Below are 119,300 nucleotides of genomic sequence, written 5' to 3' on the forward strand. Positions count from 1 at the left end.
TCCAGAGCTCCGGAGGGGGACGAGGCACTTAACTATCCATCCCCTCTCAGCATATCCTGGAGGCCCAGCAGCAGCTGGGGCCCATCTTCTAAAGCTTGACTCCTCCTGACCCGCCTCCTACACCCCTTGCTGCTTTCACAACAAAGAAAGAATGTGGGGGTGGTGTCGCTGGGGGGGGGGGTGCCTGGAACAAGGGCTGTACTGGGCCTCCCCACAGCTGGAGACTTGGCCATGCCCTGACACAGCCCAGACTGCCTGTAGATGGACTTGGGATGAATTTGTCAGTTTAACAGCCTTCAGAGAGCCCATTCTCTTTACACCTTTGGGCTCAGATTGGTCCAGAGTCAAACCAGACCCTAGTCATGCACTAACTGGTCCCTCACTTTCCAGGCTACATCTCTCCTGGAGCTCCACAGTACCTCCAGGGTACCTTGCTTAGGGACACCAAGGACACTCTTCTGTTCTAGGTTTCCCTGAGGATTTCAGGTTGTTGAGAAGTGAGCTAGAGTCCACCTTTCTCCCCACTACCCAGAGAATTTGGGGGAAGTGTTGGTCAGAGCCCTCAAGAAAGCCCAGAACCAACCATCTTCCGCAGGAGCCATGGAATCACAAAAGTCACTTTGGGCCCCCTGACTCCCTGAAGACTAGGCGGTAGGCACAGCCTCCGCTCCCCTACCTCGTTCAGGAGGTCCCCGCACTCCCCTGGGACGCCTTCCCTCTGTCCTGGAACCATCTCCAGACCCCTCCCCCAACTGCGAGCTCCTCCCCAACACAGCGGGGAAGGGGCGTCGCGGGGCGGGGCTTGGAGGCGGTGGCGGAGGCGGCGGCGGCGGCGGCGGCGGCGGCGGCGGCGGCGGCGCGCGAGGACTCGGAGGTACCCGGCGCGCGCGGCTCCGGGTCGGGACGCCTCGGGCTCGGGCTCCGGCTGCTGCAGCGGCGCCCGCGCTCCTGTGCGCTCGGCCTCCTGGCCCGCCAGGGAGTGCAGACCGCAAGCCCGCCGTGCTCCCGCCCACTCCGTTCCCCGGGCCTGCGGCGATGGGAGCCGCGCGCGGAGCCCTGAGGAGCCCCCGCCGGCTGCCTCTTCTCAGCGTCCTGCTGCTGCCGCTGTTGGGCGGTGAGTCCCGGCGAGCTGGGGGAGCTCGGCTCGGGGAGCGCGGGAGCCCCGCGGGGTAAAGTGAGCACCGGGGAGGTGGGCTTGGGCGGCTGGAGCGGGAGAGACACCCGGACGTAGGGCAGGGGCTCGCTGGGGAGGGGCGAAGTCCCGGCAACTGGGAGGTGGCGAAGCCCCCCGGCACTCGCCCAGGGCCCCTCTCGCCCCCGCGCCCTCGAGGACGCGTTTCCAGCCTCCCTAGAGTTTTCCCGGCCTGAGCCGAGAGTTTGCTCGGGAGTTGTCGGCTCCCGGGCCCCGGTGGGGAGTTTCTTTGAGGGAAAGAAACGACTGCCCTCCACTTAGGGGGTGCAACTCGGTAGTTGGCGGTGGGGGAGACCGAGTCCCCGCGACAGGCTCAGCCTAGGTGAGGGAGGCTGGCCTGGGGCCGGATGAGGGATCGACCTGCGGCGCGCAGGGCGCGGAGCTTTTGTTACCTATGCCGGCCCGGCGCTCCCGGCTTCCCTCCTCCAAGTTCCTGGGCTAGGCTGGGACCCCGATGGCCCTGATGGTGAGGGCGGAAGAAAGGAAGAATGAGGGGCCGCCCCATCTCCTCCAGCTCCTGGGCCCGATCCCTGAACCCTCTCCCTGCCAGGGTCGGATCTGGGGAGCTGAGAATCCCAGGCTGTCGCGGTGACTAATGTGTGAAGGCCGCTGCCAAAATCGGGCATGGCCGGCCTGCAAAGGTGCGGACGGGATTGGTTCTGCTCCTTCCTGGATTTCCATCCTCTCTCTTCCCCACACGGAAAGAAAATCTCTCTTTTCTATGGGCAGAAAGGCAAAAAAGAGTTCATTCTGTCTTCTTGGAGGGCCTCAGCATTTTGAGAAGGGTGCGGCCTCTATCTCCGGGGCCGACTGGACGAGACCCCTCTATCCCACACACCTTTATTTCCTGGCCAGGTCACACCTGAGAGTCACCACTGAGATGTTGAAGTGCTTTAGAGGAAAGCGCCAAGCTACCCGCACACCCCAACCAGTCTGGAGTGGAAGTTTGACCCTTGCCCCACCCCACTTCCAAAACACGAAATCTTTGGTGAGGATCCTGGCAGCAGCCCTTGCTTGGGGAACCCTGCCCAGGAGACCTGGTCCTGGCTTATCACTTTCCTCTTCCTTTGAAGAGTAGCCATGGGGAGGGTGGGGGGTAGAGAATTGCTTTTTCTGACATCTTCCTGGCCTGCCAGCTGTCAAGGGGGTTTGGTATGGATGAAATCAACTTCTCCTCTACCCCTAGTTGTAAAAGGAGAGGTAATTGTCACCTGGGGCCGAGGTAAGAACAAGTTCTCGGGATTTGTAGGTTTTTCTGGAGCCGCTCTGTGTTCCTTCTGATGTGTGGGATGGTTAAGCTCATGGCAGAACCCACATCTGCTCCCAGAGGAAGTATGAAAGTTTTTTGCATGGCCAGGATTGGGGGCCCAGCCATATGGGCTGGTAGCCCGAGCTCACAGCTTTCCTAGGTCGGTGGACTGTTCGAGTTTTGGTGTGTGGGTCACCTGATATGGCTGCCTTCACTGCTGATGTTTAGAGTTCTGGAGTCCAGGGAAGATTCTGGTGGAGACGGGCTCTTGTTCAACAAATGCCAAATTCCTAAATTCCTTCCGTGAGAAGACGACTCTGATGTTAATCAATGTTAATCCGGTGACGGGTGTTTAGCAGGGGCGGAGGGAGGGTTCCTGGGGGTCAGGGGCGGGGGGTCGGGGGGAAGTTAGGGCAGGCTGAGGGCTTGGGACTGGAGGTCTGGAATCTCCTCTGGGGGTGAGAGATGTCTTGTGCTCAACAAAGGAACATTTTAATGAGAGCCTTAAATCAGTTCCACCAAATGTGCCTTGGTGTGGAACCTGCCCGTGTGCTGTAAACAGTTTCAGCCGAGGCTGGGCGCCTGCTGTCTGTCTTCCAGTGAAATCCAGGGACTCAACCCACCCCTGGACACATGACTTCAGGGGGGCAACGATTTTTAAATGGATTACAGTAGATTTTTCCATCTCATTGTTTAACTGTGTAATTAGCTGGAGTTGTAGTGAGACCCCGCTGTTAATAAGGCTGGAGTAAGGGACCTAGGCCGACTAGTTTTGTGGATTAGGCCATTTTGAAGTTTGGGTAATTATGCTGTAAATGTCTGAGGATCTTTCCAAACTTTGAGATCCCCATTGTGATAAATATGGTGGAGGAGGAGGGGGCTTGACGTTTGAAACCTGGGCTTCTTCACCCCGCCGCTGGAATGGTAAGTTGTGGTCACTGCCCACCCCTGTTCCCATCCCCCTCTCTGGGTACTTTCCTCTAGGCTCTTGTTTCTTTGGGGAAATTGAGTTGTCACGTCCTGAGATAGTTTCTGCAGCCTGTAATTCAAGCCTTTTATCAGTGATTCAGGCCTTTCTCAGATGTTAGGGAGTATGGCGGGAGGACAAGGGTAATCTCTGCATGTCACTTAACCAGAGGACCTAGTCACACTCCTAGCATTCAGGGCAGGGTTAAGTGGGGAAGAGAGCCCAGGCTGTGGAGATGCAGTGTTTGGCAAAACAGCAACTCAAACTCTTTGACAGGCCCTGTGGCCCTGGCAGATTTCTTAACCTCACAGTTTGCCTTCTCTGTCAAGGGACTTACTTCCTGGAGTTGTGCTGAGGATTAAATGTAATGACGTATAGAAAGGGCCCTTTCTTGTTCTTCCTCTCCAGTGGTGTGCTCCCAACATACCTTCCCAGCTGTGCAGTCACCCCAACAATAAACATTTTCCACTCACTGAAACCCTCCATTCCAGCCCATCTCGGCTCTTTCAGACCTTTCTTTCCTTTCTGGCCAGTCCCCTAGTATGTGTTGCCTCCCCTCTCTTTTGCCTCGCCCCACCTCTGCTTCCTCCCAGAACACGATCGCCTAGAGAACTTCTGGTCTCTTAGGACACCTTCCATATTTTGGCCCCACTTGGGTTTTAACTTAATGACGAGATTTAACTTTCATCACGGTATCTTATTCATAGTGGGTCCTTATCTAGGTTTATTAAAAGGTGAATGAAGCTTTCGGGTAAAGGGCAGAGTGACCAGTGCAAAGGTAAACAGCCCCTTTGCCTGCTAGGCAGCAGGGGGTCTTCTGTGCCCTTTCCGTCTTCTCTGGGTTGGGGTTGCCTGTTTCCCCTCCTTCTGTCTGCTCTACCATGACGCGATCAAGGAACCAGATCTTCCTTCCCTGTTTCTGGGCTGTCTGTCCTTTGTGGTGGTTTTCTGAGTTTTGCTGTGGCAGGGGTTCGGGTTTTCTCCAAGAGTTCTGGGCATGGGCATCTGCTCTCTGTATGAAGCTGACCTGCCCGGAAAGGCCACAGCTTAACAACTATGAGCTCTGTAACAGAGACCTGGACTGTCCACAACTTTGCCACCCAAAACAACGTCCAAAGACAAGCGGCATCAGCATTCCCTGGGAGCATGAATTGGAGTACCAGTCTTCATTTTAACAAATGCCCCAGGTGACTGCACTCAAGGCTCCAGAAGTCCTGCTTGAAGCGTCGCTCCTAATACAGAAATGCAAGGTACAGAGCTTTCCTGTTGCAACAATAGGAATCTGGGGCCCTAGATCTTGCATGTTATTTGAAGACTCACTCTCAGTAACTTTTAGGTCATGTGAACACTCTCCAGTGCTATGTATACACTTAAAAATTACTTCATTTTGGGTTGCATTTGAATTAGATTGTGTCAGGAAATGCATCCACTAAATGTGTGACTCCGGAAGGTGTTCAGCATTAAGTGCAAAGTTCAATTCCTCTTGGAGCCTCTGCTTTTCCTAGGGGAGCGTGTCTCACTTTATAATGAGAGCCAGTGGAGAAACTGGATTTGTTAGGTAGAATTTTGGTCTGTGGACGACTTTTCAGGAATACATTTATTTATTTTTATTTTTATTTATTTATTTATTTTATTCAGGAATACATTTAGTCCATCAATGGAGGCAATGTGTCCACTGGGCTGCGACAGTTGTTGTAATTACTAAGGTTTTGGAGGATTTCGTATTTTGGAGTGAGGCGGGTTTGTGTGAGTTCTGTGTGTGTTTAAGCCAGTGCAGCTTCTGTGAGATTCATCTGGGATGGAGGCTGGCCAGTTCAGACTCAATATTTGAGCCAAGAGCATTTGGGGCCAGGGATTCAGTCTTTGGTGTGTTCCTGATGGAAGAAAGGGTCATTAAACAGGGGTAGGTATCCTTGGCCCGTGTTCCTGGGCCCTCCCTAACCTCAGTGCATGCCTCTCTGCAGCTGTGCCCCGAGCAGAGCTCCGTGGTGGGGCCACAGTTGCTGGTGCTGTCTTGAGCCTGGCCCTCGAGCTGCCGCCGGCCTCTCTGCTTGAGTCCTGCTCTGGCCACTCCCCACTTCCCATCTGTCTGGTCCTTTTTCCTGAGGGTGTGGAAGTCCTGCATGGTGGCTGGGTTAGAGCCCTGTTTGGGGTTCTCTGAGTTCACTGCTGAGTGCACATTCAGCTCCGCTGAGCCCACATTCAGCTCCGCTGAGCCCCCCAGTGCTTTGGTGGAGCTGGCGCAGGAGCTGCTACAGCTAATCAGTGGTTTGAGGAAGCCCTCTGCAGTATGTCACTTTTTCCATCCTCTTTTCTTCTCTGAGTTCAGGCCATTTCCCTCCCAGTAATGCTACCCGGCAGCAGCGGGGCAGGGAGGAAGTTTTGTTGGAAGGGCTGATCTAGGCGGGGGGCCTCTCCCCTCTTGCAGCTTGGTTTGGAGTCACTGAGCCCTTGTGTCCCTGTATGCATTAACACCGAATGAACACACAGGTGAGTAGAATGCAGTCTACCAGGTGTCCTGCAGATCCAAGTTCCCTGCAGGAAGCTTGGATCGTGGTGAGCAGAACATGCATTTGCTGGTTTAGATGTCTCTGTAACTTCTGATAAGTGGGTCCTGAGTCATGGGGGTAGGGATTGTGAGTCACATGTTAAGACGAGTGGATTTGTGTTTCTCAAAAATGTGTCCACAGATCATCGGGGAATATAGTGGGAAAGCGGGTAACCAGAGGTACTGATTAAAATTTGGGGTACCTGAGCCTTACTGCAGGTCTGTCCATCAGAATCATCGGGGGATGAGCCGGGACAAGTATTTTATTTTCTCATTCATTACATTACATTGTGATTTTTGAATAGCCAACCAGTCACATAGTTCAAGTCTTAAAAGGAAACTCATTTTAAAAGAGCTTCCCGGGAGATTCTTATCTACACCCAAGTTTGGAAACAACTGCCTACCCGTCAGGAGGCCTTATCTGTCAGAAGTGGAGGTGTGGTGATGAGAAAGAGGTTGATATTAATCCAAGGGGTTCAGGGTGGGCTCAGTTCGAAGTTTTGGGGGGTCTTCTGTGAGTGAAGCTGTGGGGCAGGAGGCAGGAAGGAGACAAGATGATAAGAATCAGATGAAGTATAATGAAAAACACCAGTTGGTAAAGTGCTAAGTAGATAGAAGAACATTCCAGAATGTGTGGAAAGGTGAATCCATAATGCAGGAGCACATGGAGCATGGGAGGGCTTCAGACTTTGCCAGTAGCGGTTGTCTGTGGTGACCCATCATTCTGACGGAAAGGCATTGGACCAGGAGTCTGAAAACTTGGGTGGTTCTTTTCTAATATCACACGTGACAAAGGAAGAGAAATGATATCTGTGGTGCTGTGACACCTGCTTTTCTGTATTCTGATTCTGGCTCAATTGCTGCCTTACTGCATGACCCTGAGCTGGTGCATTAAGCTTTCCAAGCCTTGGTTTCTGTATCTTCAAAATGCAGATGATACTGACCCCCTACCCTGCCCGCTGCCTCTGGAAGTTATGGTGTAGTGCTCTCAGCTGTGAAGGCGGCTGACCCCGGGAAGCAGCCCCTCTGGCCAGCCCTGATGTCTCTTCCCTGACCTTTTTTCTCCCTTGAAGGTGTCAGCCTTTCTTTCCAGTCCCGTCTCTGAAATGGTTTGTGAGGGTTCAACCAAGTCGCTCTGACTGGCAGCTTTAGAAATAGTTTTCTCATTTGAAAGCACAGATTTTCTAAATGGGTCTCAGTATTCCAGTAGCAGCTCAGCAATGTGGGCACAGCCATTTGGCATTCCCTGGTGGGAACTCTTCCTCCCTGAATCCCAGTAGCAGATTCTCCCCAGGTGGTCAGCGCTGGTTTGGAACCACCATCTTCCCCGGCTTGCGAAAGTTCTTCCAGGGAATGAGTAGTAAACTGTGCTTTTTGCAGCGAGGCAGGTTTTTATAATCCCTGAGGGAGGGCTTCTCTCGTTGCAGGATGGCTGTGGGGTTTCCCCAGTAGTCACTCTATATAACTTGTGGGAACTTCAGTGAGCGCCATGGGGAGGTTCCTGAGGTGCTGTGTGGTCTCCCTACGGGGGGTTAAGGTGGCCAGAGTGGGCACTAGCATACACTGGCTCTCCTCCAGAGGACATACCGGCTCTCTTTTGTCCCCTTCTTGGGTTGTTGTTGGGGGGTGGGCAATGAGGAGAATGCTTGTCTGCTCTTGGGACTGCTGGGGGGTTGTAGCAGCTGGCTCTCAGGTGTCTTTTTGCACATTAGAAATAGATGCCCTTCCTCCAAGTGAATGCAGCCCTGCACAAGGACACAGGGCTTTGGCTAATGGAGCACAGGCAGTGTTTCAATACGTCCCCCTCGGCCGGGCATTTGAGCAGTGCACAACCTGTACAGTCATACATGACTGTCCCATTGGAATGAGAGCCTTGCAACTTGTGGCTCTTTGCTTCCTAGTTGGTGGGCCATGATGATTTTGGCGGCCTCTCTTCTAGTAACGTGTTTCAGATGAGCCCTTTCCACTACAGTTCTGCCTCCTGTGGTGGTGGAGTGGGGCACTGCTGCTCATAATATACAACAAGAGAAGCCTGGGAGGCTGGGCCACCAGTGCTGTACCCACTCCACAGTGTATGTCTGTGGCTCTGGAGGTCTCAGCATGTTTCTGGGCTCCTTTCCCTGCCAAAGGTTTCTGCTGCCTTGTAGATTCAGGATTCTAGCCTGCTGTGATAATTGATGTAGGAAGCTGGCTGTCTTCAGGGAAGAAGAGCCACTCAGAATTTATTTCCCACATTTGCCCCAGATTGCTTGTGTGACCTTGGACAAATCGCACCTACCTCCTGGGCCTTAGCTTGAAAAGATCTTGGAGGACGTTTCTTGTGGTGACCTTTGAGGCCAACCCAGTCCTGCCATCCACAGCCTCCAGCTGTGCTCCTCCCACACCTCGTAAGACTGTCCTCCTCGCCCTTGGGTTTGGGAAGAGCACTTTCATCTGAGGGCTGCGTTTTATTCTGGAGGCTCTAGCGCGTGGGCACACATGTGTTCAGACTCGATCAGCTGGAATTAGAGTGTAATTCCCTGGGTGCCAAGGGGAATGGAAAGGTTTGGAGAGTTTGGGGAGGGAGTTCTTATGAGAAAAAACAAAACGAGACTTTTTTATCTGGGTATGGGAAGGCAGAAATACTTACCTGGTTCATCCTCAGCATTTGAGGAACCAGCCCCGGGTGGGGAACCCCTTTTCTTCTTTTGCACAGAAGGGAGTTGGGAAGAAGGGGTTGGTGTGCTTCTGGAGAGCCTTGTCTGTGATACCTGACAGCTGTACCCAGCTTTGCAGTTTACAGAGTGCTTTTACTCACGTTGACGTTCCATCCTATCCACAAGGCTCAGAGGCAGGATGAGGGTGGTTGGGTTTTTTTTGTTTGTTTGTTTTTTTCCTGGAAGAATTGGGTTGGGAAGCATCTGACAGGTAAAGAAACTGAGGCACAAAATATGATCTGCTGAGGCCTGCAGAGCTGGTAAGTAATAGAGCTGTTTCCGTCTTCTCAGGTATCCTTGTATGTACGTCACCAGTAGAAGCTATAAAATGTTGCACACACACCTCGGAAGCAGGTCAACGTTGTGGAGAGGATTCTGCAGCTGAGCTAACTCACGGGGTGGGTTTAGGAGCAGTCTTCTAGAGTCAGAGGGAGTGTGTCAGTGACATAAACCTAGAGAGAGCTTTTGGGCCACAGCATTCAGGTTTGCCAATTTTTCTCACCCTCACTTTTTTTTTTTTTTTTTTTTTTAACAAAACAGGCAGGTTAAAGTTTTCAGTGGCCCATTCAGAGGTTTGCATACATCTTAAAGTTTTTAGTTATGGCCAGACTGTATGTGATCTAGAAGTTCAGGACCCTGTGCCAGCACCCCCAATATTGGAGTGTTTCTCATGTGCCTGTGAGTCCTTCGTCTTCCGCCTGGTGCTTCTGGAAGGTCACGTCACGGGCAGCAGTTACAGGCCCCGGCTTGCAGGTGCGCTGCCGCATTCCAGATTGGTGTGCCTGCTGAGAGCTGTACGCTGGGGTTGTGCTGTGGTGGAGACCACGTAGGTGGTAATAGTCACCTCTGCTCTGAGTTTGCTGCCTCTAACTCCTTTTGTACAGATAGTTGTGCCCACACTTGGTGGTATAGGCCCTGGCACATAGTAGGGGCACATTGGGTGTAGGTTTCCCTTCCATTTCTGACTTGGAAGGCAAGTCTTTTAATTCTCAAGAGATTTCAGAAGAGGTTGGACAATGACCTCTGACCTCCTGGAAGACGTAAGTTCCCTTTGGCTGAGCTATTGACCGCTCTTGGCAGTCCTACTGAGTTTGTTCTGCTTCTAAAGTTCTGCTTCTGAAGTTCTGAGGTTGCAACCCAGGAACCTATGTTCTGTCGTGGGAAGGTACAAAGCGACACTTTGGTGTTCTGATTCTGTTGTAGCTCATGTATTAAAAGAACACAAAGCTAAGCTGTGTCCCGGCTGGGAGGAGGAAGAGTAGCCTCTCCAGCCCAGCAGGTCATTAGAGAGGTGATGCACTAGGATGGCATTTGTGATCCCAAGTTCACTTCCAGGCACCTGAATAACAAAACAAATCACAAACAAAGAAAACGGTTGTCTTGCAGTCTTGGGGGAAAAAAAAAGGAAATGCTGTTGGTCTTGTAGCTCCAGCTACAAAGAGCAAATCATTCTGTTTGCTTAATTTAGCAGATTAAACCAGTTATTAAACTGACCAATTTAAAAAATGCCCAACTTGCCAGCAGCTTTGCAGCCTGTGATGGTGGGGCGCCTCCTCCACCCTAGGGGTCCGGGCCTCCTGCAGGAGGAGCTGGGTGGGGGGGGAGTGCAGTGCCCTGGAACAGCCCCTGAGGCCTGGAGCAGGATCTCTGTCATCTCTCCACCACCACCGCCCCCTTTCTGAAAACTTAAAACAAAAGGCTTTTATTTAGTAAACACCCGCACCGCACCCAGCCTGGATGCATTGTCCTGAGTTGCCTGATGAAGAGAGGGATGAGTGGGGCTTTGCCCCTTTATTTCTGTGTAAGAGGCTGGGGTGCTGTCAGCTGCTTCTCAATCTGGATGCCTTCCCTTATGCTCGTTACCTTTGTTTTGAGGATCTTTTGAACTCTTGTTCTGAGAGGTCTCGCTGAGCTGGCCTTCTGTGTCTTCTCCAGCAAGCGTCTGCTTGAGCCTCCCCGGGAGCCTCACTTTCCTGGCCCCTGAACCTGCTGCCGGCGACCCAGGAAGGGGTCTGGAGAGCCTGGGCTCGGGTGGCACCTCCCTCTGTCCCCTTCCCACCCGGGCCAGAATCAAAGCAGCCTCCTCAGGGAGCAGGGAAATACCTCTCGCAATAGCCCCACCAATGAGTAAACAGCCAGGGCCTCTTGCAGCTTTTGAAGCGCGGGGCTCCAGGCCCAGAGGAATGCAGAACATTTCATTTTAGGAGTGGACTTAGGTTTCCAGAGCTTTTGGTATTTGCAAATTTGAAACAAATGCCCTCATTTAGCAGCAGGCAGGCTGGGCAGTAAACGGGGGCTGTTTAAGGGCGTTTATGACAGTCACAGGTATTTGTGGGAAGAGGGACCCCAGCAGGTTTGGGAGAGGACAGAGGGTTTATGGTTAGGTGGGTTGTACAAAGGCCCCAGCCAGGTCTCCGGTGGAGGGTTGTTGTTAGGTGGGGTTTGTCATAAAAGCATTGCTGCCTCCTGCCCCCCAGGAAGTATCTCCGTCTGGCAGACAAAGGGGTTTGGGATGGTGTTTATCCCCCAGGGCTGATGCTAAGGGCCTGTCCCTCTCACTTGGCTGCCAAAGTATCAGATTTCCAGCGAACCTTTCCTTCTCCCACTCCCAGAGCTTGAAAGGCTCATTAAATGTTTTTTATATATAACAAGTTGGCTGAGAGCTTCCCCCTCATTTGTGGCCCGTTTTGTGAGGAAGGAGTTCGGGAAACCTGTTTTCCTTTTGTTGTTTTCTGGGAGTAGGATCTCTGACAGTGCAGTTGCAAAAAGACCCTGATTTTAGGAATCAGGCAAGCAAGTGTTTGCCTTTGATGGGACAGCTTAACCAAGGATGGCCTGTCTGAGGCCTCCTACCACCCAGGGAAATTCAGAAATATGTTTAGGAACTGGGTTCTGGCTTCACAACTTGCTCCTTGAGAGACCTTAGACAGTTCACTTTGCCTCTCTGAGCCTCAGTTTCTTCTTCTGTGAGATGAGGGTGATAATTTCAATCCTGTTAGATTTCTTGTGAGAACTGAGTGAGATAGTACTGTATTTTATGAACTCCCCTTGCTCCCCCGGCACCAGTTTCAGATCTTTGAAACTAAGCTGTAATATAATTATGTAGTATTATGTCTTAGTTTAACTGGTACCATTTCTTTTTGGTGGAACATAAATAATGGTGCATCTTAAGATCAGTGACATCTTTGAAATTCTGTATGTGTAAAGGACTTAGTCTGTCCTACAGTGAATTCTTCCTTTTTTTTTTTTGTTTTAAATTGAAGTATAGTCAGTTTACAATGTTATATCAGTTTCTGGTGTACAGCATAATAGTTCAGTCATACATACACATACATATATTTGTTTTTATATTCTTTTTCATTATAGATAGTGTAAGATATTGAATATAGTTCCCTGTGCTATACAGTAGAAACTTGTTGTTTATCTGTTTTATATATAGTAGTTTGTATCTGCAAATCTCAAGCTCCCAATCTATCCTTTCCCACCCCCTTTCCCCCAACCCCCAGTAGCCATAAGTTTGTTTTCTATGTCTGAGTCTGTTTCTGTTTTGTGAATAAGTTCATTTGTCTTTCTTTAAGATTCCATATGTAAGTGATATCTTACGGTATTTTTTTTTTCTCTTTGTGGCTTACTTCACTTAGAATGACAATCTCCAGGTCCATCAATGTTGCTGCAAATGGCATTATTTTATTTTTTATGGCTGAATAGTATTTCATTGTATAAAAATACCACAACTTCTTTATCCAGTCATCTGTCGATGGATATTTAGGTTGTTTCCATGTCTTGCTTATTGTAAATAGTGCTGCTATGAACATTGGGGTGCATATATCTTTTTGAATTAAAGTTCCCTCTGGATATATGCTGAGGAGTGGGATTGCTAAGTTATATGGTAAGTCTATTTTTAGTTTTTTGAAGAATCTCCATACTGTTTTCCATAATGGCTGCACCAAACTACATTCCCACCAGCAGTGTAGGAGGGTTCCCTTTTCTCCACACCCTCTTCAGCATTTATCAGTGAATTCTTGATAAAAGGTAGTTCAAATGTGATGGAGGGGATTTATTTACAGGCCTGTTTTTGTTTCCTATCAGTAATTTTCAATAGAAACTGTTTTCCTTTTAGTCTGGCGCAAAAATAACAAACAATGTTTAAGGCAGAGGTGTCATGATAGGTAACAGGGGAGGGTTGGGCTTCTCCTAAAACCTTAGAAACCAAGAGATAATCTAGAAGAGGAGATTGATGTCCCTAAGAGGGCAAACGGTCTATTGTGGAAAGAAAATACCTCTCTGATGGTTGAGTCTCCATTTCAAAAGGCTGAGCTCTTCCTGGGGAGACTGGAGATTCACTCCAGGAGTGGATTGTCTGGTAGGCAAACTGAGGCAGAACCAGAAGAGAGTAATGAACAAGGCAAGGATACAGAGAGGCACCAAAGAGGGGGACACAGTAAATGCCAGGTGTTCAGAGGATGGAGACCCGAGTGGGGCAGGTGGGAGACAGGAAGAGATAGCATTGTCCTCCCCTCCCAGCAGCACAGTTGTGCAGGGCTGATCTAAGCCTTGTGGAGACAGCTGGTGCTAATCATACTGCTTTGTGCTACCCAAGCGTTGGCTGGATGGCACCGTTCCCCCTCAGGACACAACTCAGAACTCCCAAAGGCTAGGGAATTCTTCCTTTGGTTGCGTTCTGATTCATTCGGTGGTGGGATGGATTGGCTGCCGGGTTGGGGTTTGGATGGTATATGAAGGGAGAATGCTATGTCCCTTTTGTACGTGTTAGTGGATATCTAGAGCAAAGTTTCCTTTTTTGAAATAGATTGCTGTGTAGATACGTGTTTCAGGCACTCCATCTTATGGAGTTTTCAGAATACATTCTTTCTGTGTGGTCACCCAAAATTTTAACCCTTGGTAGGTGTGTCCAGCTAGGAAAGGGGCTGATTAACGGCTCGCCTGGAGGGCAAGAACTCAGAAGTCCCAGGTCTGGAGACCCAGCCCCTCTATGGAGTGAATGAATGCCCTTCTTTACTCCCTCTAGGAATGTTTTAAAGAAGAATGAAGTATTGTATATGATGTACCTTGAACAATCAGGAAGAACAGCATTGAGGTTAAGAAAATTCCAGTCCTCTTTTCCTGAAAGCCTTTGATATAGGGGTAAGGGCATTTTTGATGATATAAGCATGTATTTTTACAAAACTCTAAAACTCCACGTGAGTTTTATTCTGGGGAAGCTGATCTTCCCATCTTCTGTCCTGGGAGGCAGTGGTTCTTTTTAAACCAGGTCAACAAATTTCTCTGAATCCCTTTTTATATCTGAGGTACCCAGAGTGATAACTTCAGGCTCTCCCTTGTCCTGCGTTTAACCAGTTGCCCAGTTTGGGTCTAATACACCCCAATTCCTTAATGACATCTGTAACCAGAAAAACCCTGAGAGGACTTGCATGGACCTCTGTGGGTCTCCTGCCAGCTGCTGGCCTTGCGGGGCACCAACGGTGGCAGCTGAATTAACAGCTGCCTGTTCTGGGCCTGGTCTCGGCCTCAGCCCCCGGGAGAGGTGTTGATCAGGTTGATGGGGCAACAAATCCCCCGAGCCCCAGGTTGGAAGTAAATTACTGAAAAGTTGCTCTTAGACTCCTGACAAATTGCTTTCAGTTTTTGCTGCCAAAAGAGAACTCTGAAAACAGGGTGTAAATTGGGTTATTTACACTGTCTCTGTTTTTGTTGCTTCCATGAAGTTGGTGGAGGAGGGCACCGGTCCAAGGGAGATTTTCAGGTTCCTCTGGTACCTGGTATCAGGTGAAGAGGGGGTAGAGGTGGGAGTGTGGGGGTGAAGTGCCCTTGAATGCAGGAAGTGTGGTGACCGGACAGGCCTTTGAGGTGCCTGGGACCAGCCCCATTCATTAGATCAAAGAAATACCTTTTGTTTTTCCGCTCACACTTTCCTCTGCCCTGGAGCCAGAGTCGTAAAGAGGTGGAGTTGTGAGGGTCTGCATCTGGTGGTTGGGGTGGTGGGTGGAGTCAGTGGAGGCGTGGTCTTCCCTCATGCTGTGCGCTTCCTGCATCCTGCTCCCACTGCGCTGGATGTGCAGGAGTCTGCCTGGGCTAGCCTGGGCACCCCGGCTCTGCTGGGCTGCCCCCCTGGTGAGGCCCTGCATGAGCTGGGCTGTAAGCTGGAGAAACCAGCCACACAAAGGTGGATTTCACTCCAGGCTAAGTGTTTTGTTGCTGAATCATTTGCATTCATTAATAGTAGTGAAGGGCGAGTGATATTTAAGGCAACACGTTGGGTTTGCTGGAGGAGGCTGCCTTAGAGCCTCATTAAGAATTCTTGGGGCCTGGGAGAGGATGGGCGCAGCTCATTCAAAGCTTACTTAACTTCTGACTGCCTTGGGCATAGGCCAGCTACTAAAATATGAAAAATGTTTGCCCAGCAGCCCCCAGAGCTTGGCCAGACTGCCCTGGCCAAAGAAAACACACACTTACAATTCATTATTTAGCCTCCTCCTGCGAGTTCGCTCGTGTCTCTTCCTCCCCTGGGACCTTGCTGAGTTGGGGGCATGGAGGGGGGGAAGCAGGGCAGGAAGGCTCCTACATATTTTTAGGGGAAGCTTGGCCTAAAGCAAGTGCTGTCTAAATTCACCCCACCCACCCCCGTCTCTCCTGATGGACTTCAGGCTGTCTCCGAGGGTTTGCTCTTTTAAATGACGCCACCGCAAATGTCCTTGTGTCTATCCGTGCCCTTGTGCTCATGTATCTGAAGGATAAATTCCCTGAAGTGGAGTTGGTCTGTCAAAGGGTGGGAATATATCAAAGTTGGGTACACAGTCCTGTATTTATGTTATTTTTCTGGGGAGGGAGTTGATAGCTTTCATCAGATTTCTGAACCACTGCTGTACAGTGGGCCTGCGAAAATCGCACGGGTTAACGTGTGAAAACTGGTAAGCATGATTCAAATGTGGGGCATTGCTAGGGTGACTGGAGAATGTATCATCCAACCTGGGGCATTATTATTAATAATTACGCCAAAACAACCAGCATAAGCCAGGGTTGTTCTGGTAAGTTTCCCCCAGATCTCTGAGACCTGTGTATTCTCTCTTCTGCACCATGTAGCTCTGAGTTACCTGCTTCTTTTTGTTTTCTGTTCTGCAGACATGTCCTTTTTGTTGCTCTCAACTTGATGCTGAGCCTAGTAGGGTGGGTCAGATTCCTGACCTCTATTTTCCTGGGTGCTCAGGGGTTGGCCAAGATGTTCTTGGATTCCCAAGACCTGGATTTGAGTTCTGGAAGCAGTGTATTATGAGTTCCATTTCTTAATCTGCAGGATGAAAATGATAATCTTCACCTCGCACAGCTGTGGTGAGGGTCTAATGCAGGAAAGTTTGTGTAGGGGGGTATGGTGTTGCCTTTGTTCGTGGGAGGTGGGCTTCGGGGACACTCACAGTGGCCCACGTTGACATAGACTTGGGGGCCCGTAAGGCACAGCTAGCTGTCTAGATTTGTTTTTTCCGCTTCTCCATTTATTACCACCCCCTTAATTGCTCTCGTACCTGTTCCCCCTTCTGTCCCATTGTCTGTGGCTTTGTTAAGGTCTTGGCATTTCTCCCTTGGAATACTGCTGGAAAGAAGTGAATTTTTGAAGGCAGCATCCTTTCCCGCCCCCCTCAAAAGTGTCAAGAAGACATGCACTTTATGAAACTTGAGATAAAAACATCAGATGAGAAGCAATGGACTGAGATAAAAAGGAAGCTGACCAACAAAGGTGGAGAAGTAAAAAGGGGGCTGGCTGAGATACTGAAGAAGGGAGGAGACAGAAAGTGCAGTAGCGGAACTGAGTTTCCTGTGCAGCCTGGAAGGAGCTGAAGTAAAAGGACAGGTAATCTAATCAGTGTCCTGCCGTGGAGGAGCTCCCGGGATCCAGGGGAGAATGTCCAGTGAGATGAAAATGATGGAAAAAACATGATAATTAGAGAAATAGATTCAAGATTTTGAAAAGCAATAAACAAAGGATATACAAGTAGAATTAAAAAGCAAGAAGTATACCTTGCAGGTCGTAAGAGGCAAATAAAACACAATACATACAACAAAGGAAGAATTGGAGTTTTGAAACATAAACCAAACAAAAGCAAAGACAGATATATCAGTTAGGATGATTCATTTCAGTGGAATGTGTCTCCCACTGAGTTAAGACAAAATTAAAATTGAGTTAGAAAAATTTCATGTTCTTTACATGAGATAAACCTAAGATACTGACAAAGTCTGTTTTATTCTTTTTCTAATTTAAGGCCGATGGCTTAACTTATTTCGCTAATTCTTTTAGGAAATAACTTCAGATTATTAATTTTATTCTGAATACAACTTTAAAATTAATAAATTTGAAATAAAAATATAGAATTGATGAGTTCCATTGCTTTAAAAAATAATAAAAAATACAACTTAAGCAAATCCAATCAAGAAAAAGAGAAGAAAGGTCAATAGGCAAAACAAGAAGGGAAAAAGAGGCTTTAACCTCATTTGTGGCTTCACAACAATTTCTTGAGCACCTACTAGGTACCTACCTACTAGGTACCTGGTAGATTCTGGGGACACAGAGCCGGGAATGAGATAGAGCTTACTGTTCAGTGGGGAGGGCTCCTGAAAATGTGTATAATAATACGGTTGTGGCAATTGCCATGGAAAAGATTTTTTAATTATCAAGGGTTACTGTGTACAATGCTATGCTAAGAATTCTGTTAGGAAAATACAAATTACTGAAATTTATTCAAGAGCCATTTGGATGACTAACTAGACCAGTAACTATTAAAAACAATTAAAAGATAGTCAAACAAACAAACAAACAAAAAAGTCCTCCACCAAACTGCTGTATCAGCCAGTCTTGAAGGGAAATTGAGAAAAACATTAAGGAATATGGAGACTTGTAATCCTTTATAGGCTGTCACAGAGCCAAGGAACAGATGGACAGCTACCCTGTCACAAAGTTATAAAACCTTGCTCCCAAATGCTGACTGATAGTTCAGAAAAGGGAAATGCACGATGCAGAGACATTGGTGTGAAAGTCTAATGTAAACACTGGCAAAGGTTAAATACTGGCAAATCTAATACTATGTTAAAGATAATGTACCGTAAACAATTAAGACTTACTCCAAACATGCACAGGTGGTTTAATCTCACGTAATTCATCAAAATAAGTCAGGAGTCATGTAGTTATCTCAGATGCAAAAATGACATTAGATACAAATTAATATCCTTTTTCTCTACTTTAAACCACAGCTAACATTGTATTTTAAAATGAAATTATAATGCTGTTCTCTTTAAAGAAGTCACTACCTTAAAATAATAAAATTGCTACTAGCTAATATTATTCTAGAAACTGTAGAAGAAATAATACTATAAGAAAATAAAAGTCAAAACAAAGTTAATGCTCTTTGCAGAGGGTGTCATTTTTAATGTGTGTAACTGAAGAATCAACTGAAAACCATTAGAATCAGTAAGAGTTGAGTCATTTGGCCAAATACAAAACTACACAAAACCCAGAAATTTCACTATTTACTAGCAGGTAATCTTTTAGAAAATAAAATGGAAACATTCATTCCATTCACAAAATCAACAACAGCAAAAACCAAAATACTCAGGCATAAAGCAATAGAATAGTCAGTAACTGTCACTTTTTTCCCCTCTGAATTTGAAACCAGTAAAGGCAGGGAAGAAGGAAAGACAGACAGACAGGAATTAGACAGATGGAAATTAGTGTATCTTTTATTACTGATAAAGGCTAGGTTGAGGAACAAGGTTTTAATCTGAGGAGAATAATCTTGTCTGATTCATCCCTGAATTAGAGTGTGTGTATGTGTAGGCTACCTATGTAAAATGTGTCCGATCTGCAGGGGGTATATATCCCTTCCCCAACCCAAGTGGGTAGAGGAGGAAGGATCAGCCAAACAAGCTCAGTGAGACATCACCCCTCCCTGGAACTTGTGGGAGGCGGCGGAGTCAGGCTCCGATGGTACCCACTCTACTGAAATAGGGAGTTATTCCCCTTAAAACTTCCTTTGCTCTCTGAACTCACAGGCCCTGGACTTCTGGGGGTGGGTGTAGGTGCCTGGGGGTGTGGCTCTTCCTTTCAAAGAAAGGGTGCAGCGGTCCACTGATCCTGCGTCCACCTCCACTAACCACACCGCTCCTTTGTGGATGCTTCCAGGACACCTGGGGAACACAGTAGATTTTTCCCCAGAAGACTCTCAAATGAATCACATCAGGACAGTAGGTATATATTCTTTCCTGGCCTGCCTGCCCACCCACCTCCTCTCAGGACAGTATTTAAATTAATTCCAAGGCAGCTCTGCACCCAATGGTGAAGATTTACTTCCTGTCTATGTCCCACCCCCAATCATGGGCCATACACATTTTCTTCTGAGAAGTTAAATAACATTAGAACAGAAACCTTCACTGTCTTGTTCACTGTTGTCTTCCCAACACTTAGAACAAATGCCTGGCACTTCGCAGGCACTCAGTAACTCAGTAACTATTTTCAGGGGGAGAAAGTAGGATGCATAATGCAGAAAAGGCCTTATATTCGTGGTCTTACTGATTACAAATTAATAGGGAAAAGATAGCAGTAAAAAATAAACAAGGAAAAAGGTAGACAGGAAGTTGAATAGAAAATTCAGCTGAACAGTAAACATAGGAAAGATTGCTTTATGTTGCTAAGGACAAACTAAATGTCTCAAATGAATTGCAAAGTAAAACGAAGTATTATTTTACGTCCTTCAAATTGGCAAAGATTAATAAGTATCAGCATTGATAAGGAAGCATACATTGGCACAGTCTTCTTAAAGAGCATTTTGTCATTTGCCAAAAACCTGAAATTGTATTCTCTTTTGTCCAAGGGGAGTTCTGTTTCTAGGAAGTCATCCTACAAGAAACATTTTCATTGCCAATGTTTATAGGTGCCTGTACAGAAAGGTTCAGTTGGAACATTGTTTGTAATGGCAAAAAATTTAAAACCATCTGGATGTCCATTATTAGGGTATTAGAAAAATAGATTATGGGTCACTGGTACAGTGAAATAATACACAGTGGTTGAAATGAATGGGCTACAGCCATTTGGACAGACATGGAAAGCTATCTGGTTAACGACAGAGCAGGAAAAAAAAAAAGCCCTTTGCAGAATAGCAGCAGGTGGCATGAGTTGAAGGGTGTCTCCTAAAAGGTTATGTTCAAGTCCTAACTCCCGGGACCTGTAAACATGACCTTATTTGGAAATAGGGTCTTTGCAGATGTAATCGAGTTAAGAGAAGCCTAATTGGGGTGGGCTCTAATCCTGCATGACTGGTGGTGTCCTTACAAGAAGAGAAGAGACACAGACACTCACGGTGAAGACGGCCATGTGGTGTGGAGGCAGAGACTGGAGAGATGCAACAAGCCAAGGGACGCCAAGGATTGCCAGCAGCCACCAGAAGCAGGGAGAGAGTGCAAAACAGACTCTTCCTGGAGCTTCCAGAAGGAACCAAGCTTGCCAACACCTTGATTTTGCACTTCTGGCTTCCAGAATTGTGAGAGAATAAGCTTCCGTTGTTTTAAGGCACCCAGCTGTGGTGATTTGTTCCGGCCGCCCTAAGAACCGAATATAACAGGTATGGCGCTATCCCGTAGTCACGCCTTCTGTGTGTGCGCCTGCTGCTGTCTCCCTGACAAAGAGCTTCTTCAGTCCACTTTCTACCTTAACAGCCACCTCCTTGGAAACACGGACTCCCTGTTTTGGTGATTTTTTGGTCAGGGGTTAGCCTGAGCCAGGTAAATTTGTGTTTCACCTCCTCTGCTTCCTCCACTCCCCACAAACCAGTGTTCCAGCGGCCTTTTGCTGTGTACCCCCTCATCATCCCTTAAACTCTAAGCATCCTAAATTTCCCCGAGTTCATGCTTTGTCTTTGTGCTTCTGTCTTGCCAAGCCCCAATTCCTTCTGAAAACCTTGTTTTGAAGGGCCTTTTTCCAGGATTCTTCCGCACCCCCTTATACCCCAACTCTGAGTTAAAAGCTTGTCTTGTGCACCCACCCACCACACTGTGTGATGATGCAGTAAAGCCTAGTGATTACAGGAGGCTTTCCTCTGGAGCCATACGACCAGAGAATTGAATCCTGCATTTGTCACTTACTAGCTGTGTGACCTTGGGCGTGTGACATTGCCTCTCTGTGCCTCAGTTTCCTCATCTGCATAATGGGGATCACAGTACCTAACTGGGTCATAAGCATTAACAAGCTAATGTGGCTAAAGCTCTTGGAACAGTGCCTGGCAAATATAAGTGGTCAGTAAGCATTCGCTTTTGTAATAATTACATGTTTACTTCTCTGACTCCCCTACTAAACGGAGATACTTAAAGGCAGTAATTGTGTTTTTCTCTCACAGTCCCCAGTGTCTTGCAGAGTACTTGGCACATGGTAGGTGCTAAATAAATGTTTGTTGAATTAATGATGGTAATTAATATAATTGTCTACCAGGATCCCATATTGGGCTTTGACCCTCTGCTGGTTCCACATCACACAGGGGCCGGATCAGCTGGTGTTTCCTGAGCACCTCCAATGGGCCAGGCATCCGCAGTGAAGGGATGAAAGAGTGAAGACCAGCCCCTGTCCTCATGGAGCTGAGAATCTGGTGGGGAAGAGAGTTGAAGCCCATGAAATGTTAACAACAGCAATATTAGGTCTTAATAACTGTTTGTGGGAGCAAAAGAGGATACAGAGAATGTGCATTCACAGTGAACTAGTTGGATCTTTGTTTTCCATATTTGTTCTAATCGTAAAACGTAGATCTAGAGGCGTCGTCATGTTCAGATTTGATTTTTTTTTCATGTATACTTTCATCAGTAGGCACATGACATCTGGTTGTCTCTCTGGAATTAGCAGCCATCAGTAATCATTGCTAGATGCATTATTTCATTAGGGTTTGTAAAATGGTGAAATTCTGTTTATCAGCTGGAGACTTCTATAAAGATAAACCTCTCCTCATTAACCGTTGGTTCACCCTGAGGTATAGCTGTTCAAGAAAGGGAAAGTAAATGCTTCTTGACCAGTTTTAAAAATAGTGAGTTAGTTTTCTAGCATCCTTCAGAGGTGGCCAGTGGAGGGCTTTGGACCTTTTTTTTTTTTAAAACACTTATTATGAACTCATGGATTTAAAACTTATCCAATTTGTTAAGGCCATGTAGTTCTTACCCTGTTGAGTGCTTAAATGGTCCCTTCTTTGTCTGTTGGAAGCCTCGTCAAGCTGGGTCTGAACCTTTTGATGTGACCCTTTTCATCTTGCTCGTTTCTTTCAATGAGAAGATGTTCCAGGTTCACCCTGCACATCTCCTGCCCCAGACCTGGAGTCAAGTACTTCTCCAAGGAGGAAGGGCATGACTTTTTTAGGATATCAGTACAATATTACCAAACCACTTTCCAGAAGGGAATTAATATAATTTACACTTCCATCAGCAAAGCATGATGACCATTTTCTCCATGCACTCAACCAGTATTGAGTGTTATTTAAAGAACTTGGCATTCATTTGGGAGGGCGGAATAATTTGCATTTCTTATTTGCATCTATGTTCTCATTTGCATTCATCAGGTTACTGGTGCGTTGGAGTGTTTTCTTATATTTATTAATCATGTACATTTGTTTTGAGAACTCTTCCTGTTGTTTTGACCACATCTCTATTCGAATCTTAGTCGCTGTTGTGGTTGATTGTAACTGTGCATCAAGGCCAGCAATCCCTTTTCTGTCAATTGCTAGAAATAATTTTCCTAATTCGTTGTTTGCCTTTGAGACTTGTTTACAATTTCTATTTTATGTAGTCAGATGTTTTCCTTTACAAAGCAAGGAATTTTCCAGTCCCCTCTCGTTGTCCTTGGGGCCTTACAGGATCAGAAAGCTGAAGCTGAGAGTTGTCTCCAGGCATTAGTTGATGCCTGAGCATTGGCTGTGCTGTCCTCACCGAACTACAGTTGTGTCCCTTGAGGCCAGAGGCCTGCCTCATTCCAGAGTGGTCTGGGTCCATTTCTGCCCAGACAGACACACTCTGATTCTTCTTCATGTTGAAGGTGCTGTTAACCTGGGCACTGCCTGGAGGTTCCCAGGGCCGCGGGCAACAGAGTGCGAAGTTCCCCGCAGTCAGCAGCTTCCCAGCGGAGCCCTGCGCTGTGTGTGCTGTGACCAGCTGGCTCCTAGGCTCTATCAGGCAGCCGTGGGGCCAAGTTTGAGACCTCAGGGTCTGTTCAGAGAAAACCTCAACGTCCAGATAGCGGACATTGGGTGGGTGGCATGTTAGACAGGGCACCTGGCAGCTCCAAATGGTCTGCATGAGAGGAATGCCAACAGAGGCCTGTGCGGGGTAAGAGATGGTTGTGATGGGATGGAGTTCCTAAAAGATTTTTTTAAAGAATCTTGAACATAATAATGACAAGAAATCATGGCTAAGAGCCCAAACTCACATGATACTTAATATGTGCCAGGCACTGTTCCAAACAGGCTGCGTTGGTTACCATGTGAATTTACTTTTCACAAGCCTAGAAGGTGGATACTGTTATTAGCACCATTTTATAGCTACAGAAAATGGAGACACCGAGAGGATAAACAGCTTGCCCCAAGGTCATATACTCGGTAAGTGGGAGAGGAGAATTGAAGTGCAGACAGTCTGACTCCAGACTCTGAGCTCTTGCCCCATCTCCATCCGGTCTGTACACTGTGGGCTGGGGTCTCAAAGTGGTGCTCCTCTTAAGACTTTCCAGAGGGCACTTCATCAGGGGAAGGAGCAGCTGGTTTTACAGATGGGGGAACTGAGGCCTGAAGAACAGACTGACTTGCTCAGAGCCATCAACACGACTCATATGCAGGTCTTTCTGCACTTGGTAGTGACACTCATGTGGTGTCACAGTCAGGCTCTCTGAACTGGGAACAGAAGTGCCCTCAGACAGATGGAAATAGTGCTTGCCTCTTCCCTTTGAGAGGGCCCAAATCTCTGGGGTCTGGTAAACTGGGAGGGGCTGGTCTTAACCCAGGAATTTCCTGGGCACAGCTCTGACCTTCTGGCACCGGGCTCTTGAGGGCTGTGTGGAGGCCTGTTTTCGGGATCTCCTGGTCTGAGCCCAGTTTGGCCCTTTCTGGAAGATGAATTCTTTGCCCTTGGGTGAGGAACAGCAGACTGAGTTCCAAGAGCAGCAGGACTGCTGGGTCAGGAGTTCTGGAAAAGTTGGGTGGAAAATGCCCCGCTATCTTCTTGCTCCTGGCCTAATGGCTCCGACCATTTTTAGATGTCAGGAAGTGTAACAATATGGTACATTTATCTTGGTGAATAATAGATGAGCCTGAGGAAGGTACTGTGCTTTTCCCGGTGAATTATTTACCAGGAGCCTCTAATTTGAGGGCTCTCCATTATAAGTGGTCTGAATCAGGTATAGCTAGAACCCCCTCCTGTCTCCTCTCACTCCCCGGTCTCCCAGATACAGATCAGCTGTAACCTTTTGGGTCCAGTGTTATACTGGGTAGCCCTGTGGCCTGTAGCCAGGAACTCTGAGTTTGAAGTCCCTGTGGCCACTGGGGAGGGTAGCAGGAGTGGGTGGTGGGGACCAACCCACTGGAGACACAGGGACAGCCCTGTGGGGGTTTCCTTGGCAGGAGGGAAGCTGGGGTAAATGTGGGGCTGGGGCCTTGCTTTACAGGCGTAGGGAGCCCTATGTGTGCTTCTGTGTGCACATTTGTGTGCTCTGTGTCTTTTGTTTTTCTTGTCTCTTTCTCTGGGTCTTTCTGTGACTCTGTCTCTCAGTTTGTCTCTGTCCGTGTCCCTCTACCTGTTGATCTGTCACTGTCCCCCTCTGTCTGGATCTGGGTCTCTCTTTGTCTCTCTCCCTCTTTTGTCTCTACCTCCTTCCCTCTCCCTGCCCCCCCTTCTCTCTCTCTCCCTTTTTTGCTCTCTGTCAGTCTCCAGCCCCTTTATTTCATCTTCCTGTCTCCATCTGTCTCTCTTCGTCAGTGTCTGCTTCTCTCTCTCTCTCTGCGTGACTTTAGAGGCCTGTAAGAGGCACCTCCTGGGATGGAGGGACAGCCAGTTCCAGACTTAAGTGAAGCCAGATCTTGGTGCCTTAAAGATCGACAGAGTAGACATAAAATAAACTTTAAGTCTTTGTCATTTTTTTGGCTATTCAGTTATTGCATCAGCCACTCTTTTTTTTTTTCCCCGTTCAGTTATTTTGTGTGTGTGTGCTTTATGTTTTAAAGCATCCCCTCCCCCGAAAGTCAGCAATCCCTAGGCTTTAAGCATCTGGTAATGAGTTGCAAGTTTTTGGTGCTTTTAAAAATAACTTACAAGGAATTGTTTCTGTCCCATTATTCATCAGTTTGTATTTTTTTCAGCTGTTGTTATTGATTTGGAGATTGAAATACGCATTTTGCCATCTTTAGCCAAAATGCTTTTTCAAAACAGCTGATTTTTCAAAATTGACTCTTTTTTTGGTTATTGTCCTGAAAAAATAAAGGAACAAATCATCAGTAATACAGTTAAGAAATAAAACAATACAATTAGTTTTGCCTTGTTGGAGAGTTTATATTTGAAGCCGTAAAGTGAAGTTTATAAGGAGTACAGAAGTGTCTGATGCTTTGACTCTAATTAAGCAGCTGGCCTGCCTTCCCCTCCCCACTGTTTCCCGACCACCCCACCTAACTGGGCCAGACTCCGTTTCGTCTGGGTAATGTTGGAGCTGTGGTCGTGGCCGCAGTGGTTGACCACCACAAGAGAGCTTCCCCCTCCTTTTTCCCAACCACGCGGGGTAGCAGCTGGGGCTGAGAGGAGGGCTTTTGATGGCAGAAGCAGATCTGTCTTCGGAAGGAGGCAGCCCCCCACTCCTCTCCCTGGCAGCCTAGATGCCAGGAGGGCACCCTTGCCTCTTCAAGAGCCAGCGGCTCTTCCCAGCCTCCTCCCTCAGTCTGGATTCTTCTCTTTGTGTTTCGGATTGAGGCTTAAAGCCTGGAGCATCCCTTTCCCTGGAGAGAAGGGTGGGTTTCCAGAAGCAGCTGTTGGTCAGACAGATGGGGAGCGGAAGAAAGGAAGGCTGGGGGAGGGGTGCTTGGAGGACAGGGCCCAGCTTCAACTTCTGGGCCTGCCTTGCCCCTGGCCCCGGAGGGGATGGCCAGGCTGCCGAGGGCCGCGTGCGTCTCTTGCACGTGTGTCGGGCATCGCCACGTGTCATCAAGTGTGTGGCAAATGCAGCCCATTGCTGCAGGCCCTGTGTGGCTCGTGCTTTCCACATCACACATAGCAGAGCGATTTCCTCACATTCCCCACTCTTGTCTGCTCCGGGAAGTGGTTTGCAGAGCCCGTCTAAATATAAAAGTATGAGACCGCGTCTTTCTCTTACCCTTTGAAACCAGCTGAGGGCCAGTCTCTTTAGTCACTTTCTGGGTTTGTGGGGAGGGGGAAGGGGCACAGGAGAAGCTGGTGTTCGTGTGTGTGTGTGCACGGGTGCGCCTGCGTGTGTGTTTCCCTGGCGCTGATGGTACCCAGATGTGTGGGGCAAACAGAGAGGGGCTGGGTGCAGGGATAGAGGCCCAGGCAGGGTGCTGGGGGTACATGGAGAGGAGGGTGTAGACTCAAAGAGTGATTTTTAAACTGTGGGCAGCTATGTTCAGCCACTTACTTGTTTAAAAAAATTTCATTTTCATCTCCCTCCCCAGGCCCAGCGGTATGTTCCTCTGCTGGGGAGAAAGGCAGGATGTAAGTGATGCCCATCAGGAAGGCGTTTCAAAACGTAGTGCTAAATGAAATAAAGTGAGAAGCAGAGAGATGATGCAAGACCGTTTGTAGGGGTTCAAAATAGGCCCACGTGAAGCAGCAACACATTTGAGCAGAGCACGGACAAAGGGAGGGTTTACATTAAACAGGATAGAATGGTGGTTGGGGGGGATTTGGATAAAAGGAAATAAAGTAAAAGAAATGAAGAGTAGCCAGCGTGGGAAGAACACAGACATGGGAGCCAGACAGATCCAGGGGAACGGCCCCACCATTTACGGGGACAGCTTTGACCCAAGTCTCCTCCTCTGTGCAATGAGGCTGAACCACGTGGAGGGTTCTTTGGATGAGAAATGATGTGTCTGTGCGATGAGGGCCGGCAAGAAGCAGACAGTCAGAGGAGCTAAGGCAGTGCTGACTTATGGAACGTACAGGGACTGAACTCTTCTATGTCTGTGCTGTTCAGTATGGTGGCTGCCTAGCCACAGGCAGCTCCCAGGTACTTCCTAGTGTGACCAAGGAAATGAATTTTCATTTTAATTAAGTTGCATTTGAATAGCCCCAGGTGGCTGGTGGCTGCCATATTGGACAGAGTGGGTGGAAGAGATTTTGACTCCTTCAGGAGCCAGAGAGGACTTTCCTCCTTGAGTGGAGTTGAGACCACCCCACCTAAAGGGCAGGGAATCATGTCTCCCCCCACAACAGGGAACTTGGAGTGAAATGCGGAGGCCACTCTGGCTGGCTGTATGGTGTGTGCTTACTGCCTTAGAGATGGGTAAAAAGAAAGCAGAAAACGGAGTCTCCCAGAGTTTTCTGAGCCTGTTTTGAAAATCAGTGGACGAAGTTTCGGTCCAGTCACTCCCAGTGATCCTCAGGCTGTCAGTTAGTTTGCCCTCTGCTTCCATAGGAAAGACCGTGGAAGCTCACTTCCAGGTTCACCCCAGCGCCTTTCTCGCTGTGGTCCCCCAGAGCCCCTCCCTGCTGCAGCTGGGAGTCAGACCTGGTTGGGCCCCAGGTCTGGGCCTGCAGCGAGTCCCTTTCCATCTTCTCTGGGTGGTGAGGGCGGATTCTTTGTCCCCTCTGCGGTCCCGGAGCACACCAGCTGAGCATCCTTGAGAACTTCCTGGGCTTGAGCTCCTGGCTCACTTCCCAGGCTCTTGGCCCAGCAGCCCCATTGCCTTCCCTGCAATGTATATTATTTCCGTGGGCCCCTCACTGGCGTCTTCAGGATAGCTGGCTGCTGTCTCTCTCTCTCTCTCTCCCCTTGGGGCTGAGAATGGGCATAGAGGGTGCAGAGAACGCCTGCTTCCTCCTGGTGGTTCTGTTCCAGCCGTCCGCCTCCTTCCATTCACCAGGACTTTGGACTCCCCAGGGATCACCTTACCCAGAACATTTTCATTTGGGGTCCACAGCTCCCTAGAACTTCTGGGGTTTTTTACTTCTGTGAAAAATATGCCAACTTTTGTGTGTCTATACCTAATGTGGATTTAATTTGAATATTTTAGGGACCTGAAAAGAATCACTAAAATCCCATGAGGAAACAGACCCAGAGAGGAAAATTAAGTTGGCTAAGATTGGATAAAGGTAGAGGTAGGACAAGATTTCAGGTCCTTTGTCCCCCCACAAATGCTTCTGGGGTGTTCTTCCTGTGGCCCAGGCACTCTGGAGGGGCGCAGCATACCATGTTGTGCATGCACGTTTCCCTTCCCCTTGAGCTTACTGTCTGGCTTAGGAGGAACTGCTCTCAGTCACAGCACAGGCGTGAATATCAGGAGTGTTGCAGGCAGTGAGCTATCAGTGCAAGTGTGTGGCCAAGGCAGAAGCGGGATCTCCTGGGAGGCAGGATGCAAGCTGAGCCTCGGGAACGGGAGCAGCTTGTCAGCAGTGATGCCAGGTCCCAGTTTGCAACCCCAGCTGCCTCCAACCGCACACCTGCCATTTATAGCATCATTCTTAATCCCTCCCAGGCTGGCCCTCCATGTGGTGCGTGGACTCTAGGAGTTGGCTATGTGGCTGGAGGCTTGGGGGCAGGGAGAGGACTCTGGGGAGCGAGCCCTTTGTTTCTGAAACTGCCTCTGAGGCTCATCGCAGCGAATTCTGGGCTAGGTCTTGGTGACTATTCAGCCACATACTCTCAATGCTCTAATTTAGTGCCTGGCAGTGGGGTGGTGATTAGTTAGGGTCACCCTACTTGTTATAGGTTGTGTTAAGACTGGAAACCAGGTCTCTCTACCCCAAGCTCCTTTTGCCTGATCACACTGCCTCACTCTGGCTGGGTTTTTAATTCGTTGCTGCTTCATTGGAGACATCGTAGCCATTTAAGGATGAGAGACGTGTCCTGGGCATGGTATGGCCCTCTGAGCCCCAGCAGAAGACAGGCTGGTTCCAGGGTCAGGTGGCGTGGCTGCTGGCTGAGGAGCTTCTTAAACCACACCTCCGACCGGTGTGTTTGCCCCTCTGGGCTCAGATGCCATGTGATACTGGACACGAGGACCCGCTGCTGCCGTTAGAGGTTGATCTGCCCCCTCCAGGGCCTCCAAGGAGCGGGCAGGGCCGAGTTGTGGTTTTCATCTAAGGTGGAAGAGCTGGCCTGCTCGGTTGTTTCGGCCCTAATCCCTGGTGATTTTGTTTTGTTTCTCTAATCCGGATGTGGGAGCCTCTCCAGATATTTACAGTTAAATCCCAGGGCAGGAAAACTCAGCTGGTTCGCTGGCTCTGCTCCCTCCTGCACAGCTCCGAGCCAGGGCTGTGATGGCTTGTGGTGGGCTGCGGGGCTCCTGGCAGCAAGTCCGGGGCCTTTGGTGGACACTGGGGACACAGGAGGGGAATGGAACTTTGTGCTCTGCCTCTGGGTCTCGGAGTCAGCTGTGGACAATGTTCAGCAACCCTCTGAGCTCTCACGTTCTGGGCTTATCCTCAGACAGGCTTGTTGGTGCTAGAACCACGTGTGGAACACTAGTGGTGGACTGGTGGTAGTTGAGGGGGCCACTCCAGACCCCTTGACTCACAAGTCCCACTGCAGCATTCTGAGTTTCTGCCAGCCCAGGTAAACCAGGGGATGACTGGACTTGCTGTTCATCCAAGCGAATTACTCCTGCAGAGATTGAGATTTGTTCCTCAAAAAAAGAGACTAATTCTTATGGACCATGGATCTTTGGAGCGCCCCAGAGCAGCTGAAAGTGTGCCAGTTAAACCTCGGGAGGCTAAGGGCCCCTGGGGGAGGTGGTGTGGGGCAGGGACCTTGGGACCCCTGGGACCTTTCACTTGGTGCCCTTAGAGTTTCTGGATGGAGGGGACTTGTAGCAGGGCTGACCTCGTGTGGGTGAGAAGGCGTGGGGACCACTCTCTTTCCTGGAACAGAGCATTTGTGCCTCTTGTGTTGAGGACTACTTCTCTTGGCCTATGTCCTGATGGTGTTGCCCCAGGCAGGATGAAGGAAGTTGGCAAACCTCTCCCTCAGGGGTCCATGTGCCCCAGTAGGTGCCGCGTTGGCCTGGGCTCTCAGGGTCACCTGGGAGGCAGGATGTCCCCCTAGGAATATGGGCCCTGAAGCCAGGGACTGAGTCTTAGGCATGGAGGAGTCAGCCTCCTGCCCCTGGCTGGTTGGCCTGGTGCATGGGAGGGGTCACAGTCACTTGTGACCACGCATACCTGTGCAAAATGCCTGTGCCAGAGCCAGCCAGGGTCATCTTGGTACCTTGGCTTGGTCCCCAGGCAGCTGTCCAAAGGGTGAAATTTCTTTAGTAAGAGAGAGAGAAAGTGGATGGAATCACCTGGTCAGGTTCTGGGATCTGTACTGGTCCAGGGGGTGTTTTTCCTCAACCAAGAGGACTAGCCCCCACGAGATGGGTTGTTGAGTGGCCCAGATGGGTACTTGGCCTGGAGTAGCTAAAATTACTTCAGAGCAGAAAAACTTCCTGCTGCTCTCGGCGCTCCATAAAATCATGTTTACACATATGTGTGTGCACACATGCACACATTTATACACATGGGTCGACTGGGCCTGGGGCCCAGAGAGCAGCAAGGAGGGTGGGCACCAGACCAGGAGCTTGAGGGGCGGGTGTGTGGGGAGCAGGAGTTGGGCCGCTGCCCACACAGCCCATTCTCAAGGAGCTGGGGCCAGGGCGCAGGCAGAGTGAGTGTCTGCATATAGATGGCTGTTGGGGAGCCAAGGAAATGGCTTGGAAAATGTCCTTATTGGGTATTTGCTGCTCCAGCTTTGTTGGGATCGTGCTTGGTGTGGGCAGATGGCTCTGTCTGCCAGTCGTGGGGGCGGGGGGCACCCTGAACCCACCATGTGCTCCGGGCTTTGCTCTGGGCTTTGCACGTGTGAACCCACTTAGCTTCACACAGCCCTAGTGGTAGGGGTGGGGTCCTCGTTTCATGGCAAGGGAAGGGGTCCAAAGAGACCAGCTAAGGTGGCCTTGCCACAGAGCAGGAGGACCACCAGGCAGCATGGAAGCTGCTGTATACTGAGCGGCTGCTTCGAGGGCCACGTGGGCCATGTGTTCTGTGAGGGCCTGTGTATAGAATGTATGACGCACGGAGGGCAGACTGAGAAATGGGGCAGCTTTGGGAAGACCAGGACCAGTGTGCTTCCAGGGTGGGCCTCCCCCAGACCCCAGCCCAGGGGGCATCCTCACATCAGAGGTGATACAGGGACAGGGATGTGCTGGGGGCCGTGCCACCTCAAGGCAGGTACCACCCTATCCCCAAGCCTTCCTCCTCCTCTGTCATTCAGCTAAAGCTTCTGAAGAGTTCCTCTCCTCCCAGCCCCTCCTCGTCTGGAGTCTGGCATTTCTACCAGGGGCTCCTTCGTCTTTCCGTCACCCCCCACCCCACCGCAAACAAAACAACAGACCAACCTCTCCTGCAGCCCTTGCAGATGGCCAGACTGGGCACATCTCCCACTGTCTTCTCAGTAAACCTGGGTGCCATGGCACTGGGCCAGGCCCTGGTGGCCAGGGCTGGGGCTCCGAGCAGGGGCTGGGGTCTTGGAGGGGTCCTGGTGGCTGCCCTCCCTGCCTTTTGTAACATCTAAAGTCTGCCCCAGCCAAGCACTAACCAGGACCTGCTGTGAGCTTACGTCAGGACACAGGGCCCCACGGGGCTGGCTTTGATGTTTCCCAGGCCCTGTCCGTGGGGGCAGGGGGCTCTGAGTGGCAGTCTGGGAATGCAGCATCTCGCCACAGCTCCAGGATGGGATGCTGGGGGTTGAGCTGGGGTCCCTCTGAGTCATGCCATCTCTTCTCCCAGCTCAGGATTCTGTGGCAAGTGGTCTGTGGTTCCTGCAACCCCACAGCCCCTTTCCCTCCATCCTACCCACCCCTCTACCTGCTTATTCCTTTGAACTTCTCTGCTGTGGCAGCTCTGGGTCTGGGAGTGGTGCTGGGCCTTGCATTGGGGGAGCCTTTTGAGTCCTTGGGCAGGAAGGGTGATAATGGTCACAATCACGGGAGCTGCCCCGAGTCAGCTGTTCCAAGGAACCTCACCCACGCTCCCTAGTTCGCGACTCCTGACAGCTGCATGGAAGAGGCAGAGGAAGCTGGGGCACAGTGTGTGTTTCTTACCCAAGTTCAGGCACACTGAGCAGGACAACCAGGATTGAGTTGCACCTGTCTGATCACAAACCCTGGGCTAAGGCTCCTGTGCGAGGATGAGACTCCTGGCTCCCCGCTGGGTCTGGAGAAGCTGAGAGGGGAAGTAGGGGTTCGTCAAATTTTGACACAGGTGATCTCTCTCTTTGATGAGCATCTGTAGTTCTGGGTTGAGGGTCTCAAGATTTTGGAGATCCACATTGAAAGAGGCCCATGGGGCTGCAGCCTGAGCCTGCCCATCTGTGTCAGCTCAGGCGTCTGGAAGTGTTCCAGACGCCGCTGTGTTTGCCTTCTCTTGCCCCACACTTCCTTTGAGGTCACCTCGGTTCAGCCAGTGTTCACTGAGCACCTGTGTGCGCCTGGCATTGTCTGCACGAGGCGTGTCTACCTCTCTACCTGGCCGAAAGGGAGTGAGACCCATTCTGGGATCAGATACTTCTGGGGTTGGTTTTGAGGTCCTGGGCATGGCTGGGAAGAGCATTGGGCTCTGAGTTGGCCTCCCTGGGTCATGGTCCTGGCTCTGCCACAGATTAGCTGTTTGATCTCAGGCCAATCCCCTCATCTCTCTAGACTTCAGTTTACTCATCTGTACTACAAAGGGGTTGTACCAAGTTGCTCAGCGGGGGTAGGACCACACTCTGACACACTGTTGTCTGGGTGACTGGGGGCAGATTTGCTAACTTGTGCAGTGGGTGGGGTAGCCCAGCATGTTGGAGAACTGTCTTATGCAGAGAGCTGGCAGGACTCCAGGGAGAAGTAATGGAGGTGCTCTGAGCTGCTTCCAGCTCCGTGTGTCTTTTGGACTGGCCCTTCTGCGAATGTTGCGAGACAGACCAACATCAGGGACAGCCCCTCCTCTGGACCCAGCCCTGGGGCATCTGGGACTTATCTTGACACTGACTTAATGGAAGACTGGTTCTTGTGCCTTAAAGAACCAACTCTTCTTCCCCAACCCCTGGGACTTGGAAGGGTGCTCTGTGGGCCGAGATCATTCTCCAGTGGTTTGAGAGGGGACAAATGGGACTCCGCTGGCCTCTTCCTTCCTGCCCTTGCTGGGCCCAATTTGGGCAGAGGCAGAGTCTGCTTCTTCACCTAACAGCCCCAGGTGGCCTGTTTCTTCTCCCTGGAGGGGTGGCACGGCCTCCTCTGTGCCATTGCCCACCCGATGGTGGCTGGTGTTCCAGGCCCAGCAGCTCCAGGCCTCTGCAGGGCGTCCACAGAGGCCAGGAACAAAGCCCAGGGTGTTATTCTGCCCTGTAACCATGCCACCTGCCTGGCCCTGCCCTCCGCCTCCTGAGCCCATCTGCTGCACGGCACCGGCTTCTCACTCTCCCCTTTGTTTGGCTATGATTCCACCGTTCGTTGCAGGGGCACCTTCTCTGAGGGTGCCCCCTGCTCCCGGCCACAGCTGCACTGTAGCTGTGCAGGAGGGGGAATGGATTCAGGTGAAAACCTAGGACCATGTGGCTCACCTCTCACTTAGCACAGAAGAGCTGGCCTTTGCCATAGGAGGATCAAAGCCATCTCTGATGCTTGACTGTCAGTGGGTGTGTGAGTGCCATAATCCTTCCAAGAAGCTCAGTGGATCATGATTTAACTTTGCTCAATATCCTGGATTCTGAAGATAGTGGGGAGAGTTGCTTGCCAATATCCCCTGCTCCTCAGTCTGGCATTAGGACCTCCTATGATCTGGTCCTGGAGGTCCAAGGCCTTCTTCCTCTAGGGAGCTGCTCCATGTGCCATCTCAGCCCCTCCCCACCCTCAGCCCTTGGGGCTTCCTCCCTCTTTGGTGCTCTGGAGGCACTGAATGCCCACACCGTTCATTTAGCACGAGCTTTGCCATGTCCTGTGTAATTGTCCTATGTCTCCCTCCAGACTAGAGTCCTGGAGGGTACTGCATCTTCGTATCCTGCGGAGCACCCAACACAGTGTAAACATTCCTCAATGGACCCTTGGCAGTTATGGTCTCATGATCCTTCTCACCTGCACTTATTGGACACCCCCTGTGTACACAGCCCCTTTCCTCCTCCTGTGCACAGGGTGATGGGTGGCCTATGTTAGGGCAGTGTCTGCAGCTCCCCCTGACCCTGCCTCTCCCACGGTCCCCATCTGCAGGTGCCCAGGCAGCCATTGTCTTCATCAAGGAGCCGTCCTCCCAGGATGCGCTGCAGGGGCGTCGGGCGCTGCTCCGCTGTGAGGTCGAGGCCCCAGGCCCAGTGCATGTGTACTGGCTGCTGGATGGGGCCCCTGTCCAGGACACGGAGCGGCGCTTCGCCCAGGGCAGCAGCCTGAGCTTCACAGCTGTGGACCGGCTGCAGGACTCGGGTGCCTTCCAGTGTGTGGCTCGGGATGACTCCACCAGCGAGGAGGCCCGCAGTGCCAACGCCTCCTTCAACATCAAATGTGAGAGCCAGGGGGCTGTGCCCACCCGCTGCTAGACCCTCAGCTCCTGAGCCCTGCGGGATCCCTCCTTCCCCTCCGCTTCTCCCATTTCCAGTTGAATGGATTGGGCAGAATGTAGCTGTGGTTAGCTCTTGGCTTGGATTGATAAAAGAAAATTCAACATTATAATTTTTCCAAGTTATTTTTTTCCCCTTCAAGTCTTGGACCCATTGATCTGCTGGATTCTTTTGCAAATGGCAAGAGCAGTGAAGCCATGCAGCAAAGTGTCAGCTTTGACCTGCTGGGGACCAGGCTGGCACTCCATCTCTGGTGTCCCCATCAGTATCCCTGGCCTCAGCTTCACTGGGTTTCCCTGAATTGTCTCTTGGCTCCAGAGCCTCCAGGTTCCATCCTTTCCCTTCTGCCCTCCCACCCTTGCTCTGTTCCGCCCCTCACTCTGCAACCATGGCCTCTGCTCCAGGGATTGAGACCGGTCCCGTGGTTCTGAAGCATCCAGCCTCAGAAGCTGAGATCCAGCCACAGACCCAGGTCACACTGCGTTGTCACATTGATGGGCACCCTCGGTAAGAAGCCGACTTTGTGGATGGGGAGAGAAAGGGTTATTCTAGACCAGCAGAGCTGTCTCCTACAAACTCCGAACTCCATTCAGCTGTATCTGGCTTCATTCTGTGACTACCCCCGCCCACGTGCTGCTCCATGCTGACCCCTGGTCACTGGAGAGGGGTCCTGGATTCTGGGAGCTGGGAGATCCAGAGTCTCAGTCTGATTCTTCCCCTGAATTGTGTGCCTTAGGGCAAGTCATGTCCCATCCCCAGGCCTCAGTTCCCCCATTTGTAAACTGAGGGGTCTAGCCCTGACCCTCTGATTCTGCACCCTTCCACTGGCCACCTGAGAACCCCTTGTCCCCCTGCTGCTGACCCCCTCGGCCCTGCAGGCCCACCTACCAGTGGTTCCGAGATGGGAGCCCCCTCGCTGATGGCCAGAGCAACCACACAGTCAGCAGCAAGGAGCGGAACCTGACCCTCCGGCCGGCCAGCCCTGAGCATAGTGGCATCTACTCCTGCTGTGCCCACAATGCCTTTGGCCAGGCCTGTAGCAGCCAGAACTTCACCTTGAGCATTGCTGGTGAGCCTGGGGCAGGGATGGGGAGGGTGAGGTGAGGGATGGGAGGGGCCTCCCGACTCTGTCTGCTTACATGTCTGGACTCCCCCCACTCCAGATGAGAGCTTTGCCAGGGTGGTGCTGGCGCCCCAGGATGTGGTCGTGGCAAGGAACGAGGAGGCTATGTTCCACTGTCAGTTCTCCGCCCAGCCTTCCCCAACCCTGCAGTGGATCTTTGAGGATGAGACTCCCATCACTAACCGCAGTCGGTAAGGCATCTGGCAGCAGCCTTTATGGTGGTAAAGCTTGTGTACTGCACACTTGGTTCTCTCAAAGGGAAGGATATTATCACAGACATCGGAGATCTATACATGTATTACTTCAACTTGCCAGCAGATGGCAATAGAATTTCTTGCTGTTACCAAATGAGTCCAGCAAAGGGAAGAGTCTCCAGGAAGGGTATCTTTTCCAGTTCCCAGAGAGACACCGTGTGAGCCAGCAGTGGCTCTGCGTCACCACCCGCTTCCTGCCCACATGGGTCTTCTGGGATAGGGGTAGAGTCTCAGGGTTGGAGGGATCCCTGGGCAATCACAGTCTAGGTAGGAAGGTCCCAGATAGCAAGGATACCTTATTTACACTCACACAGATGTGCACACATGCACACACATGCATATATTTTTGGGGAAGCAAACACTTCCAGAAGGTGCTAGGAGGTGCCAGTGCCTCTGTAGAACATCTATCCTCATCCAGGCCCTATGAGAGCAGGGATCCCCTTTGTGGTGCTGGATGTGGCTCCCTAGACTAGGGGCTGGCATCCCACCTGGCTTCAGCCCTGAGGACATCAGTAGTTTATCTGGTGCAGCCGAGGAGCTTCTGATTGCTGGGGCTGCTGCCTCACCAGCACGCTTATCTGACTCCGGGGGGGCGGGGGCCCCTCCGTCTCCGCAGGTGCACACTGTTGATGACTCGCGGCTTCTCACTTGCCCTGCTGCTCGCCTCACACAGCCCCCCCCAGCACATGAACAAGTGCACACACATGCATGTGCACACACACACCCCAGTGTGGCATGTCGGCTTCCTTCTTTCTGTCCTGTTCCTGGTGGATTCCTTCCTACATGCCTAACCAGCGCAGGATGGGATTCCATTGCGTTCCCTTCCAGAAGGAGGCCACTCCTTTCAAACAGCACCCTCTCCCCTCTGCAGTCCCCCGCACCTCCGCAGAGCCACGGTGTTTGCCAATGGGTCCCTGCTGCTGACCCAGGTCCGACCGCGCAATGCAGGGGTCTACCGCTGTGTCGGCCAGGGGCAGAGGGGCCCTCCCATCATCCTGGAGGCCACGCTCCACCTGGCAGGTAGGTCCCTGTCTGAAGTGCCGAGGTAGGAACTGTCTTCAGTGCTGTTGGCATGTAAAGATCTAGGCTTGTTTTCACTCAGAGCGGCTTGGACGGCATTGGGAGGAAGAGGATGCGGGGGTAGGGAGAGGAGGTGCTGAGGGTCATGGGGAGGGCTTGTGCTGGAAAGGGCAAAGCTTGCTGTGGGAGAACATCAGGTACCCAGGACCCACGGAAACTGGGCTGTCTGCTCCTGTCCCTGCAGAGATTGAAGATATGCCGCCCTTTGAGCCACGGGTGTTCACAGCTGGCAGCGAGGAGCGTGTGGCCTGCCCGCCCCCCCAGGGTCTTCCGGAGCCCAGTGTGTGGTGGGAGCACGCAGGAGCCCAGCTGCCTGCCCATGGCAGAGTCTATCAGCAGGGACACGAGCTGGTGTTTGCCAGCACAGCTGAGAGCGATGCTGGTGTCTACACCTGCCATGCAGCCAACCTGGCCGGTCAGCGGCGACAGGATGTCAACATCACCGTGGCCAGTGAGCACCTTTGCCCTGAAGGGCGAGGCGAGGAGGAAGGGAGCCGAGGTCCCAGGAGGGCTTGGGCTCTGGGTGTGTTGGACAGAGGCTTCCGTGGTGCTCCCCTGAGGCACTCTCAGCTCTGAGCCCTGCTGGCTTGGGAACCAGTCAGCTGCTGGGAGGTGCTATTGGAGGAGACAGTGGAGAGCCACGCACAAAGGTTGGAGAGATAGCCCTCACAGAAAAGCGGTCCTCTGGCTGCAGGGGACAGTCAACACAGTGGCTCCCACTCTGTCCCCAGTGCATGGAGTGACCACGGGTAAAACGTCACCTGCCTTGCTAGGGCTCAGTTTCCTCATCCATAAGATGGGGCCAATAACAAACTCTCTACCCTATAAGGTGGTCAGAAAGATCAGTGAAATAGTTAAAAAGGATTTTTCTTTTTCTTTTTTGGGAAAGTGTTGGTGGACAAAGTTATAGGGTCATTATTTTATATGTTGCTATAGTTTCCAAATTTCTACAATGAACATACAATTTGTGAAATAAGAGGGGAAAAAGTAATAAAAATGCTTGTAAGTGCCTATGATAAAGGTTTATATACCCTTGCTTCAAGCATGGAGATTTACTTATTTACAGCATGGCTGTGCCAAACCTTTGTGATAATTTAAAAAGATACACAAGACAAACTTTTATACACACACACACACACACCATTTTGTGACCTGCTTCTTCCTACTTACCTCTTCTTTTTTCCAAGTAGGTAAGTTTCAAAAGTTCAAAAAGATTTCAAATATAAAAAGGGCTTTGTACATTTGTAAGTTGAGATGATACCATTCCCGTTAAGATACTGACACCTCAGAGACATGCACCCTCGTGGTCAGGTCCCTGGTCTGGTGGGAAACTGCAGCATGCAGGTAACCTGTGCTCAGGAAACTTCCACCAAGACACACAGACAAATGCAAGCAGCCGCAGTCAGCCCTTCTCCAGATGGGGTTTGTGGATCACCTGTATCATTGAGGGTACTTTTAAAAATGCAGACTCTAGAATCCTACTCCAGATCTCCTGCCCTAGACTCTCTGGGGGTGGGGTCAGGCAGAGAGTCTTTAACATGTGCTCCAGGTGATGCTGGATGTGGGGATGCTGGCTTTGATCTACAAGCACCAACTGAGCCATGCCCTGTGCCTGCACTGCCCCTTGAGAAGGAGGCCTGTGAAATTAGAGAGTGTGTAATGCAGGCAGGGCTGGACCAGGTGCAGAGAGGTGGAGGGTATAGTTTGGAGGAAGGAGGGCTCCATCCCTCCATTCCATCAGCAGGTTTATAGAGTGCCTCCTTTGTGCTAGGCGCTGTTCCCAGGACTGGGATGCAGTGATGAACAAAGCAGGCAAAAATCCCTCCCCTTGTGGAGCTGGTAGTCTAATAGGGGCAACAGAGCAAACAAGAAACACAATTGAATGAACAATATTATAATTTTAGGTGGCAATAGAGCCATGCAGAAAAATAAAATAGGGTAAGTGACTCAGAGAGCTGGCGTAAGGGCCAGGCGGAATTTAGGGGAGACGTCTCTAGAAGGTGGCATTTGAGTGTTTAAATTAAGGAACCATGTGGACAGGCCCAGAGACAGAATGGGCTTGTAAGTTGGAGGGACAGCAGTAGCCTGTGTGGCTTGGGTTGAATAAGTGATGGTGACTATGACTGAGGTTGTCTGAGAGGTAGAAATTAGATCACATGAAGCCTTGTAAAAACATGGTGAGGACTTTGGCTTGTATTGCAAGTGTATCAGTTACCTACTACTGTGTAACAAACCACTCCAAACTTAGTGGCTTGAAACAGTAGCCATTGTTTTGCTTATGATTCTGTGGGAAGTGTTCAACTGGGACAGCTCATCAATTCTTCGTGCTTTTGACTCGGCTTAGGGGTGTGTATGCAGTCAACTGATACATCTGGTGACTGGCTCTTCCCTGATGTCCTCACTCAGGCTTCTGGCACTTAACAGAGAATATCAACCAGGGTGCCTTGTTTCTCTTCCACATGGCTGCTCCAGCAGGTTAGCTCAGGCTTCCTTACATGGACACCGGGTTCCAAGAGTACAAAAATGGAAGCTATAAGGCTTCTCAAGGCGTTGGCTTAGAAAGTGTAGTGTCACATCCACTATATTCTATTGGACAGGGCACGTGGCTGGCCACCCAGATTCTAGACCCCGCCCCTTGATGGGAAAGTGGCAACATCATGGTAGAAAAAGACGTGGGGGATGGGAGGACCGTTTACAGCCATCTTTGCAAACAGTCTGCCCCACCAAGTCACAGGTGAGAAGTCCTTGCAGGGTTTGAGTCCAAGAGTAACATTTCCAGATCACTCTGGCTGTTCTAGAAGACTAGACTGTTAGGGTCAAGAGTCTAAACAGGAAACCAGTTAGCAGATGACTGTAATTACCTGCAGGGCATGTGTGTTGAAGGGGCTTGAACAAGTGGTTGCAGTGGAGGTGAAAGGTGGTGAAATTCAGGAGTTATTTTGGAGCCGAGGTAGACAGGGTTTGTGAAGAATGAATGTGGTGTGGGGGAGCCATAGAGAGAGAAGTCAGTACTAGCTTTTGGCTTGTATGCTTGGCAGAATTGTAGCGCTATTTACTGAAATATGGAAAACCGGGGTGACCAGATTTGGGGAGGGATCAAGACTCCTCTTTTGCACATAGAAAGCTTGAGGTGACTGTTAGATACACAGTGGGAGATGCTAGTAGGATCTGCAAGTGTGAAGTTCATGGGGGGAGCTCAGGAGCCAGACTGTAGATGTGGGACTCATCCACTTGGATAGTATTGAAGGCCGTGGGCTGGATGAGATCAGTCAGGAAATGAACATGGCTAAAGCAGAACAGAGATCTGAGGACTGAGCTTGGAACGTTACGGTGTAGTAAGAAAGCAAGGATTTTGGAGTCATGCATACCAAAGCTTTCAATCCTATCTCTAGCATGTGTTAGTAAATTACCATTACTTCTTGGAACCTCTGTCTTCTTACCTGTAAAGTGGGTATGGAAACACATACCTTGGGGAGTTTATACTGATCCATAACTAAGACAGTGTTCAAAAGGGGCGGGCACATAGGCCTTCACTAAGGAATAATTGCTTCAGTTATCACCAGATAGGACAAGGGTTTCTAAACTCAGGGCCTGGGGTGGGGGTGGGGGTGTTACTAGAATTTCTTGGGATTGGATCCATTGGTTTTGCAGACATGTGAGTCAACCTTCTGCTTCTTCTCTGTCCCTCTAAGCTGTGCCCATGTGGCTGAAGAAGCCCCAAGACAGCCAGCTGGAGGAGGGCAAGCCAGGCTATCTGCATTGCCTGACCCAGGCAACACCAAAACCCACAGTCGTCTGGTACAGAAACCAGATGCTCATCTCAGAGGTGAGAACGAGGATTGCTGCAGGGGGCAGGGCAAGGGAGGAGAGTTCATCCTCCATGCTCACCTCCATAGCTTGCTTCCCCCCACCCCCGAGGCTGCCCCAGGGAGACGTTGGTGAGGGGCAGGCTGAGAGCGCTGGTGGTCACATCTCGCATGCTGCAGGACTCGCGGTTCGAGGTCTCCAAGAACGGGACCCTGCGCATCAACAGCGTGGAGGTGTACGATGGCACGTGGTACCGCTGCGTGAGCAGCACCCCTGCAGGCAGCATCGAGGCCCAGGCCCGGGTCCAAGTGCTGGGTGAGCTGGCATGCGGGGGAGGGCGCCTGGCCTGGCTGCAGGGGAGTGAAAGGGAAGGAGCAGCAGGGCCCAGGATCCGGCCACCCCAACTCCTCCTCTTCCCCTCTCCTGCAACAGAAAAGCTCAAGTTCACACCACCGCCCCGGCCGCAGCAGTGCATGGAATTTGACAAGGAGGCCACAGTGCCCTGCTCAGCCACAGGCCGAGAGAAGCCCACTATTAAGTGGGTACGGGCAGGTGGGTACTGTGCGGGTGTGGGGTGGGGGGCAGCTGGGCAGTCCACTGGTCAGACACGTGCCTGTCAGAGGACCAGCTGAGTGCCCAGCACCTTGCCGGGAACTGTGGGACAGACAAGAAATGTAAGGGCCAATTTATAGTCCAGTTAGGAAGAAAAAAGCCAGAAACAAAAGAGGTCAGGTTACAGCATTAGACAACATATAAGACGACTCAAGGCATCAAGTGATTGGATTGGTCCAGACAGGGCTATAAAGTCCTCCCTTCGTCCTTTTCAAAATAGTCATCTTTTCCAACATAAAAGTAATCCTTTAGAAAATTTTGGGAGAAAATAATGCATAATCCCCCCTTCAGTTATCTGTGGGTGTGTACCTTTTCCTGTGCACATCTTTTTGTTTTTACATAGCAGTTTTATTGTACGTATAATTTTCACTTATTATGCTTATATAAGTAAGTCATGCTTACTATAGACATAAAAGATGCAGAAAACTAGGTAATTTTATATATTTTTTACTTAACATTATCAAGCATTTCCCCATGTTTTTGTATATAAACATTGGTTTGGATGATTGCAATAATATTCCAATGACTGGATTCACTGTAATTTACTTAAATATTCCCTAAATGTTGGACATTTGAGTTGTTAACCATCCTCCCTCCCTTTCTCCTTCCCTCTCTCTGTCTGTCTCTGTCTCTCTTTTTATTGCTGCAGTAAACATCTTTGAGCCAAAATTTTTTCTGGATTTGGGTTTATTTCCTTTGAGAAAGATTCCCAGAATGTAATAATTATGTATAAAAGGGTATGCACGTTTTTACAACCCTTGATGCGAATGGCCAAATTGTTTTTTTTTAAAAGGGCTTTTACATTCCCACTAACAGTGAGAGAGAGGGTAGGGTTATAGGTTCTGAGGAACAAGTGGGCGCTGTCTGCTCAGGTGTCTGGGGGAGCTTTCTATGGGAGCTGAGGCTCACAGCGGATCTGCAGCCTGGGACGAGGGCAAAGAGCAGGACTGGCTTCTAGGAGTAAGGAATGACAGGCAGTGAGGGCCAGAGCAAGGCCAGCTCCAGGCCCAGTCAGAAGTCCAGTTTGGCAGAAGTGGACTGTTATACAGGGCAGTAAGAGGTGAGACTGAAAAATTAGAAAAGGGGTAAATAACAGGGACTCCCAAGGCCCAGCTCAGGAGTCTTGGACCTTGTCTGAGGGTGGCTAGGAGCGATGGAGTGTTTTTGAGTAGAGGTGGGGGACTGGGGGCCTTGCCAGCCACCCACGGAGCTCTGGTCAGTCCCATCATTCCCTATGTTGCCCCGCAGATGGGAGCAGCCTCCCAGAGTGGGTGACAGACAACGCTGGGACCTTGCACTTCTCCAGGGTGACCCGCGATGACGCTGGCAACTACACTTGCATTGCCTCCAATGGGCTGCAGGGCCAGATCCGTGCCCACGTCCAGCTCACTGTGGCAGGTGCGACTGCACAGGGCCCTGGGGCTGGGGCTGGCTGACCCTGTGGAGTGGCAGCATGCACCCCGCCAGCCCCGTTGCTCACTGCTCCCTGCTCCTTGCTGGACTCTTCCCATCCAGTGTTCATCACCTTCAAAGTGGAGCCGGAGCGCACAACTGTGTACCAAGGCCACACAGCCCTGCTGCGGTGCGAGGCGCAGGGGGACCCCAAGCCACTCATTCAGTGGAAGGGCAAAGACCGCATCCTGGACCCCACCAAGCTAGGACCCAGGTAGGCTGTCCCCTTCCCACACCCACCCTGCCACTTCTGCAGCCCTGTCTCCCGGGAGCTGGCCAGGTGGGCAACGCTAGGGCTTCTCTCCTGGCAGGATGCACATCTTCCAGAACGGATCTCTGGTGATCCACGACGTGGCCCCCGAGGACTCGGGCCGCTACACCTGCATCGCGGGCAACAGCTGCAACATCAAGCACACAGAGGCCCCCCTCTACGTCGTGGGTACGGGCCTGGGAGGGGCGTCCTGCACCAGTGGTGGGGCTGGACTTCTTTCTCACCCCTGTACTCACTGGCCCCCTGTACACAGAAGGCACTGAAACTATTTTGGGGGGTGGGGCAGAGGGGCAGGGATTCAGCTGTGTCCCCACCACCGGGCCACTACAGAGTCTCCGGTTCCTTGCCTAAACTTGGGCTGTCGTTTCAATCCCACAGCTGGGGGGGTGTGCCTCTTGGAGGGGATGCTCTTACCCTAAAATGCGTCCTCTCGGGTCTCCGCACATATCCCCGGGTCAGGTCAGGAGGCAGCAGCGCAGTTTCCTTTGCCCTGGAGCCCAGAGAGGAGGATGTGTCAGGTGAATGGCTCTGACTAGGGTCGGGGACTCGGGATTGCGGTCTGGCCTCTCCTGCTAACCAGCTCGGTGCCCTTAGAGGTTTTATTTCCTCTCCAGAAGCTTGCTTCTCCATCTGTAAGATGGGAGTGCTTTAAATGAGAGATTCTCAGACTTCTTTGGTTTAGCAGCAGAAATGGTTTCCTAAAAGTTTTATGTGGATCTTTCAGTGGATAAAGTGAAGTGACAAGCCCCTTGGTTGAAGCCACTGGGGGTGTGTGGGGGCTGGGGATCCTCATGGCCTCCCCCTTGGGCCTCTTTCTCCGTGGGATCCGAGCCCATTGAAATCCCCTAGACTAGAAGATCCCTTCTGCAGATACGTTTCTTGAAGAACCTGCTCTGTGCTGGGTGATATCTGGGATTCTAAACCAGCAGTTCCCAGATGCAGCTCTTCAGGACCTGAGTCATGGTACCAAGTCATTTAGAAAGCATCTTAACCGTGTGGGTTTGAGGTGATGCTGACAGGTGTGCTTTTTATGTGTGTCCCGGTCCTTGTGTCCAGATGCAGAGCCAGCTTGGGAATCCCTGGCCTCAACTCCTGCTGAGCCCCCTCTGACCTTGGTGGGGCCCCTAGGACCTGGCCCTTGTCCAGTTGATGGTGGTGACCCTCCCAGTGTCACTCTGGCTTCGTCATGAGTGTCTGGGAGGTTGTCATATGTGTGATGAGGAGGGAACCACTAAAGAAGTAGGGCCAGGTGTGCTTCATTGGCATCTGCTCACATCTCTGTGTGTCTCTCAGACAAGCCAGTGCTGGAGGAGTCTGAAGGCCCAGGTAGCCCTCCCCCCTACAAGATGATCCAGACCATCGGGCTGTCGGTGGGCGCCGCGGTGGCCTACATCATTGCCGTGCTGGGGCTCATGTTCTACTGCAAGAAGCGCTGTAAGGCCAAGCGGCTTCAGAAGCAGCCGGAGGGCGAGGAGCCAGAGATGGAGTGCCTCAACGGTGAGGGGCCTTGGAGGAGGGAGGTGGTGCCCGTGCGCAGGTGCTGAGCGCCCTCCCGTGGCTACGGGGGAGAGAGCTGCGGCGCTGGAAGGAACCGCCAGCCGCGAGGTGCTGGTAGCTGGAGCCAGAACAGAGCTTACCCCGCCCCCGCCCCCGCCCCCAGCTGGAAGCCTGGGGTTGGTGAATTCCCAGCGCCTTGGCCTCTGAGCAACCTGGCTCAAGATTTCCTCCTTGGAGGCTCTTGGGCCAGCCTTCTGTGTTTTCCTGCCTTCTCCCTGCAGTTCTAAACCACAGACGTATTTAGTATCTGTATTCATGTTTCTTTGCACATCTTATCTCCCCCCATTAGTATTTGAGTTCCCCCAAGGGTGATCTGTCTGCCTGTTTCCCTCCCCCTACTCCCCCTTTCCTCTGACTGGGAGCCCCCTGGGGACACTGCAGGGTCTCCCCCATCAGTTTAGGAGTTTAGGAACAGGGCCTGGGTCTCCCTTTTTGTGATTTTCCCCTTGTGCCTGTTGAGAGCTTTGTACATAGGAGACCCTATGAAAGCAAAACCCCTTATGTCAACATGGTGTCCTGGGAGCAATGATTCAGATGAGACTTGTGCAGTTTGTTCCATTTCAGAGGTTGTAATTGGCTGCATCAGTAAGTGCTCATACCCTAAGGGGTGCCTGTTTCCCTTGCCCCTAGCCCCATCAGTTCACCTGTTGGACTGTGTGTGGATTTTGTGTGGAACACCAGGACTGGACCCCTTTGGTAGAAGTGGGAGATTGCTGGAAAGAGCTGAGGTCCCCGTGGTGGCCTGTGTGTCAGGTCTCATCCTGACGCTCCCCCATGCCCCCTCTTCCCAGGTGGGCCTTTGCAGAATGGACAGCCCTCAGCAGAGATCCAAGAGGAGGTGGCCTTGACCAGCTTGGGCTCCGGCTCTGCGGCCACCAACAAACGCCACAGCACGAGTGACAAGATGCATTTCCCGCGGGCCAGCCTGCAGCCCATCACCACGCTGGGTACACTGCCTTGGCCACCATCACCCCTGCTTAACTAAAGGCTCTGCTTGTCTTGAGGCTACGTTAGGCTAGTGGCTCTGAAATCCCTGAAGCCCAGAACCTTAGAAATGGAGGGAGCATCTGGAGGCCTGGTCCAGTGTGTTCCCCATGCCTGTCGTCCATATCCCACTACAGATTTTGTCATTCCTGTGTATTATTTAGTTGATGTTTTCTTTAGATTGACTCCCCTTCACCTTTTAAAAAACGTTCAGCTGAAGTTTAAAAAACATTTAGCTTTTTTCTAGAAAAGACTGTGAGAAGTTACGGATTTGTGCTAGTTAAATTTTTTCTGGGGTCGAGGTAAGGGGGCTATAGCTCAGTAGCAGAGCACGTGCTTAACATGGAGGAGGTCTTGGGTTCAATCCGCAGTACCTCCGATAGATAGATAGATAGATAGATAGATAGATAGATAGATAGATAGATAGAAAGATAGAACGATCCCCAGTACCTCCAACAGATAGATAAATTTTTAAAACCTTAATTACCCCCCCAGGTAAAGTTAAATTTAAAAATCAGGAAAAGATAAGTAAAAAGAAAATCATATTTTAAAAAAGAGTAAATTAAAAAAATTTTCTGAGCACAGTTTAAAATACATAACTGGCATGTTTATGGTGAGCCACTTAAAATTTGCATACAAACCACCTTCTAGAAAATACTGTTAATCCAGCTCCTTTATTTCATTGCTGGAGACTGTCGCCCAGGGTGGGAGAGGGAGTGGTTCGCTCAGGGTCACACAGAACCGGGGCTGCTCTCTGTCTGGAGGGCAGGGTGGCAGAGACCCCCGACTGTGTGACCCAGGCCGGGCACCTCCCCAGGTCAAGGGGCTTCCCCTGCTCAGGTGGAGGCAGCCGGCTGACTCAGCCCTGTACCTGCAGGGAAGAGCGAGTTTGGGGAGGTCTTCCTGGCCAAGGCGCAGGGCTTGGAGGAGGGGGTGCCAGAGACCCTGGTGCTTGTGAAGAGCCTGCAGAGCCGGGACGAGCAGCAGCAGCTGGACTTCCGCAGGGAGTTCGAGATGTTTGGGAAGCTGAACCACGCCAACGTGGTGCGGCTCCTGGGGCTGTGCCGGGAGGCTGAGCCCCACTACATGGTGCTGGAGTATGTGGACCTGGTATGCTGTCGGCGGGGGCCCTGGGAGCCTCGGGCAGGGGATGGGGGCACTGTGGGAACCTCATCTCGTGTGAGCTCAGCCGAGACCTCGGCCTGCCTGCTTTTGCCATCTTGAGATGCTCAGCCTCCTGCCCCCCTCCGACACCTGCCTTTCCTTGGCCTGCCCCCTTCTTTCCTGTCTGTCAGCCCCACGTCTGGGGCTCTTCCCGCTTCTCCCTTTGGGCACTGCATGGATGCCTTTCGTGTCTTCTTCCTTGACTCTGGTTCTTTTTTGGCTTGTCATTTTTTGTTCTCCCCAGTGCTTGTCAGCCCTTGAGAATAAACTTACCGGAACCTGGTTCTCCTTCCCTCCCAGCAGCCCGTACCATCCGAGGGGCAGTGTTAGCCCCGCCACCAACCTTCTCTTCCCACCCCCTTGTCATGCCCAGATCTGCCCCTCACTCTTCATTCCCCACCCATCCCCCAGTCCTCCAGCTGCCACTGTGAAGACAGAGGGTTGGGGTTGTGTTTTCTTCTTGGCTCCTAGGGACACAGGCTTCTTCACCTGCCTGTCTGGGGGCCTCCCTGATGGTAGCAGTGACTGTCCTCCCTTTCTGAGAGCTTCTAGGAGGCACTTCCTATATGTTTTTCATTCCTGCTGGACTGTCCCTACGGGTGGGGGTCTGGGCTGGGTTGGGCATTCAGGTCAGGGCTCCTCACCACCTCCGGGGCTGGCACCCCGTGAGCACCTGCTGGGTTTGATGTTTTGGAGATAACAGCTGAGCTCTGACCTGACAGAAACACTTGGCTTTTTCCCCAGGGAGACCTCAAACAGTTCCTGAGGATTTCCAAGAGCAAGGATGAAAAATTGAAGTCTCAGCCCCTAAGCACGAAGCAGAAGGTGAGGGCGGGGTGGGCCTGAGGCAGGGGCAGTCCCCGAACAGAGGTGCACTGATTGATACTTCCTGTGGGCCAGGCCCTGTGGTAAGTGCTTCACATGTGGTACCTCTGTGATCACAATGATCCTTGAAGTATACGTCACTGTCCGCAGCCAGGATGGGGGCAGACACTGAGGTTTAGAGAGGTTAAGGGACTTGTCTCAGTCATAGAGCCTGCAGGTGGCTTTGTGTGGCCATATGACCTTCATGGAGAAGAGCTGCCTTTCGTGTTGGCTGCTGGAGTAGGACGTCTGCCCCTGGCCGTGGGGGCTGAGCTGGAGGAGCTGCAGGGCTTGGCGGGGCCCTGAGTGCGTTTCTTCATTCCCCTGAGTGTGGATGACCCTGCTGTGGACCAGCTGCCCGTGTTTCACCTTCTGTGGTTTTCACACTTCGGCTCTCACTTGGGCTGTGGGCTGTCCGGCCTTTCCTCTTCGTGCCTCTGAGCAGAGGGTGGTTCCGGGCACAGAGCCCTGGCTGGGGCCCTGAGATGGAGCAGACCTGGGTTGAAACAGTGAACAAGGGAAAGTTTGCTTACTACCCCCTGCCCACCTTAGACAATACCTTCTGTGGCCCAGCTCTTCCTGCCCACAGCCTTCTCCACTCCCCTCTGAAATGGACCTACCTCCTTCCATGTGACCAGGCACTCTACATCCAAGGTGATAGCGAAGTCACTGCTCAGCCAATCAAAGCCCAGGGCAGGGAGGCCGACTGCTGGACCTCCCTTCCAGGTGACTGTTCCTTGCCTGGAGGCTGACCCAGGGCACAGACTCTGGGGGCTGGGCAGAAAGGCGGGGCTGGGCAGAAAGGCGGGGCTGGTTGATCATTCAGGCGAGTGGGACCCCAGCTGCCCCTGATCTCTGGGGGAGCAGCTCTATGTCCTTCAGGCTGACCTCCTCCCATTGCAGGTGAATTAGTAAGGCCCAGACAAGGCTAGTGACCTGGCCCCAGTCACCTACAGCTGGCCTCCTGATATGGGGCCCCTGCTTGCATCTCTGAGAAGCCATAGGGCTACCTGCCGTGGCTGTAGATGGGAAGCCACAGGACAGGACATGCCTCTCCAGTTGGGGGGACGTCTGGACCCAGAGCTCACAAATCAGGACACACATGGAGCCAGTGAATCTTTACTGAGCCTGTCATGGCCCTAAGGACCTTTGGGATGATGCAAAATTAAAACTGCCAGACATCCCTGGGGCACTCAGAATCTAGTGGGAGAGCTTGGGTACGTGAGTTTGGCGTATTCCTTACTGACTTCAGGTAAAACGCAGAAAGCAAGTGGGAGACATAAATTAAAAGATATGGAAGATGTCCACATCCTTTAGGTGGACAGACATTGTGGTCTCCTGGTAGAGAAAGCCATTTGAGTTCAGTTCTCAAGGACAGGAAGTAGGTGAATGGTGGGAAGCAGATGGCATCAGGAGAGGGGGGTCTAGTTGCATTGCTGTGGCTGGGATGAAGACATAGGCGGGCTGACAGGATTGTCACCATCACATGACCTGAGGGACCCTGTTCTGCTGCAAGTCATCACCTCTGCCAAAGATCTCTCCCATACTTCTTTGCCAGAGCATCTCGAACTTAGTGGGGGAGCTTCAATAAGTTGGGTTCCACACTCTTCACAGACAATATTCTGCATTAGATGGTGGGGGAAGGGCATTGCTTAAAAAATTGTAGATTTCTGGGCCATACCTCAGACTTTAGGGCAGACTATCTGAGAGTGAGGTCTGAGGACCTGTACTTCTCAGACAAGCTCTCCAGCTGACTCTTAAGCTCATTAAGGTTCAAGGAGCCCTGGGGTAGGACAGTGGCTTTGAAATGGTTTTTGGTTAGAGTTCCCTATAAGAAATGCATTTTAAATTATGGCCCAATACACACACAGCTAAAGTTAATCTCTCACACTATATTTGATGCACTTAATGTTTCCTATCCTATCCTATTGTTTTTTCTTTTAACTCACTAAATCGGTTTTGAGAGTCGTGTGGGTCTCGATCAGTAGTTTGAAAAATACTCTTTTTTCAAAGTTCCATGAAAATGATTCTTAGAAAAGATACATTAAAACTTGTAGGCGCTTTCTTGTGCTGATAATTCAGTGAGCTGCTGTGCCACTTCATATTCCTAGGGCCCTAGGGGAGTGGACGGAGAAAAAGTTCAGTTTTTAAAGGAAGGTGGAGAGCAGGCAGGCTGTTCCCGGCCTGGCTAGAGCTGGAATGAGGCGCCGTACTTGGTGTGGGTGGGCTGGGGAGAGCCCCAGCAGGATTCCGGGATAGCAGGGGGATGGTGATCGAAATCAAAGACAACGGGCCCTGGGTGTTGGCATAATTGTAGGTGATGCTTGTTAGAGTAGCTGATAAGATGATGGAGATTTTGAAGTCCCAAGCACTGTAACCTGTGATTTCTCCACGGATCACCTGCAAGCTGATGGCAGGATGAGGAGCAGAGGCAGATTACCACACTTGGGGTCACCGCTCTGCTTTAAACAGCCAGATGCCCCGATGGGAAGCAGAAACCTGATGTGGGGAGAGAGCAGAAGCATCACGGTGGCTTATCCAGAACTCGGGCTAGCCCTCGGGGTGTTAAAGTTGGAAAGGCGGGGTGGGTCTGGTCTTTACCAAAGTGCAGGTCTTTATAACAGTATTTGAAAATTAATCCCGTGGCCATCTGATGGCGGCCTGCCCAGTAGTAAGGAAACACTTAATTGGCTTGGGTTAACAGAATTCCCTTTTACTGTCCTCGCTTAGCCAGTATTTCCAGAAGCACTGCCTCTCTGGAAAGATAGCAAGTTAGTCACCATGCCAAGTCCTCCCTCTTCTGTTTCCCATGACTAGCAGCAGATTGTGTAGCTTGTGAGCTACAGCGGAGAGAGCATGCCGAGGGGAAAGGCAAGTCTGATGAGGGCACATTACAAAAGCCTTTGTCTGCCCCTTACAGACAACCAGGCAAGGCCCAACAATGCCCTGGGGTTTTGAAGCCTAAAGTAGAGCCTGTCCATTTATGATGCCCGTTTACCACCAGTGGCACCTGGGACATTTTGAGGATGGCAGACTGGGAGTTGTTTTGGGAGCGAGGCCTCTACTTTTCCTTGGCGATACAGTGCTGGGCTCTGCACCCAAGGAGGGCTCAGTAATCCTGGCGGGCCTGTTGACCTGATCTCTTCTCACTGGTTATACACATTTGGTTGGAAGTTATCTGGAGATTTTGTGGCTTCACTTTTAATAAAGAAAATGCACCAATAAGATGAGATTTTCCCCAGCTGCATTCAGCACCTCTGCACGGGCATGTCCATCAATACACTGGCTATGTAGCGGGTCCAGGTTGCTGGTGGCTTAGACCAGGGCTGTAATAGGACTTTCTGCAGTGGTGGAAACATCCCACACCTGTGCTGTCCACGCGGTGGTCACCAGCTCCACGTGGCTACTGAGAACTGAGAATGTGGCTAGAGAGCCTGAGGAACTGAATCTTCAAGTTTATGAAGTTTTAATTAGCCTAAATAGGCACATGGGGCTAGGGGACACCGTTTTTGGACAGCACTGGTGTAGACCTTTGTTTTTAAACTGTTCTTGACTGAGACCTACAGTAGCAAAAAAACAAAACAAAAAAACCCCCCAAAAACAAAAACAAACCATTATACATCACAGTGCAATACAGACATATATAAAAATTGAAAAAAGGAGAGTTCAGGTCTTTGGAGCAAGGGCTGCCTGTTCTTGCTTGATCCTTGAATAAACTTTTCTCTACTCTAAAAAAAAAAAGAAAAAGAAAAAATTTTCAAACCCTTACCAAGTGTGATACACTGATATTTTCTACTCCATTTTATTAAAAAAAAATGCTGGTTAAGATTCACTAAATTGGTTTTATGACATACATAGGTTTTGACCACAGTTGGCAAACCTCCAGTGGAGGTCGTGGGGCCCGCAGGGATGTCACTGGCCGGTGCGCACAGACTGAGATCTATCTTCGCAGTGACCCCTCTCCCAGTGTTTGGACCCGGCTCCTTTGCCAGCCTTTCTGTCACCCCGTGAGCCAGGCCAGTGAAGCTGCTTGGAGCAGCTGGATGCTGCAGGGCTAGTCCGTAGCCAGTGCCGCGGCCCTAGGCTCACTGATGGCCGACAGGAGAGGTGGCTGTGGTGCTGAGGAAAGAGCCAGGCCTTGGCATTAAGCTGGGACCGTGGGCCAAGCTGAGGATGAGTACACCTCACAGTGCAGGCAGGGGAGCGGCCAGCCTAGCTCAGGACCCAGCACACAGTAGGTGCTCAACAAGTTTCTCCATCCCCTTTTCTCTGGTTCAGTGGTCTCCTTTGTGCCCTGAGTCACAGGGCAGCAGCCCCTCTACCACTCACATTCACCTTTGTTCCTTTTTGAACTTCAGGAACATAGAATCAGATTAACCACAATCTTGGTTAATCTGTGACATACTCTCGTTATTGGTCCACACACAGGCTGCTTTTACTTATTCTTATTTTTTAACATGCTTATTGGCCATTTGTATGTGTGTGGTTAAATTTCATTTCGATATTTCAAACTTAAAAGACCATACGAATGGTTCAAGGAACTCCTACAAAACCTTTATCCAGATTCAATTGTTTACATTTTGCTCCTTTGCTTTATTATTCTCTGTGTCTGTATATTACTTACAGCTTTTTCTCTGAACCATTGGAGATAAGTTGGAGGCAGAATTGACCTTCTGCAGTCAGCTGTGTGGGAAATGATACCTTGTTGGTTCTTACTAGTATTTTTCTAGATCACCCAAGTTACCGGTCAATGGTCACGTTCTCTTTCTCTCTCCATGTCACATGTGTTGGGGCGCTTCTCCCTCATGGATCCTGAGAGTGAGTCTGCGTGCTGCAAGGAACATGCAGCTGGCCAGTAACTTGTTGAATAATCTTCCACGGGGACCTCTTTGCATTTCTGTCTGCCTTGTTTTCATACACAAGGAAGTACTGCATGTCCTACATGTCCCTTGGTCATTGCTCCCAAGGTTTGGATAAGGTGACGGACGCAAAGGGGCCATTGGTCTCTACAAGCAGTCTCCTGATTTCTCTGTTTGGCATGAATCACCTTCCCCCAGGTGGTGGCACCCTTCTGCAGGTACAATTCTTATCTCCCTTCTAGACTGCCCTGTCACCGGGAGCCCTGTCTTGCCGTCCCTGTTACATCCCACCAGCACCCAGTGGTGTATGGCGGACAGTAGTTGCTCAGTTAATATTTGTTCAGTGCATTGATGTATACTTTTAAAGTGTCAGTGTATCTTAATTACAATTACATTTAATATGTTATATAATGTGTTATATATAATTCACATAGCTCAAAATCTTTTAAATGGTATCAGTGAAAAATCTCCCAAGCCTCTTACACTTTGGAAAATAGTTTTGTATTATTTTGAAATGCTTGAGATACTCCCAGTCCATGACCCCATGCCTAGGTATCTTAGAGAAACTCCTGCATGTGTACACTCATAAGAACATTCACAGCAGCACTGTCCTTAATAGCCAAAATCGGCAGGGGGGGGGGATCCCCACAAATATCCATTGGCATTAGAATGAATGAATTATGGTGTATTCATGGTGAGAAATAACGCAGTTCACTGATATCCCAAAGAAAGGATGAATCTCACAATGTTGAATGAAAGAATCAAGGCACAAAAGATTATTCATTTTTGTATGCTTCCAGCCTTATCTGCTTCTAAAACAGGCAAAACGGGATTATGCTATTTAGGAACGTATGTGTAAGTGGTAAAACTATAGAGGACAGCCAAGAAATTACCACAAAAGTTGGGATAGCGATTACCTCTTGAGGAGAGGAAGAATTTGTGATGGGGAAGGAGCCATTGGGAGTTTCTGGGGTCCTAGCATTGTGTTTTTTTAAATTTTTTGGAGGGGGAGGCATTTAGGTTTATTTTTGTTTATTCATTTACTTACCAGTGCTTGGGATTGAACCCAAGACCTCGTGCATGCTAAGCACGTACCCTACCACTAAGCCCTCCCCGACCTAACATTGTTGGTTTTTGCTTTATTAACCTGGTGACTCTTCATTGGGTGTGGGCGTTCTAATTATTCGTGAAAGTAGACGTATGTTTTATGAACTTTTCTAGATGTAGTTCACAACACAAATATAAACCAAAATTTCTCTACCTTCTCTCTAGCCTCTAGCGCCCCTCCTCAGAGGCAACCAGTGTGTGTGTGTGTGTGTGTGTGTGTGTCTCCATCTCCTTTCACTCACCCACATTTTATATATATATGTGTGTGACTGTTAATTTTTTTTTTTATGAAACACAACTAGTAGAAAATATGTAACTTTGAAGTGGAAGAGAAAAAGGAGCAGCTCGTAAAGATGTGAGCGGTGATCACTGCCCAGTTATTCTTCACTCTGCAGGTGGTTACTGTGTCTTCCCCCCGCCCCCCCACGCCACTCACTTAATCTGGCACCTGCTGTGGTGGGAGCGGCGCCAAGTGCTTTATTTCACTCAGTTCATTTCTTCCAAAAACCCAGTGAGGCGGGTCCTATTATTCCCATTTTACAGAGAGGGAAATAGGCTGCTATTCCTTTGCCTTGGGGCTTCCGAAACATCACATCACTGAGGTGGGGGCACTGAGACCCCAGCAAGGGCTGTGTTGAGGGCGGTACCCCAACCCTCTGGTCCTGGGCTGCTCTGACAGGCCCCTTTGTCTCTCCAGGTGGCCCTGTGCACCCAGGTGGCCATGGGCATGGAGCACCTGTCCAACAACCGCTTTGTACACAAGGACCTGGCCGCTCGCAACTGCTTGGTCAGCGCTCAGAGACAGGTGAAGGTGTCGGCCCTGGGGCTCAGCAAGGACGTGTACAACAGGTAGAGGGCACGGGGAGGGATGTGAGGCGCAGAGGGCAGACTCAGCTGGGGTGTATGGGAAGGGGCTTAGCCAAAGCTGGAGAGCCTGGGACGGGCAGAACCTTCCCACCTTCTCCCAAGGGTGCAGTGGGAGAGGAACACAGGTCCCTGATGCTTACACATTTTCTCTAGTGATAAAAAAAATTACAAACCTTGAAAAAAAAGTTGAACTTTATAAATGCTTATATAATTTAACTATTCATATGGTTCCCTCTGTAACTTCCTGAATTCAGTAATTATTATTTTGAAGCCTAAAACTTAAAGCTCAGCACCCACGAAGGGCTGGAGATCGCTCTGGAATGCCCATACACACTACGTGGTGCCTCCGCGAACTTCCCCTGCAGTCAGCCGAGCTCTGACTCACTCCAGCTGTCTGTTGCTTTAGTCATGATTGGTTTATCACTAGTAAAGCTCTTTAACATTTCTTTTCATTGAATGTGTTCGTTTTCCACATTTTAAAACTAATGCAAAAAGTATGTCTGTTAGTTAGCTTTTTAAAAATAGTGACATTTAGGCAACATTTGATTCTTCATGGAATTTTGTAACCATCAGACCCCATGTAGATGACCCCAGATTTCATGCAGTATACGCCCCTCCCACCCCCCATGCTAAGCATAAATGTTTCCAATTTCCCCAAATGTCTTGCTACAGAAAAGCGGGGCCCTAGCCTGAGTATGAGACCCAGACCTTGGATGAGGTTGGCATCCCAGGCTGTGCCCCTCACCCCACCCCCATGCCTGTGTGTCGTTCTGTGCTGCAGTGAGTACTACCACTTCCGCCAGGCCTGGGTGCCCCTGCGCTGGATGTCCCCCGAGGCCATCCTGGATGGCGACTTCTCCACCAAGTCTGATGTCTGGGCCTTCGGAGTGCTGATGTGGGAAGTGTTCACCCACGGGGAGATGCCCCATGGTGGGCAGGCAGACGATGAAGTGCTAGCAGGTAGGCAGCTGCATTTCCAAGGGACAATTCCAGATGCTCTCTAAAACTTGCTCTGAGTCCCGGGGCCCGTTCAGCCTGCCTCCTCTCTCAGGGCTGGTGTTAGCAGGTCCACGGGTATGGCCACTCCAGTTGTTAGATCACTGAAATACCTTCATCCTGCTTGGTAAATAGACCTTGCTCACTCAGGCCACTCTAACACCTGCCTGTTGACCACACCTCAGCCCCCACGCATTGGCTGCTGCTTGTGCTGTGTGGACCCTGCCCCCCACCATCCGGAGGGAGCTGGGGCCAGGGCGGGTCTTCCCCTTTGGTTGCAAGATACTTGCCATAAACTCCTTGAGTCAGGGCTCCCCAATACTGGCTGGTGCCCCCCAGGGTCTCCCTCACGTGCTGCCTGTGGGAACTGCAGGCTCCATAGAGGGTCGACAGGTGAAATATTTTGACCAACCCTCTTCCCACCATCTTTCTGCAGACTTGCAGGCTGGGAAGGCCAGGCTCCCACAGCCTGAGGGCTGCCCTTCCAAGCTCTACAGGCTGATGCAGCGCTGCTGGGCCCTCAGCCCCAAGGACAGGCCCTCCTTCAGTGAGATCACCAACACCCTGGGAGACAGCTCTGCAGACAGCAAGCCGTGAGGAGGGAGCCCAGGCAGGCTGTGCCTCAGGATGGCACGGGCAGGGGAGGACCTCCTGAGGGGTGCCCACAGCATGACGGGCAAATCCCCGTCCTTCTGGGCCCCAGGGGCCCTGCCCTGGCACCCCAGGCACTGCTGAGGTCTGGCAGGGCCTGGGCTTTCTTCCCCTTCCTCATCCTCAGCCCGTGGGGAGGCTGATTCAGACCCAGACTGGGTGACTAGGGCCTTGGGCTAGGCAGCTTTCTCTGCCACCCCTTCCCCCATCAGGGACAGTGTGGGTGCCTCAGGTAACCCCAATTTCTGGCATGGGTCTCCTCCCCTTGACCGGGTCCAGTTCTGCCACTCACCTGCCAACTTCATCCCCGGAGGGCTAGGCTGGAGGTGAGCCAGGTTCAAGGGGAGCTCCTTACTATACTCAAGTTCCTGGTTAGTTCTGGCGCCCAGGGTGGGCCCACTTTGGGGTCTGTACTAGGATCACGGAGGACACAGCCAGTGAGTCCTCCCCCCGTGGACTTGTGCACACTGACCCAGACCTGTGCCTCCTCCCCACCTTTCTCTCCTTTCCTCATCCTAAGTGCCTGGCAGATGAAGGAGTTTTCAGGAGCTTTTGACACTATATAACCCGCCCTTTTTGTATGCACCATGGGCGGCTTTTCTATGTAATTGCAGCGTGGGGTGGGAGGGCGTGGGAGGTAGGGGTGGGTCCTGGAGGAGATGGGAGGGTGGGCCACCCCAGCCTCACACCTTTATTGTTGTTGTTGTTGTTTGTTTGTTTGTTTTTTTTTTTTTTTACACTTGCTGCTCTCAATAAAGAAGCCTTTTTTACAACCTCCTGCTGATGCTCATTCCCTACTGTTGCCTATGAATGATGTCCCTTCTTTCCTTGCTTATCAGAAGGGGCCATGTGCCTTCCCAGAGTCTGTGGGGCTTGGGCAGGGATGACTGGCAGACACTGGTCCTTCTCTCTAGTTTGCGGAGCAGTTGAGTGTGGGCTTGGACGCGAGGCCAACTCTTGTTCACATGACCCTGTGTTGCTGTCTGCCAACTGATGGCCTAGTACTCACTCAGGTGGGGAGCGTAAAAGTATGAGGAGGGGACTAGTTAGACAGGATTGGAGAAGGAGTTAATGACAGATTCAGGTCTCTGATTCCTTTTAAGAGTCTTAGAAGGTGATGGAGGAGACAGGACTGAGCAGAGATGTGCTTTGATGCTTCATGGACCCCAGGCATTCAGCCCTCAACTGGATTAGATCCTGCCTCTTCGTTACCTGGACAGGGTATCATCAGTTCTACTCTACCTTATGGTAACTTCAGCATGGTCCCCTCCTAAAGAAATGAGTCCTGAACTCTGGACTTGCTCTAGTTCCTTCTGTTCCTGACCAAATTTCTCAATAATGAAAATAACAACTATTATTTATTAAATACTTGCTCTGTACCAGTCACTTTGCTAAGCACTTAACTTGCATTATCTCATCGAATTTCTGCGACTACCCTATTAGCTGGATATTATTGTTCCCATTTCACAGATTAGGAAACTGAGGCTCAAGGAGGCCAGGTAATTTCCCCAAGGTGACACAACTAGTAAGTGAGCCACTGTTGTTGATACACAGAGTGGTACATCCCTGGGGTGTGTTGAAGTGAAAGAAAAAACACAAACAAACCAAGAACAGTTTCTCTAGAGCAATATTTTTCAAACTATGGGTTGCAACAAGCATTAAAAAACGTGAAACATAATAAAATGTATCACAGTATATTGTATACTTTAAAGGTAAGTATTGTTTTGCAAAATTTTGTTCTTCTGTTGGATATGTGTTTGTGTATATTGGGTTACATATTAGCTATTGGGGTGGTGCTGCTGCATAATAAGTCTTAGTCACTTATAACATTTATTTTTCTTACTCACAGATCTGAAAGTTGGTGAAGTTTGGCTGGTCTTGACTGGACTTGGCTGAGTTCAGCTGGGCTTGGCACCAGGCTGTAGGTCTGGTTTGGGTCTACTCTGCCGGCCCCAGAGCATGCTCTCCTGCAGTAGCAGGACCACAAGAAGTCCAACCAGATCATGCCAGCACATTCAAAAGCTTTAGTCTATTAACACTTTTATCAGCCAAAGCAAGTCACGTGTCAAAACCCAACATCAGCACCACTAGGATGGGACTGCAAAGGATGTGGCTATCTAGTTCCAACAGTGGGTGTGAAAATTGGGAATAATAATCAAATTCAGCCGAGGTTGCAATGTAAAAATGATTGCCTACTGTGGTGGTGGGGGCACTACTCTAGAAGGTCATTAATCACTAAGCCTCTTCTCACTCCCAGTCTTTTTGACCAGTCTGCAGTGGCTCTCGCTGCTGGCCACATCTGCCTTTTTAAACTCTCCTCTCTTGCCTTTGGTGATGGTACACCGAATCCACCTTCTCTGACCAGGCCTTCTCCAGCCCTGATTGTGGCTTCCTTCCTCTCCCTGCCCCCAGGATGGCTGGATTCTGTCTCTGGCCTTCCTCTCTCTATATTCTCAACCTCAGGAATCTCATCTTACCTCATGTGGCTTTAACTGGCCCTTTGGTGTAGACACTTCCTAAAGCATTTGCTCCAGTTCCAGCCTCTACCTCAAGCTGTAGACTCACATTCCCCTTTCTCTACAGGACACCTCTCTCTACCTGTTTCCTTGGCTCCAAACTGAACTTACCTCTCTCCCAATCCTGTTCCTCCAGCCAACTTTCCTGTTTCCATTCATGGTACCACTGTTTGGAGAATAGTCACCCTTACTTAGCATCTCAATCCATCATGAGCCCTCTTCTCTGCGCATCCCATTCCCTGTGCAGCCTGTCACCAAGATCTGCTTATGCTACCTATGCCCTGTTTCTATTTTTGCTCAGTTTTAAGGGAAAAATTTGCATAAAAGTAATACTGACCATAGAAGAAGTCAAAAAGTCCAGACTTGTATAAAGCAAAGAACACCTTCCTCTAGTCCCCAAACCCTACTCTCTGGCCGTAAGTGCTATTAATGTTTGGAACATGGCTTTCCTGACTTTGCCTGGGCACACTGACTCGCAACCTTTCCATTTCCTCTAATACTGCCATCCCTACTGAGACCTCTTTTCTTCTGTGTGAAGTTAAGAATCCCTGAGTAAAGGTTAATTTCCAATGAAAACAATTTCAGAGTGTTAGTCATTTTGTAGGGGGAGAGGGTGATAGCAATTTTTTAAAAGCAATCTTAATTTTTCTTCTGATTTTATTTGGGTGATAAAACCAGGAGAAAGAAAGGAATGTTGGGGTGGGAATGGTGTGGTATGAGGGAATTCTGATGCCCTTCTGGAGGCCCTTCACAGTCTGGGTGGACATGACAGGGGGCTACTGTGATTGAGGCCTTATCGGAGAAGCACCAAACTCACATTCCAGAGAGGCCAGGCCGGGGACTTATCTGAGCTTGGTGGGCTGTGCAGAGTCTGTAGTGAACCTGAGAGCAGATGCCTCTTCTGCGAGCCACATCATTCAACTCCGCTCCAGGCTATTGTGATCCTGTGGCCACAAAGGCCCTGAGTTGCTAAAAATTCCAGTTTTTTGAGAGATGCCGGATATTCAGATGTTTATATAAAACCTCCTGATTTTAAAATATGGTCCAAATAAGACATATATATGAGCCAGTTTTTAATTTTAACTTTATCCACATCAATGGTTTTGGCACCTGAACCTGCAATAATCCAGTATGGTGTAAGTTCTCCCTCTGCCCTTTGGTGACAAAGGGCTGTGAAGATGAAGCCATTCCAAGCAGGCAAAGGCGCTGTGGCACTAACACTGGTGTGCAGTGGCCCTGTGGTTGGGTGAACTCTGAGAGAGGGCAGCCTATGTGAAGGGAAGATGGGAGCTGTTCTCACCCCCGGGCACCCTTCTGGGTGGGTGTGACATACAGCTGTTGTTCTCTGGGATGCCACCGCTGCCGGTTGCCTCCAGTTGCCTCCCTGTGTGTCTAAACTCAACATCTCAAACCAAAAAGTCTTCAGAAGCCAGGCAGGCATGACCCCCCACGGCTGTGGTTGTAAAACTGTGACTCAGACAAATCCCAAGCAACCGTTTGTGGCCCCTGAAGCCCTTCTGGAACCTATTTATCTATTTGACCTGTTCTTCCTCTTGAGCTAACTCATTCCATATGTTTAACTACCTGTTGTGCAGAGTAAATTAGGAAAAGAAAAAAAACTCTTTGAAAAACTATTGGGAAATGGAGAAGAGGAGGGCTTTTAATTCCTGTATTTAGGGTGATGAACAAGCCCAGGTTTTTAATAAATGGGTGTATGTATGTGTATGTACATACACACATGTGCTAGCTCACAAATCACTTGAACATACTTTATTTCAGTATTTTTCAAAGTCTTTACATTGTGATTCAGTCAGAAATGCAGTTTGTCATCCAGTACACACACCCACTGAACCATATGAAATGGACAATATCCCACCCTCTGGACCTATAAAATGGCAATTTTATTTGGTTCAACCTAACATTTATGCAAACAAAGGTTTTATGCAACATTTGCTCTTGTTTTTTGTGATACCAATTAATTTATTATTTTAAATGCTGGTTGCAGTACACTAAATTGATTTCACTACCACTGTTACTAATGATTCACAACCAACCTCTTTATTTAAGCTTTTTTAAAAATAATTTCACATTTTAAAATTTTAATTTATTTTTTATTGGTTTTGGCAGGGGAGGTAATTAGGTTTTTATTTATTTTAATGGACGTACTGATTGAACCCAGGACCTTGCTAGGCATGCACTCTACCACTGAGCTATACCCTTCCCCCTCCAAGGGCTTTATTTAATCTTCACAACAACTTTTAAGCAGAAATCATCACCATCTCCCATCTTAAACACAAGAGGACGTTTATCCTGGGTATGAGGTGATTACCTCACTGACCACTTACTCAGACCACCACTGTGCTTAACTCATGTAATCTTCATTAAGAACTTCATGGGATGGGTACCAACAATGAGCAATGGGGAGTTTGGAGACGTGGAACACTTGTTTCCAGACTCAAGGTTAGGAAGAGGCAGCTTCCAGATTATAATAACTTGTGTAATAGCAGAGCTCAAGCTATTTTCACTGCCTTGGAGCTAAGTTTTCACTGCCTTGGAGTTAAGAACGAGACCCTGACCCTGACCCTGGGTTTTGCAGCACTGCAGTCTTTTTTTTTCCTTCATGGGCTTTTCTTGGCGAGAGAGGGGGGGGGGAGGGAGAGAGAGATAGAGAGAGAGGGGGGGAGAGAGAGAGAGAGAGAGAGAGAGAGAGAGAGAGAGAGAGAGAGAGAGAGAGAGAGAGGGAGAGAGAGAGAGAGAGAGAGAGTCTACACTTTTTCCCATGCCTTTGCACTGGCTGAGGGGTGGGCTTTATCCCTGGGACTACCCCCTCCCCCAGCCCAGGCCGCAGCTGGAACTCTTCACTGATCTCCATCTTTTCTCCCTGCCCCCACTGAGGAAGGGGAGGCCGACTGTCTCCCCCGGTCTTTTCCAGATGTACGTCTGCCAAAGACTGACACTACGCCCCCTACTCCCCCAGCCCCCATCCCAGTACAGAGGATGATGAATGAGGACCCGAGAGCCGGCGTGGTGGGAAAGTGTTCTCGCCTTGAAAAGAGAGGGAAAGGGAAAGGAAGTCGTGGGGGGTGGGGAGGGGAAGAGGTAGAGCCTAGAGGCCGGGGCTGGATAGCCGGGACCCAAGCCTCCTCGGCTCGGCCAGTAACTTAAACTCCCTTAGGAAGGCGTGGGGAAGTGCTCCAATCCCTGCACTCCCTTGGAATTTGGGTGGTATATCATTTACTGCAACCCGCACAATCCGCTCAGGGACTACTCCACTGTAAACCTCAAGCCCTTCCAGCGCCGAGTTCAGAGTGCTGCTCCCTCTCCTCCGCAAGACTGCGCTCCAGTGCTCTCCCAGCCTTCTCCGTAGGTTCCTCCCAATTCTCTACCATTCTTTGGTTCGGGGGGGGCGGAGTCGTACCTCCTCTCCTGTTCCTTTAAGAGGCGTCGGCTCCTCCCCCTTCGGAGTTGCCGTCTGACGCGGGATGACAGCAGCGAGTTCGGTATGTCTATGCAAATAAGCGCCCCCTGTGGACCAATGGGGAGCGGAGGTGCCGGAACCGCGGACCAATGGGGCGGGGGTGCAGGGGCTCACCATATAAGGAGCGGCCTCGCCATAAAAGGAAACATTGTATCTCTTTATATGGGGGGAAGGGTCGGGGGATCCCTCGCCGCCAGCGCGTGGTCCCGGCCCCCTCCACCCGCCGTCTCGGCCGCGGCCAGCAGCCCCTGCCCCCCGGGGGACGCTGACGGCCGCCGGGCGCGCCGCCCTAGCGTACGGACAGGGGGCGCTCCGCGCGGCCTGGGGCAACCCGGGCCACAGGGGCAGGAAAGTGAGGGCCCAGGTCGGCCCGGGCGTGCAGGGGCCCCGGGTTCGAAGCGGCAGCAGCGGCAGCAGCGGCAGCGATAGCGGCACTATCAGCAACTGGAGCGCCGGGTTGAGCCGGGAAGCCGATGGCTGCGGCGGCGGCTCCGATTCCTCGCTGACTGCCCGTCCGCCCTCCTGCATTGAGCGCCATGTTACCGAGCCAAGCTGGGGCCGCGGCGGCGCTGGGCCGGGGCTCGGCCCTGGGGGGCAGCCTGAACCGGACCCCGACGGGGCGGCCGGGCAGTGGAGGTGGCGGCGGCGGCGGGACTCGCGGGGCTAACGGGGGCCGGGTCCCCGGGAACGGCGCAGGGCTCGGGCCCGGCCGGCTCGAGCGGGAGGCTGCAGCAGCAGCGACAACCACCCCGGCGCCCACCGCGGGGGCCCTCTACAGCGGCAGCGAGGGTGATTCGGAGTCGGGCGAGGAGGAGGAGCTGGGCGCGGAGCGGCGCGGCCTGAAGCGGAGCCTGAGCGAGATGGAGCTCGGCGTGGTGGTCGGTGGGCCCGAGGCGGCGGCGGCGGCCACCGGGGGCTACGGGCCGGTGAGCGGCGCGGTGAGCGGGGCCAAGCCGGGTAAGAAGACTCGGGGCCGCGTGAAGATCAAGATGGAGTTCATCGACAACAAGCTGCGGCGCTACACGACCTTCAGCAAGAGGAAGACGGGCATCATGAAGAAGGTACCCGGCCGGGAGGTTGGCTGGCCACGGGGGACCGGGAGGGTGGGGACGCGCAAGGGGAGCCCGGGAGGAAGGCAGAGCCGAGGCGGAGGTGAGATGCGGCGAGTCTGCAGGAGGTGTGTGGGAGGGGATGGCTGTTGCCCCGGGAAGGGTGAAAGGGGAGGGGCCGCCAGGGAAATGTGGGGAGAGGGGAGATGCCGTGAACGTCCGGAAAAGAGGGGAAAGGCACCTAGGTGGGAGTGACGGGCGCGAGAGAGGAACGGGGCCCTTGCAGAGCGGCGGGATGAGGAGTGGTAGTGGGAGGCTGCGAGGCTGCCGGGGAGGTAGTTAATGAGACCCGGGGGTCAGTAGGTCCAGTGCGCTCTGGTGTTCGGGGGAGGGCGTCGGAAAAGCAGGGAACAGAAGAGAAGGTATGGGGGTGAGGAGGCTGGAGCTGCATAATAACAATGAGCCAACATGTGTGGGAGGAAGGTGGGCATCACTAGAGTAGTGCTGGCTGGAAGGACGGACAGGGCTGATGACCGAATGGGTTTCAAAAGCCCCAGGTAAGGGAGCAGGGCAGTAGAACTGATGCTGCCCTGAATATCAGAAACCAGGTCCAACAATGTCCGCGTCTCTTCTGTGCATCCACTGGAAGCCGGCACACTCCCTGCAGGCTTCAGAGCCTTTGGGACAACTGGGATATCCAGCCCTAGGGAAAAATCTGTGCATGGAGTTTGGGGAGAAGCTTTGTAGAAGTATCTAGAAATGCCTCCTCTTCTGGCTGATTGTGCAGTGAAAGGGATGAGGAGAGGAGTTATCTTGGGTTATAGAAGATACGGGGAGGGATGGAAGCAGAGGAACTGGGAAACAAGAAGCTAGAACTCTGGGAACATTGGCTGGTGTTTATATCTGTCCCATATAGAAACCAAGGCTGCTTCCAGTGAGTAGGTTGTGGAACTTTGTTAGGAGTGAGGATGCCACCTATGGGGCCATCCTTGAAGGTCCCCTTCCTGGGCTTATGGCAGGGGTAGCTGCTAATCTATCTGCCATCTCCCATCACTTCAGACACGGTTGTATCAAGACAAAGAAAGAAAAAAAGGGGAGCCTAGTATTATAGAACAGGACAAATGGCAACAGGTTAGCACCTGTGCAGTTTCTGGGAAGAAACATGGACATTTTGGAGCCTAAGTGGCCCCTTATCCCTAATATCTCTGTGACCTCCAGTGTAGTTGCAACTTCATCCTGGTCCCTGTGACCGTGAGGAGGTGGTGGGAGTCATCTCTTCATGAGGCTCTGGGCACCAAGCTGTAGTGAGGAGCAGCTCCCTGGGCCCCTCCGTGTCTGCTTAGGTTGTATGTTCTGTCACTGGGAGCTGTGACTATTTGCTTGGGGTATCTGCAGGTCAGTGGAGCTGTTCCTCAAAGGAGCATGGGGTTTTTCTACTCTTCAGCTCACCTTCAGATATCCTGATAGGACCCCCTTAGAGTCACTGGAGAGGAAGGTCACTGTGGGATTGGGGGCTTGATATCACTGTGTACTTCCCTCTCTTTCCTACTTCCCAAGGAAGGTAGAGATTAAAAGTTTTGCTGACCTACCCATCTCCTCCCCCCTACCCCCAGGCCTATGAGCTGTCCACGCTGACAGGGACACAGGTGCTGTTGCTGGTGGCCAGTGAGACAGGCCATGTGTATACCTTTGCCACCCGCAAACTGCAGCCCATGATCACCAGTGAGACTGGCAAGGCACTGATTCAGACCTGCCTCAACTCGCCAGACTCTCCGCCCCGCTCAGACCCCACCACAGACCAGAGAATGAGTGCCACGGGCTTTGAAGAGACAGACCTCACCTACCAGGTGTCGGAGTCCGACAGCAGTGGGGAGACCAAGGTATGTTTGGGTCCTCTATCTAAGGGGAAGGAAGGGGAGGGACTTGACTGGCAGAGAGAGGAGGGGGGTCTCTCTCTTTCTCCCTCACCCAGGACAGGTGGATAGGTGCCCCGTGATGGAGTCGGTTTAGTGCCCCACATCCTAGGGTACAGGTGTCCATCCTCGCTATCCTGACAGGAGGCCGGCCCCCTAGATAAGCGGGCGGCCTCCGTGCCCATATAAGGCCGGCTCCGGCTCCACGCCGGCCTCCCGCCTGCAGCCCGCCTGCCTGGCAGGGCCCTTGCATTCCTCCCGCCAGCTGTCTCCCCGCTGGGGGCGGGGGCATCGCTTAGCCCTGCCCTCCTGGCCGGCTGGGTCGCTGGGGAGTAGGAAGGGAGCACTCATGGGTTCCAGGGTTCTGGGGAGCCAGCTCTGTCAGCAGGCAGGCTGGCTGACTGGGCTGGAGACTATCTTACTAGCCAGCCGCCTACCTCTTCAGGATGTCCGGGCCTGCGCACGTTAGGGAGCTTATTCGCCAGGCTGCTAGGGATGCCGGCCCTGGTTACGCCTCCCCCTTCCTTTTCCCGGTAAGGAGAGGGGGCGGGGCTTCCTCCCTTGCTGCTCTGGGGAGCTCCACCTTCCGGGTGGCCCTTTTAACTGACCAATCCGAGGAAGCGGCACTGTTTGCCTTAGCAACGCGTCCGCCAATCAGGGGCTTCGAGCTCCGCTGCTTAGCAAACATCCCGCGCTGACCCACCGCAGTATTTGAGCCCCCTCAGTTCCCTGGGCTTGGTTCTCGGCTCAGCTCGTGGCTTCTTCCGTCCCCTTCTAAGAACAAAGGCTCCCTGAAGGGAGAGTCAGTGCTCTAGGCTCCCTACTGTCTTAGTGGTATAGCATCAGAAATAATTTTCAAACTCTTAGCAGTAGGGTTCATTTATTCCCAGGAAATTTTGCTGAATGAATAAATTCCTTTGGTAGTTTAAATCTTAAGTATTCGGCATAAAGTGCTTCCTTGCCAAACCCCCAAGATTGCTCTCAAACATTAAGCTTCCTGAAAAATTGTCAGTCCCTATCTCAGAAGCCTGGCAAATCAGAGCTGGAAGGACCCTTTTTAAAAGACCAGCCCCCTCATGTTTACAGAAGAGGAAAACTGAGGCTCAGAAAGAGGAAGTAATTTTCCAAGAAAGTCACACAGATTGGCACTGCTAGAGCTGGGAACAGATCCTGAGTGTCCTGATCCCCAGTTAATGTGATTGCCACAGTTCATTGGGGGCAGAGAACTCAGGGAATTATGATGGTGACATTATTATTGCCCTTTTTATGAGCCAGGCACTGTTCTAAGTGCTTTACCATATGATAACCTACTTAATCTTCACAACACTTACAGGGTAGGTATTATCCTTTCACAGACAGAAAACTGTAAAGAAAAAGCAGCTCAGCAGCTCAGTAACTTAGTAACTTGCCTGAGGGTCAGGCTCCAGGTAAATGGTGGACCTGGGATTTGATCCCAAGCACAGTGGTTCCATTCTGGGCCATCAATCTACACAGAACACCTGCAGGGGCAGGGTCTGGTAGAGGCTCACCACTCCATCTTTACTCTGGGTGTAGGATACACTGAAACCGGCGTTTACCGTCACCAACCTGCCGGGTACCACCTCCACCATCCAGACAGCACCCAGCACCTCTACCACCATGCAAGTCAGCAGCGGCCCCTCCTTCCCCATCACCAACTACCTGGCACCGGTGTCTGCTAGCGTCAGCCCCAGTGCTGTCAGCAGTGCCAACGGGACTGTGCTGAAGAGTACAGGCAGTGGCCCCGTTTCCTCTGGGGGCCTCATGCAGCTGCCTACCAGCTTCACCCTCATGCCTGGTGAGTCACAAGGGGCAAATTGAGCATGCTAAGAGTGGGTTTAGGGCTGGCACAAGAACCTCTTTCCCTACTCAGAAGGAAGGTGAACTAGGGCCAGAGCCTGAGAGAAGACTCTTATGTCCCATTGCCAGGCATGCCCTCCCCACTGCGACCCCAACTGTCCTTGTCAGTAAGTTTCAGCCATACACTCTGGCCTTGTCTAGCAAGCCTAGCCCTGTGCCCTCCTTGCCACAGGGACAGTAGACATCCTACCACCTCCCTACCTTGACTGGGGGGCAGATCATGTCCTTGATGGGTCAGTGCCTGCTCCTGTGTCAACCAAAGACAGTAGAGGCAGGGCCTGGGGAGGGAGGAGGGGGGAAGGGCAAGAGCAGAGTGTGGAAACCCCTGGAGACACAATTCTGGACATGAAGGCACCCAGGAAAGATAGTGATGGGAGTCGGGGATAGAGTGCCAGACCCTGGGTCTGGGGGTGTTTGAGGGTGCTTGGTGGTGCAGGTGGTGGCTGGGTAGGACAGAGCACGAGTAAGTCTCTGTGTCTCATAGGTGGGGCAGTGGCCCAGCAGGTCCCAGTGCAGGCCATTCAGGTGCACCAGGCCCCACAGCAAGCGTCTCCCTCTCGCGACAGCAGCACAGACCTCACGCAGACCTCCTCCAGCGGGACAGGTATAGCTCAAAGCTTTGTCACCTCCCTGCTCTGCCTCCTTCATGAGGCCTAACAGCAGGTGTCCAGCAGTATCCGTCCTATAACTAAGGTCAGAGAATTTCTGAATGTGGACACTGAGGCTTTGGGGTTAACCCTTACTCTAATCCTTACAATAAAGTCAGGTAAGGATGGCTGGGTTTTGAATCCTGCCCTGCAGTAGGGCTGTGGTTTTCAGGAAGAAATTAGAGACCATTGACCCTACATTCTTCCTTACTCAGCTGAGAAGTCTGAGGCCCAGAAAGAAGGTATTTGCCCAGAGACACACATTTGCTCAATTACCAGGGAGACTTTACAGAGCAGTTGTCTCCTTATGAAAGGGCGTCTTAGGTTTTGAGTAACCATAATTCCCCTCTGTGTCTCTAGTCATTTCAGGAATGATGAGACACTTCAAAATAAAATTACTTTTAAGTTCTTGTTGTTTACAACCTTGTTACACAAAGTGTGGTCTATGGAAGGAAGACCAGCATCATCCCAGCACCACCCCAGTGTCACCTGGGAGCTTGATGGAAATGTGGACTCTAAAGCCTCACCCCACACCTACTGAATCAGAATCTGTATTTTAACAAGATCCCCTGGTGACTGTATGCACATTAACACTTGAGAAGTGCTTGTTTAAAAGGTGAATTTGTCAGCCATATGTTGAGGAAGAGGAAAGAAGAGTGAGAACAAATGAAAAAATGGGATGAAGGAGCTCTCTAAAAGAAGAGCATCTGAGTTTCCTTGGGTAGGGTCAGACATTGTAATCTTTGTTTTTTCCCAGGGCCTTGGGGTCTTGGAAGAGAACAGGTAGATAATCAAATAGTACGATGTGAGAGGATACACTTAAAGGTTGGCGCTGTTGTGTTCAAGAAGAAATAGGGCTTTTCTTAGTCTATGACGGGGAACACAGCAATGGGAAATGGCAAGAGAGCTCTGGAGGCCTGGAGTTCCCGGGGGTGGGACGCGGGTTATCAGTAGGGACCAGTGCCCACCTCCCTGACGTGTGTCTGTGTTTGCCAGTGACATTGCCCGCCACCATCATGACGTCATCCGTGCCCACGACTGTGGGTGGCCACATGATGTACCCTAGCCCCCATGCGGTGATGTATGCACCCACCTCGGGCCTGGCTGATGGCAGCCTCACCGTGCTCAATGCCTTCTCCCAGGCACCGTCCACCATGCAGGTGTCCCACAGCCAGGTCCAGGAGCAAGGTGAGTTGGGGGGGCAGGGCTGAAGAAAGGAGGACCATTTCCTCCTTTACACACACACATACTCAAACACTCTGCACAACTCAGATGTGCACACTCACACACACACAAACTAGATGCTCACACGTATACATACATGTACACACACACCGAGGCTTACACACACATTGCAACACCCATCTTGTCCACTCGGACACTCATGCACACTGGAACTCACACTCACATGCACACTAAGACACATTTGGACACTCACTCTTGGGCATTTTATCTGAGACTCACTTGGTCACTTAAAGCCTTTATCACCACTCCTCCAATATCTGGAAGTTTCTCTTGAGCAATCGATTTGAGTTTCTCCTGTTGTGTGCTAACACAGGTGGCGTCCCCCAGGTGTTCCTGACAGCGCCATCTGGGACAGTGCAGATCCCTGTCTCTGCAGTTCAGCTTCACCAGGTAGGTGGGGGCCACCTTTCACCCAATCCCAGATGGCCAGCCCAGCCCCTTCATCTTGACCTTGGGGATTCCATTACTGGGTGGTCCAAGCCAAGATCCTTAGCTGGGAGGCCTATCCATTTTCCTGATGGGCCTTTGGTGGGGGGGCAGGCAGGCCGGCAAGCAGGGGGCAGCCCCCCACCCCCTCCTGACACACCCCCTTCCCTCCAGATGGCGGTGATCGGGCAGCAGGCCGGGAGCAGCAGCAACCTCACCGAATTACAGGTGGTGAACCTGGACGCCGCCCACAGCACCAAGAGTGACTGATCCGCCCTGCCGCCCTGGACAGATGGCCCGAGGGACGGCACCACTTATTTATTGTTGCCTTTTCACATTTTCTTTACACACACGTTGATGGGCCGCAGGAGGGAGGCAGGGAGGAGCAGTGGGCAGCCACAGGACTGAGCCCTCTCACTCCAGCCAAAGAAACAGGCCAGCCTGCCCTCCACCCCGTCCTCCCTCAGCCTCCCCTCCTTCTCGCTCCACCTCCCGTTTCTGTTGATGGTGGGGCTGTCCTCCCTCCTCAGACTCCTCTTGCCAGCTTGGCTCCGTGTTTGCCATGAGTATTAGCTTACCCGTGGGACCGTGCTCCCCTTCCCAGACACAGGCCTCTGTGGGACTAGGCACTGTGTCCCCCCTGAGGAAGCAGTTGGGGTCCTCTCCCCAGCCTCCTTGCTGACCCCACGTCAGCACTGTCTGCCACAGGCTGGGTCGAAAGAGCCCTACCCCTGCCCCTCAGGGAGCCAGCTGGGGAGATGTGGTGTCTTCCCTTAAGTGGCACCTGTTGCCCTTGCAGCTCCTGAGCAGCGGGGCCTGTGCATGAAGCAGGGTCCTGGGGCCACCTGCCCTTCCCTGCTGCTCCCCGGGAACTCCAGGGGCTGCTGGGTTGGAGGGAACCGCCAGTGTTCCCTCTCCCCTGTCTTCCCCCCTCTCCTCCCAGCTGCTTTACTTAAAGTTGATTTTGAACTTTTTATTTGAGGAGACGAAGTGAAAACAAATCTATAAATATATATTTTTAAAATATTTAACTTTTTTTTATGGCGTTTTTCTCGTCCCCCTCCCTGCCCGAGCTCCCCTTCCCTGGGGAGCCCTGGGGCTCCCCAGAACTGGCTGGGCCTCTGGGGACAGAGCTACCCCACGAGCTCGGGGCCCGCCAGTGTGGGGGGGAGATTCTGGGATTGCCCGGTCCTGGGTTGTTTCCAGGAGAGAACCGGGGGAGGGGCCCTCAGGCCATGCCCCAACGGGGTGGGGAGGGCGACCCACAGCCCTGGGCCTCTTTTCGCCCTTCAAGGCTGTGCTAGGGAGTGGGAAGAGGGAGACCAAATGTGGGGGTGGGGGGAGGGTTTCAGAGGCAACTGACTTCATTTGTGCCACACGCATGGGCATTGCAGCCTTGTGCTCCCCCAGGCCTGCAGCTGCCTGGGGCCCAAGTTGCAGTGAGCAGGGTGGGGTCTGGGAGGGGGTGAGAGGCAGGAATGGGGGCAGAAGAAATGGGAGCAGCTTTTGGGCTGAGTGCAGCGATAGGGGAGCCAGAAATGGCAGCTCTCCCAGGGAGTGAGCAGCTACTGTAACTTTTTAAAATTAAGACAAAAAGCCTTGAAGAAAATGACTTTATTTTTCTAAGTGTAACCTCAGTATTTATGTAATTTGTACAGGGGCCGTGCCCCACCCCCTCTGCCCACTTTGGAGTAGACCTTGAGGGTGGGCCAACATAGGGAGAGGGTCCCTGTGTCAGAGCCTACTTTCACCACCTGTATCCAGAGAGGGAGCTGTTTCAGAACAGGGCAGCTGTGGGGTGGAGTTTAATTAGCCCCTTAGGACTGCCTTCAGTAGGAACAAGCCTGCTTCTGTGATTAGGTGAAGGGGTGGGGGAAGTTTTTACGCAGAGCCTAGCTATCAAGGGGATGATTTGCCAACATGTTTGAGAACCTCCGAATCTCTAACCCCCATTGCTGTCTTGCCCCAACTTGGGGTGCCAAGATGGAAGTCAAGTCATCTTTCTGGCTTTCTCCTGGAGATAGCTGGGGGCTTATGGGTGGCTTACAAGATTGGGGCATGGCAAATCAGGGGCCAGAGAGTGGGGGAGCTTGGGACTCAGGTCTGTAACTGCCCAGCCCCTTTCTCTGCTCTTGTTTCACTCCACCATCACTCACTCACTCCCCACTCCCCCACCCAGGGGAGGAGACCTTGATGAATTCCTCCTCTCCTTCCCACAAAAGACAGACCCAGTGAGTGAGTCAGGCGAAGTGCTTATAAGGTGTGTTGTGTGAGCGTGCCCTTGGGAGAACATGCGTGCGTCAGGAATGAGGTGGCATTTATATGCGCAGCAACCCTTGGTGTTTCCCTTCCTTGGTGGCTCTGGGGTGTGTGTGTGTGTGTGTGCGCGCGCGCTCTTGAGCGCGCGCGTGCCTGAGTGAATGTGTGTGTGTGTGTGAATGTGGGGTGTGTATGTTAGTGGTTTCTACTTCCCCTGGGATGCTGACCCAGGAATAGTGGACATGGTCACAGTCCTATGTACAGAGCTTTCTTTTGTATTAAGAAAAAATACTCTTTCAATAAATGTATCATTTTTGTGCACAGACTGTGGGGTCTTTGCCTTTGTTTTCCCATAAAGGGAGGTAGGGTGGGAGGTACCAGCGCGAATCAAACCCCAAAATTGCTGCTCTGAGAAGCAAGCCGAGCTACTTGATGAAATGCTAACAGGTGCTTTGGGTTGTTGAACTCTGCGATTTAAATTAAGGAACATTTGGGAGGGCTGGGGCCTTTATCTTTGGCCCCAGCTTCACTAGGTACTTAAGTCAACACAGAGATGAGAAATCTTAATTAACAGGAAAAGTGACTCAACGAATCCAAAGCAACCAGTTCGGGAAACTCATGGCCACGTGACCTAGTGCAAACTAGGAGGACAGACCTAGGGTGGGAGTGTGGGTTATTAGGTTTCCAGGGGAGGAAGGCCGACCTAGGGAAGGGGAGGGCCGGGGTTCAAAGTTGATACTGGATGGAAAGGGCTGCCTATGTCTGCAGAGTAAGGAGCCAAGCCACCACGACCCCGGGCTCCGCGGGCAGCACGCCCCCACGCAGCGGCCCGCGGGTACTACGCATGCTCCGCCTGCGCGCGGGGCCGCGGCGCTCGACTGTGGGCCGCGGTGGGACCCGTAGCCGCCCAGCCGTGCGCGCACTCGCCGTGTGACCCGGAAGGGAGCCGCTGAGGAGGCGGGGCCAGGACGGCCGGACCAGCGCTGGATCCCAGCGAGGGCCGAGGGCCACGGCGGTGGGAGGTGAGAGGCGAGTTCTGCACCCCTCGGCCGCTGCCCCGTTCCGTCCCCAGTCCCTTGCCCACTCTCCGTGGGGCTGACGACAGGAGCCAGGTCTTGGTCTCTGAGATTCGCTCTGTCCCGTCAGCTTCCACCGACCGCGCCCCCCACCCCTCACCCCCTCCCCGCAGCCCGTTCCCCCGGCGGTGCGAGCCTCCTTTACCACCCCCGCTGGTCTGCAAGCTTGGGCCTGACCTTGCCACCTGCGCCTGCCTGCTGTCTCATCCCTGCGTTCACACCTCACCCTCACACCTCAATTAATTGCTCCTGTTCTAGGCCTGGCATAGTACCTTGCTCTCTCCCCATTTAGGCCTTTCCGATTTTGTTACCTCACCCTGCTCATCATCTGTGCGTCGCATGTCACTGATTATCTCTCAGTCCTGCCCTCCATGCTAACTGGACCCCTATCCCAATTGAGGTCCATATCTGTTTCCCCTCCTCTTCACGCCTTCTACTCTCATCTTCTTTACCTGTACCCCAACATGACCCCTGCCCTGATCACCTTTTCTTCATTCTGGGTTTGCAGTCCATTCTTATTCTCACCATTCCCCGTTGCCCCTACACTGTTTTGTATCTTTCCCTGATCACTAGCATAGCCATCATTTATAATCTTTTTCTGGCTTAGTAATGTTGCATTTATCTGAGGACTGCCCTTACCTTCTCTAAGAATGTTAATATTAGATTATATTTTACAGACCTCTCACTATGTGCTAGAGGCTATTCTGAATGCTTTATATATAGTATCTTAATAAGTTTTTACAACTTTATGGGTTGGGTATGAATATTATTACCTTTTTGCAGAGGAGGAAACTGAGGCTTAGAGATTAAGTAACTTATCCAAAACTACACACACAGTAAGTGAAAGAGCCAGAATTCAGAGTCACATTTATCTGATTCTGAAATCTGTGCTGTATTGCCTGTCTAATACCTCTACCATCTCCTGACCTCATTCCCTACCCTTCAGTGCCGGGATTACCACCTGCATCTATATCTACCTGACTTATACCTACGTCTTCATACGGCATAAGTGCAGGGTGGGACCTGGTCTTTTTCTCCCATAATTTTATCTGGCCCCCTAAGCCCCTCCCCGTTTCACAGTAGTCTCATACCCTTTTCCCATCCAGCCATCTGGATACAGGGGCCTCCTTTCATCTCTCTCTCTGCCATGGCCCAACCCTTCATGTTCACATTCCAGCTCTGTCCTGCCATTTATACTCCCTGTCCTGTCCTTTCCCCGTCCTGACTTTCCTCACTTGTTCTGGCTCCACTGTCTTACAGGCTGCCGTCCTCCCTGCTCACCTGTGTCACCCTAAGTCCTGATCTGTACCCCTCAGCCATGCAGACTGCCCAGACGGTCCTACTTAACTCTCAGCTCTTTCTGATACCTTGCCTGTAATTCTTTTCATCCTCTCTTGTGACTTTTTCCGTTTCTTAAACTTCTTTGTTTCCCTCTCTTTTCACTCCATTCTGCCTCTCTTTTAAATCCCAGAGTATGTTTAAGTAATTTATTTCAGCCTATTCTTGACCTTTTCTCTTTGGCTTCTAAATTCCATACAGTCTGCCAGTCACCACCCATCCTGTCTATGCCTCAAGATTCCACTGCCTACATGAAGTCTTTTCCCTTTCCCATACTGCCTTTACTTCTCTCCTTGTGTGTCCTAGGAGGTCAGGATGGTGGGGGAACGGCGCACTGGGGACCTCATGGTGCCCTTGGGGCCCCGGCTGCAGGCATATCCTGAAGAACTTGTTAGACAGCGGCCTGGGCATGATGGCCGTCCTGAATACCTGATCCGATGGACTGTCCTGAAGTGTGGGGAAGTGGGCAGAGTGAGTGAGGAAGAGGGCAAGGCAGAGCACATCCTCATGTGGCTGTCAGCCCCCGAGGTCTACGCCAACTGCCCCATGCTGTTAGGCGAGCGGGCATTATCTAAGGGACCTCAGCATGAAACAGCTGGAGGCTCAGGAAGCTTTCCGCGAGACCCAGGAGGCCTGGATGTTGTGGCAATGGGAGAGATGGAAGCCGATGTGCGGGCACTGGTACACAGGGCTGCCAGGCAGCTGGCAGAAGGGGGAACCTCGAGCCTCACGGCCGCTGTGCTCCACACCATCCATGTGCTCAGTGCCTACGCCAGCATCGGGCCCCTCACTGGGGTCTTTAGGGAGACGGGAGCCCTGGACCTGCTCATGCACATGCTATGCAACTCTGAGCCTCAGATCCGTCGGAGCGCAGGCAAGATGCTACAGGCTCTGGCAGCCCATGATGCTGGTAAGAGACAGCCAGGGGAAGAAGGAAAACACTGGAGAGAATGGGACCACTAGGAGTAAGAACAGGTGGAGGAAGGGTTTCTCAACTCTGTCAAAACACCTAATGTTTGCTGAATATCAATTTGATTGCAAAGGGAAAATAAGATTAATAGGCTACCACAGGTACATAAGCAGGATAAAATGACAGCTTTTTAATCTGGTTTATCTGTCCATTCTCAGGGCAGTAGCAGGGAAGAGAAGGGAGTAAGTTTATCTCTTTAAACTGGTTTGAGATTTGTTGGTTGTGAAGTCAATTTGGTGGGTTACAATCAACATTTTTGATGTAAAATATCAGCATGTAGCACTTAATAATGTAAGTTTTGTAGCAAGAACTGTTTTAGTTCCACATGTGCACAGTTGTATCAGGTTACCCCAGAAAAATGTATATGTTGCTGTGAGTCTCAGCCACAAAGAAATTTGAAAGCCTGTTGTGTAGAGAGTCTGGGGAAAGAGGGCAGGGTGGAAGGAGAATCAGGGATGGAGAAGACACGGATTGGGTGTGGATTACAGGAAGTCGGGCTCACGTCCTTCTGTCACTGAGCCAGCAAGATGGCATCGAGCAGCACATGGATTTTGACAGCCGCTATACTTTGCTGGAGCTGTTTGCAGAGACCACATCTTCTGAGGAACACTGCATGGCCTTTGAGGGCATTCATCTGCCTCAGGTACCCTGGCAGCTGTGGGGGAAATGCTGTGCACAAGTCCTGGGGCATCATTTCTGAAAATGTGGTTCAGGACTGCATCAGCACCAGAGCCACAGGGGGAGCTTATTAAAATGAAGGTTCACGCTACCCTTCCTGCTCAGAATTTCTGAAATTAGAACTCAGGGTCTGTGTTAAGGCACTCCTGGTGTGTTTCTTACATGACTCACAGTCTGAGAACTACAGGCGTGGGGATGAAGCCTTTATATTCTTCTGTAGAGGATGGTGTTGAGGGGAAAGGAGAGGGGCTCAAGCTGGGAGGAGGGGAACCCACACCATAGACTGTGTCCTACAGATCCCAGGAAAGCAGCTCTTCTCCCTGGTGAAACGTTACCTGTGTGTCACTTCCCTGCTGGATCAGCTGAATAACAGTCCGGAGCCAGGGGCTGGAGACCAAGGCTCCCCATCCTCAAGGGAGGATTTGGGCCGGGAGAAAAGCCGGGGGCAGCGGGAGCTGGAGTTCAGCATGGCTGTGGGCAGCCTCATCTCAGAGCTGGTGCGGAGCATGGGCTGGGCCCGGAACCTCAACAAACAGGGCACACCACCGTCCCGGCCAACGCGGTCCATCTTTCAGCCTGGCGTTTCAGGCCCCAGCCCCTTACTGCCCACCGTTGTTGCCACCCCCAAGAAGCAAGGACGGGCCTTCCGCCAGCGCTCCGAATTCTCTAGTGAATTCTTTAGTGGCTACAGTGAGTATTACTTGCAGCGCTACAGTGAGTATGTGCAGCAGATGCTACAGCCCGGGATGCGAGTGAGGATGCTGGATGATTTTGAGGAGATTCATGCTGGGGACGAGGGCGAGTTCCGGCGGAGCAAAAATCGTGTGCCCCCTGTGCAGGTGAGTGAGTGTGCGGTGGGGGGACACTGTTGGGAGCCTTATTTGGGCGGGGCACAGCTGGGGCATCCATGCAAGGGACTCTTATAGGCCGGCCAAGGAGAAAATTCCCAAGGGAATTAGAATGTTTAAAGAGGTCAGCAATTGAGAGAGGGGGCCATTTGGAGGGCTGAGAAAATCTGGCGGGAGTGGGTGGGCTGTGAGGTCAAGGAGGGACTCACACCCAGGAAGCGTAACTCACCTATCCAGACACCCTCACCCCGACCAGTGGAGTTGGCTTTGGAGGGAGTGTTGGAGCAGAGTCAGGATTGGGAAGAGATGAGAAGCAGGACCTACCTTGATGGGGGAAGGGAGTCTTTTGTTTCTGGAGGTTTCACAAGCCTAGCCAGGTGTGCATCTGAGGGCTGTGTGCCCAAGCTCTAGGGCTGGCCATGTCCTGTCAAGCCTGCACAGCACAGGGTACAGAGGGCCGAGCCCTCTCCCTTCTCTCTCGCCTCCTCCCTCAATACCAGGTCTTTTGGGAGTCGACAGGCCGTACCTGCCGGGTGCACTGGTATATGCTGGAGATCCTGGGCCCTGAGGAAGCTGCTGAGGATACAGCTTCAGCAGCCATGGAGAAGGGGGCAGGGGCTACAGGGTTGGGCACAGGTGAGCCTTGGCGGGGACAGGGGCATCATGTCTCTGAACAGAGGAGGAGTGGCTGGGATGCAGCCGCTCCTGACCAGGATCTGCCCCAGAGCTTCAGAAATCCACTCTGTTCCTGGCGGGGCTGAGACCCGCTATACTTGTCTCCTCAGTACTTCCCTCCTGGGACTGGAAGCCGGTGGACGAGCTCTACTCTTTGCCATACCTCCAGCCCGAGCCTCGGAAGAATGAACTGGGGTACCTGACCCAGGCTGAGTGGTGGGAGCTGCTCTTCTTCATCAAGAAGTTGGATGTATCTGAGCAGCAGCCGATTTTCCAGAATCTTCAGGAGAACCTGGATGAGGTGTTGCAGGCCTGAGATACCTGGGGGGTTTGGAGCGGGGTTAGAGGTGGGGCTCTCTGAGGTAGTTCTCCACGTGGGACTGCTTGAGGGGAGGCTGGAGCTAGAGGGTAGACAGCATGCGGGGTCCTGCTGGGGGAGGAGACAACTGCTGGGAGGATCTAGACGTGGAAGGTATGCAAGACACGGTGAGAGGTGGCCACCCTTCCTGTTACTGTCCCCAGGCCCTTTGTGTCTGCTTGTTCCTGGAATACATGCCATTTCTGTTGACAGACCCTGGGTGAGAAGGCCCTCGGTGAGATCTCCGTGCCCATCACGATGGCTGAGGGTCTGCTGCAGGTTCTCAGTAATCGGTTTGAGGGCAGCACCCTCAGTGACCTGGTCAACTCCCAAATCTACACCAAGTACGGACTGCTGCCCGACACCCTGAGCAGCTCGTCTTCTTCACAAAGTCACTCCTGTACCCCAGATGCAGAAGAGGAGTCCAAGTCAGAGGCCAGCTTCTCAGAGGAAGAGACTGAGACCCCCAAAGCAAAGGCTGAGGCCCTTAAGGCAGAGGCAGAGCCAGCCAAGGGAAAAACTGAGCCCTCCGTGGCACAGAGTGATTCACAGCTGTTCAACCAGCTTCTGGTGACCGAGGGGATGGTTCTGCCCCTTGAGACGAAGGAGGCAGCCAGTGGTGAGTCAGGTGCTGGGACGGGAGGGCAGAGAGGTTGGAACAAGTCCTGGGGCAGTCCTCAGAGAAGTGGATAGTCAGGGTAGCAGGCAAGCGTGGAGTGAGGTCACTTTTGTGTGGGAAGTTGCTTTAGAAGCTTGCATCCATTTTCCTTCCTTTGACCTTGATAATGTCTACTCAGTCACTACTCCCTTTCTTCATATTCCTGGGAGAGGAGGGCCCATTTTCCAGAGTATCATCATCTTCATTGTTGGACTCTTAAATTCCTCACACAGAATTGGAAAAGTTCTGGATGCAAGCTGCAGTAGTGAACAGTGTCTTAAAATGTCAGTAGGATCACTGGGCTTGACCTTTAAAGACTTCCAATGTGGAGGTGCCACCATTTTTTTAAGCCACTGCCTTTCGCTCATCAATTTCAGAAATGGCTAGAGCCTTGCGGAGTCCCGGTCCACGCAGCACCCTGGATCAGCACGTGGCAGGGGTCGTGGCCACTGTGCAGATATCCAGTCTGGACACAAATCTGCAGCTTTCAGGGCTCTCTGCCCTCTCTCAGGCCGTGGAGGAGGTCACTGAGCAGGACCACCCTCTGGTCCATCCTGACAGATCCCTGAGGTTAGAATGCTATGGAGGGAAGGGCTTATGGTTTAAGCTCTCAGTGGGGGAGGTTGGTGGTGGGAGGGAAGGAGCTATGAGATCAAGAGTGAGAAAGGCTGAGGGGAGAGAAGGGTCAGCCTGAGGAGTGCTGAGCAGGAGGGCGGAATATTGCGATGGTTAATATTCTTGGAGCTTTTGCTCTGGGCCAGGCCCTGTGCTTAGAATTTTATAAGCTTTCTCTCATTAAATCCTCTCTCCTGAGGAAGACCTGACACTATTCTCACCCCATTGTGCGGGTCAGGAAACTGATCCTTGGAGAATTTAAACTTACCCAGAGTTTGACAGATCACAGAGCCGAGATTCAAACCTAGGTCCTTTTGGCTTTAGAGCTTGAGTTTTCTTTTCTTTTTCTTCCTTTTTCTTTTTCCTCCCTCCCTACTTTCTTTCTATTACATACTTCTTAATTATACAAATAATGCATGATTGCATTCTACTTTAAAAGATCCTGAAGGATATAAGAGAACAGAGAATGAAAAGCCAGAGTCCCTTTTTACCATTGTTGTCACACGTCCCAGCATGTATCCTTCAGACCTTCTAGAGATGTACACTTGTTCGTGTGTTTTCTGAGTTTGTGCTTCAGTGTACGTGCTCACACGCTGCCTGTTCCTGCAGCTTTCCCCCTGTGCTCTGTGTGTCTGGGAGGGCTCTCCACATCAGTCCACGTGGCGCTGCTTCATCCCCACTGCTGCCTCGGGCGCTGCAGTATGATTATATCTAAGTTCGAATCCAGTGCTCTAGTGGATCTGTTTTCCCTCACATCTGCTACCAGTGGATATTATCATTTTTAAATATCTATCAGATTGGCAAAACTTAAAATAATTGGTAGCTCCTTGTTTTAATTTCTTCTTTCTAGTGAAGTTAGGCATATTGCATGCATTTGTTATATTTCTTCTGTAAATATTCTTATCCTTCGCTCACTTTCTTACTGGGTCTTTGTCTTTTTCTTGTTGATTTACAGACATTCTGAGTATTAATCCATTACATATGTTACAAATATTTTGCTTGTCTTTTTTCCCCCCAAATCATACTAACTTTTATTTTCTGAATACAAAATAATATCCGTTCACTGTAAAAAAAATTAGAAAATTATGAAGATAGCAATCATCTGAAAACACCTCATACAGTGATAGTCACTGTTAACATTTTGGTAAACATCCTTATTCATATTTCTATATTTATTCATATGTATTACCTACATGTGTATATTAACTTATTTTTAGTAAATCATGGCTACCAGAGGGGAATATATATTTGAAGCACATTTGGTTCACATGTGGTCATCATAAAGCTCATGAGAAAAGGCCGAGCTTTCTCAGTACCTTTATTTGCCTTCTTGCTCAGAATTTCTCTTTTTGTCGTTAGTCCCTCCCTAGTTCCCAGGCCATCTCTTCGATATGCGTCTCTGTCACTGCGGAGAAAGATGTCAGTCCAGCCTTTCTCCTCTTGTGAAGCGCAGCGGGTCTAGGCACTTAGGAGGCACTTCTTCCTTCCTTCAGATCAGCGTTCCCGCGGGGCCCTCTTAGCTTTGTGGGTAGTGCCTTTCACTGGGCTGAAGTTTTAGATTTTCATGTTGCTGTATTTTTCAACTTTTTTTTTTTATGGCTTCTAGGTTTTAAGAGGCTTTATTCCATTCCAGGATTATAAAAATATTTCCCTATACTTTCTAAAAATATCTGTGTTTTACTTTTTACATTTATTTTAAAATCTGTTTGCGGTTTATTTTTGCAAATGGAGTGAAGCAGAGCTCCAGCTTTCACTTTCTCAGATGGCAGTCTCGTGTCCCTGCCTCATGTTTCCAGTGCTCCTTCCCGTCCTCACTGTCTGAGATGCCACCTTTCTCTCCTCGTCTCTTGATCTCTTTGGCTACCCTGTGTAGTTTCCAGGGTTTTCATTATTACTAAAGTTTTTATTTGTATTTTGGTAACTAGTAGGCAAGTTTACCATTACTTCTTTCCAAACATTTCTTGACTATTCTTGCATGTTTTCTCTTCCTGTGCCTGAATCTGTCTATCATGTTTTTAAAATCTTTTAGGCATTTTGATTAGAATTTCACTGAATTTATAGATTTATTTGAAAAGATGAACCAGCATTTATAACCGTTTTGCTCTACTGCCTACTTCATGAGGTCAAGAGCCCGAGACAGATTGCAGAGGAGAGGGATTGGGATGAAATGAAGCTGAGGGAGAGAGAATAGATTGGAGGGGCGTGGGTGTGATAGACTGGATGTTCATGGGTTGGGTTGGACAGGTAATGAGGCCTTCCTCGGGAGGGGGAACCCCTATGTCTCTTCTCTCTCTCAGAGAGAAGCTAGTGAAGACGCTGGTGGAGCTGCTGACCAACCAGGTGGGAGAGAAGATGGTGGTGGTGCTGGCCCTGCGCCTCCTCTACCTGCTCATGACCAAGCACGAATGGCGCCCCCTCTTCGCCAGGGAGGGTGGCATCTATGCTGTGCTGGTTTGCATGCAAGAATATAAGACTTCCGTCCTGGTGCAGCAGGCAGGGCTGGCGGTGAGTGGACTGGACCTGGCGGTAGAGAGTGATGGGTGAGGCAGGCAGGTTGCGGGGCTGCTGATCCTGGGAGGTTCTATGGGGATTCAGATGAGGAGACGTTGGGATGAAAAGACGCAGGTGGATTGAGGCGTTCCAGCTGGACTGTCCTGGAGATTGTGGATTTGGAGAAAGGGAGAAGAATGTTTTTAGGAGTGACTCCCAGGTTTAAAATTGAGCAGCAGGGAGGATGAGGTTGTCATTTGCTGAGTGGGAGAATGTTGGAGGAGGAAGAGGCGTGGGGAGAAGCTCAGGCTGAATTTTCAGGTGTGCTGATTTTCCTGCGGCTTTTTATTTATAACTAAGTGTCTGATTAAAGACTAATTTTCTAGATGTGACAGTATGTTTTAACCCTTGTACCTTAGCGGTACCGGTACCCTGAAGATCCCCTCCCCTACCAGATGCGGGTAAGGCGAAGCCAGCGTTGCCATTGTCTTGCTGCCCAGGGCCCAGAGAATGGGGAGGGAGGCCCACATTCAGGGAGGGAGAAGTAGCTTCCTGAGTAGCCCAGACAGCAGTGGGGCTGTTAGGGAGGTATGGGCAGGGTGTGCTCTGTGTAACCTGAGAGACCCCCTGGGGTCAGGTAGGCCTCGTCCAGAGCAGTTCTGAGAATGGATTCCGACAGTGTAAGGGCAACAGCGGGGATGGGAGCATAGGTCCTCTCAGGGCAGGCTGTCCCAGGAGAGGCCTGGAGGCTCTTTCCTTTATGGGGCCAGCTAGGTGCTGGTCCCCCCAAGAGCAGCCAAGCAGTTATAGTCTAGGTCATGTCTGCTCAAAGAATTCCCTGGTCCTCTCAAATTGCATGAACAAACTACAACATTTGTCTCTAAACTCAGACTCTTCCCCTATAACAAAATTGCATCCTTTTTAAAAATAACTTAAGGTCTACAGAATTCAGCTAGTTAGGGGAAAGTAGGGTAGCTGAAAGGAGAAAGCCTCATTAGGAGGTGGCATTTGCTTGACGGGTCCAGCCTTCATAAGGAAGATTGTCCTGGGAATTAATTCTAATTTACTGCATCCCTAGAGGGTTTCTTCTCAAGAGTCAACCCTTTCACCAGCCAAGACATTCTCTATCCTAATTGTATAGTGTTCATCTTAATTGAGGTTTCTCTCTAGTAACAGCAAACAAGCTTACACATTACAAGTGTTTTTTTCATATACTTCTAACCACTCTGCCTGTGATCAACCCAAGTAACCTTGTCCGGGAGGGTTGAATACTGGCTTTGGAGGCCAGGGGATGTAGGTGTGGGAGCGCAGGTGTGCAGGTAGCAGCAGAGGCTGTGGAAGGGAATGAGGTTGCATAGGGAGGGAGCGCAGAGAGAAGAGAAAGGGGGACAAGGAACTTCCGTGTTTAAGTACCATGCAGAGGAAGTCCAGAGAGATAGGACAACCAGGAGGATGAGAAGTTGTGGAACTCCAGGGAATAGAGATTTTACAGAGGAGGAGTGGTCCAGTGAGGTGGAAGACAACTTCAAGGAAAGCCTTGAAGACAAGTAGAGGCTGTGAAGGGCTCCCTTCCGAGGGGGAGTTTCTGGAGCAGGCGGACACCCTGGCACCCGCCAGCCTCGGTGCTGGCAGGGAGAAGCTGCAGGTTTCTGTTTCCATCCAGCCTTAGGGTTTTTTGTTGGCTTACTTCCCCGTCCTTTCTGCCTCTTCTCCCCTCCCCTCCCTTCTCTTTTTTTTTTTTTTTTGGCATTTGATGTCCCATCACTACCTCTTTTTCCATCTCCCCCTTGACCTATTTGCAAACAGCTCAGCTGCCCCAAAGTTTTAGGTCTAGAACGATGGCTTCTCCCTCTGCCTGGTGGCTTTGCCCACTTCTGACTCTGCTTCCACACCCCTTCGCAGGCACTGAAGATGCTGGCCATTGCCAGCTCCTCGGATATCCCCACTTCTGTTACTGGCCGAGATTCTGCCCACCCTTTGTTTGATGCCCAGATGACCAGAGAGATCTTCGCCAGCATTGACTCAGCCACCCGCCCGGGCTCTGAGAGCCTGCTCCTCACTATCCCTGCAGCCGTGGTCCTGATGCTGAACACAGAGGGGTGAGGACCTTATCCTCCAAACTCCAAACTCCTGCTAAGCCCCAAGCTCTGCTGCTCCTGCCCAAGTCTCATGTGTTCCCCAGAAATTCCCCTCCCGTTGTTACCTCTGGGTAAAATGCTGGTCGTCCTCTCCGACTGTTGTTGGAAGAGAGGCCAAGTAGTTGAGGGTAGGGACATTCCAGGGAGAGCAGAGACACCCTGCCCTTCCTGCTAGGGTCGGGAGATGTCTGGCCTCAGAGGGAGCCCTGGAGCCCCTCCTTCCTCTCTGTCCTTGCTTCCAGATTCCAGCGCGCGTTTACTCTCTTTCAATTTCTTCCTGGGTTACCTCCCTCCTCCCAGGTGCTCCTCTGCTGTGAGAAACGGCCTGCTCCTGCTCAATCTGCTTTTGTGCAACCACCACACTCTGGGAGATCAGATTATAACCCAAGAGCTGAGAGACACCTTGTTTAGACACTCGGGGATGGCACCGGGGACAGAACCCATGCCCACCACGCGCACCATCCTCACAATGCTTCTCAATCGCTACTCGGAGCCACTAGGCAGTCGCGAGCATGCAGGTATGGTTGTGGACAGGGTGGTTGTGCTGAGGAATCAGTGCCAGCCCGTGGCCAGGAGGGCTAACTTGTACATATTGGTACCTTCTGGAAAGACACTATGAACCTTCAGCAAATGAGTGAGGGTTTTGGTGCTCAAGTTAGGTCCTAAGGAAAGCTTCCAGGCCAAGAGGAGAGGGGGCCTCTAGAACAGGTACAAGGAAATTGCCTTCTCTGAATGGCTTTAAATATATGAGGATGCCTGTCTGCCTGGGCTGGGTCTGGTCCTCTCTTATTGGACACTGGAAGATTGGTTGGAATAACTTCTAGAGAGACCTTCTTTTTAGAGGAATTGTAACTTATGGTAGAGAGTTTGTGACTAGAATGTGAAATACTGATGTCATAGTGAAGAAGCCCTCTGTATTTAACAAGTAAGTAAAAACCCAGGAGTGTGGGGGAAACCAGAGTGAGCATTGTGTGTCTTCTAGTCTGTACGTGTGAAGCCACCACACTAGGTAGTGTGTGGATGTAACTATAATAGCTAATATTTATTGGCTTATGGAATAGCACAGCTGACTTTCAGTAATAAAAGGTAATTGCATGACTGTGAGATTAAAACTGTGTTGTGACTAACTTAACAGTGTCTGCCGTGCTAGACTCTTTTTTCAGATATAGCTACGTATATATTAGGGGCCAGAAAAAAAAATCCCCCATAATTGGGTAGAAACTGCAGACATCCACAACGCACAATGGGAAGAAAATCTGGGAGTGGTTTTCTGCCTCTGCCCATTTCTCAGTTTGACTGACTTGTATGACTTTTCTTCATACCCGTTTTTCCTTCCTGTGTGTCTGGGCAGCAGCACTGGAGACCCCTGGCGCCCGGGGCCAGGATGGGTCCCCTGAGCTACTGATCCGATCCCTGGTGGGGGGCCCGTCTGCAGAACTCCTCCTGGACTTGGAGCGCGTGCTGTGCCACGAGGGCAGCCCTGGGGGCGCTGTGAGGCCCCTCCTCAAGCGCCTCCAGCAGGAGAGCCAGCCTTTCCTCCTGTTTCTGCGGACCCTGGATGCTCCTGGGCCCAACAAAACTCTGCTGCTGACGGCGCTGAGGTAGGGGCCTGCTTGGAGGGGGTGCCTGTGCGTCAGAGGCCGGGGCACTGGCTGACCACAGGGACTTCACTTGTTTGCAACCCTCGCCAGGGTCATGACCCGGCTGCTGGATCACTCTGAAGCAATGGTCCTCCCCTGGCACGAGGTCTTGGAGCCCTGCCTCAGCTGTCTGAGTGGCCCAAGCAGTGACTCTGAGGTACCTGGGCCCTGGCAAAGGTGGGGGAAGGAAGGGCAGCCTCTGGGTACCAGCTACCTTGTGGGGCTCCAGAGGGCACAACACAGCCTTTCTGGATGGGTCTGGATGCTGGAGGGGGATGTGTGTGGGAAAGACAAGGCCAGTGTCATCTGAGTCTCCAGAACTGGGACTCTTGGCTACACTTGAATTTTAGCTTCTGGGCTTAGGAGAAGCCCACATTCACCAGTCCCCACCGTCCTTGTTCTCCATCCTCGGGGCTTGTGCCTTGTGTAGCAGGGCTCAGGCACCAAGACTGGCTCTGGAGGCAGCTTGGCCCTAACAGGAAGAAGCTGTGCCTGAACTCTGCCCCTGGCAGCTCATGCTGGAGTCCCGGCGCCCCAGGGTTCTGTGCCAGCCTGTCTTGGTGCTCCACTTCCCCTGGCGTTCAGGTTCTCCAGAATCTCAGCCCCCACACGCCCTTTATTGATCCCACCCCTTGGCCTGTACACAGCCTGCCCTCTGCTTCCTCGCGGTAACCTCTGTGGCTCTGGGCCAGATTGTTCAGGAGCTGCTCTGCTTCCTGTATCACCTGGCCTCGATGCACAAGGACTATGCCGTGGTGCTCTGCTGCCTGGGAGCCAAAGAGGCCCTCGCCAAAGTCCTGGACAAGCACTCGGCTCCGCCGCTGCTGGCCTGTGAGCTTCGGGACCTGGTGACAGAGTGTGAGAAACACGCCCAGCTCTATAGTAACCTCACCTCCAGCATCCTGGCTGGCTGCATTCAGGTGAGGAGGCTGGTGGGTCTGGAGCAGAGGGAGAACATAAGCCAGAAGCAAAGGAAGGGGATTCAGTGTGCATCCCTGTTTGGCACAAGTAGGTGGCAAATCTAGGACACTTATTCCACAACCTTTACCCCATGTGGTTCTATTCTAAAGAAATTTGGGGAGAACAGGGCAGAGTGTTCTGTTGCCCCTTGACTCTTTCTCCATATGTGTTTCCTTGTCCCCCACCCTTTCTCTGCTGTCCTGGTGCAGATGGTGCTGGGCCAGATCGAGGACCACCGACGAACCCACCGCCCCATCAACATCCCCTTCTTTGACGTGTTCCTCAGGCATCTCTGCCAGGGTTCGTACCCCGACTTGCTTTCTCCTGGCTCCCACCCCAGCATCTGCTCCCCTTCCCTTCCTGCTCCCTAGCCCTTTCCTTTCTTCTCTCTCAACTACCCAGGCTTCCCCCTTGCCCGCAGGCTCCAGCGTGGAAGTGAAGGAGGACAAGTGCTGGGAGAAGGTGGAGGTGTCCTCCAACCCGCACCGGGCCAGCAAGCTGACCGACCGCAACCCCAAGACCTACTGGGAGTCCAACGGCAGCACCGGCTCCCACTACATCACCTTGCACATGCACCGCGGGGTTCTCATTAGGTGTGAGCACGTCCGTGTCCATGTGTGTGCCTACACACACACACACACACACACACACACACACACACACACACACACACACACACACACTCTCTCTGATGTGCCCCAGTGTACATCCGTAACGGATTACCCACATACACACAGCCCCGACTTAACCCCTGTGCCTGAGCACCCACTCAAACCCATTTTGTGCAGCAAACAGATAGACACGTTGACCTGCTCTTCCTGTACTAAGTGCAGACATCTCACTCCGTGAGCCTGTGACGTGCTCCCCTCACAGGTCAGATGTCAGCGCCCTGTGCTCGGGTTGAGGGAAGTCAACAGCTCACTTACCCACTCTTCTTGTGGGCATTTGTTTAATGTATCCTCTGTTCCAGGCACCCTGCTAGGGGCTGGAGCTATACAAACAGTAAGGTATGGGCCCTGTCTTCAGGGAACTTACAGTCTTGTTGGGGAGCCAGGCTGGTAAATCAGGAAGAGCAAAGAGTAAGAAAAAAGTTACAGTTGACAAGTGTACTGGATCCTGAGGCCAACTGAGAGGTCAGGGAAGGTTTCCAGAAGGAGGGGCTGACCGGGTTGAGTTTGAACTAGAAATTAGCTAGATAAAGAGAGGGCAGTGGATACTCCAGGTGGAGGGACAGCATGTGTGCGAAATGGAAGCAAGAAACAGTGACGTGCTGGGGGGACTGGACTGTTTGGCTGGAATGAAGGGTGTGTAGTGAAGTGGCAGGAGATGGAGTTTGAGTTTTATTCTGAAACTTGAAGAGCCATTGAAGGGTTTGAAGAAGGGGAGAGACAAAAGTAGATTTTTAATTTAGAGGCCTCCGATAATTCTGGGAGTTTGGGTTGCAGGCCAGGAGAGAGTTGGAAGGTGTATGCAGTGGCCTGGTTGAGCTGAGATGAATGTTCCATGAGGTTGAGGGCACGGGAATGGATAGCAAGGAAGTGATGGACTGGGAGGTCTTAAGAGGTGGCATCTGTGTCTACGGGACCTGCCATCGGCTGGATGCGGGAAGCCGGGCTGGGGAAGTCACAGTGACTACTGGGTGGGTAGCAGTTTTCTTTCCCAAGAGAGAAGTAGGAAGAGGAGCAGTTTTCTGCGAACAGATGATCGTTCCATTTGGGTGTGTTGACTCTGAGTGCCCCTGGGGTGTGGTGTAGAAATGTCTGTGGGATGCACAGCATGAAAGCTCAGGAGAGTGGTCTGGGGTAGAGATATGGATTGGGAGTCATTAGGTTGTTAACTTTCAGTTGAAACTATGGGTTTAAATGAAGTCACTTTTGGGGAGGATAAAGGGACGAGCAGGGGGTCTGGGGAAGACTGACTCAAGCAGAGGGACAGGCGTCCCAGGGGGACGTGGGGGTCTGAAGTTGTTTTGCATCAAGACCAGAGCCCTGGTTCTGACTGATTCCTTTTTCTTTTCCCAGGCAGCTGACTCTGCTGGTGTCCAGTGAGGACTCAAGTTACATGCCAGCCAGGGTGATGGTGTTTGGGGGTGACAATGCCAGCTGCATCAGTACAGAGCTCAACATGGTGGGGACCCTGGGCCTCCCTTCATGTTTCTCTCCATCCTTCTGTTGGTCCCAGGGCCTTATCGGAAGGACCAGCCCCAGGGGAATGCCCACATCCCTTCCTCTGGGGCAGGCACTGCTTCCTAAGCGGCGAGAGTGGAATGAGGGTGGTGGAGCACGCAGGTCCTTGAGCGCAGTGCGGGAGAAGTGAAGGGCACTTCCTGTCACAGACGTGGTCGCTGTCAACAGTCCTTTTAGCTCCACTTCTGGAGCTGACAGCTCTCTCTTCTCCCCAACCCCGCCAGGTGAGTGTGATGCCCTCCGCCAGCCGGGTGATCCTCCTGGAGAACCTGACCCGCTTCTGGCCTGTCATCCAGATCCGCATAAAGCGCTGCCAGCAGGTGGGGCTGGGGGCCAGGGACAGGGAGGTAGCACTGGGTCTCCATTATGGCTGGTCTCTCCAGCATTTGGGAGCCAGGGTCAGGCCAAGGTTCTTCCTTGGTCTGTGTCCGGATGGCCCAGGTATCTGTTGGGGTCCAGAGATGCGAAAATGCCTCCAGGGAGCTGAGGGTGTGAGGCCTGTTCACACTGCAGGGCGGCATCGACACCCGGGTTCGGGGTGTGGAGGTCCTGGGCCCCAAGCCCACTTTCTGGCCACTATTCCGAGAGCAACTGTGTCGCCGTACGTGTCTCTTCTACACAATTCGGGCACAAGCCTGGAGCAAGGACATTGCGGAGGACCGCAGGCGCCTCCTCCAGCTCTGTCCCAGGTGGGTGGGCAGGAGGCCGCAGGCAGGGCTGAGGTGGGAGGAAGGATGGTTAAGGAGCAGGACACCGCCAAGGAGATATGCTCCCCGGGTGTCTGAAAGGTAAAGCAGCAGCCAGACAGGAGGGGAAAGGGCAGAGGTGAGAAGTGTGTGATGATCGGGGAGAGCAGGGTGAGGGACCGCACTGGGAGGGTGATCAGGAGTTGACTGCGCTTGAGCAGAGGCCTCAGGGAAGTCTTAATCCTGGACCAAATACTCTGTTCCCAGACTGAATAGGGTTTTGCGCCACGAGCAGAATTTTGCCGATCGCTTCCTCCCTGATGATGAGGCCGCCCAAGCACTGGGCAAGACCTGCTGGGAGGCCCTGGTCAGCCCCCTGGTGCAGAACATCACCTCCCCCGGTAACCACCCTGTCCCCTGGCCCCACTAACCCATCCTTGTTAGTTATTCCCAGGGATGACCTGAGTTAATGCTCTTGATTCTCTTGGTTCCTGTCTTTATCCCTGAAGGCCTGACTCCTCAGTGTTCCTCTCCTTCCTGCCCCAGGGACTGCTCCCTGAGACTCTGGTATTGAACCTCCCCCCTACCCCAACCTGTTCCCGTAGCCCCAGACTCTAGCCGAAGCAAACCTTGGTGAGGGGAGGACTAGGGCCCTGCTACCCCCAAATCCTTTTTTATACGATTGCTCCTTCTCTCTCTTCCTCCTGGACTGTCCGTTACCCATTGCCCATGGGGACTCATCTTCTTTTAGATGCAGAAGGTATGAGCTCCCTGGGCTGGCTGCTGGATCAGTACTTAGAACAAAGGGAGAGCTCTCAGAACCCCCTGAGTCGAGCAGCTTCCTTTGCTTCCCGAGTCCGTCGCCTGTGCCACCTGCTGGTGCACGTGGAGCCTCCTCCCGCGCCTTCTCCTGAGCCGTCCGCTCTGCCCCGTGAGTCCCAGTCATGGCAGGTTGAGCTAAGAATCCGGGCAGTGGTGATATCCGACTCCTCCCTCTCCGGGGTTTTAGTCTTCCTACCTGCTTTGCTGTGGGCCTTTCCAGGGGTCGGTACCCAGGACCCCAGGATTCACCTGGGGCTGAGATGAAACCCTTCCCTTGTGCTCTGTCTCCACAGTCAGCAGGAACAGTAAAGGTCGGGACCGGAGCCCCGGGCCTTCACCAGTGCTTCCGAGCAGTAGCCTGAGGAACATAACCCAGTGCTGGCTGGGCGTGGTGCAGGAGCAGGTGGGCAGGGGCAGGGGCTGCTGGGCTGCCCACAGCCTGGGGCTGCTCCTCTGATGTGATTTCCCCTTTCTTTTCAGGTCAGCAGGTTCCTGGCTGCAGCCTGGAGGGCCCCAGACTTCGTGCCCCGTTACTGTAAACTCTACGAGCGCTTGCAGAGAGCAGGCTCAGAGCTCTTTGGGCCCCGGGCGGCCTTTGCGTTAGCCCTGCACAGCGGCTTCTCTGGCGCCTTGCTGCAGCAGTCCTTTCTCACTGCTGCTCATGTGAGTACCTGGGGACCACCAGCCTCCGGGACATCGGGCTGGAAGTTGTCTCTTTCTGCTCTGCCCTTTCACGTCCTTTTACTCTCCACCTTCCTCCTCCGCTCCCTCCCTTTCCATCACCCCTAGATGAGTGAGCAGTTTGCCAGGCACATCGACCAGCAGATCCAGGGTGGCCTGATTGGCGGAGCCCCTGGGGTGGAAATGCTGGGGCGGCTTCAGCGGCAGCTGGAGCCCATCATGGTCCTCTCTGGCCTGGAGCTGGCCACTACCTTTGAGCACTTCTACCAGTGAGTGCAGGTCTGGAGAGGTCACGCATGGGAGGCCTAGCACCTAGAGAGGGGGAGGATTTGAGTCTTAGAGGGAAGATGAGGGAGGAGCAGTGGGGAGGCGAGGTTAAGATGCAGAGATGGCCGTGGCGCTGGTGGGAAGGACGAGGTGAGTGATGGCCTGTGATCCAGGCAGGCTACAGCAGAGGGACCTACCTTCTGGAGGGGGAGGCTGGACCTGGGCCATGCCGAGCGCCCACACTGAGGCTGGGCCCGGGCTGTGCGTGCTGCAGGCACTACATGGCGGACCGTCTCCTGGGCGTGGGCTCGAGCTGGCTGGAGGGGGCCGTGCTGGAGCAGATCGGCCTCTGCTTCCCCAACCGCCTCCCCCAGCAGATGTTGCGGAGCCTGAGCACCTCGGAGGAGCTGCAGCGTCAGTTCCGCCTCTTCCAGCTCCAGCGGCTGGACAAGCTGCTCTTGGAGCAGGAGGATGAGGAGGAACAGGGCCTGGAAGAAGAGGAGGTAAGAGCAAGGGAAGAGAGTGGGAGAATAGGAGAGCAGAGAAGACTGGACCAAAGAAGAGAGCCCAAGAGCCCTTGAAATCCTTCTTTCTCTCAGGAGGAAGAGGAGGAAGAGGAGGCTGAGAAAGAACTATTTATCGAAGACCCAAGTCCAACAGTTTCTATACTGGTCCTGTCACCACGCTGCTGGCCGGTCTCCCCACTCTGCTACCTGTACCATCCCAGAAAGTGCCTTCCGACAGAATTCTGTGATGCCCTTGACCACTTCTCCAATTTCTACAACCAGAGTGAGGAGATAGGGACAGGCAGTTGGAGATTGGGGTGAGATTTGGGGTGGCAAGAGAGGACGAGGAGAGGACCTTTGGACAGGATTGGGTAGATATGAAGAAAAAGTAGTCTAGAGACAACAGTCTCCTAGGGAAGGGTGAAAAGTGTGGGTTAGATCTTTATTCCTCTTTTATTGTTTTCTTCAACTTTGTATGAATTTGTTCTATTTTTCTTTTTCTAACTTCAAGTTGCATGCTTACTTAATTTTTAGTCTTTTCAGACTTCTTTTCAAATAAAAGTATTTAAGGCTATAAATTTCCTTCTCAGCACTGCTTTAGCTGCATTATATAAGTTTTGCCTTTTTTTTTTTTAGTTTTTTTTTTAATTGAGATATAATTAGTATTCAGTAAAGTGCACAAATCTTAACTATGGCTTAATGAATTTTGGTTATAAATATCCATATGCCCTCCCATAATCACCCTCCAGATCAAGATGCAGAATATTTCCAGCACCCCAAAAGCCTTCCTCCTTTGTGTCCCCTTTCTAGTCAGTATCTACCAAGAGAAATGATTATTCTTTTATTACCAGAGATTTTTGCCTGTAATTGAACATCATATAAATGGAATCATAGAGTATGTATTCTGCTGTCTGATTTCTTTTACTCAACATAATGTCTGTGGGTGTTAATCCAGGTTGTCAGTTGTATCATTACTTTGTTCTTTTGCATTGCTGAGTCATATTCCACTGCATGAATATATTTACCCGTTCTGCTATTGATGGACTTTTGGGATGTTGCATAAGTTTTTACTCATGTGGCACTTTGTTGTTTATGTTTAAGAATTTTCTGACTTTCATTATTATTTCTTTGATTTATTAGTTTTGGAAGTATATTTTAAATTTCTAAGCTTTTTTTTTGCTTGGTTATCTTTTTGGTTTAGATTTTAACCCTCAGTCCATTGTGGCCAAAGAACATAATTTCTGTGACTCTGAATCTTTGCAATTTAATGAGACTTCTTTTATCGCCTACTGGATGGTCAGTTTCTATAAGTGTTCCATGTGTGATTAAGAATAATTTTATATTCTTCAGCTCCTGACTGAAGAATTCTACATATTCCACTAAGTTGACCTTGCTAATTGTATTGTTCAAATCCTCTATAACCTTGCTACCTTACTCGTTTTTGTCTACTTGATCTATTACTGAGAGGTGTGCACAAATCTGCCATTATAATAGTGAATTTTTAAACTAATATTCATGTCAGTTTTGCTTTCTATATTTTTGACTATGTTATCAGATACAAGTTTTAAAATCATTTATCAGTACTATCCAGTAGAACTTTCCGCAAGTGATGGGAAAATCTTTTTTGCAGTGTTCATTATGATAGCCATTCGTGGCTGTTGGGCACTTAAAATGTGACTAGTGTGACTGACGAAATCAGTATTTAGTTTCATGTACTTGAACTAGTTTAAAGTTAAAAAGCCACACATGGCTAGTGGCTACTGTAATGGACTATGCACGTTTAGAATCTTCGCGGTCAGTTAAGCCTAATTATTATGAAATGACCATCTTTCTAGTAAGGTTTTTCCTCTTAAGGTCTATGTTTATCTGGTATTAATAGTATACCAGCTTTCTTCAATTTGTAACTTTTTAGTATATCTTTTTCTATCCTTTTACTTTTTTTTTGGATTGATAATTATTTTAGGTCTCTTTTATTGTGGTAAAATATGAATAGCATAAAATTTGCCATTTTAACAATTTTAAGTGTACAATTCCGTTCTTTTTACTTAAAAATTTTTTTGTTTGGAAATAATTTCAAATTTACAGGATATTTGTAAGAGTAATACAAAAAGCCCTCATATACTTTAAAAAATTTTTCTTTTATAATATATTTTTATTGAAGTCTCTTTATTATAAAGTTTATCTTTTGTTAACACTTTGCTCCATTTGCTTTTATCATTTGCTCTTTGTGTATATATACATATGTAAATATGTATATATGTGTGTATATAAAGTATGTATATATGTATACATGTGTGTATATATATCCACATATATACATATATAGGCATACATTTTTCTCTGAATCATTGCATATATGTTGGCCCTTTGCCCTTAAATACTTTAATACAAATTCTCTAAGAATAAAGTATTCTCTTATTAAGTCACAGTACATTTATTAATCTCAAAAATTTAACATTCATGTCATACTTTCAGTCTACCTTCCATATTCCCGTTTTGTAGACTGACTCCATGATGTCATCTTATTTTTTTCTATTCCAGGACAGGATCCAGTTTCAGATCACCTGTACGTTTAGTTGTCATGTCTCTAGTCTCCTTTCATGTGGAATAGTTCCTCGGCCTTTCTTTGTCTTTTATGATATTGACATTTTGGGAGAATACAGTACTTTACATTTTTCTAAGTAGTTCCTCATTTTAAGTTTGTATGTTTCATCATGATTAGATTCAAGTTATGCATTCCTGGCCAGAATATTAGCTAAGCAATCTTCTATACTTCTCAGCACACAGTTACCATCTGTCCCTCATTAGTGATTTTAATCTTGACAACCTAGTCAAGAGGTTGTTTGACTTCCCCACTGTGTAGCTAATTTTTTTTTCCATTGGTGCTGTTAATAAGCAATCTGCAGCAATATACTTTAAAACATGCTGGTATGCTCCTCTCAGAATTTCCCCCAGTGTCCTTTTACTTTTTTAGGGGGGAGGGGTGATTAGGTTTATTTATTTATTTTTAATGGAGATATTGGGGATTGAACTCAGGACCTCATGCATGCTAGGCATGCACTTTACCACTGAGCTATACCCTCCCCCCAGTATCCTTTTACTTTTAACTTTGCCATACTTTTGTATTTTAGGAATGTGTCTTGTAAATACCTAGAATTTATTTTATGATTAACTTAATCTCTTTTTGAATTGTCAGTTTTAGCCTAGTTATAATTATTATAAGTGATGATATATTTGGCTTTTATTTCTAACATCTTATTTTTCATTTACCCTTCTTACCATTTTAAATCTTAGTTATTTCATACACACAAAAAATATATAAAACATGTACAGTTAAAATAAGACTAATAAATCAAACACCATAGATGTGATTCTGCCCTGGGTTTTTGTGCATTTTATTATTTTGGATTGATTTTTTTAAAATTCCTTTTTGGTCTCTATCAGTTTTGGAAGTTATGCACTCTATTTCTGTAATTGATTGCCCCTATATTTTTAATATGTTTGACTTGTTAATATCACTTCCCACTTTCCTGAACAATAGAAGGGCCATAGAAAATCTTAATTCCAGCTCTAACTCCCATCTTACTTGTTACTGTTTTTCAGCATTTTAAAATTATCTTCTTTTAACCTCCCAATTACTCATTATTGTTTCATTCAGTTGATATTTAGATTTGCCATCATACCAATTGCTTTAGTCACCATGCCTTTTGTATCTTGATCCTTCTTTTCTAAATTCAGTTTCTTCCTAAAGTCCATCCTTTAGAAGTTTCATCATTGAGGGAATATTTTTGGAAAACTTTCATCAGTTTTTATTTTAGAATGGCTTATTTTCACCCTCGTTTTAAAGATCTTTTTATTATGAAAAATTTCAGACATATACAAAAGTAGACAGAATAGATGAACTCCAGTATACCAACATATATCAATTCATGGTCAATCTTGCCTCATCTGTACCCTGCCCACTTTCCCCAGCCCTCAAATTTAAAACATCAGGACTCACTTTTTAAAAGCAGGGACACTACAATGATCAAAGTTATGATGAATACAGCGGTTTCTAATGTCACATATACAGTCAGTATTCATATTTCCCTAATTGTCTCGAGCTTTAAAAAAATTTTTTTTTCGCCTATTGAAGATCCAAACAAAGCCCACACATTGCATTTGATGAGTGATATCTTTCATTTCCCTTCATCTGTAGGTTCCTGCCTCTGTTTTCTTCCCTTGCGGTTGTTTGTGGAGGAAATTGGTGCTGGCCAAATAGAATTGTCCAAATTGAGTTGTCCACAGGCTGGATTCTGCTGATTGTATCCACACGGTGTCCTCTGCCATGGTCCTCTGTCTCCTTTATTTCCTGAAACCGATATTTAGAAGTAGAAGCTTATTCAGGGTCAGGGTCTATTTCTTGGGCAAGAACACTTCGTAGGTGGTGGTGTGTACTTCCACCGGGAGGCTGTCTCTTTGTGATGTGAAGGTGGGCCAGTGGGTTTCGGTGCTGTCAGTTTGATCTGTAAACTGCCTATAGTTTCCCATCAGCTGTTCACTAGACACTCGTTCAATCTCATTGCCATTAGGGTATGAGCTAGTGATGTTCTGCTTTTGTTACTCCCTCTTCAACTATTAGCTGGAATGCCTTTTCTATAAGGAGAAACTTCCTTTCGTCAACTTTTTGGTTACCCTGAAGTACAGTTTATACAGGAAGCTTGATTCTTTTCTCCTCTCCCTTGTTTTTAACCAGTTTTCAAAATAGCATGTTGGTTCTCTAGCCTTTTCCAAAGATGACCTGTGAGGTCTGTTTAAAAAAATATATAATGAACTTGTGGCTTTTAAAATATTTTGTGTGTTTCAGTCCATCATAGGTGTTATATTTTTGTTGTTCACATTGTCCCGTCTTTGGCCAGAGAGCACCTCTCAGATTGGCCCCTTTTGGTACCCTCTCTCTTCCACAGCGTCCTTGCTTTCTAGTCTGAGCAAACATCCCAGGCTCATAGGAGGAGGAAGAGACCCAGCCTAGGGCACTGTCAGCTCCCTGGGGCAGCTCTGCTCTCTGGTGTTTGTTCCATGGAGCCCACCTGGCACAGGGCTGGGCACGGGGTGGGCCCCCTGATCCCTGCGGTTTGCCAGGGGGCCAGGCAGAGAGGAGGCTGAGCTCTGGAGGCTGGACGAGGCGCCTCCGTGACGGTGACTGCTGGGCCCTGCCCCTGCGGAGACGGGCAGAGCCTGCTGAGCGGTACACCCTCGCCTCTGCCCTGACCCCTCGTTTCCCTCCTCTTTGTCTCCACTTCTTCCCTCAACACTTCCCCAGGTCAGAAGCATCCAGCTCTGGACGTGGGACCGCGTCGGCGGCTGCAGTGGACGTGGCTGGGCCGGGCTGAGCTGCAGTCTGGGGACCAGACCCTGCATGTGTCCACCATGCAGATGTGGCTGCTGCTGCAGCTCAACCGGGCGGAGGTGCCGCAGCCCCTTACCTCCCGCTGTCTTCTCCTCTCCTTTGTCTCTGTCCTTCCCGCAAACTCTGTTCCTCCTTCCATCCTTCCTCTTGTTTTCCTTTCCCTTACCTACTCCTGACTGGCCGTGTTTCTCCTGAGCAGGAGGTGTCAGTAGAGAGTTTGCTGAAGACGTCTGACCTCAGCCCCGAGCTGCTGCTCCAGGCACTCGGGCCCCTCACCGCTGACAGTGGCCCTTTGACCCTGCACGAGGGTCAGGACTTTCCACACGGGGGTAGGTCAGTGGGGTCGGGGCTGAGCCTCTGCTCCGAGGGGGTGGGGCTCTCTGGGTGGGGGTAGAATAGGGGGCGAGAATGGGGCCCCTTCTCCTCCTCAGGTCCTGACTGGGAGTGGGTTCCAGGTGTGCTGCGGCTCCGGGAGCCTGGGCCCCGGCCCTGTGGGGAGGCCCTGTGGCTGCTGCCTCCCCAGACGTACCTGAACGTAGAGGAGGAGGAGGGCCAGACCCTGGAGCAGAAGAGGAACCTCTTGAACTGTCTTCTTGTCCGTATTCTCAAAGCCCACGGGGAAAAGGGCCTCCACGTCGACCAGCTGGTTTGCCTGGTAGGCAGAGAGGACCAGGGAGGAAGGCGGGAAGGGCGTCATGCTCGGGGTTGGGGGTTGGAGCCTGGGGTCATCACAGGGAAGGCAAAGTCAGTACGAGGCCTTGCAGGGTGACATTTCCAACTGCGTTTTCTGTTCCTGACGGGCACTTAGAAGGTAGAGACCAGACGTGAGTGCTGACAGTGTGTCAGGCCCTATTCGAAGAGTGTATGTGACTAAGTCATTTAATTCTCACAAAAGTTCTATAAGATAGATGATGGTATTGTTGTTATTATTATTATTACCCCCATGTGACAGATAAGAAAAGTGAGGCAAGATTTAGTAAGTCATCCATACTCACACAGTTGGTAAGTGGCAGAGCCGGGCATTGAACCCAGGCGGGCTGGCCCATCTAGGTTAAAGCGGCCCGCCTCTTTCCTCTCCTCCCGTCCAGGTGCTGGAGGCCTGGCAGAAGGGTCCAAATCCCCCTGGAAGCCTGGGCCGTGCTGTTGTTGGGGGCGTGGCCTGTACCAGTACAGATGTCCTCTCTTGCATCCTGCACCTCCTGGGCCAGGGCTACGTGAACCGGCGCGATGACCGGCCCCAGATCCTGACGTATGCCTCTCCACAGCCCATGGGGCCCTGCCGGGGCCAGGCAGAGGTCCCCTTCTATGGCAGCCAGACCTCCGAGACCTCCAAGCCTAGGTAGCCACCCCTAGCCTGCCCCCCTGCTGCTGGGCTCCAAGCCAGTAGAGAGGGGTGGGCTCCGCAGGACAGATGGCACTGCAGTGATGTGCATGGGGTCGTAGTGCCAAAGCCAGGCTTCCAGTGGAAAAACGCTTTGCTTCTTTCTTTGTCTAACTCGGTTTTCCCTGTCTCTGGTATCTCCCCCACTTTGCTCATCCTCATCCCCTGCTCCCAGCACTGTCACCCCCTTCTTTGCCTCTTTCCCAGCTGGGGGCCTTGCTGTCCCCATCCTCCTAAAGCCAGCCCTTAGGCAAGGGACCCAGACATGTAACCTCCTTTCTGGGTGTCTTTCACTCTAAGCAAAATTGAAATCTTACACAGATGGGTACTGAATACTAACTGTGCACTCTGCTCAATGAAATACACAAAGCCCAGTTTTCAGGAAATCTGTTCTACAGAGGAATTTGCCATAGGATGCCCCTAATTACCTGGCACCCCTAAAGCTTTTTCGTCAGCTCCAGTTCACCAGAAGTTGTTACGGCTCTACCTTTATGCCCGCTGTTTGCGCTGTGTGTAAAGTGCGTTCTCTGGAACAGTCTTTCTTAGACTTTCACGTGCACACACAGCGCCCGGGGGTCTTGTTAAAATGCAGATCCTGAGTCAGCAGCACTCCCTGTACGCCTCTGCTGCCGGTCCACAGACCACCCTTGGAGAGGAGCAAGGCGTCCTTACCCCTGCCCTCTAGATTCCGGTAGTGCCCAGATCACTGCAGCAGCCAGCCCCACCCCTACTTACAGGTGCTTCTGTGGGGGCTGTGCTCGGACACGTGGCTTGGGTGGTTAGCCTCAGGCTGGTTAAGCAAGCGCGAGGAGGGATGCACAAGTCGGGGGTGCGGGGCCGGCATGGGGTTCAGCTAATAGGCTGGACACGCAGGGCAAAGAGACTGACCGCTGACTGCTCTCTCCCCTAAGCCCAGAAGCTGTGGCCGCCCTGGCATCCCTGCAGCTGCCCGCAGGCCGCACCATGAGCCCCCAGGAGGTGGAAGGGTTGATGGAGCAGATGGTGCAGCAGGTGCAGGAGACGCTGAACCTGGAGCCCGATGTGGCTCAGCACCTGCTGGCTCATTCCCACTGGGGTGCCGAACAGCTGTTGCAGAGCTACAGCGAAAACCCTGAGCCACTGCTGCTGGCGGCTGGGCTGTGCGTCCCCCAGGCCCAGGCCGCCCCCGCACGCCCCGACCACTGCCCTGTCTGTGTGAGCCCCCTGGAGCCCGATGATGACTTGCCGTCCCTCTGCTGCATGCACTACTGCTGCAAGGTGAGGCCCCGCTCCCTCCTGCCCCTGCTTTCCTCCCCGGGCACAGTCCTCGGGAACCTCTGGGTTCCAGCCCCAGCACTGCCATTTCCCACCCTGGATAATGTTGGATGAGTCTCTTAGTCCCTCTTAAGCTGGTTTTGTCATGTGTCACCTGCTGTGACACTCTGAAAGTTGATTGCTAGGATCTGGCAACGTGTATCAGTGGTTCTCAAACTTTGCTGCATATTGTAATGACTGGGAGCCTTTAAAATCCTGCTGCTCAGTGTACCCAGACCAATTAACTCAGAAACTCAGGCATCTGGAGTTTTAATAACTCCTCAGGTGATTCCAATGTTCAGCCAGATTTGAGAACTAGAGATAGATAGACAGGTAGAGAGAGGGAGGGAACTCAGGTAGGTAGGTAGGTAGGTAGGTAGATGGTATATACACACACATACAGAATATACATCAGGGCACTTTGCGAATGAGAAGTGTTATTAAATTGCTGATGACGATGGTTTATGGTTTCTTTAACACCATTCTAGGCTCTTTATCCTAGAACATCACTTCTTTTATCATATATACTCTTATTTAATATAAAGATAAAAAGAAATGGTTTAAGCCAGAAAACAGCACAGAAGCAGAAGGGAAGTAGGAGGAGTCAGGCTGTTGTAAAGTGGAAGCAGAGAGGCTGAAGATGGAGTCTCCACAGGCAGGCACCCCCAGGTGCCTCACAGCTCTTAGAACTGCTGCCAGGTCCAAACCCATCGTAACTGGAGGAGCGCCTTGTTGCCATGAGTTCTAGCCGCCTGTCCCCGCAGCGCCCCCCGGTGGTGGGTGGCCTGGGCATGTGCGTGTCCCTCTCTCCTTCCCTTTCTCTCGGCTCCAGGCTACTCTTCTCACATAGCTGCCTCTGCTCCCTTCTTCCAGGTTCTTAATTATTTCCTTTACACTTTTCACTTTTTCATTCAACTAACACTTTTCATGGACTCACTCCGTGCCTAGCACTGGGTGCTGTGCGAGGGAGTGGGGAGATGCCAGCAGATGACCCGAGAGCAATAACCGCGGCTGACACACAGGGGACTCTCTCTGTGCTGTTGTGCTGTTTTACAGGCATCGTCTTGCTAAATTCCTGTAGCAGTGCTGTGAGGTACGTGTTTTTACAGCCCCATTTTACCAGCAGATGGAGGCATTCAAAGGAGAAGCAGTTTGCCCGAAGTCAGGATGTGGACTTTGGCAGTCTCACCCCAGGGCGCCCCCTCCACACTCCTATAAGTGCAGGGAAGATAATACAATGGGGTCATGTCATAGGAGGTGACAAAGGTTAGGAGTGGGATGAAGGATTTATCAGGGACTCTGGATGGGGAAGGCCAGTCTGAGGAGGTGACTGTCTTGGGAAGAGCATGGCAGATGGAGGAAATGGCAAGTGCAGAGAAGCTGAGCTTGGTGGCTAAAGCCCAGGAATGCTGGGGGACAGCAGGAGGAGGAGATTTGGGAGGCAGACAGGGGCCCGATTGGGTTGACATCAGAGACAGTGGCTTTTACTTCATGGGAAGCCATGGTGGGTTTTAAGCAGGGGAGTGATATGATCCGATTTCCATTTTTGAAAAGATCACTTTATGTGGAGAAAAGGCTTGGACGGAACCAGAGTGGAAGGAGGGACACTGGTTCAGAGACTGTTGTACTAAGGCAAGAGATGGTGGCAGTTGGCGTAGGGACAGTGGAGGGAGAGTGGACAGGTTGGGACATGTCTGGAGGTGGCACTGACAGGGTGAGAGGTGGGGACTTAGGACAAGGGAATCAGGGCAGTTCCTGGGGTTTTGAACTGAGCCTTTAGGAGGATGGGATGTTATCTTTTACTAGGTTGGAGGAAATGTTAGGGCTGGGGCAGAGGGCAGGTTTTTTAGGGGAAATTCAATCTGTTGTGGCCACATGTAGTTTGAGCTGCTTTGTTGGACACTGTGTGTGACTGGACAGTGGACAGTGGACTCTTGAATCTGGAATTAAGTGGAGAGACTTGGCTGGTACCACCCAGGGCACTGAGCGTGGAATGCCCCGACCCCATAGACGTGAGACAGGGAACCTGAAAATGGGACTGAGAAAGACAGGCTGATTGAATATGTCTCAGGCAAGGAGGAGCCTAGGAATAAGTCACAGCTGAGCGGCACAAGTGGCAAAGCAGGAGCCATCAGAGATGGGAAACCCTGGGGTCTGCAGCAGCTGGAGGAGGCTTCCCAGGGTGAAGCTGGCGGGGCAGGGTGCGGGATGGGGAGTCCAGGCTGGAGACCGCACTCCATCTGAGCCGGGCAGTGGGGACAGTGTAAGCCAAGGGCAGGCTCAAAGCAGAGGGGCCCCCTGGGGGAGTGGTGCGGGCTCCGGACTGGGATGCTGGCCTTTGTCCCTCAGAGCAGTGCTCCCAGCCCACGGCACCTGTGTGCCTGCCAGTGTGGGCTTCCGAATTTGGAGAAATTTTCTCTGTATGATCTCAAAAATACAAGAATTTTGCATTCAACTTCCCGATTTACCTGGGCTTGTCTCACTGTAAAAAGGGGTTTGCTTTGTTTAATACCTTGAGTGAAAATAGTCCAGTAAAGTACTTCCTATCTCTCTTGGAGGTTTGAATCCGCTCCCCTGCAGTCGAGCTGCATTGTCTGGGAGGCTCGGCAGTCAGCAGTGTAAGGATGGGGTGGTTAATGGAGTCTTCGGGAGGCTCAGGTGCTCAGGCCACGTCGCCGGCAGCGTGGGGAGAAGGGTGGGAAGAGCTTTTCTCAGGGCAGGCTCCCACAGCAGGTTAGGTGAGAGGGGATGATGGCCTGGGATGTGGGAGCAAGAAAAGGATTTGAGAGTTGTGAAGGCTCCAGCACTGGTGATGGGGAGTGGCGGGGTGGCTGAGGAGGGTTTGGGGGTGCAGCAGGTGGGGCTGTTTTGAGGAGGCTGAGTCCGGGGAGGCAGGATCATGGAGCCGGGCAGTGACGCGAGCAGATGGAGCAGGACAGGCCTCCGTGCGGTGGCCCCGGCCGGCCCCCCGACCTCCCTTCTTGCTTTCTCCAAATCTTCCTTACAACTTGAATCTTCTCCTTTTTCTTGATTCTCTTCACTCATTCCTTTCACGTCCACCTCAACAATGATTATATTCAGGTTACTACCCCAGCCTGTACGTCCTCCAAGTGAACTGAAATTTGGGCCAATCTCAGGAAAACCCTTGGGAGCCGGAAAGATTAGGGTCCGCTTTGAGGCTGCTGTCGAAGCAGGCTGTGTGTGGCCTCGCACACCCCGGCAGGGGCGCTGGCTTAGTCACTCTTATGCTGCTCCCATGCCGCCCCTCCTGTGTCCCTCCTAGTCTTGCTGGAATGAGTATCTGACGACTCGAATCGAGCAGAACCTTGTGCTGAACTGCACCTGCCCGATTGCTGACTGCCCCGCGCAGCCCACAGGAGCCTTCATCCGCGCCATCGTCTCCTCGCCAGAAGTCATCTCCAAGGTACCCCTGCCCTGGGAGGCTCCGGCACACAGCCCCAGGGATCTAGCCGGCTGACGCACGGGGGGCCTGGAGGTGTGGCGTCCCAGGCCCTCACCTCCTGCCACCTGCATCCCCCCAGTACGAGAAGGCCCTCTTGCGTGGCTACGTGGAGAGCTGCTCCAACCTGACCTGGTGCACCAACCCCCAGGGCTGCGACCGCATCCTGTGCCGCCAGGGCCTGGGCTGTGGGACCACCTGCTCCAAGTGTGGCTGGGCCTCCTGCTTCAACTGTAGCTTCCCTGAGGTGGGCGCCCACCCCTGCCCTGCCCTCCAGCCAGGATCTATACCCCTTGTGGCCCTGTCTTCAGCCTGCTGCCGTCCCCCCGATGTGACCCCCCCGCCCTCTCTCCCACGCAGTAAGGGCTGGACTGTGCCCTCACTGCCCCCTCCTGCTCTAGGCACACTACCCTGCCAGCTGTGGCCACATGTCTCAGTGGGTTGATGACGGCGGCTACTATGATGGCATGAGCGTCGAGGCCCAGAGCAAACATCTGGCCAAGCTCATCTCCAAGCGCTGTCCCAGCTGTCAGGCTCCCATTGAGAAGAACGAGGGGTGTCTGCAGTAAGAAGGGGTTACTGTGGCACCGGTGGGGTCAGGGGGCATGGGAGAGGGTGGGAGGCCAGGCGGAAGGAAGGGGCTGCGGGCTTACCAGAAAGCTTGGCACACAAGGGCAGCTACTCAGCCACCTTCTCGGCACCCTCTAGAGTAACTCCTGGGCCTGAGTGTTCCTTCCCCCACTCTTAAGTCTGTGCTGCGTGAGGGAAACAGAAGCCAGGGCGCGGTCGGTAGGGATGGGTCAGGTTAAGAAGACTGTGAGGGAAAGGGAGGGGTCAAGGTGTCTTCAGTGGTGCGTTATTAGTGCTCCTGACGTGGCCCTGGCCAGAGCCAGGAGCCCTCGGACCATCTAGCTTCCTCCATAGCATGACCTGTGCCAAGTGCAACCATGGATTCTGCTGGCGCTGCCTCAAGTCCTGGAAGCCAAGTCACAAGGACTATTACAACTGCTCTGCCATGGTAAGGGGCTGGCTCCCGGAGGAGTCAGGATGGGATGCTGCGGCTAGGCCCTGGGGAAAGAGGGCTCTGTGTCCAGAGCAGCCGAGCAGCTGTTGGGGCAAAGGCTCAGTGGGGTGAAGACAGAAGCCACCTGGGCCTGCAGGTGCTAGGAGTTCTGTCCTGGGAGGTCTGGGCATAAGGACCTTCAGCCCCAGAGTTGGACTTCTCACACCGAGGTGGCTACAGAAGCCAGGTGGGCCGGGCACTCTCGGGGTACTAGGGCACGGCAGGGCAGGGCAGGGCAAGGACTTGAGTCAGAGCCTGGCTCCACTGCGGAGTCACTTAACCTGTCTAAGCCTCAGCACCCTCATCTGTAGAAGGGGTTGATAGGCCGACCTCCCTCAGAGTTATGAGGATTAAATGCAGAAATCTGGCTGAAGTGTCAGAAGGCCTCCATGAATGGTAGCTGGTCTGAGTATTAATCTCTTCCTATCCTGCCAACCACCCAGCAGTCCTCTCCACCTGTCCTCACCAGGTGAGCAGAGCAGCTCGCCAGGAGAAGCGGTTCCAGGACTACAACGAGCGGTGCACCTTCCATCACCAGGCCCGGGTGAGCAGGGAGGGGACACCTGGGTGGGTGAGGGGGTCAGAGGGCAGGGCCAGACAGGCGGGCAGGGCCAGAGGTCCAAGGAGGGCTGGTGTGACTGGGCGGGCGGGGGTGCCTGTGCTGGCCCTGACCCCCCACCCCCAACAGGATTTCGCTGTGAACTTGCGGAACCGTGTATCTGCCATCCATGAGGTGCCCCCACCCAAGTCCTTCACCTTCCTCAGCGATGCCTGCCGGGGTCTTGAGCAGGCGCGAAAGGTTGTTGGGCTGGGGGGCTGCTGGGCCAGGTTGGGGAGGGAGGAGGCAGCCTTGGCAAGAGTGGGCTGACACGGCCCCCGCAGGTGCTCGCCTACGCCTGCGTGTACAGCTTCTACAACCAGGACACAGAGCACATGGATGTGGTAGAACAGCAGACAAAGAACCTGGAGCTGCACACTGACGCCCTGCAGATCCTCCTTGGTGAGGCCCCTGCCCTGGCACCCACCCCACTCCCCCTCTCACGCTTCCTGTGCTTCAGAGCCTGATTGCCATCAGCCTTGTAAAGTTCAGGTCTGCAGATGTACAGGCCAGAGCCTCAGATGACCTTTCCTTTGACACAACTTGTCCCCACCCCTAGAATGTAAGCCCCGTGGGAGTGAGTGGCCAGGCCTATGCCTGGTAAATGTTGGTAGAGGGGTGGGTGTCAGTAGGTGTCCGCGGAAGGAAGGGAAGAGAGGGATCCCCTGTGCTCTGCCCCCTCACAGAGGAGACCCTGCTGCGAGGCAGAGACCTGGCCTCCTCACTGCGCCTCCTGCGGCCCGAGCACCTCAACACGGGCCTGGAGCTGCTGCGGCGAATCCAGGAGCGGCTGCTGGCCATCCTGCAGCACTCCACCCAGGTACCGCCCACCTGCCCTTCTCCCCGCACTTGGCACACGGTGGGGTCCTCCAGCCCTGGGGGGATCCGAAGCAAAGGCATGGAGGGCGAATATGTGCCGGGAGGCCTGGGCGTATGTCCCAGCTCCCAGGCCAGCCTGCCTGCCCATCCACTGCCTGGCGCCTACAAAACACAGGAGTCAGCCTAGATCAAGGGTATTTGGCCAGTGCTTGCTCCTCAGAATCACTTGGGGAACCTTTTCAGAAGATTCTCCCCAGATGTAGATTCAGAATCGTGGGACTGGGGCCAGGGATCCAAGGTTCTTTCCAGCCCTAGTCCACTGACACTGAGTCTTAAGCTAGGAATCTGCCCTCGCGGAGCAATAAGTAACTTGGGCAGAAGCAGTATGAATGCCCACGGTAAGCGCCAGGGTGGTATCCTGGGTCCCTGGAGAGCACCTCTGAGCCATTCCACAAAGGCAGTGCTTGTGAAGTACTGTGCCGAGTGAGGGGAGGAGGTGGGCCTGGTCCGGGCAGGGGCCTGGCACCTCATAAGCCCTCAGAGAACGTGGGTGGCAGGAATGCCAGGCACAGAAGCCCAGCGTCCTCTCCTGCTCCCCACCACCCCTGTCTCCTTGCCAGGATTTCCGGATTGGACTCCAGAGTCCGTCATTAGAGGCTCGGGAGGCAAAAGGGTCCAACGTGCACAGCAGTCAGTGAGTAGGGGGTACAGAGCGACGGGGCGGGTAGTGGGGGAGGTGCCACGCCTCCTCTGGGGCTGAGTGTGATGCTCGCTCCCAGGCCCCAGGGCTCCTCGGGGCTGGAGGTGGAGGAGGAGGAAGACGACGACATGCCCGAGTGGCAGCAGGACGACTTTGATGAAGAGCTGGACAACGACAGCTTCTCCTATGACGAGGATTCTGAGAATCTGGAGCGGGAAACATTCTTCTTTGGAGACGAGGAGGATGATGACGATGCCTATGACTGAGGGGGCAGGACGCAGGGGGCCTGGAGCCGCCCTGGAGTCAGGAGACCACAGGGGCTGGGCGGGCGCCCCTTTCCTCCTTTCGCAGGGGAGGTGGTTCCTCGTGTCTGTGGAACCTTCTGTTTACTGAATAAACTTTTTTCACATATTCCCTGGAAGCTAGCTGGACAGCTTCAACTCCCCGCTCCCTCCCACACACCCAAACCTCCTCTTCCTCCACTGTTTTCTTTAGACATCCATACTACTGCATCATCACAGAGGGGCCACAGCAGACCTCATGACCTACGCTGACAAAGGGATATGAGGGTCCACAGGGTACAGGGCCAGGTCCAGGCGGGTACACTTGGCTGGGACCCAGCCAAGCATCAGAGTGAGGAATGGACATTCCCCCACGACTGGCTTCCTCCAAACTCTTGAATGTTCCTGGTGGGAGTGTGAGGGCTTTAGGAAGTATCCTCCTCTTGGGGGCCTGTAGACTTTTAAAGGGTCTCTCTACACCTTGAAGTGAAGGGGGAGTTAAGAGGATATTACTGAGGACCTGCCCCTCACCCCATACAGACAGAAAGAGAATCATCAACCTACCTTTTAATTTGGTTCAGGGGCTAAGAAGTAGGAATGGTACTAGAGCAGAGCGTGGGCTCAGAAGAATGTAGTAAACTGTAAGTCAAGTAAACTTGACTTAAGCGGTCGGCTCAGGGGAGGCAGCCACCTGCTCAGGAGAATCCACCTCAAAGTACCGGTCCAGCAGGGCCTCCAGCTCTGCCTCCTCGTAGTCCCACACCTGGAACCGCCAGCCATCAGCTGCTCTGCGGATCATGGCTGAAAGTTCTGGGAAGGGCAGAGGGAGGTGAAAGAGGCTCCCTCCCACACTGCCCTCGTCTCAGCTCCCAGTCCTGTCCCTTTCTAGGGGGTGGGCAGTGGCCTCAGGGCTCCCCAAGGAAGGAGCTGAGGGCCAGGTCCTCAGAGAGCTGGGGAGGGAGGCAGGGGTGGCCAGAGGAGGGAGGCAGGGGTGGCCACCAGGGCTGGGAGTGCTCACCTCGGCCAGACTGCGGGCGGAACAGGCACAGGATTCATTTACTGAGGGCCACAGCCTGGCCCAGCTTGTAGCCAACACCCAAAGATGGCTGGGTCACTTCTGCCACAACCACTGGGAAGAAAGATGAGACCGAGGCTCACCCTCGGCCTTGAGAGGGAGAGATGACAGAGCCTGGGTGTGATGGGGCGAGGGGGTGCTCTAGGGAGTCCCTTCTAGGTGGGGAGGCCAGGTGTGTCCAGGGGATCTAACGCCCAGGGGAGTCTGCCAGTAGAAGGGAGGGCCCCTCACCATCTGCCTGCTGCAGCCAGGCCAGGTCCCGCTCATGGATGAGCCTGTCACTCCCAGCAGCCTCTTCCCCTGTGGTTGAGAGAAAGTGGGTCAGGGCCCCGTGCTGCTCCTCAGTCTCTCTCCTCTGCCTGACATCCCCAAACCTAGCCTGCTCAGGGAAGGGGGGAGACGTAACAGATGACCCCCAAGCCTGCCCAACACTTGATTTCACTGGTAGGAGTGAGGAAATGCAACAGCCCACAAGAAAAATGCAGTCCTGTGCAAGGGGTTCTGTGATTAGGGCCAGATGAGTGATATGGGTGTAATGAAGAGAAGGACGTACTTACTGTTAATCAGAGGTGAAGAGGAGAAGGAATCGCATCCCAGGTTGGGGGAAGGCAGGCAGGAGCCAAGACTGGCCCGTGCAAGGAAACGAGAGCCTAACAGGCTCTCAGGCTTTGGTGGGTATGAGAATCACCTGAGAACATGAGCAAGCTACAAAGAGCCAGGTGTCAGTGTGCCCGGGCTGCTGCCTGAGCTCGCCATGTGATCCTCATACCCACCAGTTTGAGAATCAGGGTGCAAATGCCAAGTGTAACTAGTAGGAGGTGGTGGGAAGGAAGGCAGGAGAGGTGCTGGGGTCCCAGCGTTCCAGCTTGATCCAGGGTCATAGGCTCACAGACACCCAAATCACAGCCGATTTTGGTAAAAATGGACTCTGAGGCTTTACCGCAGGACCTCCATTTTCAACAGGCTCCCTCAGATTGCTGAGCTCAGTCAAGTTTCAGAGCCATCAGGCAGGAGTGGACAGACCCTGAAACCAATGAACCTGAACTCTCAGGGGCACAGGCTTCTGGCTTCTTTCCAATGCCTCAGCAATTTTGAAAGCTGATTTAAAGAAGTCTCTGAGGACTGCATTAGGTCCCACAAATCCTGGATCTGCTCCGGGGCGGGGTAAGGGGGAACCACTTAAGGTTTTGTTATCAGAGAAGCACGAATTCTGGCACAATTTCCAGAGTGCAAGGTCAGCCAGGCGCCTGGTCAACCACGCAGCAGGGGCAGAACGTTAGTAGCAGCCTGAATAGAGGGCGTGAGAAAGACGGTGGTGGCGGGAACTGGGGTCTGTGGCTCTGAGGGAGGGCTGATACCTCGAGGCCACAGAGGGGGAAGTAGGAGGATAACCTTAGTCTTAGGTGGGGGAGAAGATGGCAGCGAGAGAAGTGGGAACTGAAGCAGGTATGCCGACTCCCAGTCGGCCTCCTCCCTACAAACGCCTCTGGAAAGAGCCCAAGGAAGTTCTCCAAGAAGAAACCGAATATCAAGACAGTAACTGAATGCGGAGAGTGGGCTCCCGGGGGCGGTGTACTAGGAGGCGCGGGGTCTGTGCCTGGGGCCCCTTTACTTCTCGGGCAGGGGCGCTGGTGGGAGCAACCCCACAGGAGGACCAGCCCCGCCACCTGGACAGAGCGCGCGCCTGCCCCGTCCGCCTCGCCGCCCCGACTCGGAGGACTCACTGCGCGACCACCCCGCGCCCGCCCCGCCGCCCCGCCGCCCCGCCGCCCCGCCGCCCCGCGCTCTGAAGGACTCACCGCTCGCGCTCAGCTCGGCGGCCGCCACGTGCTCGGTGAGCACCGCCCCGAAGCGCCCCAGCCGCGACACGATGCGCTGGTACAGTGCCTGGTCCTCGCGTCCACCCCGGATGCTCCCGCAGAAGTACAGGGCGCGGCGGCCGGGCTTGCTAGGCGCCCGCGGCTCCAGCGCTCCGGCCGCAGCCATCGCCGCCGCACGCTCCTCCCCGCGCCAGGGGGCGCCCGCCCACGTCACGTGACCTGCCCGGCCCCGAGCATCCACACCTGTGAATTGCAGGCGCCCGCAACACCCACGTGTGGGAACCCACTGCCTCCCCGATTCATAACTTTCACTTGTCCCGGCAGAAGGTGGGGTCCTTCCCACCTCACCCACCGCTCGCCGCCGCCCCCAGGTCTCCCCATCTCTGCCAAAAGCAACTTCATCCTCCCAGCTGGAGGCCCCAAACCTCGGAGTCATTCTTGACTCTTCTCTTTCCTTCAGACCTAACATCCAATCCACCGGCAACTCCTATCGGTTCTCTTTGACAAATATTTAGAGATTCTGACACTTACCTGCCCCTTCACTGCCGCCACCCTCCTCCTAGTCTCCAGCGTCTCTCTCAGCAGCCTCCCCACTTTCCTGCTACACAGTATGGTCTCCAGCAGGGTGACCCTGTGAACCCATCAGTCAGGTCATGACCCTCCTCAGCCAAACCCTCCAATGGCTCCCATCTCACTTGGGGTACAACCCCAAACCCAGCCCCAGTGGCCCCACCAGCCCTTACAGGATCTGGAGACCCTCTTTCCTCTCTAATCCCAGCTGCATTGATTGCCCTCACTGACTTCTCTGCGGTCCTACTGGCTTCCTGGCTGTTCCTCGAGCGACCTGGCCATGCTTTTGCCTCAGATCTTTTGCATTTGCTGTTCCCTGGAGCCCTTTTCTCTCGGAAAGTTCCCTGGTCACGTCCTCACCTCCTCCAAGTCTGTTCAGCTCACCTTCCCTGAGCCCTCTTCAATATGGCAGCCTCCCATCCCCATCACCTTCTCTGCCTTGCCTTTCCTCCTCTCACATACCATACAGTTTGTTAGTGGTGGTTGTCTTTCTACAGTAGAATGTAAGTCCCGAGGAGGGCAGGCATTTTGATCTGTTTTGTTCACTGCTGTATCCCCAGCTTCTAGAACTGTGCTTGGTACACAAGGAACATTTATCAAATATTTGTTGAATGAATGAGTGGATTAAATGAGAAGTTGCATTTGATAGCACTTTGTAATCTGCTCAGCCCTAGACTAAGCTGATAGAAGCAGGGTCTTCAAGAAGACAGGCAAACACAGCGTGGCTCACTGGTAATAACAATGATTTCTCTTTCATTCTATTATGAAAATTGCACAAATATTGGACGAAAAATTCAAATGGAACAAGAGAATATTCAGTGGAATGGGAATCCTGACACGCCAATCCTACTCCCCAGAGGAAAGCACCATGGTGCTTTCTTCTGAGTTCTTCCTGAATAACTATACAATGGCAATGTATGGGGTTACAGAGCAGACACTATAATAATTTTTAAAGTTGCAAAAACACAAAAGAAGGCAAGGAGATTTTAGGATATCTCTGTCCTCTGAGGGGCCCAACTCCAAAGATCACCGACCACAGGGCAAACGTGTGTGCACAGCTGTGCACTAGTGCCCCCAGCACCTTCTCACACACAGTCACACCTGCATCCTCAGCAAGCCAGCCACTGATGACAGAGACCTTGATGGGTGACCTCCTCCAACTTCCTCACCCTTGATCACATCTTCCTCTGGTTTTCCCCACAGGTGAGCCACTCACATGCACATATATACACAGAGCATCTTGTTTCTGCCTCTGTATCCTAAAGAAAATAAACTAGCCTCCATCTCCTTAGAGATGGGCCCAGACTTCTGATGTGGCTGACCTCCCCCTTCCAGCTCAGCCTGAGGGAGAAAGACTAGAAGGCATACTTTGTCTCCAGACGGAAAACAAAGGCCTGCCATTGGTTCTGTATCCAGTTGAGTTGGCTGAAGCTGTGGGACCAGCCATGGCCAGCAGCTCAGATATTACGCTCAATGCAGCGAGGCCTGAGAGGGAGGGACGGGACACCAAGTGATGAGATGGGGGAACAAGGATGGTGGGTAGGCTAGCCTCGCAGCATGGTGGGGAAAGTGTCTCACCAGGTGACCGGAGGCCAGAAAAGTTCTAATTCAGTTACTTGCTAGCTCTATAACCTTGGTCAGGTCCCTTAAACCCTCTGAGTCTCAGTTTCCTCCTCCATAAAGTTGGTAAGAGATGTTATCTTGCCTTAATTATATACTTTGTTTGCATAGGGTGCAGTTCAGATACAGTATAGGTATGCCTTGTTTGTTGTGCTTTGCTTGCAATGTTGCATTTTTTTTTCACAAATTGAAGGTTTGTGGCAACACTGCATTGTCAGATTATGGTTAGCATTTTTTAGCAATAAAGAATTTTTAAATTAAGATATGTGCACTATTTTTTAGACTGCAGAGGGCCCAAGGAAACTTTCTGGCATGATGGAAATGTTCTAAAACTGGATTGAGGTGATGATTGCACAACTCTACAAATTTACAAAATATTATTAAATTGTATACTTAACAACTGGCAAGTTTTACTGATATATAAATTATTCCTCATAAAGCTATTTTTTAAAACGCAAAAATAAAGCATGGAAAATATGAAATTCAACAATGATCAATTTATGACAAATCTTGTTTCATCTATATGAATGTCCAATTTCCTCACTGTACTATTTTGATGCAAATTCAAGATCACATTATTTCATTTGTAAATATTTTAATATGTGTCTCTAAAGATACTCTTAAAAACAGTAACCACAACACTATTATGACAGCTGAAAGATTTAGTAACATTTTCTTACTGTCATCAAATATTTTAACAGTGTTCAAATTTCCAGCTGTCTTAGAAATGTTATAAATGTTTGTTTACAATTTGTTTAAAATCAGGAGCCACATCAAGTTTACATATTGTGATTGGTGGACATATCTTTTAAGTCTCTTTTAATCAACACCTTCCCCCTGCATATCTTCTCTCCTCCCCTCACTTGTCCTGCAGATATCCTACAGTCTGCAGTTTACTGATTATATTCCTGTAGTGCCATTTAAAGTATTCCTCTGTCCTATAAATTGGTTTTGGATCTAGAAGTATGATCAAATTCAGGTTCAACTGTGAACAACACTACTTCACAGGTGGTGTGTGCTGCCATCATGGGGCACACAGTGTCTGGATGTCTCTCTTTTCGGATGTTAGCAACCACTGATGCTCTGTGCCCAGACCCATTCATTCATTCATTGGATACCCCAATAAAAAATGTTTAAAAAACATGAAAATGCAGAACACCACCTTAAGGCAAATGAATTACTGTAAAATATTCCTGTAACCACCACTCATGTCAAGAAATAGATCATCAGCCATGCAGAAGTTTCCATGTGTCCAATCCCAGTTACAGCCTTCTCATTCCTCCAAAAGTAACCACTGCCCTTACTTTTATACTAAGGACAAAAAAAGACATAAATAGTGTGCATCCCTAGACAGGTGGTTGAACCTTACTCATTTTCTACATGCCTTTTTAAAATCTTTTTCAATCTATAGCTCTGCAGATACTTTTTTTTTTTAAAGCACATGTTTTGTGCAGGACTGACTTACTCAGTGGTCACTAAAGGAGCTATAAAAGGAGTAATGAGGAGTCAGACTTTAGACTCTATTTGGCTTGGGAAGGGCCAGACTTAGCTCAGGAATTGGTGAAATCCACTTAATATCATGCAGCGATGTGTGAAGGATGGAGAGATTCAAAGAAACATAAATGAAGCCTGTGGAGGACCCCTTCCAGTTTATCCTCACATTCCCGCAGTTAACATCCAGATCAAACATCACTTCCAGCCAGGAAGGAGTAGCAGGGACCAGATTTACCCTCTCATGTATTTTGTCTGTTTGCTTTTCAAATGTGACTTTCCTTTCTCAGATATGTTGTAGGGGGAACAGGGTTGAGAATCTCTATGTCCTCATGTATACTACACCTACCTTACTTGGGTACATTCTTAGTCTGATTCTGTCCCCATGCCAGTGGCTAGGATGCTGTCCTGCTGGTGACATCACTTATGATGGAAATGTTGTGAAAGGCAGGAACATCTGGACTCAGTCCTGTTTCTGTGTCAGGCATCTGTAGAAGCCAAAATAGGAAATTCAGCCTTAGTGCTCAATTGTGTATTTTCTTGTGAGTAATTATGAATTTTAAAATTTATTACAAAACATAGCAAGTAGGAGAAAAGTATGGAGAATAGTGTATCAAATATCACTGTATCCACTACCCAGTTTTATCAAATCTTAAAATTTTGTTGTCTATTTCAGACCCATATATATAGTACCTATTAACTGTACTTGTAACTATATATTATATACATACAATATCAATTATGTATATATGTATGTATATAATATTGATATCTATGTATAACAGATATCTATGTATGTAATAGTATAATATCAAACACAGATATTATATATAGGATAATACATACAATAGTCTATGCACACATACGTTACATCAAGCTTGTTTGTTATATTTTTATTTTTCAAATCTTCTATATTTTTACTTTTTTTTTTAACCCATTTGATCTATCAGTTACTAAGGTAATTTTGTTAAAATCTCCCTTTGACAGTGGATTTTTAATTTTTTTCTTGTAATTTTACCCATTGTTACTTTGCATTCTGAGACAGTTAGTTGAGCGCAAGTTTAGAATTGTTACATGTTCTTGGTGGTATACTTTTGTCCTTATGGTATGACCCACTTTTTTTCCTAATGAGTTCTTTTGGACTCATCTATTTTTACATATTTAATTTCAACCTTTCTGTATTCCAAGCATGTCTTTAGTAAGCAGCTTATATCTGCATTTTTAAAAAGCCAGTGGTCTATCAATGGAGTTCATCCATTTATATTTATTGTGATTACTTACATGCTTGGAAGTTTTTCCTATTATCTTTTTTGCACTTTATAGTTACTATGCTTTTTCTTTGCTTTGTGTGTGTGTGTGTGTGTGTCTGTGTGTGTGTGTATTTGTCATGCTTTCTCTTATATGGATTTTTAAAAATTGAAATTTAATTGACATATAACATACTAGTTTCAGGTATACAATATAATGATATGACATATGTATATATTTTGAAATGACCACCACAATAAGTTTAGTTAACATCCATCTGCACACATACTCACAAAATTTTTTGCATGTTGAGAAATTTTAAGATCTAGTTTCTAAGTAACTTTCAAATATACAATACAGTAGTGTTAACTATGGTCACCTCACTGTATATTACAGCCCCAGGACTTAATTATCTTATTCCTGGAAGTTTGTACCTTTGACCACCTCCACCCATTTCACTCACTCAATGCTCCACTTCTGGCAACCACCAATCTGTTCTCTGTATCTATGAATTCTCTCTCTCTTTTTTTTTTTAGATTTCACATGTAAGTGATACAATGCAGTATTTATCCTCTGTCTGACTTATTTCACTTAGCTTAGTGCCTTCAAGGTCCATCCATGTTGTTGTGACTGGCAGGATTCCCCTTTTTTAATAATTGAGTAATATTCCATTGTGTATATTAATATATATATCTAATATCTAATATATCATATATGTGTGTGTGTGTGTATCACATTTTCTTTATCCATTCGTCCATCAATGGACACTTAGGTTATTTTTATGTCTTGGCTATTGTAAGTAATACTCCAATGAACATGGGGGTGCAGAGATAGCTTTTGAAGATAGTGACTTCATTTCTTTAGATAAATACTCAGATGTGGAATTGTTGGATTATATGGTAGTTTTACTTTTAATTTTTTGAGGAACTTCCATACTGTTTTCCATAATGGCTTCACTGGTTTACATTCTCACCAACAGTGTGCAAGTGTCCTCTTTTCTCCACATCCTTACCAACACTGGTTTTTATTTCTTATCTTTTTGATAACAGCCATCCTGACAGATGTGAAGGGAGAGCTCACTGTGGTTTTGATTTGCATTTCCCTGATGATTAGTGGTGTTGAGCACCTTTTCAGGTACCTTTTGGTCATTTGTATGTCTTCTTTGGAAAAATGTCTATTCAGATCCTCTACCCATTTTTAAATCAGATTTTTTTTTATTGAGTTGTATGAATTCTTTATACTTTTTAGATATTAACTCTTCATCAGATATATGATTTGCAAATATTTTCTCCGTGTCATAGGGGTTGCCTTTTCATTTTGTTGATGGTTTCCTTTGCTTATACTTTTCCATGTTTAACAACCAAAAATTGGAAGGATGTACGAAACAAAGATGTTTGAATATTGACCATCAGGCAGCACAGGATAGTGACTCCTGAAAGACCAGAAACAAGCCAGGTGAGGTTGAGGTTTGCAGGCAGGAGGGACCCAGGCTGAGCCAGGCTGTCTCCTTGAGCTGGGGAGATGGGGTAGGGAGTTCAGCAAGGCAAGGCAGCTAGTTTGCAGGACAGAGCACAGGATAGGAGAGAGAGATCTGGAATCTCCAGTGGGTTCCCGGTGCTGGTCAGCTATTCAGCACATGTGTGTCAGAAAACTATCTGAGGTGGGAGAGAACCACCTGAAAAGAGCAGAGCGAACAATCTTCAGAGCTCACACAAGGATGGAAATCGTGACTTTCCCTCCAGCTGATGTGGAAAACCTCATAATTCATGGAGCATTGGGTAAATGATGCCAAAGGGTTTGCCTCAGTGGTGGGGAAAATTAGGCCCAGACTCGGTGCTGTTCAGTTCCCAACTATCAAAGACTTAAAAATAAGCCTTGAAAGGATCAAACTGTTTCTAAGTGAATTAACTGCATCCTGAACAAAGCCCAAGAATATTTACTGAAATACAAAAATATCCAAGACCCCACCGGGTAAAAGTCACAGTACTTAACATCTAATAAAAAATTATAATAAGGAAAATGTGGTGTGTATGTGTATATATATACATACATACACACACATATATATATACACACACAATGGAATGTTACTCAGCCATAAAAAAGAATAAAATATTGCCATTTTTAGCAACATGGATGGACCTAGAGATTATCATACTAAGTGATGTAAGTCAAAGACAAATATATGATGTCACTTATATGTGGAACATAAAAAACAATATAAACAATATAAATGAATATATTTATAAAACAGGAACAGACTTAGACATTAAAAAAAATCAATGATTACCAAAGGGGAAAAGAAGGGAAGGGAAAAATTAGGAGTATGGGTTTAACAGATGCACACTACTACATATGAAATAGATAAACAACAAGGACCCACTGTATAGTGCAGGGAACCATATTCAATATCTTGTAATAACCTATAATGGAAAAGCATCTGAAAAAAATATATCCAAATCACTTTGCTCTACACCTGAAACTAACACAATATTGTTTTGTTTGTTTTTTAATTTAATGGAGGTACTGGGGATAACACAATATTGTAAATCAACTATACTTCAATAAAATTTTAAGAAATAAAATAAAAATTCCAGTATGGAAAGGAACAGAAAAATATGACCCACAGCGTGAAGAATAATCAATTGAAATGGATCCTGAAATTATTCAGATAATAAAATTAGTCGACAAGTATATTAAAAGAGTTATTATAACTATTCCATATGTTTAAGAAGTTAGGGGGGAAGGTATAGCTCAAGCAGTAGAGTGCATGCTTAGCATGCATGAGGTCCTGGTTCAATCCCCGTTACCTCCTCCAAATATAAATTAATAAACTCAATTACCTCCCCCTCATTAAAAAAAAAAAAAAGAAGTTAGAGAAAAATGGAACACGGAAGATTTTTTTAAAGACCCAGATCGAACTTCTAGAGATGTAAACTACAATGAAAAATATATTGGATGGGGTTCATACCAGATTAGACACTGGCAAATAAAAGATTAATAAACCTAAATAAATAACAGTAGAAACTATCCAAAATAAAACATAGAAAAAAGACTAGAAAAAAATGAACAAAGCATAACTGAGCCGTGGGACAACTTGCACAGTCTGTATGCAGGGTATTCAGAGTCTCTGAAGGAAAGAGGGGGGCAGAAAAAATATTTGAGTAAATGATGGCCAAAAATTTTCTAAACTTGATGAAAACTATAAATCCACAGATACAAGAAGCTCAACAAACCCCAAGCACACGAAACATGCATAAAACTACACCAAGGTACATCATAGTCAAATAGAGTAAAACCAATGACAAAGAGAATATCATATAAGTAGCCAGCAGGATAAAAGACATCACATACAGAGAAACAAAGATAAGGATAATGGCAGATTTCTCATCAGAACCAATGCAAGCTAGAAAACAGTAGAGAAACATTTCTAAAATACTGAAAAAGAAAAAAGACAACTCTGAATTCTAACCCAATCCTCAAAGAAGACTGTGTCTTATCTCTGCTCAAAATTCTCCAGTGATTTTCTATCTAGAGGTCCGAGTCCCCTGGATGCTGACTCTGAGACAGAGATGCTCATGCAGGAGGCTTACGGGGAAGTGCTCTGACTATCAACATTTGGGGAGGAGTGAAGGAAGCAGCACTGGGCAGAGGAGATTCTGAGCTTTGATGCAGCCTCAGTCGAAGCCTCAGCTGAACCTAACAGGGGTTTGTAAATGGGATGTCCCTTCAGAGCTGCCTTGAGTTGGGGTGAGGACCTGGCCTTGGTGCTCACAGGTTGATCATCGATTGGCTATGGGATGCCCCAGGAAGGGCACGTGATTGTGGATGAGGCAGCTCCCTTGGCCAATGGCAATTCTCAGGGAGAGAGTGAGCTGAGAGCTGTGAATCTTCAGCACCCCAGGCAGCCAGGGTAATGAGTCCCCAGATTCTGAAGGGGGATCTGGATGGCTCACCGCATTGGCCACTATGCTTCCAAAAACTAAATGGAAAGAATCCAATTATCTTAACACGGCACAAAAGGCCCTTCATGAACTTGTACATGGTCACCCCCAACTCACCACATGCTGTCTTCTCAGCCTGTGCCCTGGCCCCACTCATCTGTTGAAAAACTCCTACTAATCCTTCAAATTACAGCTGAATACACCTCCTCTGAGAAGCCTCCTCTAACTACTCTTGCAGACTCAGTGATCCTTCTTCCCAGCATAGAGTTTTGGGGCATGAACTATGGAGCCAGGGTTTGAACCCCAGCTATGCCCCTTGCTAGCTGTGTATGTAACCCAAGGCAAATAACTCAATCTCTCTGCATCTTAGTCTCCTCATCTATAAAATGGGTATAACAATAGTACTGCTACCTCAAAATGTTGTTGTGAGGGTTAAATGAGTTAATATGCATAAAGTCAGGACTGTGTCTGGCAGGAATAAGTCGTTACCTCTATTATTATTGTTGTTATTGTTGTTGAAGGTACTCAATGTGCATTTGTTGAAGACATGAAGGATGGAAGGAAGGACCTGAGAAAGACAAAGTGCAAAGAATGTTCAGAGAATGCTGAGCAATCCAATCAGTCAGAAGGGTAGTAATAGTCTCTATGGGCCCATATTGGGAAGAAAGTTTCATGTCATAGTAAGGAGTATGCATGTTATTTGGTAAGAGAAAAATGAGGGTTTGTCAACAGAGGGGAGAAGAGGCCAAAAAAAAGAAAGGGCCAAGTTGAGCCAGGAGGTAAGTCATGTATGTAGCGAGGTGAGAGTTATAGGTGATGATGTTAGAAGAAATGGGGGGGGGGTCCCCATATGGGAGGATGGGTACAGGTGAGGGGAAATGAGTCTAGAGGAAAGTAATATGAACATATGGAGGATGCGTTGGAGACTCAACTGAGGCTGACGGGAGCAGGCGAGGAGTGACAGTGACATCCTGGGACTGGAGAAGATAAAAATTGATGGAGACAGGTGAGGTTTGTGGAGAGAGATGAGTGATGGAGCCCTGTTCAGAGGTGGGGGTCAAGTGCACAGAAGAGATCAGTGAGGACAATCTAAGAGCGGGAGCAGGTCCATCCGAGAGAGAGTCCTAGGGCCTCAGGATCGGAGAGCAGCAGAGTAGAATGTGATGTCAGAGCAAGGACGGTGATGTAAGAGCCGGGGCGGTGAGATGGTGATGTCAGGGCTGGTGCTGATGCTGGCGACGCAGTGCATTGTGGGCAGCTCCCCGCTCTGCCGCTGCCGCCGCTGTCGCCCGAGGAGGATCGGGGCCGGGTCGGGCCGGGCCGGGATGGTCCCGGTCAGGAGGCCGCCGCCGCCGCCGCTGCCGCCGGAGGGAGCGGGCCACCCAGCGCCGCACTGAGCCGCCCCCGTCTCCGCCCCGCCCCGGTCCCGGGGGATGCGCCGCCC

The 119,300-nt window shown here is 50.7% G+C and overlaps 4 protein-coding genes across 8 annotated transcripts; 3 read left to right on the top strand and 1 right to left on the bottom strand.

Moving 5' to 3' along the window:
• Window positions 1-820: 820 nt before the first annotated feature.
• PTK7 (protein tyrosine kinase 7 (inactive)) lies at window positions 821-56,742 on the top strand. 2 transcript variants are annotated; one of them, XM_074348751.1, is made up of 20 exons: window positions 821-1,114; window positions 34,110-34,397; window positions 34,858-34,960; window positions 35,332-35,522; window positions 35,617-35,767; window positions 36,702-36,850; window positions 37,095-37,361; window positions 40,603-40,736; window positions 40,897-41,032; window positions 41,150-41,269; window positions 42,578-42,727; window positions 42,845-42,995; window positions 43,093-43,220; window positions 44,346-44,549; window positions 45,401-45,556; window positions 46,471-46,703; window positions 47,502-47,582; window positions 54,285-54,436; window positions 55,236-55,414; window positions 55,887-56,742. In XM_074348751.1, exons 1-20 carry the CDS (start codon window positions 1,036-1,038, stop codon window positions 56,045-56,047), a joined length of 3,213 nt encoding a protein of 1,070 aa, XP_074204852.1. In that variant the 5' UTR covers window positions 821-1,035; the 3' UTR covers window positions 56,048-56,742. The 2 variants fall into 2 exon arrangements, with proteins under 2 accessions (XP_074204852.1, XP_045365343.2); XM_045509387.2 differs by lacking the exon at window positions 821-1,114 and adding an exon at window positions 2,898-4,658 and having other exon boundaries at window positions 55,887-56,741.
• A 5,493-nt stretch (window positions 56,743-62,235) lies between these two features.
• On the top strand, window positions 62,236-71,837 carry SRF (serum response factor). Its single transcript, XM_010973777.3, has 7 exons — window positions 62,236-63,156; window positions 64,758-65,024; window positions 66,612-66,873; window positions 67,420-67,539; window positions 68,579-68,770; window positions 69,141-69,217; window positions 69,428-71,837. The coding sequence occupies exons 1-7, from the start codon at window positions 62,632-62,634 to the stop codon at window positions 69,521-69,523; spliced, it is 1,539 nt and encodes a 512-aa protein (XP_010972079.2). The 5' UTR covers window positions 62,236-62,631; the 3' UTR covers window positions 69,524-71,837.
• A 549-nt stretch (window positions 71,838-72,386) lies between these two features.
• Window positions 72,387-106,218, top strand: CUL9 (cullin 9). 4 transcript variants are annotated; one of them, XM_045509219.2, is made up of 41 exons: window positions 72,387-72,534; window positions 74,233-74,836; window positions 75,385-75,539; window positions 75,871-76,413; window positions 76,923-77,058; window positions 77,208-77,398; window positions 77,669-78,074; window positions 78,491-78,683; window positions 81,026-81,233; window positions 83,121-83,317; window positions 83,657-83,874; window positions 84,708-84,957; window positions 85,048-85,153; window positions 85,644-85,916; window positions 86,166-86,256; window positions 86,378-86,549; window positions 87,978-88,083; window positions 88,367-88,462; window positions 88,656-88,831; window positions 89,096-89,229; window positions 89,580-89,759; window positions 89,944-90,053; window positions 90,131-90,313; window positions 90,440-90,600; window positions 90,873-91,101; window positions 91,198-91,387; window positions 96,407-96,552; window positions 96,693-96,822; window positions 96,925-97,148; window positions 97,582-97,832; window positions 98,786-99,131; window positions 102,451-102,591; window positions 102,710-102,874; window positions 103,029-103,192; window positions 103,552-103,645; window positions 104,160-104,234; window positions 104,379-104,489; window positions 104,573-104,690; window positions 104,975-105,108; window positions 105,728-105,801; window positions 105,887-106,218. In XM_045509219.2, exons 2-41 carry the CDS (start codon window positions 74,242-74,244, stop codon window positions 106,071-106,073), a joined length of 7,659 nt encoding a protein of 2,552 aa, XP_045365175.2. In that variant the 5' UTR covers window positions 72,387-72,534; window positions 74,233-74,241; the 3' UTR covers window positions 106,074-106,218. The 4 variants fall into 4 exon arrangements, with proteins under 4 accessions (XP_045365175.2, XP_045365176.2, XP_074204864.1 ...); XM_045509220.2 differs by having other exon boundaries at window positions 96,949-97,148; XM_074348763.1 differs by having other exon boundaries at window positions 84,711-84,957; window positions 85,689-85,916.
• Window positions 106,219-106,640: 422 nt separating this feature from the next.
• Window positions 106,641-109,195, bottom strand: DNPH1 (2'-deoxynucleoside 5'-phosphate N-hydrolase 1). The gene is given in 4 exon segments (XM_074348764.1): window positions 106,641-106,898; window positions 107,107-107,217; window positions 107,395-107,463; window positions 108,963-109,195. Coding segments are annotated over 4 exon segments (516 nt in total). The 5' UTR covers window positions 109,150-109,195; the 3' UTR covers window positions 106,641-106,749.
• Window positions 109,196-119,300: the final 10,105 nt, after the last annotated feature.

This window comes from Camelus bactrianus, chromosome 20, assembly GCF_048773025.1.
Source record: "Camelus bactrianus isolate YW-2024 breed Bactrian camel chromosome 20, ASM4877302v1, whole genome shotgun sequence".
NCBI lineage: Eukaryota > Metazoa > Chordata > Mammalia > Artiodactyla > Camelidae > Camelus > Camelus bactrianus.

What these genes read in the sequence shown, in the direction of transcription:
- PTK7 (XM_074348751.1), top strand. Translation starts at nt 1,036, where the DNA reads ATGGGAGCCGCGCGCGGAGCCCTGAGGAGCCCCCGCCGGCTGCCTCTT. An exon ending in GGCCCCCCTCTACGTCGTGG is followed by an intron (nt 43,221 to 44,345) that starts GTACGGGCCTGG and finishes TGTGTCTCTCAG; the next exon opens with ACAAGCCAGTGCTGGAGGAG. An exon ending in AGACGATGAAGTGCTAGCAG is followed by an intron (nt 55,415 to 55,886) that starts GTAGGCAGCTGC and finishes ATCTTTCTGCAG; the next exon opens with ACTTGCAGGCTGGGAAGGCC.
- SRF (XM_010973777.3), top strand. Translation starts at nt 62,632, where the DNA reads ATGTTACCGAGCCAAGCTGGGGCCGCGGCGGCGCTGGGCCGGGGCTCG. An exon ending in CAGCTTCACCCTCATGCCTG is followed by an intron (nt 66,874 to 67,419) that starts GTGAGTCACAAG and finishes TGTGTCTCATAG; the next exon opens with GTGGGGCAGTGGCCCAGCAG. An exon ending in CTGCAGTTCAGCTTCACCAG is followed by an intron (nt 69,218 to 69,427) that starts GTAGGTGGGGGC and finishes CCTTCCCTCCAG; the next exon opens with ATGGCGGTGATCGGGCAGCA.
- CUL9 (XM_045509219.2), top strand. Translation starts at nt 74,242, where the DNA reads ATGGTGGGGGAACGGCGCACTGGGGACCTCATGGTGCCCTTGGGGCCC. An exon ending in CTGCTGCTGACGGCGCTGAG is followed by an intron (nt 84,958 to 85,047) that starts GTAGGGGCCTGC and finishes AACCCTCGCCAG; the next exon opens with GGTCATGACCCGGCTGCTGG. An exon ending in ACCTTTGAGCACTTCTACCA is followed by an intron (nt 90,601 to 90,872) that starts GTGAGTGCAGGT and finishes TGCGTGCTGCAG; the next exon opens with GCACTACATGGCGGACCGTC.